Here is a 144,179-nt window from a genome sequence, read left to right as displayed (position 1 = left end):
GTGTTTTCCTGCGTTTTACTTATTATTTCATTTATTTCATGACCTGTGTATTAAACAGTATCTCTGTTCCTAATAGGGGTGGGCGATATGGCAAAAATATCATATCACAAGTTATTAAAAATAGAAACAAAGATAGGTTAAATGTTACAAATACACATAATATACAAATAAAACAAACAGTGTTTTTAGGTACAGTAGGTGTATTTAGTGGTAGCATTCAAGAAATTGAATTAACAAATATAAAAATAAAACACTATATACACTATATACATAAATTATACATTGACTCTTTTTAAAGCAACTGTATTAAAGTAGTCCTATTATGCTCTTTTACAAAGTCTTTATTTTGTTTAGGGGGTGCACTAGAACATGCTCTCATGCTTGGTGGTTCAAAAAACGCATTATTTTTCACATAATTTACATTATTACAATAGCTTTCTCCCCAGGCTGGCACAAATGGCTCGATTAGTTCCGGGTTTGATGAAGGTCTGCCTTTCTGGAAAACGAAATGTGTTGTGATTGGTTATCAGTCCCACTGCATTGCAATTGGTGAACAGTTTAGACGGCGTTTCAGTCCCGCCACGCCCCTTGACAAAGTTCCTTGTACAACTGCGCAAGCTAGATTAAAGTGATTCTTACGTTTTAAATATGGATATTTTTCTTACAAAACACATCGAATCGCTAAAGGAGGCTTTTACTAACCCCTCCGGAGCCATGTTAGGCACTTTTTTATTATGAATTCATCAGCCTGCGAGATTGCCGATACATAATGTTATCATTTTTGTGCTCATTTATTTAATTATTATATGCCCAAAACCAGCTCCAGCATAAGGCTAGTGAAGCTATCTACACTGTATGATGAATAAATGTCTTACCACACACTGCACACGTCTACGATGAGGCACCGACGCAGACACTGATGATCAAGGCTCATGTTTACTTCAACCACGGCTCCGCATGTGTTTCGACCCTCTATACCGCACACGTCAATGGCACGGCTCCAGCACAGCTACCAGAGCACTTTAGTCAAAGCTTGCATTTATGCTGCGTTCCATGCAGATTTTTGAGCTCGTAAATCACGACTTCAAATCACGACTCACAACTTTGTAGCGTTCCATCGCGTTAATAGCGTTCATAGCATTAATCGTCTATGATCAAAAATCATATCGCACAACTCTAGTTTCTAACCTTACTGAGATTCCTTGCTCTCTACATAAGCAGCATCCTAAATGAAATGTATCATCATAAATTATTGATTTGAAACACACTAAAAGAAGATAAAACACTTACCCAGATGTGCAGCATAAATATCATGAAGTGCATGTGACTAAAATAATTGAAATAGGAAACTGTTGTTTTAAATTGTAATTATATTTCACAATTCTACATTGTTTCTTGTATGTTTGCTGAAGTAAATGCAGCCTTAGTGAACATAAGAGACATTAAAATAATCTTACTGACCTTATACGTTTAAATGGTAGAAGAAAGTAAGCAAAACTACAAAACTGCAGGAGAATAGATAGCCAGAGACAGAGGTCAAATATGCAATTTAGTGGTCATTATTTTGTAAATGACTGCAGAATGCTGCAAGCAACCAATCAGAATGAGGTATTCCAGAGAGAAAAATAATAGGTAAATGCACTGTAAAAAATATTTTTCAAATTTGTAGATAAAGATTATAAGAGTGTTTGACCAGAAAATATGATTTTAGTGTTTCCACTTAAAAAAAGATCACATTTAAAAGGGTTTTGGATGTCAATTCTCTGCAAGTTGGTATGATTCTTTAAGGACTTCATGAAATGCCTGCAACATACTTTGGATAAAATTCCTCAATGGTCATGTAAAACAACACCCTTTTTATCTTGTCAATGCATGTACCTTCAAATGCTAATGAGCTCTGCGCATACCCACCCCTCTCTTCTGTAGAAGAGGAAAGGCGATTTTTAAATAATCAAAAAATATACAGTGTAAGACTTGCTTATCTGGAGGTGCAGCTGGATCACAGAGAGTGGGTACTGATCCAATCTTGAGTTTTAGCTTTTTAGCAAAACCTGCCTAGAATTGTCCCTTGTTCAGAAGGCAGTCTGGAGTAAAATAATTTGTGCAGACATAAACAAATTCAGGTGTATTTGTTGGCGTATTGCCATCAAAAACAAAACTAATACACTGTGTCCTCAGTGGCTCTGAGGTCGGGAGAAAATGAAAACTCTTAAGTTCCCTTTTACATCCAACTTCAAAACACCTGCATTGTTTACAAGACATTGTTGTTGCTACATGGTGGACAGCATACAACTGGCTGTGGGTGGAAATATGCATATGCTCAGAAAATCAGAACAGCTTGATAATTGAGACTGCTTAGGTTTTTAGGGCATTAAAAATAAAGGAGTGAATGGATTTTTAGTATTGTAGGGTGGTTGTGTCCACATACTACTAAGACACATTTATATGCAAACACCATGTAAAAGTGAATTTTGCATCTGATATTCCCTTTATTTAAAAAAAAAAAAAATCACATGTAGTTTTTGAGTATAATTTTCACCGGTCTAGCTCTTTATTCAGTGTAGTTCTTTTAGATTAAACTATTCTGCTATTTCAGATGACAAAAAACTGTAACTAGAAAGATCTTTTTTTAATTCAGTTTATTTTTTTATCTCACAAGGCAGCATTATTTTGCTGCTTATTTAACAGCCTTTGCATCAGGAGCTTGCCTGTAATGCTTAAAAATGCAGCCCAGGTAAACAGCTAGCTAGTGTTTGGAACAGAGCCAGAAAGTGAGCCTGTTTTTCTGTGAGTCTGTGCATAAGCATTAACTGTGTGATGTTGTGTTGTGTATTAGGTGAGATGGAGGAGCTGGAGGCCCAGTGGCTGACTGGTATCTGTCATAATGAGAAGAATGAAGTGATGAGCAGTCAGCTGGATGTGGATAATATGGCTGGTGTGTTCTATATGCTCGCGGCAGCCATGGCTCTGTCGCTAATTACTTTTGTCTGGGAGCACCTCTTCTACTGGAGGCTACGTTACTGTTTCACTGGTCTCTGTTCTGGTCGGCCAGGAATGCTCTTCACTATCAGCAGGGTATGTCGCAGAAACACTACGCTAAATTAACTAGAGAGGTTCCGTTGCTGAAGGCAACCATTATCTGCTCAATCTTGACATATTAACATGTCGCGGTGGCTGTTTACCACAGTCGTCTTAAAGCTTCATCAGTGTGGGGATTGCTGCTTATGTGCTGACAAACATTTTTTTTTTGCTGCGAAATAAGAAAGAGCTTATATAACAGAATATAATAGCACCAGCCACCATCTCTAGAATAAAGTTACATGGTGCGGTTGTTTGTCACAGCAGGATATATTACTTTATTTCATCGGTTTATAGAGTTTCAGACCCCGGGACAATATTGAGAAATATTGCGCTAATATATACTTTTCAGTGTTAGCCTCCACTTATGAACTTCATTCGTTAACCTTTCTGTCTCCATTCCACCTTTAGGGCATTTGGAGTTGTATTCACGGTGTCCATATTGAGATGAAAAAACCCCCAGAATTGGGCTTTAGCCCTCAGGCCAACATGTTACACCTTCTGAAATCGGCTAAAGAGATCACCACCCTTGGAGTTACCTCGCCCAAACGGCCCGTGAGTAGCATTCTCCATCCTACCCCGGGCATGCTGGAATTTATGGACGGAGCAAAAGGCAACAACCTCGCCCAGAAAAATCCTCCCTATAGCAATGCCAGCACCATGCTCAGCAACCGTCACAAAGAGCCACTTAACAACACTCTGTTGCCAGGGCAACGTGCCCTGAGCTTGACGGATGCTCAGCCAGGTGTTGCTGGAAACGGTGGCTCGGGAGGCGGAGGTGAGACTGCTCGACCTCCAGCCTCCAAGCCGCGTGCTCTGTGGAAGAAGTCTGTGGAGACTCTACGGCAGAACCAAGGACCTGGGGGTAATTCTCCACCATCTGCCCCGCAGCCCTCCGAGACCCTGCCTATGAAGAGCCAGCGCTATCTGCCAGAAGATGCGACCGTCCGCTCAGATATGTCAGATTGTTCCGGCCGGGTGGACTTGCAAAAGCAGCACAAGTTAAAAGAAACGCTTCGGAAACGGAACCGCCTACCGCGGGATCTGAGCGACGTGGAGCTTTCAACTCTGCGAAGCCAGCCCAGCCAACAGAGCAACCACAGTGCTCAGATCTACTCTCAGAGCAGCCAGGGGAGTCAGATTTATACCATTGACTCCATCGATCAGGAGCACGGGCTGCACTACCCGGATATCTTCAGCGATCACCGTGAAAACAAGCTCCGGCCATCCTCTTCCTCCGAGCAGCAGCCTATCCTGCAGCTCAACAGCAGTCTGCTCACCCAGGCCCATGAACCGGACGTGATGCAAACCGCCATCGCGAAGGATAAGAAATACAACACGTACGGAAAGTCTGGCGGCGCAGGGACCATCGCCGGCGGGCCTGGTTCTACTCAGGATCCACGACAGACACACTGCCGTAGCTGCCTGTCAAAAGTGTCCAGCTACTCTGGGCTTTACACTGTTCGGTCCCCTCAGTACCGCTGCGATGCCTGTCTGCACTCCGCAAACCTGTATGACATCAGCGAAGATCAGTTCCTCCATCCAGATGGACGGGGCACTGGCGGCGGAAGTGTTGACAGGGCCTTCTCTCCTTTTCTCCCTCAGCCTGATGCTTCCTTCACAGCGTATCTTCCCCAGAGTGACCAAGAGGGTGACGGTCTTATTAGTCACTACCAGAACGAGGGCGTAATCATCCGCCAGCACTCGTACGAGAACCTGCCCCAGAAGAGTTCATCACGGCGGGTCAGTCTGCAGGACAACACGCCATATGCCAACATTCCCTCGGCGACTCTCATCCTGGAGAAGCCCCCAAAAAATCCGTCGGCCCACCTAAACCACACGCTCGCCGGGGTGGGCGTCAGTGGACTTGGGATCGGTCGTCGCAGCAAGTCGATGTATCCGGCACGCCCGACGGAAAACCCATTTCTCCAGACGCTCCGCGACGACCAGCGTCTGGCTCACGGCCGCAGCTCCACAGACATTTATAAGCAGCTCGTGCCGCTCACATTAGGCCAGGCTGATGGCAATGTGCTCGGCGTGGGGATGCCGACCCCTGACCTCTATTACCCCGAGCATGTTATGCCTTATGTAGCCCCTCCCCCTGTCGGCACATACACCGCTCCGAGGGCGTTGAGCGCTGGGGGCGCTCGGCGTGTCTACAAGAGGATGCCGAGCATTGAGTCTGACGTCTGATAGAGAGAGTGCAACGTGCTCTGGAAGACTATAAAAAGACATGCATGGATATCTCTACCAGGATATGGCTTAACCATGGAACTCTTGGCGGGATTGTAAAGCTTTTTGACTATAAGGCAAGCAAGTCTGGAATATATTTTGTTTCCCTTCTTGGACTTTTCTGTCTGAACAGAAGTCAGAGTTCAACTTTACATCAGGTCCTCCCCTCTAGTCGAGCGGCAGCTCTGTGTCTTCCAGAAAACATCAAAAATGGTGGGCAGGACGCTCTCGCGCCTTTGAGCGAAGGAAGAGCAGCAAAAGCTGCTTGGAAGTACAGGGGCAGCTCCAAAGAGTTTCCTTTTTTCACGCAACACGAGCAACCAAAAAATTGAATAAATGAAAACATAAGTGAATACCCACATTCTGCACTTTTACACACACACACACACACACACACACACACACACGAAAATACACATGCACATGCAAGAGGCACAAATGATACATGATCTGAAACTACTGAAAGGACGAAGTTAGATATAACCTAGAATCTCTCTTGACCAAAAAAAAAAAGTACGATGTAATAGCATAAACGACAGGCGTACACTTGCACACAATCACATGCTCTGAAATAAATAATTGCTTAGCAGATCCAAACCTGATTGAGTTTTTGGAAAGGCAGCAGAACATCTGTTACACTGTTTGAACGGCTTATGAATGCATGTATGAATGCATTTGGATGTAAAAGCTGCACTGAGGCACGGTCCACAAAGACTGCTCAGAGTTCAAAGATTAGATTTCCATTCCAGCCTGAACTGTGACAAAATGCACTACCTGTATGATTAGTCTCGGGTGTAATCTCTGAAATCAAGTACGTTAGAGAATTTCAGAGAAGGAAAACGCGGTGCGCACCAAGGCCTGCGACTCGTTCGTGTCTCTGAGGACACCAAGTGGAAAAAGTCTTTGACCCACCCCACCCTCGAATCCGTCCGTACCTTACCTGCATGCAGAGCGCAAACGCAGGAAGACACTCCTCTGCTCACAGCACAACAGTGTAGTAAGTGTCAATGTTCATTCATGGAAATTTTATCATCTTGAGCATATTTCTATAGTTGTCTAGAATATTGAAAAAAGTGATAGTCAATTTTTACACAGTTTTATACACTGCCAAATATTTGAAAAAGGTGTGCAAAGTCTATTTATTGTGTTGTAGAAAAGAAGACAGCGGGAAAAGAAATGCAGGGAGTGAGAGAAAAAGAGGTATACCGTCTTTTTTTGTGGTCGTAGGGGACTCGGAGAAGGCGTAGGAAATGTAAAAGCCCACACCAACTAATGATGTCAATACAGAACCACCGAGATATAAAAAGTTCCTGTTTGCCTCGAACACACAAACACATCACTTCCTGTAGAATCCAACCGCACACTCATACTTCACAAATATTTTTGGTTGTTTTGAATTATAATGGTCGTTCCAGCGATATGCACAATATCAGGTTGCAATATTATATTTATGTATGAAATTTCCTAGTTTTAATATGTTTTATTATTAGTTCCTTTCATTTTATGAATTGTTATACATGTGGAATTCATTTATTAATGTGATTTAATTGCGTATATATATTTAAAAGAAAAAAGATAACAGCATGTTAATCTTCTCTATGGTCAAACTTTTAGAATTGTTCTTTTTGATTTTGATGTGAATGGGAGTATATGTTTACAGTGAATGTGAAAATATGGATTCATCTCAGATGTGATTTTGATTCTCATTTGAATACAAACATAAAACTGTCGTATGACCAAATGTTAACTGGATCACCTTTCTTTGCTGTGCTTTCAGTAAACGCTGTGTCGGAAGCCAAGCGAGGTTAACATTTCAGGGTATATACCGCCTTTCAGACTCGCCACACGAACATGGTTTGAAAGTAATAAAGAATATATTGTGTGTGGCTTTAGAAAAGAGAAGTTTTTTCATAAGGTCAGTCTGTCGTATGCTACACGTATGCCTCTAACCGTTTTCATTCTGTATCCGGACAGGCAGGCGTTCTTGTGTTTACACTCTCAAGAAATATTCAAATGAGCTGCTTGTTTTTAACCTCATTAATGGCTATGAAATACTAGCATATTCATATTTCGTATTTCATATCAGCCTCCATGGAAAAGGCCATGTCTGTGTGCGTCAACATCTCACTCGAATGTAGACAACAACAACTAGATCCAAGACACGGTAGGATATTTTAGATGGGTTGTGATTAGATTGTAGTGGTTTACACAACCAGTATGCGTTTGTATTTGCAGGTAGATTTTGAATAAATCTATTTGCACATTGATCTGTTTTACATCATTTACATTCCTGCCATTATGCAAATTTAGGCCAATTTATACTTGCTTGATCCCCTGCTAGAATTCATTACATTAAAATAGTGTAATAATGGTAAATTACGCTAATGTTGAGTCTCATTCCTCACAAACATTGTGATGTATTCCTACAATTAGGATTGTCATAAAATCGAACTTGTAAAAAAAGTTCACGTGGTAAAAATGTGAAATTAGTGTTTACTGATATCAACTGTAGACTTGTAAGTATAGTCAATTACAGGCTGGAAACATACACGATGGCCAAATGAGTCTTTTGTTATATGTATTGTTTTGTAATGCATTCATTTCACTGGATAAGTACAATTAAAAGCTATTTATTTTTTTCCATCAGGTTGTTTAACAGACAGCAAGTCATTTGTGTGCTGCAGAAGAAAATGTTTAAGAAATTCAAAGGGAAATGGTGAGATGTAACTGCTTCTGTTTTTCAAAGTTTACCTAAAAATACACTTTTACTGTCGCTTTAACTATTTAGGTTATTTTGATATGACCAGTAACAGTTTCATTCTTTTAGGTAAAATCTAACTATGCAACTAAATCAAACTGACAAGTTGGCAGACGACTAGTCCTCTGGTAGAGAAGCTTTAATCAGGTAGTTTTTCACATATTTTGGCCAAATTTTCACTTTATAAAATTAAGCTTCATATGAAATTGCTCCTGCTGTGTAATGCTGATTTGTTTTTCTCTGACAATTGTAGAAAACAGCTGCTTTTTGTTAAGTTAATCAGCTAACTTATCATTTTGGAAAATTGCTGATTACATTACCACTTCTCAAGTTACAACTGAAAAGTTAAGGAAAAATCTTCTAGCCAACAAAATCTTGTGTGGTGCATATTCATGCGAACAGCAGCGCCACAATGTTACACTTTTGTAAAATTGCCACTAGGGTGTTGAAAATGTACCATCTTGCCATCTGATCAATTTGAAAAATGATTTCTCCTTCAATTCTTTTTAAAAATATTCACATGATCTGAGGTATATAATTCAGGCCCATTGCACAAATGTAGAGAACCTCTGACAATCTATATGTGACCATGGATCACAAAACCAGTCTTAAATAGCATTGGGTATATTTGTAGCAGTAGTCAAAAATACATTTGTATGGGTCAAAATGATCAATTTTTCTTTTATGCCAAAATCATTAGGATATTAAGTAAAGATCATGTACATTTCCTACCATAAATATATCAAAACATAATATGCATTGCTAAGAACTTCATTTGGACAACTTTAAAGGCGATTTTCTCTATATTTGGACTTTTTTTGCACCCTAAGATTTTCAAGTCATATCTTGGTAAAATATTGTCATAAACCATACATCAATGGAAAGCTTATCTATTCAGCTTTCAGATGTTATATATATAACAGAGGTTAATGTATAGGCTGTATCAGTAAGGTATATAATTTATATTTAATGCTGACGACCTCTGTATCAACAGTGTTTGCCTCTGTTCATGTTGCTACAGAGAAACATATGAAATAGCCCATTCGTTTTAAATGAAACATAATGATGTTGATAACAGCTTTCTGATGGGCTTTTGGCAGATCTTTCAAAACAACTTTGCATTGGATTTTATTCTTTTTTCCTGTAATTTGTAGTTGCCAAAAGACCCTGACAAATCTGGCATCTCGTCGCACTGCAATTGGCTCAGAGAAGGAAGATATGCTCTGATTTCAGCACAACTAGTATTGATGTCCTTAAAGAGATTCACCCAAAAAAGGAAATTTTGTAATCATTTGCATCCCTTCATGTTGTTCCAAATCTGTATCTGCTTCTTTTTTCTGTTGAACACAAAAGAAGATATTTTGAAGAATGTTGGTAACCAAACAGTTGATGTTAGCCATTGACTTCCATATGTTTTCTTTTTTCCCTTCCTCTCTCTATACTATATGTGACCCTGGACCACAAAACCAGTCTTAAGTAGTACGGGTATATTTGTAGCAATAGCAAAAAATACATTGTATGGGTCAAAATGATACATTTTTCTTTTATGCCAAATATCATAAGGATATTAAAGGATTAGTTCACCACCAGAACAAATATTTACAGATAATTTACTCACTGCTTTGCCATCCAAGATGTTCATGTCTTTCTTTCTTCAGTTGTAAAGAAATTATGTTTCTTGAGGAAAACAGGAATTATCTCCATATAGTGGACTTCTATGGTGCCCCCAAGTTTGAACTTCCAAAATGCAGTTTAAATGCAGCTTCAAAGGGCTCTAAATGATCCCAGCCGAGGACGAAGGGTCTTATCTAGCAAAACGGTCAGTCGGTTTCAAAACAAATTGACAATTTAAATACTTTTTAACCTCAAATGCTGGTCTTGTCTCTTCTCTGCATTGCGCATGTGCAGTCTGTGTAAACCGGGTCAATACAGTTGGCGAAAAACTCCCATCTCGTTTTCTTCTTTAACTTAAAAATCATCCAACATCGCTTTTTTTTTTTTGTAAAGGGCGTTTAATCTTCTTGCATGTTCACTTTGTAAACACTGGGTCAGCACTTCTGCAACATCTTGAACCGGAAAAAAACTGAGTTCACGCAGACATAGACAAGACAAGCGTTTGAGGTTGGGAAGTACATAAATAGTGAGTCTGTTTCGGAAATGACCGCTAGACTCTTTTTCCTCGGCTGGGGTCATTTAGAGCCCTTTAAAGCTGCATCTAAACTGCATTTTGGAAGTTCAAACTTGGGGGCACCATTGAAGTCCATTATATGGAGAGAAATCCTGAAATGTTTTCCCCAAGAAACATAATTTCTTATCGACTGAAGAAAGAAAGACATGAACATCTTGGATGACAAGGGGTTGAGTAAATAATCTGTAAACTTTTGTTCTGAAAGAAACTACTCCTTTAAGTAAAGATCATGTTCCATGAAGATATTTTGTAAATTTCCTACCGTAAATATTTTAACACTTAATTTTTGATAAGTAATATCCTAAGAACTTAATATAGACAATTTTCTTAATATTTAGATTTTTTTGCACCCTCAGATTCCAGATTTTCAAATACACTCTTAAAATAAAAATAAAGGTGCTTCACGATGCTATAGAAGAACCGTTTTTGTCTAAATGGTTCCATAAAGAACCTTTAACATCTGAAGAACCTTTCTGTTTATAAAAAGGTTCTTTGTGGTGACAGAAGGTTCTTCAGAGTATAAAAAAGGGAAGGAAATAGATGTTTCTTTAAAGAACCTTTGACTGAATGGTTCTTTTTGGAACCAAGAATGGTTCTTCTATGGCATCGCTGTGAAGAACCTTTTAAAGCACCTTTATTTTTAGTCTAGTTGTATCTCGGCCAAATATTGTCCTATCCTAACAAACTCAATTCAGCTTTGATGTATAAATTGATAAAAAAAAATTATCCTTATGACTGGTTTTGTGGTCAGGGGGTACATATGGAAGTCAATTGCTATCAGCAACTATTTGGTTACCAAACTTTATTATAATGTGTGTGTGTGTGTGTGTGTGTGTGTGTGTGTGTGTGTGTGTGTGTGTGTGTGTGTGTGTGTGTGTGTGTGTGTGTGTGTGTGTGTGTGTGTGTGTGTGTGTGTGTGTGTGTGTGTGTGTGTGTGTGCGCGTGTGTGCGTGTGCGTGTGTGTGTGTACCTGGTATTCATCACGTTGTGGGGACCAAATGTCCCCACAAGGATAGGAATACCAGTAGATTTTGACCTTGTGGGGGACATTTCTCAGGTCCCCATGAGGAAACAGGCTTATAAATCATGCACAATGAGTTTTTTTGATGAAGTAAAAGTGTGCACAATCTCCTGTGAGGGCTAGGTTTAGGTGTAGGGTAGGTGTAGGGCGATAGAAAGTACGGTTTGTACAGTATGAAAACCATTACACCTATGGAATGTCCCCATAAAACATGTAAACCCAACATGTGTGTGTGTGTGTGTGTGTGTGTGTGTCTGTGTTTAACAGAAGGAAGAAACTCATACAGGTTTTGAACGATGACAAAATGCCATTTTTGGGTGAACTACCTCTGTAATATTCACTTTATCAGCACTTTTGGGAGTCGTATAAAGAAAAGCTGCATTATTCTACACCGATTTGTGCACCAAAAAATCCACAGATATCACTTATCTGTACACACACACACACACACACACACACACACACACACACACACACAAATTAGGTTTTGTAAGAAGTCTCTTGCTCACCAAAGCTGCATTTATTTAATTAAAAACAGTAATATTGTGAAATGTTGCAATGTAACACGTTTTCTCCTTTGAAATTTAATTTAGCCCTATGAGGGCAAAGCTGAATTTTTAGCAGTCATTTCTTCTTCAGTTTTCAGTGTCACCGGATCCGTATGAAATCATTCTAATGTATTCTAATAAATGCAGCCTTGGTGAGCATGAGAGACTTCATTCAAAATCATTACAAAAGTTTAATTAGTCCAAAACTTTTGACCGATAGCTAGTGTATATATAGATGTCAGTCGTTGCCAGACACGGTAACAGTCAGAGTATTTGTCCAAGGTAGACTATATAGTCCAAGTAGGCTGATGTACTATGAATAGACTAATGTGTGTGTGTCTGTAGACTGACAGTAGACAAATGCTGTTTACATTCACTGTGTATGTGCCTGAACTTCAGATGTCTGACTAGTATGTGTGACTGTTGGGTAAGTGTGTCTTAGTGATTAATCATTTGGATTAATGTCACTAAACAGTCCAAGTGTCCTGGTTGAAGGTGAAGTGTTTACCTTTATTAGATGTTAAAACTGCTGTCAAAACCTTGATTTGTTTGTTAAAGCATCACAACCAGCCCAAAACAACAACACTGGCCCAGCAGACTGTTTGTCCAACCAGTAGAAGATGGTAGGAGCGTTTGGACAACCTGTTTGACAACAATAATTTTTATAATAATCATTTAGGGGCACAGAAATTACACACTTTATAAATCTTTCATTTTGTTTTAAATCAATATTTAATATAGTGTATAATGTAACTTAAAATCCAATAAAATGTTTAGGCAATTAAACTTGTTTTTAACATGTTTTAACAAGCATTTGCTGATACATTTTTGGATATGTTTTTTAATATTTTTCTCCTTAATGGTATTTCATAATGTTCATGCATGTTTTATGATGGATTTCTGCATCCATTGAGACCCTGTGGTCTGAAATAAAGGATAGCGCTAATTTCTAGTTTTATTTCTCCATCACTGTTTTTTTTTTCATAAAGGCTTAAAAGACCGCTTTGCATGCTTTACAGATTTCAACCAGATGTGACCTACTATTTCTTGAGAGCACTTTAATGGCAGGGAATGCACTTCATGAGAGAACCTCAATGGGAGAATGTAAGTGCATTACAGAACTGTTTGATTTTCAATGCTGTAATTTAGATGATTTTATAATGACTTGGGTTGTCATTTAACACACTTTAGGCCATAGTGCAGCATTATATGGTTCCAGCCCATATAACTAATGAAACAAGGCAAGTTACTGTGTTAATGAAATGGGCAAGAAGTATTTGTTCATTAATATGCCTGAGCATGAGTTATATTCATATACTTCCATTTAAAACTACTTTTGGTTTATTTTATTTGATCACTCTCTCTCTTTATTTATTTGACTTTTGTTTGTTTTGTTTTTTACTTTTGTTATATTCATGCTTGCTAATATTTTTTAGTAGCCTATGTGATAGTGACATTGTTTTTTCTATTTCTGTTTGCTATATACTATACTACACTATACTATGTATATATATATTTGTGCCTTTCTCATTTTATTATTATTTTTTGTTTACCTTTAATTTGTTCATTTCAATTAATTCCTTTAATTAATTCTTTAATTATATATATGTGCGTGCGTGTGTGTGTACCTGGTATTCGTCACGTCATGGGGACTAAATGTCCCCACAAGACATTTCTCAGGTCCCCATGAGGAAACAGGCTTATAAATCATGCACAATGAGTTTTTTTTTTTGAGGAAGTAAAGGTGTGCACTATCTCCTGTGAGGGCTAGGTTTAGGTGTAGGGTAGGTGTAGGGCGATAGAAAATACGGTTTGTACAGTATGAAAACCATTACACCTATGGAATGTCCCCATAAAACATGTAAACCCAACGTGTGTGTGTGTGTGTGTGTGTGTGTGTGCATTTTAGCCTTTGCTTTTTATATATTTGTTAGCTTTTATTTATTTCAGTTCATTTTTTTTATATTTAGTTCATTTTAATTCTTGAACTTAAACTTATTGCAGGTAGATGCCAAGGCAACATTTATATATTTTTTTTTTTGTAGTTAAAGTTTTAACATTTATATTTTTATTTATATATTTATCTAATATTTTTTACACTACCAGAAAGCCCTACACTACACTACTAAAAGCTTTTTACACTACCAAAAGCTTTTGAACAGTAAAATTTGTAATGATTTTTAAAGAAGTCTCTTCTGCTCACCAAGTCTGCATTTATTTAATCCAAATTACAGCAAAAACAGTAACATTTTGAAATATTTTTACTATTTAAAATAACACTTTTTTACATTTTAAAATCTAATTTATTTCTGTGATTTCAAAGCTGAATTTTCAGCATTATTATTCCAGTCACATGATCCTTCAGAAATCCTTCTAATTCAAAAAATATTTTTTATTATTATTATTATGTGGAAAACATTTTTTTTTTCAGCCCCCCCCCCCCCCCCCCCAAAAAAAAAAAATATATATATACTGACTACTTTTGAATTGTATAGTGTAACAAAACGGTTTTATTTCAGATATGCTAATGCTAAATAAATCAGAATAATAGTATGATTTCAGAAGGATCATGTGAGACTGAAGACTGGAGTAATGATGCTGAAAATTCAGCTTTGAAACCACAGGAATAAATTACATTTTAAAATATATTCAAATAGAAAGCAGTTCTTTTAAATAGTAAAAATATTTTAAAATTGTACTGTTTTTGCTGTACTTTGGATCAAATAAATGCAGGCCTGGTGAGCAAAAGAGACTTCTTTAAAAACATTAAAAGTCTTACTGTTCAAAAATGAGTGTATTTGTGAGTTTTAATTCTATTTTTATTTTGTTTTACTCTTTCCCTTGTTCTCTTGTTTGTTCTCTAAGTGTCATGTTTTTATTCTTTCTCTCTCTTTCTCTTATTCTTTATTTATTAATTACTTTTGACAGTTATATTTATAATATCTGTTATGTTTTAATGCATATCAAGGACCAAACGCCTCCATACATTCCCACTCCGGAAATCTGGAGTCTGTGTCTCTCTGAGTGTGCATGCATGTGTCATAGTGTGTTTAGCGATGCACACGGGCGAAAGCATTACTTTTACTCATCACTGGGCACTAAAAGGTCCAGATGTATTGTGGTGAAGCTGAGAGGAGTCAATGCGAAGGGCAGATGAGAGTCTATCAGACAACTTTCCATCATTTATACGGCTTTAAACAAACAGCCTCAAATACACAGGCGTTAATCTGCAGTCAGATCATCCTAATCTAATTAATCGTGACATGATCCATATGCACAACTGTATAGCCCACAGTAAAATGGCACGCACACCCTGACATGTTTACACTGATGCATAACGGAGAGAGAGAGGAGCTGGAGATAATTACTCACACACATACAAGCACACGTCAAAAAAATAAAAGAATGCCATTAAATGAATCAAATTTGAAGAATTAGCATAATTAAGGCCCTAATGTGGACATATGCGTCGTCCCCTCGAGCAAAAGAAAGCCTATAATATGCTCGCGCATTAGCATTTACACTCACACATGACTTTCATACGCTGGATTGCTGTCAGTAAGTACTGCAGAAGTTCAGTCCGCGCGTAATCACACGTGTGCGTTTCGCCGCACGGCTGCGAGCGTGCAAGCGCACGTACGTGTGAGCTTAAATGGAGGGGTCAGCGACTCCAGATAATTCTCAGAAGCGCGCCTGCCGTAAAACCCGATTAACATTGTATTATCATGTCACTAACATGGAGCTCGCAAAGAAGTCGAGGGATTTTTTCCTCTGAAGGTCTGTGTGGGGGCTCGCGAGGAAAGCGAGAGACCCAGATCTATCCATTTTTAGATATAAGTCATTTCTCATTGGCTTAATCTACTGTGAGACATTGAATGTTCATGTAGTGTTAGGTGTGTACTGTATCTCACTCGTGTGGGTGTATACGTGTGTGTTCGTGCCAAACGGGAGGAACAGAGATGATGCTGATGAGTTTTCTTCTGGGTTGCAGTTTCGAAAGAATGAGTGTATGTTTGCGTTTGGTGAGCGAGTATTTCTGAGCTTTTGCCAGAAGAGCGCGCTCTGCCTACACATAGAAGAACCCATGAAAATTCATAAGGGCGCGACGCCTACTCTCCAGAACTAAAAATACAGAGGAAGATAGTTGGAGGCATAAGAGGGAGAGAGGAAGAGAGAGAGAGAGGAAGAGGATGACGTTCGGCAAGCAGGGGAGCGTTGCACACGTGGCACACCATGCAAGGGTTTCTCCTTTCAAATTACACTCTCAGAGTCACAACCTTTTATGATCGTCTGCGTGTGTGCGTGCGTGTTTCAGTTAGATGTGTGAGACTTTCCTTCCAGGCCTCCATATGTGGTGTGACCATAATGCCACATGCCACACATTATGTGGCGATTCAAAGTACAGGATATTGGAGCCGATGCTTGAACGTCGACATGAAATTAAAAGGGACCCAACTTAGTTTTGGGGCTTACTGTGAGTGGTTAGTCAGTGCATGTTATTCCAAATTGCTATTTTGTCTTTCTAATCTGTAATCAAATTTCCAGCACATTATTGTATTTGGACGCTGTTTTAGCAAACATTTGTTTTGCGTCATACTTATATGTATCATCCATTTTTACAAACCAACTGACTACTGATCAAATTAAGTCCTGGTCTACATTTTATAATTTAAAATGTAATTTTAAAAATTAACATAATATGTGACCCTGGACCACAAAACCAGTCATCAGAGTCAATTTTTTTGAATTTGAGATTTGAAAGCTGTTACCCGATACCCATTTTATCAGTACCATATTAGTTATCAGCTGATATTAGAGATATATTGGATATTTTATTGTGTATTTCCCCTATAGTTACCTTTAATCAAGCTGTTTAAAAGCCAACCTGATCTCATGATGAAAAATTACAAATGCAAAACCGGTATAAAAACGCACGTGTTGACGCCATTTGAACCTTCCTTATGTGTACATTTAAACTCTTTTGTCGAACCGTAGTTACACGGGATTCGAACCAGAGTTCTTCACCTCTCAAGTACATCTCCATACTGTGTGAGCTACTGAACAAACCTAACATTTATGAAAACCCATAGATATGAAGCTGGATATGTCATGCTAACATTCAAAAGCATCAGTTTTAAATCTCCCAGCATATTAGAATTGTTTATAAGTCATAATATAATCATATTATATAATATGTAATAATATAAGGTGTCCGAGGTTTACTGCCTTTGGTATTCATTTATTTTGGAAACTGCAGAGATATGTGCTTATAGGTACGTATTTCGTGTGTTGCGAAAAAGTGTCCCCGGGTACGTTTTTGTGATGAGACCAGGTAGCTAATGCTCCATGACGTTTTAAAATAACGTACCATCTGCACTACACCTAAACCTACCTGATAGTATGAACAAAAGCAAATGTGATGTAAAAACACAATCGCAAGCATGCCACTTTAGCTTGTTTTTCGATTGTTCAGCTCTTTAATTATGAGTTATGTTTTTCACGGGATTCGTACCCAAGTATTCCGCATCCTAAATCCAATTCCGTGCCGTCTGAGCTACCGAGCAAGATTGCTATGTCCGAAAAGCAAAACATATGGAGGTGTAATCATAACGGTGTATGAAAACGATTACAGGTGCTCACTGTTTTACCATATCTATTGTCAATTTCTATTGAAAACTGCAGTGATATGTACACTTATTTGTATGTATTTCGCGTCTTGTGAAAAAGTTCCCACAGGTACGTTTTCGTCACGAGATCAGGTAGTTGAAAGCACTAATAATTTAATGTTACATTTTGCTAAATAATATTTGAATAATACATTTCATGAAATAAAAATGTTATAAAATATATATTACTTTTTAGCAAATCTTGAAATAAGTAATCAATATCTATATTAAAATTCAGTATATATAATATATATATTTTGTTAAAATAAAAATATAACTCTAAAATAAGCAGTTTTATATACTACAATTTAGAAATTAGAATTAGAATATACACTAAAAAATGAATATCATACAAAACATTTTAATGTTGTTATTCATTGAATTTATTTGTAGCGTATGATTTTTATAATATATTTATTTAGATAAAGTAACAAAATTCTAGTGCAGAAATAACATGACAACTAGCATCAGTATCAGTCATAATTTTAAATATTAGTGTATTTTATAAAATGAACAACGCACTTTAAAACATAGATATGCTGGATGTAGATTGGTCGACATATCATTCCAGTCGTGCTAAGAAAACAAATAGATTTAATGATGCAAAACAGCTGTGCACTTAGCTACTCTGTTTATCAGTGCATAGCATATTGTGCCCATTAGTGCCCTTCAGTCATGCCTTTATTAAAAAGCATGTCAGTTATATAGGCTTTTTGTATTAATGTAAAAGATTTTCATTATGCCTTATAATACACATTGTGATACATTCCTGTATTAATTAAAATCATACAAATACAAATACATACACTGAATTGCAATAATAATATATATATATAAAACACATGAAGTTGGTTGTTGAACCTGTTTTAATACATTATACTCTTTAAGGTGCATAACCAAGTAGGCGTTGATCATAACCTATATGACTGTGATCTCAATAAATCAAATGTTGATTACAATGTATTTAACTTAATGATTTAACTTATAATGTAAGGTGTATTATACAGAATAATGAGTGAATTACAGTGCATTAAGAATCTCATAAAGGCTACATGTGCAGTCAAGTTATTTCACATTAAGTTTGGAAGCGTTTCAAAACTAATCAAGTAAACAATATTAAACCCAATATATTGCATGTGAACCCAATAATGTGTGCGAATGTGTGAGTGTGTATAGGTTCACGAATATTCTCATGCTCCCAGAGAGTGTCAGTCTATGAGAATATGTTCATTCATAAAGTCACTTGGGAAAGAGGCCGCACATATAAAGCAAAGTTATGACTCTAATTATGCGTTCAAAAACACACCAAATGGGAACTGTTTATGCAAATGCACATGCAAATCAGTGTTATTTTAGGTGAGTTCCCAGTTGGAGCCAGAAGTCAAAATGTTTGGATTAAATATAGCGCCATTAGACATGCCGTCAAGCAGAACGTGATGAAATTTCATTTCAATACAATAAAAGACTAATACTCTATTGAACAGAATTTACATAACTGGATGCATATTCAAATGGTAAGCCTGAAGTGTATCTAATAAACATGCTGCATGGCCAAAATTATGTGAAGACTGTGGTTTAATTAACAGGTTTGGAGATTTTAGCTGCATATTTTATTAACAGGTGCATAAAATCAAGCTTGCAGCCAAGGAATCTCCTTTTCAGCAGAATGGAGGTCTTTTTTTCAGCAGGATGATGCACAATAGGGTTGTGCGAAATCGGTGATAGTCAGAGATATCACGTAATACTTTGACGATAGCAATAGAGTTACAAAATTTTTGGGGTATTTTGGCTGAAAACCCTACTCTTGCAAACTAGTACTAAGACTTAAGTCCTGGTGCAGAAAGATTCTCTGGACAGTGAATATCAATAATTATATAAAAAAAAAGTTTCGCAAAGAGGTGTCAAAACTTTTGAAAGAGATGGGTAATTTTTACTAAAATGGCTATAAATCTTGAATGGATTGAGATATCTTTATCAAACTTGGGACACGTGTAAGATCTCAATCTTGTTCAGATTTTTTAAAAAAAGGCACAGCTTGGCCAGTTGGTGGTGCTGTAAGAGGGAAAAAAAACATAAAGACGAATATGCACAACCATTAGTGCAGTTGACTTGAAAATTAATATGCCGTGTCTTTGCCACAAGGGTCTATGAGGACATTTACGAATCTTAAAAAACATAGACGCCATCAGCAAATAAAATTTTAGCACCTATTAGACAAGGTAAACAGATGCTGATCGGAACAAAACTCGGTGGGCATGTTCAACTCATGACCCTAAAGGTCTGTTAAGAAAGAAATCGACCACTAGTTGGCACTAATGAGTTTTATGCCTCTGTAATCGCGTGGTGTTTCACACATCCACACAATATTCATATCATTTAATAGATCTCTTCATACTGAGCAACTTTGCCTCAAGAACCACTGCTGTCAAAATCGTTCACTAAATATTCTCAATTATATTAAAAACCTACTTTTTCAAACTATTCCTAGGTTTTTTTTTTTATCAGTCTCAATAAAACCACTGCAATGCAATTTTCTGGACTCTCAAGATCAATAATTATTAAAAAAACTTTTGAAAGAGGCGGGGCCACTTTTACTAAAATGGCTATAACTCTTGAACAGAATGAGGTATCTTCATCAAACTTGGTACGCATGTGTAAAAGCTCAATATTTGGTCAAAAAATTCCAGCTTGGCCAGTTGATGGCCCTGTAAGAGGGAAAAAAACATAAAAACGTCTATGACTGTGCAATCATTAGTATAGTTGACTTGAAAATTAATATGCAGTGTCTTTGTCTAATGCGGCACAAGGGTCTATAATAGAGGTCTCAAACTCAATTCCTGGAGGGCCACAGCTCTGCACAGTTTAGCTCCAACCCTAATCAAACACACCTGATCCAGCTGATCAAGGTCCTCAGGATTACTAAAAACTTCCAAGCAGATGAAAGTTGGAGCTGGTTGGAGCTAAACTCTGCAGAGCTGTGGCCCTCCAGGAATTGAGTTTGAGACCTCTGATCTATGAGGACATTTGCATATCTCAAAAAACATGACAGATGATCAGCCAATGAAGTTTGAGCTCCTATTAGACAAGGTTAATGGAGACCAATTGGAAAGATACTCGATGGCGGTGTTCCATTCATGGCCCTAAAGGTCTGTAAGAATTTTGAAAGAAATTGGCCACTAGTTGGCACTAATGAGTTTTATGCCTCTGTAATCACGTGGTGTTTCACACATTCACACAATATTCATATAATTTAATAGATCTCCTCATACTGAGCAACTTTGCCTCAAGAACCACTGCTGTCAAAATTAGTTTATTAAATAGTCACAATAATGGTAAAAACCTACTTTTGCAAACTATTGCAAGCACTGCAGCACAATACTCTGGACTCTCAAGATCAATCATTTTCAAAAAAATGTTGAAATTTTGACTCACCGTTGCAGAGGGGCCAAAACGTTTGAAAGAGGCGGGGCCACTTTTACTAAAATGGCTATAACTCTTGAACGGAATGAGGTATCTACATCAAACTTGGTATGCATGTGTAAGAGCTCAATATTCGGTCAAATTAAAAATAAATTATAAGAAGGGGGGGCTATGAAAATTTACATTATTAATCTCAATAAAACCACTGCAGCGTCATTCTCTGGACTCTCAAGATCAATAATTCTCAAAAAAAAAAAAAATTTAATTTGACTTTTTGGGAAGCTATAACGGGATTGTTTTAGATGAGGAGCAAAACCAAATATACCCAAACGCCTTTACTAAATATCTATATGCTACTTGACTAAAAGGATATAATGTGTAATAGATTACACTAAAATTATGCTGTTTTTAGCCCTACCCTGGAGGTGGTTCACTCCCCAGCTATGAATTTAAGTAAATAAATTAGCTTGCTAATATTGTGTATCACAGTCTCACAGGCTGACGATAGGATGATATGACTACGGAGCATATCGCCCAACTAATGCACAAAACCTTTTACTGAGTCTGGTGTGTAAGAACTTGAACAAAGCCCAGACCAGAATCCTACTGAGCTCTTTTGGGATGAATTTGGCTGTGTGCCAGACCCCATCACCCAACATCAGTATCTGACCTCACTGTTGCTCATGTCTGAATGGGAGCAAATCCCTGCAGCCATGTTCCAACATCTTGTGGAAAGTCTTCCCAGAAGAATAGAAGCTGTTAAATGTTCAGCAAACACATATGGGTGAGGAGTTCAGCTGTTCACAGATTTTTGGCTATGAAGTGCCTACTTGAAAAAATAATTCAGCGGCTTTGTGAATATCACAATAATAGCTAACTGCTTTAATAAAAACTCAAAATAAACATAAGATCCCCTTGATAACATAAAGAAATGACTGTGTTGGACACAAAAATCCAACAGTAAATTTTGTCCCAAAAATTTTTTTTAATTGTATTTCACTAAATTAGCAAAATTAAGATATAATTTTTAAGACATATTTTTGTTAAATTTCAATCACAATATTTGAGAATGGAGAAATACTGATAAGCTACAAGGACTATAATTATAATTCATATCCATATCAGTATTCTTTTACAACAACCTAAAGACATAGTTCACCCAAAAATGAAAATTCTGTCATTAATTACTCACCCTCATGTCGCACCAAACCTGTAAGACCTTAGTTCATCTTTGGAACACAAATAAAGATATTTTGGATGAAATCCAAGAGCTTTCTGACCTTGCATAGACAGCAATGCAACTGACACATTCAAGGCCTATAAAGGTAATAAGAACATCATTAAAATAGTCCATGTGACTTCAGTGGTTCAACCTTAATTTTATTAAGCTACAAGAATACTTTTTGTGTGCAAAAAAATAAAAATAAAATAAATAACGTCTTTATTCAACAATTTCTTCTATTGCACATTACCAGAAAACGGCATACCTCCGCACTGAAAAGTAAGGTAGATATGTTGAAATTAAGTGGTATTTTGTGTTGTTCAGTCTGTTGTAATGGTACTAAGGTGTTTAAACCATTGCTTCTGGCCGAAATACAGTAAGTCAATAGTAAATCATAATAACACTTCCATAAGTTTTAAGTCCAAGCCCTGTGGTCCTCCTACATAAAATCAATATCACATATTTGTTTAGGACTCTTTTGGTTTGCTTGTTCTGTGCATATTTCTCTCCTGATTCAGACAAGACAACTTTTTTTTACTGGAAAAAGCAATATTATGGATGCACTGCAAAAAAAGGCTTATCTTAAAGTTTTTGTCTTGTTTCTAGTCAAAATACCTAAAAATTCTCAAATTAATATGCATTTACTAGATAAGCAAAATGACATAAGATATTTAGTCTTGTTTCCAGGGGAAAAAAACTCAAGGGCATTTTGCTTAAAACAAATTAAATTATTTGCCTGTGGGGTAAGTAAAATATTCTTTAAAAAATAGTATTTTACTTACCCCACTGGCAGATAGTTTTAGTTATTTTAAGCAAAATGCACTTAATTTAGTTTTTTTCACCTGGAAACAGTATTAAATATCTTATGTCATTTTGCTTATCCAGTAAATGCATCTTAATTTAAGAATTTTTAGATATTTTGACTAGAAATCAGACAAAAATACTAAGTAAGATGAGCCTTTTTTTTTGAGGACTTAAATTAAAATTTAATTAAAAATGTCTTGATGGATTTGTTTCATATAAAATTAGTACTCACATGCCGTTTGACAACCCCTTTCTGTGTGCGTGCTTTGGATGTGTGTGTTTGGAAAACCGCATATCAGAAGTTTAAACTAATATGTTTTAAAACTAGGGGTGGGCATAGATTAATTTTTTTAATCTAGATTAATCTAGATTAAATTTTGGAATTAATCTAGATTAAAATGGCTAATTTGAATTCCGCTGAAGGCATTCAGAATATGTGTGCTACCCAAATAATGACTAAAAGTAAGTCTTTGAGAATGGGTTTCTCAAGCCAGGTGGTGCATTAGACCAGGGGCTCATCTCCTGTTTCCAAACTGCATCACAAACTGCTCATAAAGCTGTTCTATGATAATTTGTTGATGAAAATAAATTATGTTCAATAAGATGTACTTGTGTTTACTAACTAACTAACAATGAAATGAGTGAACATGTTACACCGTACTTTTATTTTGACAGGTTGCCGTGAAGTTTCTGTGTATACAGTATGATATGATGCGAGTTTTCTCAAATGAAACGGTAAAAGTGACACTCACAGAAGTTTTGGAGATTGAGTTTATCTGTTCATGTGAGATGTAAGTGCCAAAAATTAGCGGGAGCGTCACGTGTGTTTCAGTATGCATGTAGTAAAAGCGCGTCTCCATCATTCATAAATACAGCTAGGCAAACAGAACATACCAGATTTATATTAAAACGGTCTTTTTGCATTTCAGTTTTCACATACACTAGTCCATATGGCGATTTGAATTAAGTGACAGACCAACATTTGATTTATGAATCCAAAAAACGACGAATTTACGTGGCATTTCGCGCTATAGTAGATTCTGTTTTTATGAATGGAGGACGACGCGATCCCGTCTGTGTTTTGGCGGAGGAGACGTAAACGCTCGACCATATTCTATAGTCTTTGGTATACATCCGCGTTAAACTATCAAGGTGAAAGTCATAATAGCTTGCGTAGTTTAGACCCAGCTCCAAACCCAAATTTGAGAATAGATTAACGGCGATATTTTTTTTATCGCCCGATAAGAGTCTCACGTTAACGCAGCACGTTAACGCCGATAACGGCCCACCACTATTTAAAACGCATCATTTCAGTGTGATAGACATGATAATCAAAACCAAACAGATGTTTTTGAGTTACGAGCTGTAAAGGCACAGCCCTATTCTGGAAAAGGGGGCGGGGAGCAGCAGCTCATTTGTATTAAAAGAGACGTGCATTAAAACGAAAACAGCGTGTTTCTGCTTCCACTCAGATGTATTCGTATAATGTATAAGTATTTTACTTATCCCACTGGCAGATAGTTTTACTTATTTAAAGCAAAATGCACTTAATTTATTTATTTTTTTCACCTGGAAACAATATTAAATATCGATATTTTGCTTATCCAGTAAATGCATCTTAATTTTACAAATTTTAGATATTTTGACTAGAAACCAGACAGAAATACTAAGTAAGATAAGCCTTTTTTTCAAGGTCTCGGTCTGAAATTAAAAATGTCTTGATGGATTTGTTTCATATAAAATCACAGTTTTTTTACTTAATAAGACATTAATTGGTGGACTGGAGTTGTGTGGATTGCTTGTGGATTATTGTGATGTTTTTATCAGCTGTTTGGACTCCATTGGTGAGCAAGTGATATCATGCTACATTTCTCCAAATCTGTTCCAATGAAGAAACAAACTCATCTACATCTTGGATGGCCTGAGGGTGAGTACGTTCTTATTTTTTGCATCTACTATTCCTTTAAGTCTTAAAATGTTTTTGACAAATATGATAAGTGTATTGGATAAGGAAAGAAATTCATGAGCTGTTAGTATTTGTAGAGTTGATCAAATTGAAAGAATACATTTTTACACTTCATTACTCTTGCTTGTTCTATCCTCTCTCTTTTGCCTTTTGGGGATAAAAAAACAACATTTCCTGTTTTGCTGGGCATTTCATGTAGCTGTCAGTAGATGAAAAGACCTAGTTTCCCCTCATAAATGTGTTTGTGTGTGAGAGAGGGGGTTGTGGATGGGGATGACAAGACAGTGGAAAGTCTGGAACATTACGCAGGTGGCCCCCTACATGTTTAATTCATGACGAGTGTAATATATTTATTTTTTCATGTGATATCTTAACATTTAATATGTATCTCTCGAGTGTTGACTTGTCAGAGTGTGGGCTGCAGCGATGATGTCATCCTGACATCCTGACTACTCGTGGAGCAAACTTCAGAAACGGCACACACAAAGAACATCTCAATTAAAAAAATATTGGGTCATTGGGACAAACGCTGATGTTTGATGGCTGACAACTTTTGTTTGAATGTTTCCAAGCCTCCAGGTTCAAGATCGTACCTAACGATACATGACATCCTGACAGCTTCACGCATAGTATCAGTCACAAGACTGAAAAATGGGTCGTTCGCAGGAAACTGTACCATTTGTGTCTGAAGTTCAGTTTCATTTGAAAAGGTTACTGCTGAATTTGCAAGAAATCATATTTTTGCACCTCAAACCAGAAATAAGAGGTTATACTTAAACACCACCTGAGCTCACCCCCTTGTCATCCAAGATGTTCATGTCTTTCTTTCTTCAGTCATAAAGAAATTATGTTTTTTGAGGAAAACTTTTCAGGATTTTTCTCTATATAGTGGACTTCTATGGTAGCCTGGAAAAAATCCAGACCCTAATCTATTAATTTTAAGGGTCTGGCATCGAGCAATGAAAAGGGCCTAACTTGAGGGGCGGCACCAAGCATGCATTTGAAACTCTCACTGCACGCAATTGGATAACGCCACGACCAATCACAAATTCACTAAGCCCCATTCGCTTAGCTACCAGCGGAGCTAACTGATAGATTAAACTCTTGCCGTATCCAGTCGGCAAAACAGCAAAAACGTCCTTCTTGCAAAGGAACGATTCGAGCGCGGTTTTCTGTTCCTCTTTTATATGAAAAGCCAAGTCTAACTCGTTCATTGTAGCGGCCAAAGCCGTTTCAAACAACTGGTGTTTATCTGTAGCCGTCTTTGTTTACTAAATGATTCCGGACGTCGCAGCTCTGTCGTCATCAGCTTAGCTCGCCTCTGGCCCGCCTACATCAGATACACCGATTTGATTGGTTTCCAGAACTGCTTACGTAATGCAGTAAGTGCAACATTGCTCGATGCCAGAGTGTCTTGCAGAGACAATTCAAATTGTGCTCTCGCGAGACCTCTGGATTTCCAGGGTGCTTTTATGGTGCCCTGAGTTTGAACTTCCAAAATGCATTTTAAATGCGGCTTCAAACGATCCCAAATGTGGTTGTAAACGATCCCAGCCAAGGAAAAAGGGTCTTTTTTTAATTATTATTACGAATTGTTTCTGTAAGCCTTTTTTTGCAAGCACTTGAAAAAACAAGCATGTCAGATTTTGCTCCCCCTGTGACATGGTACGGGGATCTTTAGAAGTTTACACTAATATGATTTAAAATACATGATTTGAGTGAGATGACAATCAAAGCCAAACAGACGTTTTTTAGCAGAGTTTTTGAGTTACGAGCTGTAAAGGCACAGCCCTATTCTGGAAAAGGGGGCGGGGAGCAGCAGCTCATTTGTATTTAAAGAGACATGCATTAAAACGAAAACAGCGTGTTTCTGCTTCCACTCAAAATAGGCATTTTCAAAATTATATAATAAATGATCTGTGGGGTACTTTGAGCTGAAACTTCACAGACACTTTCTGGGGACACCTGAGACTTATATTACATATTGTAAAAAGGGCATAATAGGTTTCCTTTAAATCTTTTGATTACTTCTATTAAACCCAATAAAATGATGATAGGGTACAGATATATTACCATGAAATTGGCATGAAGGTGCATCCCTGCTAAAGCACTAAGACTCCTGTGTGGGAAGCGAATAAGTAACTTGCTAACTTTCTAACTCAAATGTCACTGTAAATTGGAAATATCCAGTCAAGTAATTCACATTTGATCCAGATTATATCCTTCTCAAATACCTACCCTGTGATTTCTTCTTAAAATACCCTATAAGTCTCACTAATTGCTCTCCAGGGGGTGGATATCTAACCCTCGAATAATTTTTACTTTTAGTTCACTTAGTAGACTTACCTACTGCGAGTGGATCCATTCCTCAGGCACAGGATGAAATAAAGGTCTATCAGTAATTTGAAGAGTGTGAAGCACTGGTCACAGTTAATTACCTCTGTTGGTGCGCGTGTGTGTTATAGCACACTTTAATAGGCTGGGGACGAGGTCGGCACTTAGAACTTCTCTACCAGGGAGTCTCCATTAGACCTAATTGTGGAGAGAACACATTTTAGTAACAGATGGACCAAAGTTTCCAGTCGGCCTGTAATATTAGCCCATTAACACACACACAAACACACTTAAGTAGGGCAACCTGACGACAGACCTAAATTAAGAACACACACACTATAGCAACTTAAGCTGCCAACCTCCGGTAGTTTTATAGCACAATTTTTGCTGGTTTGGCAGGTGTTGACCTTACAGCGAGCGTGTGTGTTTATGTGTATTTGAACAGGCACAGGTCTGAAATTTTAAGAATTTGCCTTTTAAAACAGTTTCATGAAGGCTTTGTCTTCTAAGAACTGAATTTGATACTTTGTGGCAAGCTGTTTTAACATTTAATCCTTTAAACATACTAGTATCTATTTTCATACTAGTACTTATTTTAGTTACTAGTATCTTTTCCATTAAGTAGTAGTGCTTATTCTCTATTTACTAGCTTATTCTTTAGGTACCAGTTCTGTTTTTAAAAGATACTAGTTTTTATTTAACGGATACTAGTTCTTATTATTAGATACTGGTACTTATTCATCAGATACTAGTACTTAGCAGTGTTGGGAAAAGTTACTTTTAAAAGTAATGCATTACAATGATGCATTACTCACTAAAAAAGTAACTAATTACGTTACTTAGTTTTTATGGAAAGTAATGCGTTACTTTTTAAATCTGGGCAGGGCAAATGTTAAAGTAAAATGAATAAGCCTCAGGCTGAAGGAAAAGTAAATTCACGTCTGTACAGTAGAACACTGAAGAAGAGAATTGAACACTCAGCAATTAAAAAAAAAAAAAAAAAATTTTTAGATTATCTTGACTTTTGTTTATTGGTATGGTTGAATTGGATCATAAAAGGTCAGCAGCAAAGACACAGGTTAATAAAATGGGATTAAATACATAAAGGATTTTTTTATACTTTTATATTTAATTATTGCAGGTTTGAGTCATATTCTGAGTTGCATTTCACAGTTTTTTTATTTTTATTTTGATGAATACTGAATCAGTTTTTTGTGAGTGAGTATTAATACATGTTTACATTTATTCTAGAACTAAAGTAACATCTTACTCCCGATTTCTCTCAAGAAAGAGGACAGGAGAGCTTTTAATCAATAAATGGAAAAAAGTAACTGGCCTTATTTAAAAAAAGTAACTCTTATTCTAACTAAGATATTAGTTACTACTGGAATACATACTAGTCAGAATGGCATAGTTAATATCAGAATGACAGATTCCTATAATCAATGGCAAAAAGAGAGAGAAATTTTACAAGTAATTAACAATAAAATTAATAGAAATAAGTATTAGTATCTAATCTGTAAGTGTCCATAACTGTGTCCAAGAAGTACTAGTATCTTTAAAGTTACTAGTACATACAAAATACTAGTTCCCTAATGGAAGAGACACTAGTAGCATGAAATAGATACTTCTACGTTTTAAGTAATAAATGTTAAAGTGGCTTGCCATAGTAAGTAACATGTAGTTGGCAAGGCTAAGCTTTGCAAACTCATAAAAGAAAAAAAAATTAAGCAGCACAACTGTTTTCAGCACAGTAAAACATTAAGGACACTTTTGCTGTAACATAGCCATAGACATATAGTGATATGCAACAGAAAAACATTTTTATTGCATATTTAAGCAGATCCAATCAGAGCAAGTGTTTTGCTGTAGGAGAGGATGAAATATATCGTACATCAACTCTCTTGACCCAAGAAATTATAAAGAATTGTTCTCATCTTGTACAGCAGTGATACAGACATAGAAACTGCAAACATGAGTAGAATATTAGTACAAGTTTCCCACTGACATTTTAGAATACTCTGGGGGTTTTAATACTTTATTAAACATCACAACCAACCAAATATTAAGTAAAATACTTTGAGTGGATGCTTATGTTTTGACATCACCACTGGGAAATATCCAGGTTTTTATTATTATTATTATTATTTAAGCATATTATGATGATTTCTGAGGGGTCACTGAAGACTGGAGTAATGGCAGATAAAAGCTTTTTTTAATGTATTAAAATAGAAAACTAAATTAAAATAGAAAAAAGATTCTAAATTGGCATAATATTTTACTATATATATATATATATATATATATATATATATATATATATATATATATATATATATATATATGGAAGCCTGTTTCCACCACTGAATAAAAAAAAAAAGGTTATAGCAACTTATCTCACAATTCTGACTTTTTTTTTCTCAAAATTGTGAGTTATAAAGTCAGGATTCCGAGATATAAACTCTCAATTCTGAGAAATGAAGTCAAAATTGTGTGATATAAACTTGCAATTGCAAGTTATTAAGTCAGAATTTTGAGATATAAACTCGCAACTAAACTTTTTTCTCAGAACTGGACTTTATAACTCGCAATCGCGAGTTTATATCTTACAATTCTGAGAAAAAAGTCAGAATTGCAAGATACAAACTTGCAACTGCAGGGGAAAAGTGTGAATATCTCACAATTCTGACTTTATTTCTCACAATTGTGCATTAATATCTCACAGTTTTGAGAAAAAAAAGTCAGAATTGCGAGATAAAAATTGTAATTACCTTTTTTATTTTTTATGCAGTTTTATATATATATAACAACTTTGATGAAAGGTTTTGATCCACTTCAAATGTTGACTACTGTGTGTATATATATATATATATATATATATATATATATATATATATATATATATATATATTTAATCAAATGACTATTTATTTGGCACAAAAACAGTATGGATATCAGTTCACATGACCAAGAAGAACAGCAAAAATAATAAATGTTACCCAAAAGTTTTCCTAAACACTCTCCCTCTCTGCCATTGGTCAGAAACCAGATGGCCCCGCCCCAAATTCACATCATTGGCTGAGCCACGATTGCTATGATAAATCAATGTCAATGCTCTGATCTCATTAAACCTTTTCCTCACTAAACAGAAAGTCATAAATCACAACCACCATGCATTAGTTATCCACAGAGTGTTTTTCTGGGATATTTTCTCCATTTAAATGACTAATAAAATAAGAAAGTCGATGCAGAGCAGTCTGTTTATTAAATGTAAATCATCTTCTCACTGAAGCAGCGCACGAACATTTTACAGCCCCGAAGGGACGAATACATAATCACACACATTCACAGCATAAAGTTACTTCATGAATTACTGTTGTTTATGCTCACGCCGTGCTCCTGCTCACATTTTGGCGACAGGGAAATGGACAGAAATGTCAGTGGCAGTCGTTTAGTTTCCCCCGACAGAACAGGGTGAGATTTCAGCGAAAACATTTTGGATGTCTGACATGCAGTAGTATAAATCAAGTTGTTTCAAGACAGCCGGTTGGACGCCGCCTTTAGTTAGTTATTCTCCAGCGCTGTTATGCTAGATGAGCAGCTTTCCATCTCCATCATAGATCTTTCACCTTCTCAGCCGGATGTCTAATCCTATACAACAGCTTACGCTGATGGTTTCCAACAATTCAACTGCATGCATTATTAAATTTCTTCCTACTGCGATGCATCTTCAAATGGATCTTGTCAGAGAGCAACTTCACAGAATGCTGGGTCTGAAACCCTCAGAGAATGCCGTAGGGTACCTTTAAGCGACCTGTGGGAGGAATGATTCCCATAGAGCGGCGCAACGAGCAGAAACCTAGTGAGGAATCAGACCCGAGGGGAGCCTGTCCTCCTTTAATTGGCAGTGGGCAATTACTGTACTATAGTTAGAGGTTGTTCAGTCTTGCTAACTCATTAAACATATATTAAGGGGTTTGGGATTACTTTGGGGTTTTGGAGACATTCGGACGGAAAAAACAAAGAGCCTGAGAATGCGTGGGAGTAGTATGCAACTTGACGGCAGTTGGAAGAGGGTGTAGAGACCAGCAGGCCTCTTCTGTCACTAACCAGAAGAACGAACGCTGCCAATCCGAAACAGCGCACCATTGCAGCAGTCTGCTTTCCATCATTCAGTCAGTTGAACTGATCTGTGATAAGCTTGTGGCCCCCAGATTTTTAAGCCAAGTGGATTTTTAATGTAATGGTTATTGTGTTCTGCAGCAGATATCAAGCATTTGCCTAATTGTGTTTTGTCCAAGTCATTGTTATTATCATTTTCGGTAATTGTAAAAGTAAAGCTGAAAATAAAAAAAAAAATAAAAAAATAGTTTTAGATTAAAAAGTACTGATATACAAGTTGAAGTACTAAAATTTCCAAAACTAATATAAAATAAATTAAAGATTAATAAAATTAAAATGACAAAAGCTTATAACAAAACCAAACCAGAAATATTATTGTTAAAGGAACACTCCACTTTTTTTGGAAATAGACCAATCTCCAACTCCCCCCGAGTTAATAAGTTGAGTTTTACTGTTATGAAATCCATTCAGCCGTTCTCCTGTTCTGGCGATATCACGTTCTGACCAACGAGTTTCGATATTTGTCATTTTTGAACACGATGCTATTGGTCTAATAGGATTCAATAATCTATGCTAAGCTATGCTAAAAGTGATATCGCCAGAACAGGAGAACGGCTGAATTAGGGTTACCACTTTTAAAAAAAAAAAAATATATATATATAATATATATATATATAGCCATTATCATTATCACATAAAAAAGTTTAAATCCATTGGCTGGTGCCATGCAAAATAATTAAAGGGTTTTTAGGCCTATGGTAAAAGTATAGTAGTATCCATGTTTTTTTTTTTTTTATGGCATTTTAATTACAATTTGTTTAACCAAAATTTTACTACAAATACCATAAAGTGTAGCAAACCCTTTGTTAATTTGTGGTTACCATAGTTTAACTATAGTAACCATGGTTTTTAGTTTTTAGTGAAAACATGGTTAATTTTTGTAAGGGCCATATTGTTGCTAGCCATAGCTCCCTCTAAACTTGTTATAAAACAATGTGAATATTTGTCTGCTAAGTTCCAACTCTTTACAACAGTTATGTAATTTTGTTAATTTTACAGCAAACTGACTGGTATTGATAATATTTGCAAGCAGTTGAATGCTTAACTAAGTAAACAAAGACAAAACTACAATAGTCTATTTACAAATGTATCTGACCAGTAAATGATGTCCTGAACAGGACAGTTTTGCCTCTCTGCTCCACCTGGGCGCTCTATTCTCGAGTCTTGCATTCTTTTGGCGGACGCGCGGATGGGCGGAGCGAGCGTGCGCGAGGCGAATTGCATTGTCAGTCAAGACGAACCGGATTACGATTTATTAAGAGTTTTATTATTGAATGGCGAATTTGGAAATAATCACTTTAGTACATTCGGCAGACAACAGAAACAACAATATATATGAAAATAAAATATAAATTTAAAAAAATGGCAGCGGGCCAAATTGGCTGCTAGGCCACCAGGAATTCTCCCGGTTCTCCCGATGGCCAGTCCGCCCCTGAAAGGAACCTTTTCTTGCGTTTAAGCTCTGAAACTTTAAGATGCGGGGGGTTACCTGGAGAAGCATCTTCTGCCATTTTTAGACTTGGCAGACTCTGCTTAAAAGACCCGCCCTCCTCACTGGACAGTTAAAAAGACTAATCAAACTAACGATGATATCAAGTATTACCCAATCAAAAGTAGGAAAGGAGGCATCTTCATAAAATGCGTGTGGGATGATTTGCATGAGACGCTGCTTTAAAAAATGATAAAAAATTTATCGATTCAATTTAATGATATTAAATTTATTGATTCAAAACGGGACGCGCAGTTTCATTCTCAAATACGGGACGATTCCGTATTTTAAGGGACGGGTGGCAACCCTAGGCTGAATGGATTTCAAAACGGTAAAACTCAGTTTATTAACTCGGGGGGAGTTGGAGATTGGCCTATTTCCAAAAAAAAAAGTGGAGAGTTCCTTTGACTAGACGAGTAAAGTTTGCAAACAAACTTTGAAGTTGGCTTGAAAAACCGTTGAATGAAAGTTTGAAGCAGTTGTTTGAAAGTTTGTAGCTTTAGAAAACATGTTTCTAGCAAGACTAGCATGTTGCTAACATGTTTAAAGCATGATTAGCATGATGCTAGCATGTTTTTTAAAAATGATTAATATGCTGTTAACATCTTGGTAACATGTTTCTAGCATGATTAACGTGTTTTTAACATGTTGTTAGCATGTTTTAGCATGATTAGCATGTCACGAATACATTGTCAGCCTGTTGTTAGCATGATTATGTTGCTAGCATGTTTCTAGCATAATTAACATGTTGCTAATATGTTTTTAGCCTGATTAGCATGTTGCTAGCATGTTTTAGCCTGATTAGCATGTTGTTAGAATGACTACCATGTGTTTAACATGATTAACGTGTTGCCAGCATGTTTTAACATGATTATCGTGTCGTTAGCATGTTGTTAGCTTTTTTCTAGCATGTTTTAGCCTGATTGGCCTGTTGCTAGCATGTTTATAACCCGATTAGCATGTTGATAGTATGTTGTTAAAATGATTAGCATGTTGTTAACATTTTGATAACATGTTTCTAGCATGATTAACGTGCTGCTAGCATGTTTTAGCCTGATTAATGCTGCTGACATGTTTCTAACATGATTAGCATGTTGTTAGCATGTTTTGAACATTATTAGCATGTTACCAGCATATTTTTTAGCCAGTCATCATATTAACATGTTAGCTTGTTTTATCACGATCAGTATGTTGCTAGCATGTTTCTAGCATAATTAACATGTTGCTAGTATGTTTTCAGCCTGATTAACATGTTGTTAGAATGACTACCATGTGCTTAACATGATCAACATGTTGCTAGCATATTTTAACATGATTATCATGTTGTTAGCATGGTGTTAGCATGTTTTAACATGATTAATATGTTGCTAGCACGTTTCTAGCATAATTAACATGTTGCTAGTATGTTTTTAGCCTGATTAGCATGTTGCTGGTATTTTTCTAACATGATTAATGTGTGGTTAGCATGCTGCTAGCATGTCTTAGCCTGATTGGAATGTTGTTAGAATGGCTACCATGTGCTTAACATGATTGACGTGTTGCTAGCATATTTTAACATGATTCCCATGTTGTTAGCATTTTTCTAGCATGTATTACCCTGATTAGCATGTTTATAGCACGATTAGCATGTTAGCATTTTGATAACATGTTTCTAGCATGATTAACATGCTGCTGGCATATTTCTAACATGATTAGCATATTGTTAGCATGTTTTTAACATTATTAGCATGTTGCTAGCATGAGTATTATGTTTTAACACACTACTAGCATGTTTTAGCCTAGTTAACATGTTTTTAACATGATTAACATGTTGCTAGCATATTTTAGCACGATCATATTAACATGTTAGCATGTTTTAGCATGATTAGCATGTTAACATGTTGTTAGCCTGTTAACATGATTGATGTTTATTACACGATTAGCACGTTGTTAGCATGTTTGAACATGGTTATTGTTTTGTAGCATGCTGCTAGCATGTTTCAAGATGTTTTAGCATGATTAGCATGTTGGTAGCATGGTTCTAGCATTATTAGCATGTTGTTCGCATACTGCCAACTTGTTTTTAGCACAATTAACATGTTGCATATTGTTAACATGTTTCTAACACGATTAGCATGTTGACAACTATTTAAAAAAAATCATAGAGTTACAACAATATATTAATTTTGGATTTCATAGCTCTGTACTGTTACACTCGGCAATTGTCTCATTAATGTCTATTTTTACTTTTTTGCATGAATTTTATAAGTAATATGGACAATAAAAAAAAAACTAATATGGAAGTTGATACCCAAAGCATTATTGATAACTTCATTAAAGGGATAGTTCACCCCAAAATAAAAATGGTCATAATTTTCTTACCCTCATGTCGTTCCAAACCGGTATGAATTTCTTTCTTTTGTTATACACAGCAATTATATTTTGAAGAGTGTTGGTAACCAGAGCCATTTACTTCTACAGTATGAAAATAAACACTATGAAAGTAAACCAGCAACTGTATGGTTACAAACACTCTTCAGAATATCATTTTTTGTGTGAGTGTTCGACAGAAGAAAGAAACACATACAGGTTTGGGACAACTTTAGGGTGAGTAAATGATGACAGAATTTTCATTTTTGGGTGAACTACACTGTAAAATCCAACAGTTTACCTTACTTAGATATAATTAGTTATTTTTACTTAGTTGTTATGCTTACTAGGTATTATTAAGTTACAGCTACTTTCAAGGCAAAATAAACAATTTACTTACTGTTTTGAGTGACACTTACTTCAAATAATTAAGTAACCACAAAGGAACCAATGACATTAACACAACAGTGAGAGGCAGCAGTGCGCTAATTTGTTGCTAATATGCGACATAACAACAGAAGAAGAAAAGAAAAAGGAGGCGGGGCAATTCTTAGCCTAACAGACTTTTTACTAATTTCCTCCACTTTGGAAGTCATCTTTTTCTAGTTGCATTGAGTCATTTCCCAAAGTCGTCTTGAATGTTAAATTGTCAACACAACTGAAAAATTAGAGAGAGCTGACTTCATAAATTGATGTTAATTTTCCTAAAATATTTTTGTTTGATCTCACCATTATAGTGGTTAGTGATCCCTTTAGTTGGGCACTTGGAACTTCATTAATATGTTTATAATTCTCTTTCTGTTCATGCATCATGAAGTCAAAGTTATTTGGTTTCAAAGAAGGAGAAATAATAAATAAGATTGCTTTAAAAAGGTGATCTTATTTAGAATTAAATCATTAGCAAGTGTGCTTTTGATGTTGATTAATAATAATCTAAAGTTTTATTATAAACACCATGTGAAGCTTTAATTGGGGTTGTTATAATCCTTTACTATTTGTGGCGATATCTTGCAATCAGCCGCATTTGAGTCAGACACAGATTTTAACATTCAGCACACTAAATGCAACAATGGTAACAATTTAATTTATTTTTATAAATTGTAACAATAACCATTTTATTTGCTCTTTTTGTTGTGCTACTGACACAAGACAAATAAAAATCAAATAAAATAAAAGCAAATAAAATCGGCAAATACAAAAACAACAGTAAAACAAAGCAATTGCATAGTTTATTCATGCCCCAATGCATTCTGTGAGTCAGTCATTCTGATTAGCATAGTTGCTCTCAATGTTGCTCAGATTACAGATTCAATTAAGTTAACAAAACTTAAATGACTTAAGCTAATTTAAATCAAAGTGAGTACGGAATACTTTAACTATATTAGTAGATAACACTTAAATTACACTAAATAAAGTTAAGTTAACATTACTTAATTGAATTAAGGCAACGAGTTTGCACAATTTAATTAAGATTAACAAATCACTTTTTACAGTGTAATCACTTTTTCAGGTAATCTACCTAATTATTTTTATTAAACATGAATGCACACAGAGCGAAAAGTACTTGCTTTAAATTATTTACACGTCACATGAGCATTCATGAAACAAAACAACACTCATGAAAACCTTAAAATGCCACATACAGACTTGAAACATGAAAAGGAAGACAATCAGCTGATCATTTTAATTGAGGAACACACTCAGCCTGACATCACCAGAGAGCAAGTTACTGAACAGAGCACTATGCAAATAAAACTGGCAAACGGTCAAACAATGCAACTGTATTATTTATTCATGCCCCAGTGCATGCTGGGATTGTGCCGCTAGTTAGTATATAAAAACAAAATGAGCATTTGCCACAGTTGTGACAGCAGACAGCAGACTAGACTCAGAGCAATGCCATTAAGATACGAGCCAGAACAATTGCTAAATGCACAGTTTTTTAATACTTTTTCGTGACCCAAGACGTGACCTAAGTAAGATTCAGCGACACATCACTCGCACATTAGAAGCCATTTACTACCCGCCGGGCCACGTCTCCAGCAAGCTAACAGAATTTAATGGGAATAATGGCTGGGTTAATTTGATCAATATTTTTTTGTCTGTTCTCTCTCTTTCTCTATAATGAGCGCCAACTCATGTCATTTTCGGTCTCACGCTAGCTGCCAAATGTTCACACACATTTACTTAACGGGCTACATTAAAACATCTTGTGAGATTCTCTTTTGACTTCTTGAAGTCTGATCTAACATCACATTAACAAACACACACACTCATACAAATAGAAACACAGGGGTCATGAACTGTTAACAGAGTGATAGTTATTCAGTTGGACACCCACTATGTACATAATTCATCATGCCATGCACACTCATTTTAGACGTATATTCATATATTTATGATGGGCTTTCTGCTCCCTGTGCACATACATGAACACACACACTTTGACATGTAATTATATATTTATGTACGACACACACAAGTTCCCACACCTACATGCTTCCATCTAAGGCTTCATGAATGTATTTATGAAAGGTACACACATAATTTTATACACATTTTTTATACACATATGCAGCGTCATGAACATATATTTGTGCCTTGTCCATTAGCCTACATACTAACTGTGGCTGATGCACTGGCCATTAGTTAGTTAGCAGACCTTCTTTACAGTAGTATAACCTCTTTTACAAGATATAATTTAAGTCTCAGGTGTCCCCAGAATGTGTCTGTGACATTTCAGCTCAAAATACCCCACAGATGATTTATTATATCAGTTTGAAAATGGCTATTTTGAGTGAAAGCATGCCTCTTTAAATGCAAATGCTCCCCGCCCCCTTTTCTAGAACAGGGCTGTGCAGTTACAGCTCAGATACACTGGTAAAACAAACAAACATCTGTTTGGTTTTAATTATCATGTCTATCACGCTGAAACCATGTGTTTTCAACCATATTAGTTTAAACTTCTGATCTGTGATCGAGTGTGGAATCATGGGAGTTGTCATCCCCACTAATATATGTTAAAGATTTATCAGTGTCACTGTAGTATGAAGCAGAGTGGCTCTAAAAGCTGTGAAATGGCTAATGAGAGATGCGTGTGACACACAACTCAAAAACAATGGAGCTTTTATTATGATACAGCCATGATTTTAGCTGCAGCTTCAGCATGTATTTATAGTGTAGGGGCAGGACTTTTCGGATTCTAGAGAGCATTTCATTGAACAGAAAGTTTGATGAGAAGCTGAAGTGCAGGGTGGTGTCATCAAAATCGTTGATTCATATTGGCTGAAGTTAGAGACTGTAAGTTTTGAATGCTTATATCTTCTAAATGTGAATTTTGTAATTGTTTTGGAGCACACTAGCTTATAGACAACCTTAAGGCTAACATATTTATACTTAAAGCAAAAAAAAAAAAATTCATTGGGACATTAAAAGTGCTTATTTCTCTGGATTTAAATATTCTTGGAAACATTTTGGATAATGTAAGTATACAAGTCAACAAAATATAAAACACTGTTCAAGTGGCTTTTTGATATTTTAATCATATTCTAATCACATACTGTTCCTTTAAGGAAAAACTATTTTGATATTTTGTGTGAAGCATAGATAGATAGATATAGATAGAAAGGCCAAAAAAAAATGAACTGTCATTAAACAAAAATTATAAGAGAATCCATTTTGTTGTCATTTGACAAGGAATAGACTCTCCTGACAGATCATTTGGCCTTTGGCAAAGTTAGTTTATGATGTGCAAATACTTTTACTCTTGTAAAATGCTTTTTGCTTGGCTATCAGTAGGTGCACCACTCGCAATTTCACAGTTATTAAAGCAAAACTTCTTGAAAATGGCTTTTAAACCAATATGAATACAGAACCAACAAAATAAAGATTGAGACCGCATTTCTAGATTGCATTTCTAAGCATCCATGTTTCAAATTAGATTTGGAAAGATTTGTGTGTTTCTTTCATTAAATCCTTACCTTCACCCTCCCTATAGGTTATTGATCCACTTTTTCCTTTAATATGCAGAAACCAAAAAGAGCAGACAGCGGCGTGAAGGGAGAGCCAGTGGGAATTCGATCAGGACACGGCGCGGTGCAAACTTAAACCCGTGTCCCGTCAAGCACGTGAAAAACCTGCCATGTCACGTCTATAATTTGAAAAGTTGTCTTCCTTCCTAGAAGGTTCATGCTGAGTATCACCAGCCTCTCCCCAGGACCAGCTGTTTGGCTGAATTTCACCATCCTATTTCAAAAACATTCCCATCTCTCCCATTCATACCGAATGAGAAGTAAAAAAGCCAAAAAAGATATGCAAATCAGCCACACAGTTCCCCGTCTTAAGGGGGGAAATCTTCCGAATGCAGCAGAGTGTTTCCTGTTTCCTCCAGATTGCAGGCTTTGGCAGGAGCCTGGCAATCATTTTAACTAGAGGAGACATGTCCCCCTCACTTTTGGAAATTGAGAATGTTCATTGTCAGTGCTTTTGGGAGATAATCATTACTTTTCAAAGATCCGCGCTTTGATGTGTCCCCCCTCTGCTGTTCGAATCCTTCCTCAGCCCCTGATGTCAGGCGTTTTTATTCTGTCCATCAGGTAGTTTTAATAGGCAAATCGGAATAGACAATGTTGGTGCCGCGCAATCACAAGCCTGTCCTCCTCTTTCAAAGTATGCTCTAATTATTGCTGAATCTGAATTCCTAATTCCAACCATTTGGATTTGAATTTGATTCAAACAGATCAAACATCATGAGGGTTGGCACGGCCTTATATGTGCGCCTTTGGTGATTACTTTTAATCTGGGAATTTCTGCTGTAATAAGGACACCTGAATTTGCACAAGGGCCTTTGTTTGATAATACATCACATGGGCAATTAAAGAGCCTGTTTAGGGGGGGCTTCAGCCCTCTTGTCTTTCATCTAATTTAGCTGTCAGCATCCTAAAAGTCAGTGATTATATGATCATTCGTGTTTACTGAAAACAGCGACATCTTATTTCACAGGTCATTTCACACTGGATCTTCCCCTTACTAGTCATTAAACGTAAACATCAAACCTCATTAGACTGAAGAAAGAGGTCACCCAGAAATTAAAATGGTGTCATTGTTTACTCACCCTTGTGTCATTCCAAGTCTGTGTGGGTTTTTTTTCCTTAAAAAAAAAAGCCAAAAAAGGCACAGACAGAATTTCCATTTTAGAAGAGCCATTTGGATTCCCAAGAGAGCCTTTCACTGAACAGTTCTTAAGAATCTTTTTTTTTTTTGCCCCTTAAAGGAATAGTTAATCCCAAAATAAAAAATCTCTTAAAATGTATTCCCCCTCATGCCGTTTAGATGTAGATGAGTTTGTTTTTTCACCGTAATAGATTTGGAGAAATTTAGCATTGCATCACTTGCTCACCAATGGATCCTCTGCAGTGAATGGGTGCCGTCAGAATGAGAGTCCAAACAGTTAGTAAGTAATCCACACGACTCCAGTCCATCAATTAACGCCCTGTAAAGTGACAAGATGCATGTTTGTAAGAAACAAATCCATTAAGATGTTTTTAACTTCAAACAAGTCTGTAATCCATAATACAGCTTTCTCCAATGAAAAGTAATCTTGTCTAAATCAGAAGTGAAATATGCACAAATCAAGCACATTTACAATCTAAAAAATTCCTAAACACATATGTCTGTGCATGATGTTTTTATCAGCAATTTGGCTCTCATTCTGACGGCACCCACTCACTGCTAAGGATCCATTGGTGAGCAAGTGATTTTTCCCTACCTGATCTCATGACGTACGTGTGGGAACTTTGTTCGCAAGACACGAAATACATACCAATGAGTACATATGCTCACCAATGAATCCTTTGCTGTGAATGGGTGCCGTCAGAACGAGTGTCCAAACTGCTAGTAAGTAATCCACATGAATCCAGTCCATCAATTAATATAGCTGCATGTTTGTAAGAAACAAATCGATGAAGATGTTTTAGTCCCTAATCCATAACATTGCTTACTCAGTCATCTTGTCTGAATCAGAAAAGAAATATGCACAAATCAAGCACATTTACAATCTAAAAAAGTCCTAAAAACATGTCTGTGCATTTCGATGTGACAAAAGGGGATGGACTTTTTTTCACTTATAGAAGTGTTATTGTGGATTATGTTTTGTTTAGAGTGTTATAACACAAACAGCCACCGGGTGCTTTTTTTTTGTATTTTTCTGTCACAAATGTCTAAATTTGTCTGTTAATATTACTTCTATGACAAAATAAGACTCAGACCTTTCCGAAAATATGTATGTTGTCAAAATTATAAAAAGTTTTGATTCTAAAAGACTATAATACATTTTGTAATATGACACTTGACACCATGAACTAAGGAGGAGGAGACTGCTAAAAGATTTTAAAGTGTCATTTTCATGGTAACAATGCTGATTTCAAAATGTTTTTCACCGGATGAATTTTGAGCTTTTAATTTTTTAAATGATATATAATTTACAAAAATATGTAATAGAGACAGAAAGACAACGAGAAAAAAAGGGGTTAATTGTGGATTTGTTTTTTACGAACACTGAGCTTTTCATTTCACAAGATGTTAATTGATGGACTGGAGTGGTGTGGATAACTGATTTATTATGATGTTTTTATCAAGTGTTTAGACTCTCATTCTGACGGCACCCATTCACTGCAGAGGATCCATTGAGCAAGTGATGCAATCCTAAATTTCTCCAAATGTGTTCCTGTGAAGAAACAAACTCATCTACTCATGGATAGCCTGAGGGTGAGTAAATTCTGAGTAAATCTTCATTTTTTGGTGAACTGTTCCTTTAAGGCAGAAATACACATACACAACTTTTAAAATTGAGGCTGATTTTATGTCCATCGTATACTGCGTGATTTTCTGCAAAATGTGTCACCTGCGACGGCCCAATCCCCATTTGCAGGCTGGCTTGTACTTTCGGGAACTAGCGTTGACTCATCCAGACTGGAAAGCGTGGCACAAATCTGTGCAAAGTCATGTAGTGTATTCTAGCCTTAAGTATCTAGAGCATTTTAAAAATCTAAAGACATCTTGGACATTTTCATGGATGTTAAATATGGATGTTGAATATTCTAATTAACTCCAACAACATTAGGGAGTAAATGAAAATGACAGATTTTTTTTATTTTTTGTGTGTGAAGTATTCCTGTAAACTAACAGAACTCAGAGTCGCAACATCTTAGAATCACCCCTCAAAAATATAAATCACCAGCAGCCTTCAGCCTGTGCCATATATACCGTTTTTATGACTCAAACATAACTTTTTCCTTGAGATATTTTGCTTCCACTCCACATACACCTACGGCCTTTCCCGAATCAGAAAGCTTTTCATCAAGACTATAAATGCTCTCTAGATTAATCTCTGTTTCAACCTCATTTCATAGTTGCAGCGAACGGGTGACACCATCCGAACGTCAGCATGAATCGTACAGTGACCCCAAAAGCGTATGAGATCAGACTTGCTAAATTTACTACCCTACTAAAGACAGGATGATTCTCTTGAGCTGCTCCTGTGGTCAACATATATTATTCAAAACATTGCATAGGTCTATGCTGAGTCCTGCGACTGTGTATGTGTGTGTGTGTGTGTGTGTGTGTGTGTGAGAGAGAGAAAGAGAGAGAGAAAATGTTCTTGCTGTGAAAGCTCTCATCCCAGACAGCACACCCTGCGGGAGATGAAGGGAGAGAGATAGAGGGTAAAAGAGAGAGAGAGAGAGAGAGAGAGGAAGAGGGAGGGATCGAGAGTAAAAGAGTGAGAGTGTCTAGGGAATGCAAAACTTGAACTAAAGTTAGCATTTTCTGTCCGTTCTGATAAGTGCACACCGTCTCATAGTGTGTGTGTGTGTGTGTGTGTGTGTGTGTGTGTGTGTGTGTGTTTGTCTCGGCCAGCTGGTCTAACCCAGATTGAGGAGAAAAACTTTGTGTCAGATGGAACATTGCTGAGTGGCCTGAATGTAACAAAGCCGCTTTAGCAAAAAGAAATGTAGATTTTACATTTGAAAAAATAAAAAGATGTTTGGATCGATAAAGGGACGCTCGTCACGACCACTTTATGGGACGTGGCGTAATTGAAGTCTGCATGAAAGAGCAAAGCTTGTCTTTGCTCTCCACAAGAGACAAATCTGAGTTTCTCATCATCTGCTTGTGTATAAGGAAAGCCATCTCTGTGGTCTTTGTGACTATAAAACCAGTCAAATCAGACACGGATGTAAGATAAGCATATGAAATTAGAATAAAACTGGAATGTGCCCGAATTATACTACAGAACAGATGGTGTTTGCAAAAATATGGTGATAGTAAAGCGGAGAAAATGTATTTGCAAAGTATTACGGATGCTAAAGTCACAATGACTATCAAAACCCATTCATACAGAGTAAAATGAGATACTTACAGAAAAAAAAATACACATGGGACTCATTTGGAGACTAAATTTTTAGAAAAGCTTCATTATCTACACAAAAACAGCCTAAAACAGTGGTTCTCAACTGGACTACCAGCACCCAATTTGTTCACAACATTTGACAGCTGCATGACCTTTCCGTTTTTTTTTTTTTGTTTTTTTTTTTGTGTTGTTGTTGTTTTGCGATTTACTGGATAAGGGTTAAGGATTAAAAATATTTGTACTCACAATCTCTACCCAATAAAATATTTTAAATAGGCTTAACTAGGGGAAAATATATATATATATATATTATTTAAATTATACATGTATATAATATTTTTTTCATTCTTTTTCCCCTAGTCAAGCCTATTTAAAATATTCTCATTTTGTATTACATATATATATATATATATATATATATATATATATAAAATAATAATATTTTAAATGTATTATATACATTTTTTCTTATTTTTAAATAATCAAATGAAGACATTTGATTAGAGACTTCTTTGTTACTTGAAATAAAATAAACATTAACTGAGATAAAAATGAATAAATAAATAAAACAAAACTTATTTTATTTCAGCTAGTTGCCAAGACAGTATTTCTAATTTTCATTATTTAACTCATTGTTTCATTGTTTATATAATAAAATATGTAAAATTAACTAAAATAGCTAATTAGTATCTAAAATAAAAGTTAAAAAAGTAAATAAAAGTAAAAAACTATATAGAAATGTATAAAAACAAACACAACAAAATAGCTTAAACTACCCAAATGAAAATGGAAAATGTATATATACTAATAATAATAATAATAAAAACACGAATACTATCTTTCAGTGATGCTAGAATAGCAATTCTGAGCATCACTGGTGTAAAACTGTGACTAAATAGCAACTGGTTATCTCTATCCAATAAAATATTTTAAATAGACTTGGCATAACTAGAACAATTTATATATATTTTAAAATGCAGACTTAATTACTTTACATGCCTTTTCCATGTATACAATTACACTTTTAAAATTAGGCCTGAAATAAGACGTAAGAATATCTTGATAGGAAAAATATCTTAATTTTTAGTTGTTTTGGCATATTTTAAGGCTTTATTTTTTTTGCATTTTTAAGTAAATTTTGCCACCCCCTTGAAAATTGTTTGATGCCCCTGGTTGAGAACCAGTGTTACTTAACTAAAACAATAAAAAAAAAAAAAATGCTTGAAATAAAATAAACATTAACTGAAATAAAATGTAAAAAATAATAATATAATAATAAGAAAAAATATTTCATATAGGCCTAGTTTCCAAAACAAAACTTCTCATTTTCAAATATGTAAAAGAAATAATAATATTACATAATAAATAAATAATAATAATAATAAAAATAAAACTATAATAGCTAAAATAACTAAACTATTTTTTACTGGTACTTTTTTACTTCACTGTATGAAGAATTTTTAGGTATAATTTCTCAGTTTACTTTGTTTTGCTATCCTCACTTACATAAATTAACTATAGTGTCCTGCATCCACTAGTAAAAAAAATATCAAAAATTTTATCTGGTGTCTAAATAAGTTTTGGTTTGGCTGTATGTGCAATTTATATATCAAATACGAAAACATGATGCTGTCAGACAAGCATCTTTTATACAGATATGGACATTCATGCACACAAAGATTTCTGGTGATAAAAATAGGCTTTTGTTCACTCTGAGGTGTTTCTGAGATGCAAGTAATTTCACAGAACCAGCCTCAGGGTCTGACTTTGTGTGTGCGGCAGAGATAGAGCCAGAGACAGAGTTGCCCTTAGACAGAGGTAATAATATTTCGAAAGCACTCCGGGGCTGGGTTTCACAGACCATTCAATACATGAGAGGAACCAAAGTGTTTGTGTGTTTGCAAGTGGAACACAGCCAAGGTGGACGAGAAAACTCTAGGTAAAAGAGAGAAAGAGGAAACATTTAAGGGGGGAGAGAGAGGCCAGTCTGTTTTTGGGTTACAGGAATAGTCATCTAAAAAATCTCTGATTTTACATTTTTAATGAAAGTAAATGGGTGGAGCAGTGGAGTTTCAAAAATTGTGCAAAAATGCACAATGAAAGTAATTCATATGGCCTGTTTTGATATATTCAAATTATATATTTGTGATTAGCAGTCGTTTTTGCTTGAAATCTCCCTGGCAGCTTTCAAATCTCATTTAAAGAAATACTTCACCCAAGAATGAAGGTTTGCAGCACATTTACCCACCCTGAGGCCATCCAAGATGTAGCTTTTTCTTCATTGGAACAGATCTGGAGACATTTAGCATTACATCACTTGTAAGTAATTCACAAGAAGTCCACAAGTAATCAACATGACTCCAGGCCGACAATGATCATCTTGTGAAGCAAAAAGCTGATTGTTTGTAATAAACGAATCCATTGTTAATATGTTTTTAACACTTAAATGACGGTTTAAAGTTCTTACAAACACTCAGCTTTTCATTTTACAAGATGTTAATTGATGGACTAGAGTCGTGTTGGATTACTATTGTTTTTATCAGCTGTTTGGACTCTCATTCTGACGGCACCCATTCACTGCAAAGGATCCATTGGTGAGCAAGTAATGTAATGCTAAATGTGTTGAGAAGACAAACTCATCTACATCTTGGATGCTAAGACAATCTTAAAGGGGTCATCGGATGCCCATTTTCCACAAGTTCATATGATTCTTTAGGGACTTAATGAAAAGTCTCTAATATACTTTTGGTTAAAAATTCCCAATGGTAGTGTAAAAAAACACCCTTTTACCTTGTCAAAATCAGCTCTGCAAAATTTCAGCTCATTTTAAGACATGGCCCCTTTAAATGCCACTGAGCCCTGCTCACCCCCGCCCCTCTCTGCTGAGGGATTATGAGCTGTAATGTTTACTTTAGCTGCATTTAGCCGCGTTTATCGGCCTTTACACTCACTTTTGCTGTGGGTGAAGCTGCATCACGAAATGATTCACACGAAAATAGATGCATATGTAGATCAGGATCGGCGCTTTGCATTTAAAAATGAAAGCAACGTTAAACCTCTGCGTCTTCAGCGGCTCAGATGTCAGGAGTAAATGACTACTTCTATGTTCATTATTACATCCAACAACAGAACACCTCAATCGCTCAATCAGAGTCTTCCTCTGCACCTGAGTCCACACAATGGCAATCGTATTCGGACTGTTTCAGCTCAGTGAGGGCGGGGCTAAAGTAAGACGCTCATATCAATCAACTGTGTTTCGTCACAACGACAAGAAGCTGAGAATGAGCTGATTTTAAAAAGGGGATATTACTTTTAAAGATTAAAAAATACCACTGGGTGTATTTTTATCATTGTAGGGTGGTTGTGTACACAAACTACCAACACACATTAATGTTCAAACAACATGTAAAAGTGAGTTTTGCACCCGATGACCCCTTTAAGCAAATGTTCATTTTAGGCTGAACTGTTGCTTTAAATACTGAGCTTGTTAGATTCATTCATTTGTAAAATATAAGAAGAAATGGTTATGGTACTTCTCATTATATTCTGCATAACATTTCCTTTTGTGTTCGACAAAAGCATTTAGGTTTTGAATGACACAAGACTTTCATTTTATAGTGTGCATTATTAAGTGTTTGATGTGTATTATAGACAGGCTTCTACAATACACATTTATTTTCTACTTTTCTCTCTTTCTTTCCTTCACCTCCTCTCTCTCTCTCTACCCACTCATGAAGCTTTGTTTGTGATTTTTCTCATTCAACACAGCACCAGTGAGCTCATCTTCTTTACAGAAATGTATCTCTCCAAGTCCCCCTCCCTTTCTTATTTCTCTTCAAAGAGACAGAAAACCACCTTGTATCGACCTTTTTCATGGCAAAACTACTTTCAAAAGACGCGTTTACCTCATTTACACACAATCTATGTCGAGAAGACGCGATCCGCAAGAGCAATTTGGTGTTTTTGACGGATTTGATTTTCCACGCTCTCGTCGTCACGCTTCCTTGTGTTGTTAACTGCTGCCCCCTAGTGGTGACTGGTAGCCATTACGGGACAAAAGATAAAAACAGCCTCACTTTCTCTTCGCTAGGAAGGATAAATATTACTTCTAGATATGTAACGTGTTGCTATGGTGATGGGCTCACGGTCCTCTTTACTGAGAAGCGAAGATGATTCGGAGGACAGGCAGCAGCGTAAAGGAATGCGGAGCCGATGACATTGTACGGTTAGCGGCGGACTGTTACCATAGAAATAGAGGATCGTTACACCCCTGAAGCGCGCGCACGCAAAGCGTGAACGCCTTTTTTTTATCAATGAAACAACAGGTTTCGCGTGAGAAAGAGGGGGAATGGTTGTCGCGAAACTGATGGCGAACGAGTGAGGGGTAAAACGGGTTCAACAAAACAACATAGAAGAAAGGTGTGTGGAATTTAAGAACATTTAAAGAGACAGCACACCCAAACATAAAAACTCTGTCATCTCTTCACCCTCACGACTTTCCAAATCCGTATGGTTTTTATTATTCTGTGGAACGCAAAAGGGATATTTTGTAGAATAAAAAAGACGTATTCATATCGAACTAATTTAAAATCGCAAAATAATCATTAAAAATGGGCCATTTTCCAAAGTCGTGCTGCGGCTTTGTGTTGTAGGTCGACATTCACTCGTTAACTGAACCCTTTTTGTGAACCGATTCACTGAAATGTTCCGGATATCATGATTTTCAGTCGGCAACATCTTTTCAGTCTGTTAATCCGATTTTATGGCTCATGAAAAAAGAAAAATATTAATTTAATACACAATATTTTATATTAAAAATATTAAATACTATTTCATTTAGAAAAAAAAAATATATATAGTGCACAAGTCATTTTAAGAATAGTTTTCAGTCAGTATGGATAAGAAATCTTAGATTTTAAATTCTGCCATTTTAGTTACTTTTTATGACACTGCTGGCACAAAACCAGTCATAAGTAGCCCATGTATATTTGTAGCAATAGCCAACAAGACGTACATTGTAATGGTCAAAATTATCGATTTTTTTTAATGCCAAAAATCATTAGTGTATTAAGTGAAGATTGTTCCATGAAGATATTCTGTACATTTCCTACTGTTAATATATAAAATCTTAATTTTTGATTATTAATATGCATTGCTAAGAACTTCATTTGGACAACTTTAAAGGTGATTTTATATATCACATTTTTATTGGACCTCCTTTTACGAAGTTTATGAAGTAATTCTGTGAAATAATTTTGTCATTGTAGATGTATAATTATATAGAGATATATAGATATAGTTTAAAATCAAAAAGTTACACAAGTTAGAGGGGTAGTTGAAAATTAATTGAAAATTCTCTTTTACAAACCATAATGTTGTTACAAAGCTATGATTGTCTTTTTTTGTGTAAAACACAAAAGATCTTTTGAGAAATAACTTTTTTTTAATTGTTCTGACATAGGTCTAACATACATACTAAATATATACTTTTTTGTGTGCTTCAGATTGAAGAAATGCAGAGTTTTAAAGTCAAAATGTAAGTTTTCCGGCTTTAAGTATGAATATGTTAACCTTAAGGTTATCTATAAGCTAATGTGTTTTAAGACAATGATAAATTCGCATTTAGAAGATATAAGCATTCATATAAAGCCCTTTAAAACAAAACTAAATGACAGAATTGTTGTATTTGAGTGAACTCTCTTTAAGCCTATATATCTTTGATTCCACATGGTTGTAGGTTGAATATATATGATCGTATCCACCTTATTTTTTGACGCAGAAATAAGCTGTTTTCTGTGAATGTGAGAGACTTTATTCACAGTTCACAATTAACGGTTCATTAGCCGCTGTTGGGAAACAGCAAGAAGAATAACAAAGTGCAGTAAACAGTAAAACTGTTTGCACTACAAAGTAGCGTGCTCATAATTAAGATACATTAAATTAAAAAATGAGTTGTTTTGTTCAGCTAAAACCAGAAGCCAGACACATTCAATTTACAAATGGCTGCACCCACTTTTACGAGAAAAATAAGCTAGATACAGAATATTTTATATTTTTACATTATATTTCATGTATATATGTATATTTAGAATCATTTTAAGGTTTGACATCTTCAGTCATTGTCACTGCATGGATACAAAATCTTAGTAATTTCAATGACTTATAATTTTTGCCACCAGTGGGATTAAATGGTAACCACAATATACGGATAATCATTTTTTTTATAGTCATATTACATTTATATGGACTCTCCTTTTATGAAGTTTATGAAGCAGCTCTGCTAATCTATCATTCTGTGAAATAATTTTGTGATTGTATAATTATAGAATTTCTTAAACAATGAAAGGTAGAAGATATTTTTTACAAATCAAAGTTACACAAGTTAAAGAGATAGTTTCCTAAAATAAAAAACCCTCTGCACCATAATGTTGTTCCAAATGTGTATGATTTTCTATCTTGTATAAGACATGAAAGATATTTTACGAAATATATATTTTTTCATTAGTCTAACATATGTAAAAATATATTCTTCTGTGTGCTGGAGAGAGAAGAAATGCAGTAAATACAATACGTAAATAACTATTGTCATTTTTGAGTGAACTGTCCCTTTAAGCCTATACATATCTTCATTTCAACTTGGTTTCAGGTTGAAATATATGTAAAATCGCATAAGGGAGTGTCTTTTTCCTAAGTATTAAGTTTTGTTACAGTTTTAATGGTGCTGTTGTCACATGATTTTTAAAAAGTATTCTCTTAGAATAAATGTTTAAAATGGTTTTGAATGGAGTATAACACATTAAACAGTTGAGACCGCTTGACACGTTGTCACCTGCCAAACACATTTCTACAGCTCTTTAAGAAAGAAACGCTGAGAATTGTCACCGGTTTGACATTTGATTCCTCCGGTTCTGTCCACACAATTTATTTCTTTGCACTTTTTAGTTTTGTAAAACCCTATCAACTGCCCTTTACATTTCCAGGATGTTGGATATGTTAAAAACTACAAATGCTGGATTGTAGCTAGCATTGTGGGGCTGTAGCATCTCCAGCCTATGGAAACACATTCACAGAGTGTTCAAACACAGCTGAACACATGGGAACGAACATTAATTCTGAAAGCATTATTATTGGCAGCTGTTGTTCACAGATTGTCAAAAGAACAGTAACAGATTGCACTTTTGATACAACAGAATGTGCATTCAATAAATTAGCATTCTAATCTAGTTTAAAGATAAAAATCGTATTTAGACAAACTTAGCAGAAGAAGAGGTAGTTAAAAGCTTGATTTCTTTAATGCAAGAATCATTATTGTACATTAACAATTCAATGGTCTCTGCACAGCTTTTTTTTTTTTTTTTTTTACAATATGTACCACAAGTCTATGTCAGCACCTACAGGTATTTACATGACATAATGTTACACTGGAGACAAAGGTGCTGGGGGGAATAGAGTGACGAAAGAGGATGAATGAAAAAAAAGATGGATGCTCAAGGAGGAAAACAAGAGTGATTGAGAGATGTGCATGACAGCGGACGTATGGCTATCACAGCACTTGTGCCTGCTGCTAGAGCAGAATTAAGAGAAGGCAAAAAAAAAAAAGGAGAAAATAATCATGAATAACATTGTCAATAATATTAAAATAAAACATTTGTTGCTTTTCAAAGCCGCAGCGTGGTAACTGAGAGCTGGGGCAGTGACAGGTGCTGGAGGAAGAGGCAGGTACCACACACACACACTCAAACACAACTCATCAGTCGTTCACTCACACACATCAAGTACTTGTATACACACGCAATCATACAGACATTGCTCATTATGTTGCAAACATGCACACAAAAATGTTTTCTTGTTCCTGCGTTCGATCACATCTCAATTCAGCCATAACAACCTTACACACACATACACACACACAATCAACTCACGCAGCAATATAGTGAATGAGGGTTGTGTGTTTGTCGACAGGATCCTATGGAAGGGCACTTAGGCCTCTGCACTGAACACCATCTCCCACCGATCACCTCAACTGGGCTCTGTAGACCAATCGGAGAATGTGCTGGGCTGTGGTGAGCTCTGTTATTGGCTGCTTTTAGTTCCTGGTCTGAATAAAGATGGGAGGATGACTGAGGAGTGGCATTTTTGTTTTCACGTATTTCGCTGTCGTTGTTTTCTTTTTCTTAAGAGCTCAGATCATCCTATTGCGTTTGTGAGTGGGCGAGTCTGTTATGACATCATTGCACTGGGCGGAGCTTCGTTTACGAGTTCCGTTGTCGAGGTGGAGCGCCATCTCCTCGGCAATGAAAGTGTTGAGGTCCACGTCGTGGAGACCGTTCCTGCGGCGACTGGGGGCGGAGCTGGCGCTCAGGTGTGTGGGCGAACCTGGGGCTCCGGAGCGCATACTGATACTCGCCATGGCTCCGCTTAGACCTTCAGATCACACAGGTGGGAAAACAATATAAATGACTAACATACAGTACAGACCAAAAGTTTGGACACACCTTCTCATTCAAACAGTTTTCTTTATTTTCATGACTATGAAAATTGTAGATTCACACTGAAGGCATCAAAACTATGAATTAACACATGTGGAATTATATTTAACTATAACTCTATAAAATATTATATTCTATATATACACTATATATACACTTCTGCACAACACAACTGATGGTCCCAACCCCATTTATAAGGCAAGAAATCCCACTTATTAAACCTGACAGGGCACACCTTTGAAGTGAAAACCATTTCAGGTGACTACCTCTTGAAGCTCATCAAGAGAATGGCAAAAGTGTGCAAAGCAGTAATCAAAGCAAAAGGTGGCTACTTTGAAGAACCTAGAATGAGACATATTTTCAGTTGTTTCACACTTTTTTGTTATGTATATAATTCCACATGTCTTAATTCATAGTTTTGATGCCTTCAGTGTGAATCTACGATTTTCATAGTCATGAAAATAAAGAAAACTTTGGTTCAAAGGTGTGTCCAAACTTTTGGTCTGTACTGTATATTCACAGTCCCTAATTCATCAAGACAACATGCTAGCACCATTTGCAACATATAATCGAAAACTGTTGTTGAAACTACTATAGAACCCTGCACATGGCATATATGGGTCATTCTACAGAATTAGTGCAAACTGCTGTCCCACAACCAAATTACACATTTAAAAAGCATTCAAGTCTTAGATTTTTACTAAGATCCTTCTATTATTTATTGGAGTGGTTCTCAATCCTGCTCAAAATGTGCAGAACAGGGGTCCCCCAGGACCAGGATTGAGAACCACTGATCTCTTGAAACCCACAATAATATTTAAAATATCAATAAGCTTAATATATATAAAATTCTCACTTAAATGGGTAATTTCAATTGGAAGGTGGCTGTCCCAAACCCCAACCTTTGAATTTTTTTTGATTATTTTGTAAAGTGTTTTTTGATTGTTAATTTTAAAAACATGTCCTCATTGTTTCAGTGGTGACAAAAGGGAACACACAATCCTCATATTTGAGGGAAATAAACAACATTTTAGTACAGTTATGCAATTTTTGTTTTGCATTTTAGCATGTTTTAGTATGCAAGTTACTATTCTGTAATGTGATCGCTACCAATACTTACGGTCTCTACCAAAACATGGGATGTTTTGTCAAAAATAATGTATACTGAATTATCAAGTAAGATTTTATGATAGTTTTTGGTTTAATGTATATTCAAACTAATGAATCCTTAACTTTGAAATGAATATGATCAACTTTTTAACCAATAAAATTGGATATATATATATATATATATATATATATTTTTTTTTTTTTTTTTTTTTTTACAATGTAGATGTAAGCAAAATCTTAATAGGTCAATATAACCCTTCTAATTATTTATTATTACTGTGTTTAGGTAGTGACAAATTTGGGGAGAGAACCAATATTCCAAACTTTCTAAAAATACAATATGAGAGTTAACTGCACCATCACTAGAAATGTGTGCCTTGGATATTATACAAGTTGTAAACATTCCATTTTTTGCAAAAGGCCATTTTTTCAAGACGTTTCCAACTTTTCTATAGAATGACCCATATATAAATTCATTCCAGCAAGATGAATTAAGTATAGGAACAAATTCTTAATTTGTAGCTCTGACTGAATGAAAACAAGGGAGATAATTAATAAAATGCATTCTAAAAATCCATTCTTAATTTGTGGCCACAAGTAATGTCATATGCAAAGCTCTGTCTAGTGCATGTGCTCAGAAAACCTTCACCAGTGACATTTTGCTGTATGTGTACCATTTCTATGAAAAAAACTCACATTTGAACAATACTACAGGCCATAGAACGAGCTGCAGTGGAAAATCATACAATGCATTTTGCCCAAAGGAAGCACTTTACATTATACACTTCAAAGAATGTCATAAAACAAGTTTCTTTGCTGTTTAATACAAATGAGAGAATTGAGATGTGTATCTTTTGCAAATCAATTAATGTGTATCTTTTGCAAAGCAATTAAATGCCACTGTCATCAAGCACACTCACCATGCAGAGCAATGGCCTCCCTGAAAGGCTGCAGGTCTGTTTCTACAGATGAACTTGTCTCCGAGGACGTGGGTCGGCTTGGCGACACCATTGCAAGTCTTGGCGGAGCCCTGGAGCTACGTGGCGGTGGGGCTTTACCACAGAGGAAGCTGATAAGATCCTCACGCCGAATAGTCCGCCTCCTTTTCTTCACCCATGCCAGGACATCTTTGTTTCGTCTCTGATGTCCGATCTGAATACCCAGCTCATAACTCCGCTGATGGGCATCAACACTCTCTGGAAGATGGGAGGGGGGGGACTTGGCATGAGTATTTCTGTATGTATGTCAGAAATCAGCCTAGCTGCATCAATGTCTCCTAATGTTTAATGCCCTTTTTAGAAAAACCTTTTGATTTCAGAAATTGTTATACGGCATCATGCAGAGAGCAAGTATTTTATGTGAAGAAACAGAACAGCTGATAATTAAAATAAGAAGCTTTTAAATAACGTAATTATGTAAATGTTATATCATCGATTTCCAAAGCAATTGCGTAACGCCATCAATTTTCATTCTGCCAGAACAGCAGCAGAATCATCATCTCCTCAGGAACAGCAGCCACTGTTCTTCAATATATTTTCAATCCATAATAGGCAACAAATAAACCGCCTCAACCATAACTGGCAGGCATGAAGATTTGTTTCAATTGACAGGGTTTCCATTGCCAGGCTGGAACCAGATTGAAATGAATTATACGCTCGCAAAATCTTGAGATAGGGTGCATGAAATGATTCAAGAGAAGATAAAATCTCACTGAGGTGTTTATAAGAAAAATGAGGAGGTTTAGTAAATACACTTGGACTGAAGAGTTTCTGGTTCACTCAAAGTTGAGTCAAAACTCTACACTTCCAAACTAAACTTGAACTGGCCACATCCTATATGCTTCTATAAAACTTTTCGCAAAAGTGAACTTGCTAAATCAGTCAATACGTAGGCAGTGATCTCCAGTAAACTGAACAAACAAACACTCCCTGTTCTTGACAGCTTCTAATAACGTGCCTCAAATCATCCACATGACACATCTGACATCCCTCATCACCACATCATCTTTCATTACCCCAAACCAAACAGACAAAACATCTGAATGATGACTCAAGTTTTGCTAGCAGACAACGCTGTACACATTACTGTGATGGGTTTAAGGTTTCATAACTGCAAACTAATAAATCACCACTACTCTAGGCTGTGAATAAGACTTCCACTGTTACAATCAGAGAGATTCTGCCTGGAGAGAGGAATAAATCAATAGGACTTTAAGATGTTGTTTCTAGTCTCCAACATATGAGCAACCTACTAAATGCTGCTCAACAGCTATTTTTAATGGGCAAACAGGTGTTCTCCATTATAATGTAGGCTCTGGTATTTTAATTCATCTCAATCACTGTGGTCCCTTTCTGGAGGTTACAAAGTGTCTTATTTGTGATCCTGGACCACAGAACCATATAGTATGGGTATATTTGTAGCAATAGCCAACAAGACATTGTATGGGTCAAAATGATAGATTTTTCTTTTATTCCAAAAATAATTTGAATATTAAATGTTCCATGAAGACATTTTGTAAACTTCCTACCCTAAATATAATTTGTAATATGCATTGCTAAGAAATTCATTTGGACAACTTTAAAGGCAGTTCTCTCATTATTTTGATTTTTTTTTTTTTTGCACCCTCAGTTTCCAGATTTTCAAATGGTATCTCGGCCAAATATTGTCCTTGAATTGCTCATTTAACCGATATATATGTTGTAACTGAAATTAATTTACATGCTGAACTGGACAAAATACAAATTGTTCAGTCTGTCATCAGCTATTCATTAACAAATAAGATGTTCAGGCTCAAAATGGCAAATATTATTACCTTAAAGGTACATTATAGTAACTTTTCAAATGACACCTCCCTAGTAACAGTTTTGTACCTTTTTTTTTTCCTCTCAGAGTGTAGCTCCAACCAGTGGCATTGCTGCTTACAGCCTGCAGTTTAATGCTATTGGTTTGTGCTACAGTTGAGGCTTGTTCGCACCCATGACGACAGCTGTAACGATAACTTTAAAGTTCTAATTTTAAGTTCTAAAATAAGTCTAATTTTATGAGAATAAGGAAGTCCACACTACAACTACAACAATAACACATTGGGGAACAATATTGTTGGAATCATTTTCAGAACTATTTTATTCCAGATATGTTTAAAAATATAGCCAAAAGTCTGCCTGACTTTTAAGAGCTCAAGCATTTAAAGCAACAGACGACATAACTGAAAAGTGTGCTTATAAGTACGCATTGATGTGGACAATAATAGAGGGTTTGCACGATTGTCGTCACGATTTGGTCAGTTACCCGGATGCACACCCATACTGGCGATACTCAGATGTAAACAACAGCATTAATTGCATGGTTAATGTACTACTGAATACGTTGTTCTGCTAATTTATGCTGTCTAAACCACAGCCAAAAAAAAAAAAAAGTGTGGAAGCTGCAAAATCATATAGAGAAGAACTTAAGCAGGAAAGGGCGAAATAGTTTGATAAACTAAAGTTAATAGGTGGTAAAGTTACGTACGAGCAGTGCTAATTAAGATATTAGCCTAATATTTCACCTACCTGACCGGAAGAACAAACATGAATTTTGTCAAGATTCTTGCCCTGGAAATCGTTTGGTTTGGCCAACCACAAACGCCTTTTGTTCCTTAGGCAGTTTTTTGCACTCTTCTCCTTCATTTGTTATAACTTTTAGCAGTCTGTAGTACTCCAAATGTTTTTCCCTATTCCAACCGATTACAGCCCAAAACATGGGAATAACTGACCATTTTCAGCAGCAATAATCAGCAAATTATGCAAGTTTCGTTCAGTTCTGCTGTATTGTTTACGTTCAGCGTTGCCAATATGGCCGATTGACGGGCGTCGTGAAAACACTCTATTTAGTTATTATTCTTATTGTGAATGACGCTGTTGTCTTTAAAAGCAGGTAAGACCTTAAGTGATTGAAAAATAAGTGATTCCTTGACTAAAAAAAAAGATGCATACGAAAACAGCAGTATGTTCACGAACAAAATTAATACAGACCAATTAATGACAATCCTAAAAATGCAACAGTTCATCTAAAAGCTCCCAACTTACCTTTGTATAGGTTAGTGACGGCAGTTGCAGCATTTTGAAAGGGAACCCATAAGGAAAGCCCCTGTTGTTGACATACTCTATCTGAGGGAGTGAAGAGACAGGAAATGGTTACGTTGCAAGTGAATATACATAATTTCCCGTCTGAATATGACACATACATTTACCCACCGTGTTTAAAGAAAGCCAAGAAAACACCCAAGACAACTAAACCAACACCAGCTTTATATTTAGTACCTTAACGGCCTCTCACACTGGCTGTGTGTTATGAGATAGCGAGCTGCCTACTTAAACAGCACTTTTGGCCAGCATAAGCGCGCTTGGAATGTTCTAAAAGCGTCTATGATGACCATAAGTGCGGTCTCTATGTTTTGAGACACAGCCATTAATTACACGACGTCTAAATTTGATATGTAGCAAGAGGACTCTACGCCATTTTGTTGGGTAGCTTTAGTTTATCTGATTGTGCCGGCTTGTCCAAACCACAGCTTTGTGTATGAAAACGTGCACTTGCAATTTAAACCAGCTTTATGGCGTCTTATCTGTTTATTAAGAAACATGAACAAACCTAGCTCTGACACAATAACTCACAACCTTTAAACTTAGCCTGCTAATCCTGCCTTCGCCATTTTGTTTCGCATACTATTATTGTTGTTAACAAAAAGTCACACGATTCCATCGGGTTATATCATAGTTTGCATCCCTAGATCGTTTTGTTTGCACATGTGGCGTTTGAGTTCATACCAGAGGAGTTCTCGATCACAAATCGAGTTATTTTCATCGGATGAACTCCTCCCTGCACTTCGCCATTTTGTTTTGCTTGATAAGACAACCAGCTGGGTGACGCTTTAAATATCTTTTACATTTCGTAAAAGACGTTTAAATGTACTTTAACTCGTTTTACTAATTAACAAAGACGAATAAACGGTGACACTTCTGGATAGTGCCCTGAGAGAAAAGGATTTGTGTCAGTTTACGTTCCTCGTCTCCCACTTAGCAACGATGCTAATCTGTAAACGCCACCGACCTTCAAAACAGCCAAATTAGAGGCGAAGTATTCTGAATTGAGTTCTAAACATATATTTTATTGTAAAACAAAACCTCGGCATCTTAATTAGCTCGCGTTAGATTTATCCATTGAGCTTATGAGTTAGTGTCCTTTGTTTGCCAGTGTCGGCTAGCCAGCTAACGTTGAAGCTAGCTCTCAGTGACTTTTTATTACATATTTCGCACCTTTATACAGTTGGGCGACGGCGGTGGCGGAGTTCTGGAAGAGATGCCAGAGTTTTTGCTGGCTCTGCTCGGTCTCCTCCTCACTCGGTTCTTCTTGCTCGGCCTCGGCTAGGCACTGCCGCTCCCATTTGGAGAACCAGTGCTCGGGTCCGTGTTCCTGGATCTCCGCTTCCCCCTCCTCCTTCTTCTCCTCCATGGCCGCAAAAACACTTAAACCGCTGCTGTAATGTTGTAACGTTCGCTTACAAAAGTTCTCCGTGGTGATTAAACCCGGCCGTCGTCGATTGTCGCCGGCGGCCTCATCGACAGCTGTTAGTTTACGTCTGCATAGCGAACGGTGCTTGCACTTCTCCGCCACACAGTCGATGAAAACAACTTAACGTTGCCGAGACTCAAACCCCGCCCTCTTGAGTTATGCTCGACGCGCATTGGCTGCAGACAAACGGGGCGTGGTTGGGCGTCAACGGCTCAACCGTTCATTAGATGCGTCAACTGTCTGTCATCTGTCACGGAGTGACAATGAATGAAGACACCGCCCCTGTTTATGTGAACTGCCACACCAAATACTTGAGCCTCAAGTACACTGAGTAGGAACGCAAGATTGCGCAAGCCCATAATGAGTCCCTATTCATGCAGCGAGTGTCCTTAACGAAGTCTTTTCCTGTTGCTCTTCTGTTCTTACAGTAGGCGTCTCTGGTAAACAAAGAGAAGGGATTTTGATTATACAGCCTGATGTGATGCCTTTCTTTGGCCTACAGAGGGCGTCATTATACAAGTACACGAATGCATCTTTCTTGCTCAAAACCAATTTAAAGTCACAGACGACTTTCATGGTGGCATATTTTAAAACACCTCCCTTTTTATGTATATGGGTCATGCTACAGAATTGGTCCAAAGTAGGATTTAAAAAAAAAAAAAACGTCTTGTATGTATGCACATTGTATAATATCTAAGGGACACATTTCTAGTAATTGTGTAGTTAATTCTCATATTGTATTTTCAGAAAGTTTTGGAATATTTGTCCTCTCCACCAATTTGGCACTACAAAAACAGTGATTTAAGTGTACTTTAAGAGATTTGTTGGCAAAAAGTTGATCATACTGATTTCAAAGTTATATCTTATAAGGATTCGTATATATTGAACCAAAAACATCATAAGATCTTAGTTGATAGTTCAGTATACTCCACTTTTTTAAAGAACCAAAAAGATTTTTTTAAAACAACAATGAAAAAAAAAAAATTTAATATCATTTTCAGAAGTTAAAATTTAGGAGTTAGGGTTTGGGACAACCACCTCCTAATTGAAAGTACCCACTAAATAATGACTGTAATCTCTGTAGTTGTTATTGTTGGGGTCAAAACATAATGCAATGCAATACAATTATGATTGAGAGGTATAAATGTTATAAAAGAGTATAAAAGAGGTATAAAAGGGTAATAAACATTCCTCAAAAGCCTGATGTATCATGTTACAACATGATTTTTTTATAAAAAGTACTGATAATCTGTCCAGTAAGTGTTTATTTATTTACTTTATAATCATAAGTCAATCTTTTACAACAAATAGACAATGTTTACTGCAAACTTTCAATCACATAACAAAAAACATGTAATAGATTGTGAATAATTTAGAAATTTGCATTTTAAATGTTATAATAGTCTTTATAGGGTTAAATGAAACTCATCATTAAGCTATACAGAATTTATCTTATTTAAAAAGGATATTTAAGTAGGTTTCGATAACATTTCACAAAAGATATAAGAATGTAGATCAAAATTTGATGTTGTTAAAAAACATTAACATTAAAATTAGTGACATTTTTCATATAAATATAAACATATAAACATTTAACATATTCTTAACTGTTATTCTTAACTGTTACATGTGCTTTAAAAGGTTCTTCACAACGATGCCTTAGAAGACCCATTCAAAGAACCATTAAGTCAAAGATTCTTTGAAGAACCATCTCTTTCTTACCTTTTTATTATCAGAAGAACCTTCTTTCACCACAAAGAACCTTTCGCTAAACAGGTTCTTCAGATGGTTTTTTATGGAACCATTTAGACAAAAATGGTTCTTCTATGGCATCGTGAAGCACCTTTATTTTTAAGAATGTATTTTGTTTCATAAGTGCAGGAGTTATATAGCAGCAGGTGTTACGTAGAACCGGGACGTGCAAGGACTTTGACAGGAGACGCACATGACCTCTGGTTGAATGGCAATTCATGTCTGGAGTATAAGGTACTGGAAGGGTGGAGCATCAATAGACTCTTAAATGTTCATTACACCTGGAAGCTTGTCACTTTTTCTCTTCTCTTCTCTGCCTCAGTCTCTCCAGCTCCATGGATGTATGTGATCTAAAAATGTTGCCTGCTGGGGAAAGCGATGACACAAAGGTGTTTGTAAAGGTGCCGGGCCCAACTCTGACATATCAGAACATTCACTACTGCGTCAGAGAAAGCCGTGGGCCGTGCCGCAAGAGAGGACCTGAGCGAGAAATCCTAAAAAATGTCAGGTTAGTGACTGTGTGTGATATAGAAACATGGGGGAACTTTTTGAGCAATGTTGCTTGGGCACTTTCCCATCGAGAATGAGCAACAAATTTCTATCTGGGTACTTTAGATCGGTCGTAGGCCCCACTGACGGCAACAATGCCCAGCAACCTTGCTCAAAAAGTTGCCTCGTGTATCATCACCTTTAGAGCAGGTGTTGACATCCACGCAGACCATATTTAGATTTCACATAATTTTGATACCGATAGGTTATCTTTAAGATAAGCATCCTAGAGCCATTTGATATGCATGTGTATACCAGTCAAACGTTTTTGTACAGTAAGATTTTTAATGTTTTTTTAAGAAGTCTCTTCTGCTAACCAAGCTTGAACTTATTTGATCCAAAGTACAGCAAAAACAGTAAAATCTAGAAATATTTACTGTTTTAAAATACCTTTTTATTTTGATACTCTGATCAAAGCTATATTTTTATCATGATTATTCCAGTCACATGATTCCGGTCACAGAAATCATTCTAATATTTTGATTTGCTGCTCAAAACATTTATTATTATTATTATTATTATTATTATGTTTGCAACAGCTAAGTAGTATGTGTTCAGGTTTCTTTGATGAATAGAAAGTTCAGAAGAACAGCATTTATCTGAAATCTTTTGTAGCGTTATAAGTAACTATATAAAAAAGTTATATAAGCTTTTGAATAGCATAGTATAATGTTAAAAAAGATTTTTATTTCAGATAAATGCAGATCTTTCTATTCGTCAAAGAATCCTGAAAAAAAATTACTCAATTGTTTTAAATAATTGATAATAAAAAAAGGTGTTTCTTGAACAGCAAATCAGCATATTAGAATGATTTCTGAAGGATCATGTGACACTGAAGGCTGGAGTAATGATAGGAATAGATTACATTTTAAAATATATTCAAATAGAATTTGAAATAGTAAAAAATATTTCACAGTTTTACTGTTTTTGCTGTACTTTGGATCAAATAAATGCAGGCTTGGTGAGCAGAAGAGACTTCTTTAAAAACATTAAAAATCTTACTGTTCTAAAACTTTTGACTGGGAGTGTACATAGACTGCTCTTTTATTGCATATGTCATAATGAAATCAGATAAACAAAAATGTGCCTTATATAATAAGCATTATGTAATAAAAAATGTAAAGTATCTCTATCTATTTTAATACATTTAAAAATGTAATTTATTCCTGTGAAGTAAAGCTGAATTACGCCAGTCTTCAGTGTCACATGATCCTTCAGAAATCATTATAATATGCTAATATGTACTCAAGAAACATTTTTTATTGTGAATGTTGAAAACCACTTTACTTCACTTTGCTTAATATTTGTATGAAACCTTTTTTCAGGATTCTTTGATGAACAGAAAGTTCAAAAGAAAGATGTATAAGTGTATAACAAATACACTGCAAAAAACTATTTGTTAAGTCAACATAAAATAATTTGTTACCTGACTGCCTTAAAATTTTAAGTTTAGTCAACTTGAAATGTTAAGATGTACTAAGTGACATTTTAGATATTTGAGTTGATTCAACTTAAAAATTTAAGGCAGCAGGGTAACTAATTATTTTAAGTTGACTCAACAAATTGTTTTGTTTTTACATTGTAGTTGCAGCTTAAGGAGCTATTTTTACTATTTCCATTTGATTTGACTCTTTCATTGACTTTTTCATTAATGAAACCTGTTGTAACGATTCAAGCATATTAAAATACTTTTGATTTAATTTAGACCTTGCCACAAAATTGACATTTTTAGGTTATTTGCTAAACATTTTACAATGCACTTAAACTGTTTTGATATTTTTTTTACTGTTTTAGTGGAATCATGAAAACAGGCCTGAATGCAATCATGGGAGCAACAGGAAGCGGCAAAACATCGTAAGACGCTCACAGAATCAACAGACTATAGAAAGGTTTACAACTGACAATAAACTGGCAGCTACACTTAGTTTCTAACCTTTATTTTTTGTGTGAAGGCTGTTAGATGTGATCGCTGGTAGGAAGGATCCTCGTGGTTTGCGCTCAGGTCAAGTTCTGGTTGACAACCAGGTCGTGACCTCTGACCTCCGGCTCATGTCTGCCTATGTTGTGCAGGTAAGAAAGCAGCATCTTAAAAAGGATTAAGGAATATTCTGCTTTCTGTGTGATGCATGTAAGTGTTAACGCAGGAAAGATTATTGTGTAATAGAACTATTTTTGTCTTCTGTTCCAGTTTTGCTTAGCTCAATATCAAACACATTCATTTAGTTGGTTTAATTCCTAACATTTTCTTTGATCTCTGTTTGTCTGTCTGTGTCCATCTGTAGGATGATGTCCTGATGGGAACTCTGACTGTGCGGGAGAATCTTTCATTCTCTGGAAATCTGCGGTTGCCGAGGAAACAGTATTCCACTGCTGATAAGGAAAAAAAGGTGGAGAGCATCATTCAGGAGCTAGGATTAGAGGACTGTGCAAACACCAAGGTTAGTCACAAATTCTACTGATGGTTTTTAACGTCCAATAATAATAAAAAAAAAAAAACAAGCAACTTATATAAACATTGTCTTGAATAAACTACTCATTCCTTTTTTAACTTTTTTGTTTAGCATATACTCAAAAATGTAACTGTCCTGAGATTGCAGGAGAAAAGGGAAAAAAAGTCTCACAAAAAATAATAAAATAAAATATAAAAAATAAATGTGTTGATTAATTTGGACTTATTTGTTTTTCGATGTAGTTTTATTTGTCTTAAATAAATAAGACAAAAATAAAAAATAAATAAAGTTTGTTTTAAAATATTTTAAAATGTCTGTTAAAAAATAAGTCACAAGGTTACAAATATCTTTTAGAAAGATTTTTTTTTTATTTATGGTATTAATCATATAGAAATCTTTTTACCTAAAATATTAAATATTAAAAATAGAAGAAAAAAATAGAAAAATTAAATGCTATCAAAAATGTTAATTTCCGTGATTAAAATTTTCTAACACATAAAAAAAATATTTAGGCAATTAATGATTTTTCATTTCCTCGAAATATTACCAAAAAGTTTTAACTAGTAATTTTCAAATTCTAAAAATATTATAAAATTATATAAAAACATGATATTGATAAATGCCAAAACATCTATAAGTCTAAATTTCTATATAGACAACACATTATATATAAAAGACACATCTAAATGTGACATTTATTATAATGGCTTTATGTGAAGATTGTTTTATGTTCACTTAAATTAAAAGTTTGAATATTTTTAATGTTCTTTAACAGTTTAGGCCTTTAATTTAAGTTTAAATGTTTAAATGTTACAAATAAATAATGCCACAAGTTTTACTGTAATGTTGAATTTGCTATATTTACTCATTGTATCCTCAGACATTGATACAAAAATATCCATTTAACAGTGCAGTATTGTTATTTGTGATATTTAATCCATAATACTAAAAATTATATTACAAAAATTTAAATATACTGTTTTTATTCCCCTTTTTCTGATTCATTAGCCTCTATAGGGACATAACAAAAGAAAAACAACATGCAGTAAATGGTAAAACTGTTTGCACTACAAACCAGTGTGCTCAAAATTTAGATAAAACATTAAAATAATATGGTAAGACGTCAATTTGCCAATATCAAGCAGCTGTTTTGTACAGCTAAAAATAACTGGACACAGATGAGACCTGAAGCCAGACCCATAAAATTTACAAATTGCCGTGCCCGCTTTTACGGGAAGAAAAAAGTGGATATTGTTTCTACAATAATTTGGAGATTCAGTGTGAAAATGTATTTATGATTACAAATTTTAATGTTAAATACAGGAAAAATGCAACTAATTCATTTTCATTGATTGAGAGCACTAAATTAAATGTATTAATTAAATATGTCTTTCTTCAAGATTGGTACAGAGTTCATAAGAGGTGTCTCAGGGGGAGAAAGAAAGCGCTGTAGCATTGGTATGGAGCTTATTACATCTCCTACTCTTCTGTTCCTGGATGAGCCGACCACAGGCCTCGACTCCAACACAGCTAACAGCATCATTAGTCTTTTGCACAGGTACAAACTTATTTTAATAAGCCTCCATCAACCTCAGATACAGTGCCTGCATGTCCTGCTTGTTTGGTAACCACTTGAAATCTTTATGTCATTTTATCTTATCACTACAACTGTCCTTTTTCTCTCTTTTGGTCTTTCAGGTTGTCACGGGGTGGTAGAACTATAATTTTCTCTATCCACCAGCCACGTTACTCAATCTTCAGGCTCTTTGATCACCTGACACTGCTCCATAAGGGAGAAACTGTTTTTGCTGGCCCTGCCGGCAAAGCCATGGACTACTTTCAGAGTCTGGGTAATAAAATGCATACATATATTTCATATGCTAGTCATATGAATATGAATGAAAGTGATCTCATCCAACTTTTTCTTAAAAGATCACAATTTCTGGAAACTACCCATCTTTTTCTTCCAATATTGCAAATTGGTGTGTCTTACCATATTATTTGAATGTATTATCTTAATTATGAACACACTGCTTTTTGTAGTGCAAACAGTTTTACCATTTAATGCATGTTGTTATTCTTTTTGTTATTTTCCTATAGCGGCTAATGAACCAGAAGTAAGCCTGTGGGCGTTGAAGAATAAGATGGATAGAAAAAGAATATTTATCTGTCATGTTTTAGACATTATTAAATTAATAATTATTATCTTCTCCTTTATTGATTAGGTTATACATGTGAGGCTTTCAACAACCCTGCAGATTTCTTTCTGGACATTACAAATGGGGAAACCTTGTCTTCAATGCCAACAGGTGATACACAGCCACAGACATGCAAATATGAGAACATATAAATGAAACTGAGGCATCGACTTACATAAAGTAATCTTTTTTGTTGTTGTTGTTGTTGATGTATTGTTCAGTGTATTAAAAGTTTATCTCTGTTCCTCAGAGAAGTCATTGGCTGAGCTTTACAGGGAGTCTCACTACTGTGCTGCTGTCAAAGAAGAGTTAAAATCTATTACTGGACCATCAGGTTCCTCATCTGAGGCTAAGAGCAAGGCAGCATCCTATGCCACATCATTTTTCTACCAGGTTTGTTTCATTAGAAAAAAAATCTTTTTGCATGTGCGTGTTCAGTAAATGATTAGCCAGTACATGAATTTGACCTGCTGTTCAACTTCAGATCATATCTGTTATCAGGTCAGTTATGGGTGAAATGAACAGTGAGCCATAAACCTTGTCTTTCAGATAGTTAGTATTTTTGTGTGTGTGTATATGTGTGCTTACATGAAATCATGTACAGTTGAGGTCAAAAATGTACACACACCTGGCAGAATCTGCAAAATGTTAATTATTTTGCCAAAATAAGAGGGATCATACAAAATTCATGTTATTTTTATTTAGTACTGACCTAAATAAGATATAAATCAGAGAAAATAATAGTTGAATTTATGAAAATGACCCTGTTCAAAAGTTTACATACACTTGATTCTTAATACCGTGTTGTTACCTGAAGGATTTTTCTGAAGAACAGCGGGCAGTTTAACTTTTCAGGACAAACAATCACTTAACACAAAAAACACAGCTGTGGATCATTCAGGTAACAACAGAGTATCAAGAATCAGGTGCATGTAAAGTTTTGAATAGAGTCATATTCATAAATTCAACTATTATTTTCTCTTGTCAACTATTTGTAAATATATTTTCTTGTTTTAGTAAAATAATTAGGCTACCATTTTGCAGATTCTGCAAGGTGTATGTAAACTTTTGACCCTATATGTGTTTGTATGTAGTTAAAGGTGGTATGTTGGAGGACAGTGCTGAACGTTGTCAGGAATCCTCAGACCTCATATGCTCAGATGGCAATGAACATACTGTGTGCTCTGCTGATTGGACTCATCTACTACCAGATGCCTTTAACTCTTCCTGAAGCCTTGCAGAACAGGTACTGATAGATTCATGCATCCATGCATCAGTCCATCCATTCATCTTTACTTATAATGTGTGTGTGTGTGTGTGTGTGTGTGTGTGTGTGTGTGTGTGTGTGTGTGTGTGTGTGTGTGTGTGTGTGTGTGTGTGTGTGTGTGTGCAGGATTGGAGCATTCTTCTTTCTCATCATCAACATGGTGTTTGGCAACCTATCAGCAGTTGAACTCTTCATTAATGAAAGAGCAATCTTTGTGTGAGTATGCTGTCACCCTTGTTTATATAATGCGTCATACAATACAGATTGTTTTCAAAGCAGCTTTACAGACAAACAAGAAAAAAAATTCAGTAAAGCAAATGCTGTACCACTGATTATTTTCCACAAGCATCTAAATGCCCCAATATATCGAGTGAAATCTGTGCTAAGAAACTCCTTCAATGGCTGCGGCGTCATGGCAAGCATCGGGACATTTATATCCTGCCAGGATGGCATCTAGCATTTCTTGTCTCTGCCATTTGTGAGCTGTGGTCTACTGAAAGCATACTCAAAGGCGTCAGAGCTAAAGTGGAGAAGACAAAGACGCAGGTCTTCAGAAAGTTTAATTCGCCCACAAGCATCTTTCCATTTTTTCTTTTTGCTAGGAAAAGCAGTGAAGACTTCATTGCTTCTCTTGTTGCCCTACGACATTATAGTCCAAATATGTATAAAACAATGTGGAATTTTATATAAAATAACTTAAATCTTTCATGGGTTTTCTACTACATATTTCATTAAGAGCCACCTTTTACATTTTATGGCATACAACTCTTAATACCTGGGGTTCCCTTTTTTCCAATTATGCTTTTAAGTGTGTTTATCTTTCAGTGTTATTTTAGCATTATTTATATAATATTCTATTATTTATTAATATAAGTTATATAAGTTATCTTTTATTTTTATACTAATATATACATATACAGTATATATATATTAATTGTAGTTTTTATTAAGCTTATTATGTGCTTATTTTTATAGTTTTTTTATGCTGAGCTTTAATTGATTTTTATTTCAGTATTACTAATTTTAGTACTTAAACTTAAATTTTACTTCAGTTAGTTGTCAAAACAATATTTCTTATTATTTCTTATTTCTTATTTTAGTACAGTTTTTATAAGTTTAGTTAAAAATTAAATATCAAACATATAATTTTTTTTATATTTAAATGTATATATTTATATATATTTATTTTATTTTATATTTATTTTAACTAACACAAAGGATTTTTATTAGTATTGTAATGGTATAGCATTTAATGTAGTTCTGGTTAACAGTAACAACTTTGCAATTTATGTGTCCATATTCTGTCTGTAAGAAATAAAAATTAAAGTTTGTTTTTTTATGTGTGTGTTTCAGCCACGAAAACTCTGGGGGATATTACCGTACATCTGCGTATTTCCTGTCCAAGGTGTTTGTGGATCTGATACCAAATCGCATTGTGCCAATATTCATCTTCTCCAGCATTTCTTACTATATGATGGGTGAGCAAACATAATACATTATTCATATGCTAAATGTAAATGTATTGTATACTAAATAAAATCTGAATATGCACAGTAAGTGTACATATCTTTATTTGTGAACAGGGTTGAATCCATCATTCACAACCTTCCTGTGCTTTGCATTGACCATGTCTATGGTCAGTCTGGCAGGAGTCAGCTTGGCCTTCCTGGTCAGTGCCAGCGTGAGCTCTTTCGCCATGGCCAACGTCCTCATTGCCTTGCCTTTTGTCTTCATGATGGTCAGAAACCAAACATACACAGTTATGATACCAGTATGTTCTTGTTCTGTCATTCTCTCTTTCTTATTTGCTCTTTCTTTCTGTCTCTGTGTCGCAGGTATTTGGAGGGTTTCTGGTGAATCTCAACTCCATGCTCAGCTGGCTGTCCTGGCTCAAGTGGGCCAGTATCTTTAAATATGGACTAGATGTAAGGAAATGAGAGAGAGAAATAAATTTTTAAATGCAAAAAGTGTTATTAAATTAAAAGTGCATCACATTATCAGATAAGATGTGCTGATTATACTGCGATTGTGTGTTCTTTTATAGGCTGTGACTATAAATGAAATGAAAGGGCAGGTCTTCTACAGTGCCAATGCTACGTAAGTTGCTCAAACTGTTTAAAGATAAAGAGCAATGACTGTTCAGTTGAATTTACAAAGTTTTATAACTCAACCTCCTGCGTCAAGACAAACACATGCACTACCGTTCAAAAGCTTGGGGTCAGATTTGATTTTTTTTTTTTCAAAGCAATTAACACTTTTATTCAGCCAGCATTTATTAAACTGATCAGTACAAACATGTTACAAAAGATTTCTACCCCTCGCACAAAAGATATTCTTGAGAATTGAAAACTTGACTTTTGATTTTTTTCTCATTGTCAGACTAACAGGAGAGATGTATCTGCAGTCTCAGGGGATCGACTACAGTGTGTGGGGCTTCTGGCAGAACCAGGTGGCTCTTCTAGGCATTATCCTGGTGTGTTTGGTGTTTGCATACATACAGTTACTCAGGATCAACCGCTGGAAGTAATGCGCATGTTCTTCATAACACATTCACTCGTACACACAGTGTAATTTCATGTATGTTTAATTCACAGTTGTCTGTAAATTATTATATTTAAATGTAATTATTCATCTAGGGTTTCTTGTTCCCAAAGCTGGGTAGTAACAGATTACATGTAATTTGGATTACGTTATCAGATTCCAAAAATTAAAGACTTAATTTAAAAATGAAGAAATTACATTTTAAAATATTCAAAATCAGACTACAGTTACTTTTTTATTGCTTACTTGATTACATCTTATTCACACAAAAGCAATACATTCTTCACAATTTATTGATTCTCCCTAAAGAAGTGTTTCAACATATTTACCGGTATTTGAATTATCACTTTTGTTTTGTTTTTAACCACGTATTGCTATGTCTTTGAAAGGCTTTTGTCTTTGAAACACAATAAAATGCACAAATCACAATATATATAATGCAGGGATTCCCAAACTTTTTTGTCACCTGAACCTCAGGGATTTTAAAATAAATATTAAAAAAATTAAATATCATATTTGCATGTTCACGGTTCTTGGTTAATGCACTCAGGGGCGCCGCTCGCAATTTTGGGCCCTATGACAAAATATGAGGTTGGGCCCCCCCTACCGCACCAAAGCAGATCTCTGGGGGCCCCTAAAGGGCATGGACCCTAGAATTGTCCTAACTTTCCCCCCCTTAGCGGGGCCCCTGAATGCACTGCTTTTCTTACTTGGATTTTTTTGTCTTGTTTCCAGCCAAAATATCTAAAAATTCTTAAATCAAGAAGGATTTTCTAGACGAGTAAAAATTATCTTGTTTTCAGAAAAAACAAGTCAAAATTAAGTGTGTTTTTGCTTGAAACAAGCGAAATAATCTGCCAATGTGGTAAGAAAAATAATCTTGTTTTCTGTATGCTTGTTCTAAACAAAAAACTTAATTCTGGCTTGTTTTTTTTCTGAAAATAAGAAAATAATTTTTACTCGTCTAGAAAATCCATCTTGATTTAAGAATTTTCAGATATTTTGTCTGGAAACAAGACAAAAAATCTAAGTAAAAAAAAATCATTTTTTGTAGTGTGGCCACATGAAATGCAGGTAAACAAAATATATACATATATTATTTTTAATTTACTTTTATTTTAATGTTAATTTTTTTTATAATTTAATTGATTATTAGTTTTCCGTTAAACTTATAAACCCCCTGCAGTTCCTTCACGAGCCACAGTTTAGGAAACCTTGACATAACATATGCTTTTCATGTTGTTAATAACAACAATTGTAATATATTTTTGTATTTTTATATCAATATGATACAAGATTATGATATTTAAATCCATGTAATAAATTAATTAGGTCAAAAGTAATCTAAAAGTAATCTAAATTGTATTACCTAAAATGTGTAATGTAATGGATTACGTTACTAACTACTTTTTTTTTTTCATGCAATTTGTAGTAACAAATTACAATTTGTAAGTAATCTACCCAGCTCTGGTACCTTGATACATTATTGAAAATATAAAATGCTCTGTAAAGTAAAAAAGCCATGTTGTACAACATATCTGTATTTAAGATGTATTATATCAGCTATTTAAATGCTTTTCTGCTCAATTTAGTAACATTTGTAGGTAAAATTATTCATGAAGTAAATTGTCTAAATGCTTATCTTGCAAAATCACTGTTTTTTTGCAGTTGGATGATTAACTCAACTTTATAGTTACTGACATATAGTCTTTGTGACATTAAAATGAAGTTCTCAATTCTTTGTGCATGTGAAAGGCACGTTCTACATAAATATATGGTCATAGATTCTGCTCTATTTAACCAAAGATTTAATTTAAGCCTACTTTAAGTTAATTTTTCATATTTTTATCTATGTTCCTTACTTTGAAAGTTAATTTTATCCTACTTTAAAATAATTTTTCATATATCTTGATCTATATTTTTTTAGCACAAAAAATAAAATTCAAATATGTAGCCTATAAGTGAGTGTGCTTAAGTGAATGCATGTGAAGATGTTTTCCTTACTTTGTAAAATTATTAGATAAAATGATTTGCGAAATGTAAACAGATGAAATGTTTCTCTTGGGCAATCACTGTTTTTGTGCAACTGGATGGTTAGCTCAACTTTATAGTTACTGACATATAGTGTTTGTGACATGTAAATATAATATAATTAAATAAATATTTAATGAAAATAAAGTTGTCAATTCTTTGTGTACATAGGCACATTCTACAAAAATACATAGTCGTATATTTTGCTCTGTATATTTTGATCTATATTTGATTAGATTTTTTTAATCACAACAATAAAGTTCAAATGTGTAGCCTATAAGTGAGTGTGCTTAAAGGAGAAGTTCACTTCCAGAACAAAAATTTACAGATAATGTACTCACCCCCTTGTCATCCAAGATGTTCATGTCTTTCTTTCTTCAGTCATAAAGAAATTATGTTTTTTGAGGAAAACATTTCAGGATTTTTCTCCATATAGTAGATTTCTATGGTGCTTTGAGTTTGCGGCTTCAAACGATCCCAAATGCAGTCGTAAACGATCCCAGCTGAGGAAGAAGGGTCTTAACTAGTGAAACAATCGTTTTGTTTTGTTTTATTATTAATTTATATACTTTTTAACCTCAAACACTCATCTTGCTCTGCCTGAACTCTGTTTTTTCTGGTTTAAAGGAACACTCCACTTTTTTTGGAAATAGGCTCATTCTCCAACTCCCCTCTGTCACATCCGTGTTCTGTGTTTTTGCCCTAGCCTCAGTTCCTGTCTTTCCTTTTATGGTCTGTTTCCTGTTCCCGTTGTCTTGATTGATTTCCAGGTGTGTCTTGTCTTCCCCTATGTACTTAAGGAGTGTTTGGTCGTCAGTTTCTTTGTTCGCTGTTATGTGTCATTCGTTCTGTTCCTGTGTCTCCTAGTTTTGGTTATTCCATTGGATCTTTATTAAAGACATTTCTGTTAAGTTTATTCTATGTCTCCTCACTACATACTGTGACACCCTCGAGTTAATAAATTGAGTTTTACTGTTTTGATATTCTGGCGATATCACTTTTAGCATAGCTTAGCATAAATCATTGAATCCTATTAGACCAATAGCATCACGTTCAAAAATGATGTTCAAGTTTTAAATAGGACAAATATCGAAACTCGTTGGTTATTTTTGAATGCGATGCTATTGGTCTAATAGGATTCAATAATCTATGCTAAGCTATGCTAAAAGTGATATCACCAGAACAGCAGAGCGGCTGAATGGATTTCAAAATGGTAAAACTCAACTTATTATCTTAGGGGAGTTGGAGAATGAGCCTATTTCCAAAAAAAAGTGGAGTATTCCTTTAAGGCAGTTAGGCTATGTCGAAAAACCCATCTTATTTTCTCCCTTAACTTCAAAATTAATTTAAAAAATATCTAACATCGCTGCAGAAGTACCAAGTGTTTGCAACGGGAACATGCAAAGATCATCAAACACCTTTAACAAAAAAAAAAAAAAAAAAGATTTTAAAGTTAAGGGAGAAAATACCCTAAATTTGACATACCCTACTGTCTTAAACCGGAAAAAAAACAGTTCAGCAGAGCAAGACAAGACGAGCGTTTGAGATTAAAAAGTATATAAATCGTTTCGCTAGATAAGACTCTTCTTCCTCTGCTGGGATTGTTTACAACCGCATTTGGGATCGTTTGAAGCCGCATTTAAATTGCGTTTTGAAAGTTCAAAGCCGGGGCACCATAGAAGTCCACTATATAGAGAAAATATATGGATACATTTCTTTACGACTGAAAACAGAAAGACATGAACATCTTGGATGACAAGGGGTGTATATTATCTGTATATTTTTGTTCACTCCTTTTAAGTGAATGCATGTGAAGATGTTTCCTTACTTTGAAAGTATTAAGTAATTTTACCACTAGGCGGCAGCAGCAGCATTCTGAGTCATGACCTGCTGTCACCTACTGTACATTTCGCATTTTCCTCCGTGTCTTCCGCTACTCTGGTATTAATCACACACACTACTGTATGCAAGTATTTTGAACATTTTCTATATACTGTACATAGTAGCTATTAACCGGAATTTGTCATTCTGTCTTAAGGCAACATATAAAAATCATAAACCATGGAAGGCATTTGTTTACAGTATATATATTTTCATGTCGGGTCAAATGAATTTTCAGCTCATCGTTCTTTGTTTATCTATAACACAATTTTAAAATGAAATCTCTCTCTCATATAATTCGTCCTCCAGTTGTTGCTGTAGTCTCTAAAACTCACAGACGGCAGCTGCAGACATTTTTGTTATTGCCACATAGAATATTCACATCTGTTAGATATTAGTAAATCCTTATGTGTTGTGTGTGTGTGTGTGTGTGTGTGTGTGTGTGTGTGTGTGTGTGTGTGTGTGTGTGTGTGTGTGTGTGTGTGAGGGAGAGTGTCTGTGTGTGTATTGCAGTCTTCTTGAGTTTCATTCAGAGCCCCAATGTCAGTGAGAAAAATCTTGGAATGCCTCCAAGGTCGAGGTGGAGAAAATTCAGAGAAAAACTGTTGAGGAACAGAGGCGCATAAGATGGAGAAAGACAAAGAAAGAGAAGGTAAAACCTAAAAACTAAATCCGCTCACATTTGCTTGGAAAATATAAAAGTGTAGTTACAAATGTCATCTCCAAGTCAACAAAAGTCAACAAAACAACTAAAAATGGACACATTAAAGGCAGTTTATTTAGCATAACTGAATCTAATTGGCTAAAAAAAACAAAGCACACTTTTTAAGTATTTACTTTCCAACATTTTCTGTTTATTTCATTGTCATGTCCAGTTGCAAATGGCACATCATGAGAATAAAATAAAAACGAGGTTCAAAAAACTGCATTTTCACACCTTAGGAGATCTTACCCCACTAAGGAAGGCACAAACACTTTGTCTTTTTCTTTCAGCACATTCACATGAAAAAGCTTTAGCAAAGTGCAAATCAACTTGTCATCAACAATAAGCTAGAGTTAAATAAAAAAACACTGTTGGTTCCAGTTGTCAGGGCAATTCTGAATACATGTAACCCAAAATGGCCACAAACACCACAAGTAACAATTTGAAAAACAAATGATTTGCTTCTGACTCACTTTGTGTGGCTGTGTATATATGTGTATGTAAGGAAATCTGAATCTCTGTTCTGATGTGAACAAGCATATTTCTACAGTTTTTTTTTCTGAGCCACGGTGCAGCTATTTAAAACCTGGCCTCATTACAAAAGCCAGCTCACTCTAAAAATGTTTTTGGGAGCAGGAAGAAACCCTATGGCCGAAGGCTCGGCTTATGAGACACGGCTGTATGCTCATTTTGCATAAGCAAATTTTTGACCATTATGTAATAGCACATTTAGATTGTGAATTTTCTAGAAGTAGCTATTATAAGGAGGCGAAATTAGGCCATGAAAGCATCTGAGAGACAGTTACATGATGTGCATTAAATAGCTTGCAAATGTATTTTTGCCTAATTTCATGACAGAATTTCACCCCACACTTTACAATAACGTTGCATTTGTTAACATTAGTTAATGTACTAACTAACTTTTTTTTACAACAGTCATTAATCTTAGTTAAATGTATTAGTAAATGTTGAAATCAACATTTAACTAAGGTTAATAAATACTGTAGAAGTGTCATTCATTCTTAGTTCATGTTAATGTACAATATCAGTTTTTAAGATTTTTAATGTTTTTTAAAGAAGTCTCTTCTGCTCACCAAGCCTGCATTTATTTGATCCAAAGTACAGCAAAATTTTTACTATTTAAACTAAATGTTTTCTATTTGAATATATATTTTAAAGTGTAATTTATTCCTGTGATCAAATCTAAATTTTCAGCATTATTACTCGTCTTCAGTGTCACATGATCCTTCAGAAATCCTTCTAATATGCTGATTTGCTGTTCAAGAAACATTCAACGAAACCTGAAAAAATTCTACTCAACAGTTTGAAGCATAACAACAACAACAATAATATTAATAATAATAAATGTTTTTTGAGCAGCGAAACAGAATGTTAAAATGATTTCTGAAGGATCATGTGAAAAATGATGCTAAAATTCAGCTTTTTAATCACAGGAATAAATTAGATTTTAAAATATATTCAAATAGAAAACAGTTATTTTAAATAGTAAAAATATTTCAAAATTGTACCGTTTATATTGTATTTTGAATCAAATAAATGCAGGCTTGGTGAGCAGAAGAGACTTTATTAAAAACAAAAAAAAAACATTAAACTTTTGACTGGTAGTGTAGTTAACAAATGTTATCAGATGCAATGTTAATTTATTGTAAAGTGTCACAATTAACTTAATCATTGAGATCAACAGGTTGTGCGACAATAATCCAGTTTTTAAAAAATATTTTGTCAGTATAGCATAAATTTGTGCTCTTAAAGGGACAGTTCATCCAAAAAATAACATCGTTTGAAACCTGTATCCATTTCTTTCTTCTGCTGAACACAAGAAGATATTTTGAAGAACTTTGATAACCAAACAGTTTTGGCACCCATTGACTTCCATTGTGTTTTTTGTCCATATGATGAAAATCAAAAGGGTCCAATGTTGTTTGCACCCCATTATTCTTCAAAATATGGTCTTTTATGCTCCACAGAAGAAATAAAAAAGCTGTCAGAATTTGTTTAATTTATTGAATTAGTTTTAAAGCTAATTTGTGCATTGTCATCATTTGTGCATTTGTTTACTTTTACATTCAAATGTGTTTCTGTGTTTTGAGCCATTCGATTATGATGAGATATTTAAGTATGTTGTGTGATATGGACTGTATCATCATCTTGTGCTTATGCTGTAGAGAATGTGTTATGTTTATGTCTAGGTTTACAGAACACACATGTTTGTTTGTATGTGTGTGGATTGATGAATGTTTCTCAGTATTCCCACAATGTTGCACCAGCAATGCCATGACCGCTGGCTTTGAGCACCCCAGCATGGTCTCCTTTTAGATACTTGCCCTCCTTTGTCTTAATGGCCACTTTATTATAATCACAGAACTCAAAGTGGAAATAGACAGGTGTGTCGTTACTGCTGATCACAGAGCCGTCCGCCTCCACTGTCCAATACTTGCCCACTGAGTCTGAGCAGAGAAATAAAAATTGTAAATAACAGACAACACAGAATTTCTAAATAATTAAGAAATCATTACATTGTTTAAGTTTTATAAATTGAAGTGATTACACATGCTTTTTGATTATTAGCATTTGATGTGGAAATTTATCCAGAAAAACAAAAAACTAAACATTTAATTGGGCCCTATAAAGTTTTTTTTTTTTTTTCATTTTAATTAATTAATTAATTAGTTTACTTTATTTTTTTTATTTTGTAGGCTTTCGAGAATTTTTTTATTTTATTTCCAGGACTAAAAATGTCCTTTTTTAAATGAAAATCTGAATATAAAACAGATTTTATAGGCTTTTGATTTTAAAAATATTAATTAAAGCATTAAAATAATATACAGACAAACAAAAACTGACAAAAAAAATCCTGAAAAAACAGAAAAACAAAATTTGGGAGAGAGAGAAAAAAAACGGAGTTTGGTAATAAATAAATAAAACTAAACATATTTCATAGGGCCCTAATATTTATTTCAATTATTTCATTTAAATATTTTGGTTTTTGGCAGACTTTAGAAAAGTTTTTATTTTTTATTTTTATTTTTTATTTCTTGGACTAAAATGTAAATTTTTCTTTTTATTTATTTATTTTATTTATTTGAAAATGAACACTTGAATGGCCCAGAATTTGGGATAACATAAAACAGATTTCATAGGCTTTCTGATTACAAAAAGATGTCAGTTTAAGCTTTAAAATAAAATACAGACAAATAAAAACAGAAAAAAAAATCTGAAAATACAGAAAAATGAACACAGAAAAACAGATTTTGGGTGGAAAAAACTGAATTTGGTTTAAAAAAAAACATAAGGCCGTAAAAAGTATTTTATTTCTTTTTTTCTTTTTTTGTAGACTTCAAATATATATATATATTTAAATTTCTTTTTTTATTTATTAATTTACTTATTTTTTTAATTTTTGAAAATAAAAATTTCAATGGCCCAAATTTTTTGTTTGAAAAAAAAAAAAAAAAAAAAAAAGATTTTATAGGCTTTTTAATTAAATTTAAATTTTTAAAAAAATGTTAATTTAAGTGATAGCATAACATATAGACAAATAAAAATATTTTTTTATATTTATATTATAATTTATTATTTTAATCTAGGATTACATTTGTTGTTGTTTTTTTTGAAAATGAAAACCAAACGTCCCAGAATTTGTGAAAAAAGAAAACAAATTTAATAGACTTTTACAAAAAAATAAAAAATTAAAATAAAACCCAGACAAAAAAAAAAAAAGGCAAACCTGGAAAATTAAAACAGAAACACACAATTTGGTAATAAAATTAAACAGATTTTATAGAGCCCTTAACATTTATATTTTTTTACATTTTAGAAATTAGATTTTAAAAATTCCAAGATTAAAAATGTCAATCCAAAAAATTAATTTTGAAAACACATAAAACATACTTCAAAGGCTTTTTGATTTCAAAAATATGATTTAGACATTAGAATTAAATCCAGAAAAAAATAAAACTGAATTTGTTGAAAAATAAAACAGAATAAAATAAATCAAAATTAAACGGATTCCATATAGGGCCCTAAGTAATGAGTTACATCCTATCAACTGTTAGTAAATCTTCATGAATTGCAGTAGCACTATCACTCACCTTTGAGGCTGTAAGCATTGTTGTTGTACTCTAACTGGAAGACATCGTAGGATGAGCGGTTGGAATCAAGCGTTCCGGTTCCTTGTTTGCGGCAACCAATAAAGCCGTGTTCCCCACGCAGCACTATCAAAGGCCTGTTGATGAGCTTCAACACAAACTCCTCCTGCTCGCCTGTTAAACAAAACAACACTAGCTAGAACATACTATACATAACCTGTTAGCCGTGAATAATAAGTATGGTACTATTGATTTACAAATGCATGACAAAAATTGTCAATCAGACACAAACCTGCAGAGTCCACAGCGGCCGCCAGCTGTCCGTTCTTCTTGGCTGCCAAGTATTTACCATTACTGGCCTTCAGTGCGACTTTTGATCCTTTCCACTCAAGGTCAAAAAAACAACTGGCTGATCTGGGATAAACAGATAGATATTTAATTGTCAAATAACTTGAGTAAACAGATGACCATGCAAACAAACATCTTCCCAAGGCAAGCTGTTTTATTTGCATTCCCTATTGCCTTTATTTAATTCCTCTTGCCATATGGTTCACTCTGCAAATATCTTTCAGACGCCAACTGGCTAATCTACTTTGTATAGTTAATTGTGCTTACTTAGTGGAGGCAGAGCATTGGATCGCTCCACTTGGGGTGAGACTCCAGTACTTCCCATTACATGATCGGAAGGCACAGCGCTTTGTCTCCCAGTCCATCTCCATTTGAAACACTTCCTGATCAGATTCCTCATCCTGATTGGCTGATAAATCAACCCCTAAAAAACAGTAATTCAATCAAAGTGTGATTTCAGCCAAGACACTAGGAGAGTGAAGTTGATGAGTAGATATTGTGAACACATGAACTGTGTACAGTCGTGGCCAAAAGTTTTGAGAATGACACAAATATTAGTTTTCACAAAGTTTGCTGCTCAACTGCTTTTAGATCTTTGTTTCAGTTGTTTCTGTGATGTACTGAAATATAATTACAAGCACTTCATACGTTTCAAAGGCTTTTATCGGCAATTACATGACATTTATGCAAAGAGTCAGTATTTGCAGTGTTGGCCCTTCTTGTTCAGGACCTCTGCAATTTGACTGGTCATGCTCTCAATCAACTTCTGGGCCAAATCCTGACTGATAGCAACCCATTCTTTCATAATCACTTCTTGGAGTTTGTCAGAATTAGTGGGTTTTTGTTTGTCCACCCACCTCTTGAGGATTGACCACAAGTTCTCAATGGGATTAAGATCTGGGGAGTTTCCAGGCCATGGACCCAAAATGTCAACGTTTTTGTCCCTGAGCCACTTAGTTATCACTTTTGCCTTATGGCACGGTGCTCCATCGTGCTGGAAAATGCATTGTTCTTCACCAAACTGTTGTTGGATTTTTGGAAGAGTTGCTGTTGGAGGGTGTTTTGGTACCATTCTTTATTCATGGCTGTGATTTTGGGCAAAATTGTGAGTGAGCCCACTCCCTTGGATGAGAAGCAACCCCACACCTGAATGGTCTCAGGATGCTTTACTGTTGGCATGACACAGGACTGATGGTAGCACTCACCTTTTCTTCTCCGGACAAGCCTTTTTCCAGATGCCCCAAACAATCGGAAAGAGGCTTCATCGGAGAATATGACTTTGCCCCAGTCCTCAGCAGTCCATTCGCCATACTTTTTGCAGAAGATCAATCTGTCACTGATGGTTTTTTTGGAGAGAAGTGGCTTCTTTGCTGCCCTTCTTGACACCAGGCCATCTTCCAAAAGTCTTGGCCTCACTGTGCGTGCAGATGCGCTCACACCTGCCTGCTGCCATTCCTGAGCAAGCTCTGCACTGGTGGCACTCCGATCCCGCAGCTGAATCCTCTTTAGGAGACGATCCTGGCGCTTGCTGGACTTTCTTGGACGCCCTGAAGCCTTCTTAACAAGAATTGAACCTCTTTCCTTGAAGTTCTTGATGATCCTATAAATTGTTGATTTAGGTGCAATCTTAGAGCCACAATATCCTTGCCTGTGAAGCCATTTTTATGCACCGCAATGATGGCTGCACGCGTTTCTTTGCAGGTCACCATGGTTAACAATGGAAGAACAATGATTTCAAGCATCACCCTCCTTTTAACATGTCAAGTCTGCCATTCTAACCCAATCAGCCTGACATAATGATCTCCAGCCTTGTGCTCGTCAACATTCTCACCTGAGTTAACAAGACGATTACTGAAATGATCTCTGCAGGTCCTTTAATGACAGCAATGAAATGCAGTGGAAAGTTTTTTTCGGGATTAAGTTCATTTTCATGGCAAAGAAGGACTATGCAATTCATCTGATCACTTTTTATAACATTCTGGAATATATGCAAATTGCTATTATAAAAACCTAAGCAGCAACTTTTCCATTTTCCAATATTTATGTAATTCTCAAAACTTTTGGCTATGACTGTACTTTCATAAATCTGTACTATAAAAAGTGAAATGTGTAAAAAACTGCATTTTCATCAGCCATCACTCTAGTCTTCAGGAATCATTCTAAAACGCTGATTTGTGACCACAAACCCAGTCTTAAGTAGCACAGGTATATTTATAGCAATAGCCACAAATACATTGTATGGGTCGAAATTATTGATTTTTCTTTTATGGCAAAAATTATTAGGATATTAGGTAAATTTCCTACTGTAAATATATCAAAACTTAATTTTAGATTAGTAATATGCATTGCTAAGAACTTTGTTTGGACAACTTTAAGGGCTATTTTCTCAATATTTTTTTCTTTTTTTGCACCCTCAGATTCCAGATTTTCAAATAGTTGTATCTCGGCCAGATATTGTCCTATCCTACAAACCATACATCAATGAAAAGCTTATTTATTCAGCTTTCAGATGATGTAGCCTATACAATTCAGTTTTGAAAGATTTTGTATCACAAGGTCACATTTCTGTGATTCAATTTATTTGATTCAAAATACAGCAAAAGCAGCAAAATTGTGAAATATTTTTACTATTTAAAATAACTTGTTTCTATTTTGAATACATTTTTAAAATGTAATTTATTAAAACATTTTGTAACTTTATACACATTACCATGGGCGCCATTAGGGGGGGGCAAGGGGGGGCAGTTGCCCCCCCTGTGGTTAGTCATGGAATCCTCGACAGCCCCGCTGCAACTGCTTTAGCCAAGCTTAGGCTCGGTTGTAGTTGGGAACTAGACGGTGCTATATAACCCTCAAACGAAAGCAAAGCAATTGAAGATCTGGCAAACTATCCAACGTGTTTTTGCAGCGTTGAGCAATGTAGCCAATCACAGACATATATGTTGTTTCCGAACAATTAGAAACACTTGTCAGAATTCACTCACTGCTGAAAGCGCCTGATCGGTTTTTATTAAGTGCCGTTTTGTGCGCTCGTGAATCATCTTATGAGTGTAGACGCGATGTAAATAAAATATTAATTGTGTAGTTTAGAGGGCTTTATTAATTATAATGGAATTTTGTGAGATCTCTATGAACTTTTAGTGATAATAAGGGGAGCGTGCTTTGCACTTTCCAGGCTATAATCCATTTAGAATTTGTATGAAACTTTCGTTTTTCGGCACATGCAAGCTGATATGTTTTGGGAGTGACATTTGCATATTTACGCTGGGTTTATTCTCGAAATAACGGTGAAGCAATAGACGGGATAAAAATATATTTTCACCTTCTCCCAAAACAACTTACTGTTTCAGCTATAAAATAGTTCAGTTTTGTATGTAATGGCAAAATGTTTATATTTAGTTTCGTTTTTTATTTAGCTTATTTAGAAAAACACTTGGAGCATTTTTTATTCGTTAAATAGCCTATATATATATATTTACCGAACAACGCCCAGCGGAAGACTGATCATAGTCTGTTTGATCAGTTTGCCTTCTCAAATCATCACGACTTGCCTTAAATCAAATCTATAGATATAAAACAGTTTAAGTATAAAACAATGGTAGTTTAAACGTTACAGATAAATGTGCGCTATATGCGCATAGTTTGTGCAGAAAGTGGAAGCTAAAGCTTGCAGGACATCGAGGCACCAGCGCATCTCACTTGCATTTTTTTCATTGGAAGCAATTTAAATTATCCGTCATTTTTGCTCACAAAGTACGAGTAATACATCGAAAAAAAACGTTAGAGCATTTTTATAAAATAAAGAAAACAAAAATTATGTGCTTTCTGCCGTCTGGTTCTTGAACAGGAGTGCTTAACAAAATGAAGCGAAATGCATGCCTCACAGACATAATAAATACATTTATAGAAAGCTTTAAATTATTACTTAACGAAATAAAACAAATCAAAAGCACAAACTCTTTCATGTAATCCGTAAAGATGAATTTCTCTCTAAAGGCGCGTCCAAAAAGGAGATTGCGACACTGACTCAGAATACACAAATTAATTAATAAATAATTCATTTATGTCCTTACTCTTTCCTCGACACATTCATTGTTATTTATTTTTGCCGGTGCTTGGGGCGAGTTTTAGCCTATTGTGTGCGCTTGAACGCGGATTCAGCTGCGCTAAAGCACACTAAACGGTGTCTGAGTCGGTCTCAAAAGTGAAAGCGAAAGTGAAGTTTCGTGTTGTTTCCACCAGCGCGGCATTTTTTTTTCTTCACCATAATTGATGGATGTCTAAATTATGAAAATAAGGAGAAGCCTAAAACAGGCCCGATGCCGGCCCGGGTCTGAACTATGACGTGAAAATTGGCCAGAAGCCGTAGGCCTGGGGTGTAAAAAAAAGTCAGGGCCCATCGACCCGAGCTGAAGCGCAGCGCTTTAATTAACTGCTTTGATGTGCATGCAATACCGTAGGGCACTGTTTTAATGCTTACATCTGATTTTTTTTCTTGCCCCCCCTGACTCAAGAGTCAAATGTCGCCCATGCACATTACTATTAAAAAAACTTTTTTTTAAAAGTCAGTAAGGGGAAGAAATTATAGAAATTAATACTTTTATTTAGCAAGGATGCTTTTAATTGATCAAAAGTGATGATTTGGACATTCATAATGTTACAAAATATTTCTATTTTAGATAAATGCTGTTCTTCTGAACTTTCCATTCATCTAAGAAATGTGAAAAAAAAATCTATTCACCTGTTTTCAACTCAAAAATAAATGTTTTTAGCAGCAAATCAGAATATTAGAATGATTTCTGAAGGATCATGTGACTGGAGTAATAATGCTAAAAATTCAGATTTAAAATCACAGGAATGAATTACATTTTTAAATATATTCAAATAGAAAACAGTTGTTTTAAATAGTAAAAATATTTAACAAAATTACAGTTTTTGCTGTACTTTGGATCAAATAAATACAGGCTTGGTGAGCAGAAGAGACTTATTAAAAATAAATCTTACTGGTCAAAAACGTTTGACTGGTAGTTTACAAATGTGGGCAGGACAATCATTTTACAAACACTGAAAAAATGTTAACCTAAAAACGGTTACATCTAAATTAACTACTTTTAAATAATATCTTAATATATAAATAAAACAAAATTCCATTTGTTAAATCAGGCAGTTTGCAGGTAACAATGACAGATTACCATTTTGTAGTGAAGGCTGAATCTGAAACTCTTAAACTGAGCTTTCATGCAGGCAGTGTTTCACAGTGAACACAAAGAGAACACCAAAATCGCCCAAATATGGTGCATAACCGTTTTTAACAGTATTATTTATTAATCAGCATGCTGCAGTCAAATCTCACCCTGGCGCATGGAGATGTTCCTCTCGTTGCTGGCGGTAAGCACCACTTGCCCGTGACTTTGCTCGAGGACAAACAGCTCATCTTTGCCGACGCGGGCGCTCTTGCCAGACTTCATGGTCCCGGTGGGGCCCGTGGGAGCGATGTATTTGCCCGTGGCGTCCCTGAAAGCCACCTTCCCCGCGCGAAATTCCAGCGTGAAGCCAGTGCCCGTGCCCGGCTTGGCTGTCAGGGCACCGCTGCACGTTAGGAAGCGGTTATCGGCGGTTTGCAGATGATACCGGTGGTCCAGGTAGACGAGCGTGAGCAGCGAATCCACGCCCCACGGCACGTCGCGGTCCACGGCGAGCTCGTTCCTGTCGGCGCACAGGTGCGCGTACCGCTTACGCGAGATGCTGTAGACGTTCACCTGAGGATGGACGGCCAGGTGCACGTTCCATTTCTCCGCAGGCGAGATGCTTTGCGCAAAGCAGGCGATCCGGTCCTCGGTCCCGCCCAGGTAGCGCGAGTGGGGCTCGGACTGCAGGGACCACCGGCCGTCGTCGTGGGCGATCACGAGGAACCGACAATCCGGGCCGGGCTGCTCGCTGTCTGCGGTCACGTTGCCGTCCTTGTCGGTGGCGAGGTAGCGACCCAGGTGGCTTTTGATGAACACGGCATTGGAGTCTCCGTGGTCCCCGGACTGCTCCAGGGTCCACACCTGCTTTTTCTTCATGGAGCTCGCCGAGGCGTTGATTTTAAAACCAAACGTCTCCGCTGTCAGATACTTGTTATTGGCGTTTATCAAACCAAACCGGATCACCAAAGTCTCGCCTAATCCTTCCGAAGACATGCTGGAGCTGTTTGGATGTTACGGTTCGGTGAGAATCGGTGAGCAGCGGTTCTGAGGAGTGGGTGTGACGAGTGATGTACGATGGCGCGCGAGAGAGAATGGAGAGAGAGTGAGAGACACAGAGAGGTTGGTGTGTGGGAGAGAGAGAGAGACTGTGTGTGTGATGCTGATATGTTGGCTGTATGTAAACTTTATAGGCGTCTTGCTATTTTATTTCACACTCAGAAGCATCACAGAGGATAGCTGTTTGCAACACTTGATTTACTCTAGTAAAATGCAAAGAGTTTGAGCCGCTACCTTCCCACGTCATCTTGCTGCTGTTGCTATGGGAAGAGTAGGGCAATATCCTAAATTAAAGTGTCTTCCCTTGTGAAAACAAGTACACTTTTATGTGTTATTAATGTGCCAACAGAATGTAATATCTTAGGACACTTATAATGCATGTTATGTAGGCTACATTAAAATGAAAATCTATTACAGTTTAAATTTATATTAAATGCAAGTTGAACTTTATGACCCACTTATAGAACTTGTTGCCTATATATTTATGTCATGTGTGACCCTGGACCACAAAACTAGTCTTAAGGGTCCATTTTTTTTCATCTGAAAGCTGAATAGGACAATAGTTGGCTGAGATACAACTATTTGAAAATCTGGAATCTGACGGTGCAAAAAAAAAAAAAGAAAAAGAAATATTGAGAAAATAGCCTTTAAAGTAGTCCAAACAAAGTTCTTAGTAATGCATATTACAAATCAAAAATTATACTTTGAAATATTTACGGTAGGAAATTTACAAGATATCTTTATGGATCATGATCTTTACCTAATATCCTAATGAGTTTTGGCATAAAAGAAAAAATTTTGACCCATACAATGTATTTTTGGCTATTGCTACAAATATACTCGTGCTATTATAGGACTGGTTTTGTGGTCCAGGGTCACATTTAATAATTCTATTGTATATTTTTTATAATTCTATTGAAATACAGTTCAAAGGTACTGCAGTGACAAGCATTTTTGTAAGCCAAATTTGTGATTACGCATTTGTAATTATGATTAAGTACATATGTCAAAAATAAATGTTATATCAAAAATGCACCACAGTTAAAATTATATTCAAATGCTTTGTTTTTATGTGCCAAATGTGACATTATAGTGCACTTTTTAAAAGTGTACTTTATTGTGTTAAGAACAGAGTTGGGAAGGTGACTTTTGAAATGTTATAGGTTATGGATTACCTAAAATGTAACTATTTCAATTCATTTATTAACGTAATTGATTACATTTGATTACACTTTACACCTCTTTTACTTTGAGATCATTGAGGTTAAATACAGACTTAAAATCTTAAGATATAGTTTAATAGTTTTGACACTGTTTTTGAAATCAAATACTTGCATAGCTACAACAGAAAACACTGGCATCTAACAATGCAAAGGGGAAAAACAGTTAATCTTAAAAAGCATAGCTAAGATCAGCAATATTTAAAACAGCAGTAATGATTACAAATCCGCATGTAAGGTGTGGCCTTTTAAAATTAATATCATTGACGTTTAAAACTGTAAAACTATAGATCAGGGGTGAATGGGATACTGAACATTCCTTCTGCAACAGCTATCAACCTGTAGCTTTGGCCCGAGGGCTTGAGCACGGTCAGTATCTGGATGAGAAACCTTCTGGGAAAGCCAAGGTTGCTGCAGGATGCTGACCAGAAGGGGGCGCTCATCATGTGCTCTATGCAGGTTGTAACCTAAGGCACCAGTAAAGTGATGATAGTATTAAACAGGCCTAAGTAAAAGGCATCGTTGTTCAAATGTGATTCTAACTCTCAAGGGTGAGTAAACCCTATAGGTCTTTTTGAGAGGATGGGTATGACTCTAGCATAAAAATACGAATATATAATAACATTCAGATTGAACAAATCTTTTATGTGACTAACTCATGAATAACAAGTTAATTTGTTGATTTTGGCCCATCAGCTCCCATGTAAAGCATGCTGAGAACTACAAACCCCAAGACTGCACATTTGACAGAATTACAAACAAAATGAAAGAAATTAAAGGAGTAGTTCACTTTCAGAACAAAAATTTACAGATAATGTACTCACCTCCTTGTCAACCATGTTTTTTTTTTTTCTTAACTCGTAAAGAAATGTTTTTTTGAGGAAAACATTTCAGGATTTCTCTCCATATAATGGACTTCTATGGTGCCCCCGAGTTTGAACTTCCAAAATGCAGTTTAAATGCAGCTTCAAAGGGCTCTAAATCTAAATCTTATCTAGCAAAACAATCGGTTATTTTCTAAAAATTTTTACAATTTATATACTTTTTAACCTAAAACACTTGTCTTACCCAGCTCTACGTGAACTCTGTTTATTCCAGTGGAAAAACCTCCATCTCATTTTCTCCTCCATCTTCAAAATTGTCCTATTTCACTGCAGAAGTACCGACCCAGTGTTTACAAAGTGAACGTGCAAAGAAGATCAAACACCCTTTACAAAAAATGCAGTGATGTAGGACAATTTTAAAGTTGGAGGAGAAACTCAGTTCAAACTCAGGGGCATAGAAGTCCACTATATGGAGAGAAATCCTGAAATGTTTTCCTCAAAAAAATATAATTTCTTTACAACTGAAGAAAGAAAGACATGAACATCTTGGATGATAAGGGGGTGAGCACATTATCTGTAAATTTTTGTTCTAAAAGTGAACTACTCCTTTAAGTAAAAATACCACAAATCTGCATTTTCCCATTTTTTTTTCAGTGCATTTAACATTTTTAAATTACTTAAAAATCTTGTTTGGCCTCACCAGTGTCATTCAAGTAATTATTTCATTACAATAAGAATATAAAATATAAGATTAAAATAAGTACATACACACAGGAAATCTATATACATCATGTTTAATGTGAGTATACTGTATATTATGGATCTAACTCTGTATTTTCTGCTTGAGAATGGACTGCTCATACTGTGGATTTATACCACAAAATGATACATATACATGTTCTGCAAACATATCCTCTGCTCAGCTGAAATAAGGACATGATGAAGGAAGCAGGAACTTGCTCAGGTTATTTTCAGGGCAAACAGCAGCTTTCCTCTTCCTCTTGTAAAGGACAGGATATTGATTGAGTCCTTTATGCTCTGCTGACTGTTTGATGGAAATTAAATCTCTCCACTCATATGCTCTCCTTTTAGTTTTTGCACATGCACACATGCAGAGATAAAATTATTGATTGCATTAAAGGAACAAAGTGTTATTCACATCAGTTAGGCTATTTCTTATACAGACAGATATATGTGTGCTGGATTCAAGTTAAAATTCTAGTTGCAAATAGAATCAACATGAAATGTAAAATTTAAAAATCTAAAAATTTGGAGGGAAAAAAGACAAAGCATCTCTGTGACAAGAAATAACACTACTAAAGCTAGGTTTAGGTTGCATTCATATACATAGAAGGAATTAAACAAGCTTAATTTACTGTCTTAATGAGCTGAACTCTTATGTGGCCCACAGCTATACATTGCTGACCTGCTTCCAGGCTTCCAGACTGCTCTGTCAGTTCAAAATCAGCATTAACTAAGATACACTTGTAATCACTGTGTGCTAATGAAGTAGCGTAAACGATGCACAATGTGCAAATCTCTGGATTTAATGAGGTTCATCTGTCAAACCCAACTAATGAAACCATTAAGTGAAAATAACATCCTAAAATATATAATGCTGCAAGCTAGATTTAGTTTTTTCTCTCCAATTAACTCAAAAATAAGTAGCAGTTAAAATATTGTTAATGTGCAATGTGGCATATTTCTAATTTTGAGATTAGGAAGAATCTTTTGCTATTACTTGTCAGCTTACATTTTTGTAAACATCAGTTCACACGATACATGTTGCATCTCCTTCTTTGTCCAAAGACCTGAAAGATTGAAAGTCAAAAACATGGTAACATCTGGATTGCTTCATCCTGGTGTCTGTTGGGGATTTGTGCCCATGATAAGGAAGGTATGCCAAAAAGTCAAAAAGGCATCTTGAACGCTTGAACCCGACCCCATCTGTGTGTCATGAAAGTATTACATAGCCTTGCATTAAATCTTGCATGATCTATGAGTGTTGCTCAGACTCAACAGCTCTCCCTGCTGATGATTTTGTAGTTGTTGAAACTCACTGTAGAAAATATGATTATAATTTGTACAGAAAAACTTTTTTATGATACAATAAATATTGGATTGGTGAAATTTTAGGTCTGCATTTATTTAATCAAAAATACTGTGAAATACTATTACAATTTAAAATAGCTATAAATCTCTTATTATTAAAAACAGTTTAATATTTGTAATGCTTAATTTTTTTTTTAGATTCTTTGATTAATAGAAAGTTCAGAAGAACAGTGTTGAAGGAGAAATCTTTTAACATTATAAATGTCCTTCTTGTCAAATTTGATCAATTTAATGTCGTTGCTTAATAAAAGTATTTATTTATTCTTTTTAAATGACTGACCTCAGACTTTTGAACAGTTTTGAATTTTAATTTTAAATACACAGTTGAAGTCAAAAGTTTACATACACTTTGCAGAATCTGCTAAATGTTCATTTTTTATTTAGTACTGACCTGAATAAGTAATTTTATATAAAATATATTCACATATACTCCACAAGAGAAAATAATAGTTGAATTTATAAAAATGACCCCGTTCAAAAGTTTACATACACTTGATTCTTAATCTTTTTTTAGTGATAGTTGTTCATGAGTCCCTTGTTTGTCCTAAACAGTTAAACTGCCCACTGTTCTTCCAAAAAATCCTTCAGGTCCCACAAATTCTTTGGTTTTTCGGCATTATTGTGTATTTGAATCCTTTCCAACAATGACTGTATGATTTTGAGATCCAACTTTTCACACTGAGGACAACTGAGGAACTCATATGCAAGTATGACAATAGGTTCAAACACTCACTGATGCTTCAGATGGACAAACGATGCATTAAGAGCCGGGGGAGAAAACTTTTGGACAGATTGAAGATGTGTACATTTTTGTTATTTTGCCTAAATATCATCTCTCTCTCTCTCCCCCCCCCCCCCCCCTCTCTCTCTCTCTCTCTCTCTCTCTCTCTCTCTATATATATATATATATATAAGTTAAATTACTTTGGTCTTCAAATGTGGTTTTCACTCATCAGGCTCTCAATGCATTGTGTTTCCTTCTGAAGCATCAGTGAGCATTTGAACCTTATGTAATAGTTGCATATGAGTCATTCAGCTGTCCTTAGTGTGACAAGATGGATTTAAAAATCCAACAGTCATTGTTGGAAAGGGCTCAAATACACAAAAGTCCTGAAAAGAAAACAAGAATTTGTGGGACCTGAAGGTTTTTGTTTCTGAAAAACAGCGGGCAGTTTAACAAGACAAACAAGGGGACTCATGAACAACTATCACTAATTAAACAAACAAACAAAAAAAAAAAAAAAAACACATTCAGGTAACAACACAGAATTAAGAATCAAATGTATGTAAACTTTTGAACAGGGAAATTTTATAAATTCAAATATTATTTTCTCTTGTGTTAACATCTGTTAACATCTTTTATGTGAAATATCTTATTCAGGTCAGTACTAAATAAAAAAATAACATGCATTTTGTATGATTCCTCTTATTTTGGTAAAATAATTAACATCAAACAAAGTTTATGTAAACTTTTGACTTAAACTGTACCTAATTAAACAATTTTTTGTGTGCCAAAAGTGCTAAAATGGAGAACCTAAGTGACATGATTGCATGTTTACAACCATGTGAAAAGTGAAATTGAATCTTTTTTCAAATGTGCCTGAGTTTGTGCATGTTCTGACACATATACATTCCTGAAATGACAGCCACTTGAGCCGCCACCCTTTTTTCCTTATTTAGCATGTACAATCAGAGAACTTATTTGGAATATAAATCGTGTTACATTTTATGAGAGTTCCGTATGAGAGCTCCTTGCCTTTTTGCTACACTCTCCCGTAGAAGCCTAATTAGGCAACATAAAGTTGGCTTGCACCAAATATCTCAACTAAATGCAAAGCACTGAGCTTTGAACTGCTCTGAGTAGGATTAAGCAGGACTGACCTATTGCCATACACGGAAAACACCTGGGAAAGGTTTGTACCTGTGGAAAACAAACATTGGGGTTACATCATGGCATACAGTATGTCATGTATCTTACTCACACAACCAATCATGCTTAGTTCCTTTCTGTCAACTTTGGTCATTTTGGATATATTTCCATATTAGGAGCCTACCTGTCCCCTTTGTTTAGAAAGAGCAGCATCCACCAGTCCATCCCATCAGATCTTTGCGTGAGTGTGTGTTACCTGTCAGTGCTTCCATATAGGGTACTTCAGGTCTGATGGGTGGAGACAGTCAGCAGGGCACTTATAGTGTATGTATATGTAATCTTATTGTGTATTTCCATCCTCCTATGTTAAATAAAGTACAGAGGACCAATAATGTTTTTTTTAAAACAAAGAATCCTTCTGAATAAATTCAGTGACAAGAGAACAGAGACAGAGTCTCAATCACTCTAATTTCCGCTTTAAGGAGTCATGTGACTTCGCCTTGGCGTTCCAAAGTACTATACCATGTGACTCATCCAGAGATTGCCTTATAAGGAGATTGGCTGAATATCTCTTAAAGGGCCCTGAACACAGTGCCTCTGTAAACAAGACACAACACAAAGGTTATTTAATTTACTTTATATTGGGCAGCATAACATGTTAACATGTTTGAACTCTGTATATGGCTACATGGAAGAAAACATTTAATTTCTGCTGTGAGTGTGTGTGTGTGTGTGTGTGTGTGTGTGTGTGTGTGTGTGTGTGTGTGTGTGTGTGTGTGTGTGTGTGTGTGTGTGTGTGTGTGTGTATGTTGGTAGCCTCCATCACTATAAACATGACCATATGTCAAAAAAGCTGCCTAAACTAATAAACGACTGAACAATCTCCCTTTACAAGCTTACCACAGTTTATACGCTAGACTTGTCTCTAAGAGTGGCCTAAATTAAGCTTGGCTTACTTTTTATTTCCTTTCTGATATACGCTCCAGCGACTTCCTCTCAGAATTGTCACAATGTGCTGTGGGTGTAAGACTTTAAGTCGTCTATCTCTCTTCCTCTTCCTCTTTCTGTTTGAAACATCCTTATAAGGGCTTCAGTATTCTGCTGATGAGAGAAACAATATTGATTTCAAAACAGATAGAACACCACCATAAACACGCACATATGCTATAACCGGTGGAGTTTTAGCCCCCCACACCCTAAACATCAAGCTGATACTCACACACCCCAGAGAGATTGAATGCTCTACATATTCCATACACTAGGAATGTGAAGCACTTTGTGAAAAATGATGTGGCAATAGGCTGTAACAATGACTCATTCACCTCTGTGACTAAGCTTATCTTTTCTTTATGGCTCACTGAGCTATAGGTATAATGTTAAGATTAAACAGTTGAGTTCACTGTGGGAACCGGTACATACGTACTCAAAAGTGAATATTAATACAGTTGCACGCCTAGGCATGTTTGGATGGGGTGGGCGGGTGTATTGGGTGTCAATGCTGTTAGAAGGATCATTCCAGGCATCTCTTGATGACAAGTCACTTTCGTCACTAGATAAATCACACACTACTACACTGTGGTGACACACTCATGCTTCAATATAACTAGCTCCTGGATAGTTAACATAACATAAAACAAAATATTGTTGTCTTTTCAGTTTCACATTGGTAAAACAAAAAATGCAGAGCACCCCAGTCAAGACGTGTTGCCACGCGTCCCAGATTGCCCATGCCAAAGGCAGCACACATAACATGGATTATCACTTACTTATAAAACAAAATACATTAACTCATAAAGAATAAATAAATATGGGGTCTCGTTTAAGTAGAATAAAAAGCTTTCAGAAACTTTTCATTTCTTTTTGATGACATGCCTGCTGAAAAAAACAGCATATGCTGGGTTAGGTATGTTTTGGTGCTGGGATGCTGGCCCTTTGCTGGTTTATGCTGACCCTTTGCTGGTCCTTTGCTGGTTTATGCTGGTCCTTGACCAGCATAAACCAGCAACATGACCAGCATAAACCAGCAACATGACCAGCATTAACCAGCTAAGGACCAGCATAAACCAGCTAAAACCAGCATCCCAGCACCAAAACATACCTAACCAGCATATGCTGTTTTTTTCAGCAGGGATTTGGGGCTAAAACCACTTTATCAAAGGTTTACTTTGTCAAATGCTAACACTGAGGGAAATTTAGCCTTCAAAATGGCCGCATTTAACATTTAGGAAACACTTATGACGCATACTACTATTTGACATATGAGTATTATTTAAAAAAATCCAAAGTAACAAAGCGTGTAGTTTGTGAGCACTCCCAAGGTTTGTCTAATGCAGCAGCGTGAAACGTAATCGGTTATGACGTATTACGCAAAAGCCGGGCTGACAGGAAGTGTCCGGTTCAGGCGAGCAGCATGCCATTGTTTTGTAGGCTCTGTTTTGCAGACAACCCGATAAGATGAAATGTTTAAAAATTAGTTGATCTTGTGTACTTAAGAGCCACTGTGTATACAGGAGACATCGGTCCGAACATGAAATCGTCAACATTTCATTCATATCTGAATGACTCCTGAAGCATCCGCAGCCTGCAGCTGCATTCACAGCATTACAAACGACAAACTGATCCAAAGCATTGTGCACAAATTAAGTGACCTGTGATTACCTAAAACAGTGCAACGGTGACAAGTTAATACTAATTTACAGTCGATCTTACAGTGGTCATGAGAAATATCTGTAGTTTAAATGGGAGCCACGCCCACGTAGTTCATCTAACACAAACTGACCTATGTGATATTCGCATTAAGCGAGCAATAAATGTCTTTTTATGAGCTAATCCTGAATGAATCGCCTTGAGCTAACGTACGATTATGTCATATAAATTGGAAATATCAAATCAAAAAGATATGATCAAATAATTCTCCTGTTTTACCAATAATGAAGACTCCCATATAGGCTACTACACTATGGTCATTTCTAATGCAGTTACATACAATAAAATTGAAATAATGACAAATAATGTATGATTAAGAAGTTGTAGGAAAACAAGAACAGTATGTCGCAGTGGGCTGCAGTGCTGTCTGTCATTCCTGCATCCTGATTAAAGGCTTATTTAAATGTATTTGATCCATTGCTAGAGTTTCAACGAGATAGTAAGCGAACTATTTAGTCGCTATGAAAAATGTATTACATACAAAGTAAAAAGCCACAACTGAATCTACACTGAATCGTGAGATAATGTCACTGCGTCCTATGTCAAATCAATTTAATTTCTTTTCACTCATCAATAGTATATATAAGGCTACGTGGAATTAAATGACTTTTCCTGTTTTCATTTTTAAAATAAATTTGCCTGCTCGACTTGCCCTGCCATACATTATTTCAATTCAGAACTTGAATTTCAAGCAACTAGCTTGAAACTCGCCAAGTGGACGGCGGCTGGCCAATCAGAGCGCTCGATGCCGAAAGTTTACCTTATATGGAAGGAGCCGGCCGCAGCGCCGGGTATAAAACTGTGACCCACCTCACGCATAGTATTGTAGAGTTTTCAGTGCACGCTGAGAAGATCTTCACACTCCTTGTTCACAATAACCTACTAATACACAGGTGAGACTGGCTTTATATCAATATTAAATGGCGTTTAGTATTATGTTACTATAACTAGTAACGCTGGTTGATTTATTGAAGTTGATTTATTATTGTTGAAGTTACGCAGAGCACGTATTGGTATGTGACTTGAGTTTTAATTCTGAATGCGGTTTTAGTAAACCGTAATTTACTGAGTTTTACAGCTCTGCTTTTAAACCTACAAATATTCTATGCCTTTTTAAATCTCAATGGTATCAACCGCTAGTAATTTTAGTCTTCTCAGCTGGACGGATTTAATCTTAAAGCTGCTTTCTGTAACCAGATGAGCTTCATTTATGCTTTTGGATGTAAAGTGCTTTTAACTGATTTATGTAATGCAATTAATTGTGGATTTATTAGACTAAATGGTTTTCTCAGTGGCTATGTTCGCAGTTTGAATGGTGGGTGTGGCCACTAACACAGTAACCGGCATCTCTTCCGTCAGAGACGTCTAAACCTTTAAAAGATCGTTTGACGTTTCTTTTTGATTATTTAACGTTAGCTTTAATGGGATTTCAAAAGGCTGGTTTTTCATTCACTAAATAGGATTGCAGCACTCGTATATGCTAAAATGCCTGCATTTCATATCCTCTTGACGAAGGTTAATTTTTGCAAGCATAATGGTGGCCGTCTGGTAAAGCGCTTCAAAAGCGCTTATCTCGGCCTTTGAAACTGGGAGTGGTCGTGTCCGTTGGTCTGATTCCACACGCTGAATCGGCGGCATTGAGCTGCTCGAACTTATTGCCATATAAGGCAATAGTGAGACTGCCTGACCACTTCCTTTGTCTCAAATCGCTTGGTTTCATCCCTGCGCCTTTGCGCCTCCTACCGGCCAGTCGTCAAAACTTCAGACATAACCGCCTAAAAGAGAGACTGACGATTTCCTTTTTAACAATTTTCCTCCTTTTTACAGCCATGGATGAGGAAATCGCTGCCCTGGTCGTCGACAACGGCTCCGGTATGTGCAAAGCCGGTTTTGCTGGAGATGATGCCCCCCGCGCTGTTTTCCCCTCCATTGTTGGCCGACCCAGGCATCAGGTATATACGTTTAATTTTTTATCTGACGACAGTTTATTAATGGTTGAAGTTTTAAAGTGTCTCATTATTGCCAATAATACTACTCATTGTTTTAAATGTAAAGCCACCGTTGTATAGCGTTTAATGCAATACAGATTTTCAACGAAGCAAAGTGTTAATTTTGAACTTTAACTACAATTTTAGCTGTACAGCAGCTTTTACAGACGACATTCAACTAAATTGAGATTAAATGACGTTAATGTTGACATTTGTTCAATAAGTGTCAGTTTCACATTAATCGATTATGAAGATGCTTTTAAAGACCACTGTACAACATACTATAGTGTTATCCATCTATTTGGTTCAGGTTTTAGTTTTCATTGAATACTATTAGTGTTTCTGAATCTTAAAGGTTTTTCAAGCCAATTTTATGTATGGATTCCATCCGCATCCCTTTGAAATAAACGTTACTCATTTCCCTTTGCTGAATTGGTTGGTACCTAATCTTCAAACTTCTCTTTTTCTCCAGGGAGTGATGGTTGGCATGGGACAGAAGGACTCCTATGTGGGAGATGAGGCTCAGAGCAAGAGAGGTATCCTGACCCTCAAGTATCCTATTGAGCACGGTATTGTGACCAACTGGGATGACATGGAGAAGATCTGGCATCACACTTTCTACAACGAGCTGCGTGTTGCCCCTGAGGAGCACCCTGTCCTCCTGACAGAGGCTCCCCTCAATCCCAAAGCCAACAGGGAGAAGATGACACAGGTGTGTTTGTGTCAAATCTTCCTATGAATCCTACTGCTCTTGTCTCTTTCCTCTTGGTTCACTTCCTTTCTATCCATTTCCTCTCAGGCTCTCTGTCCTCTGCCATGACCTCCTGATAGAAGGTTTATCCGTCTTTGAAATGTGTTTTCTGCATGGTTGACTTTTCTGATGCTTCACTTTTCTAACACTGTCTTGAGTGTGAGAAGTTGTTGCATGGTGACCATGCAGTGCCTTTTTGGTTTTTGAACTTCAAGAGTAAAGGAAGATGTCTAACATCTACATTTGCTTGTTTCTACAGATCATGTTCGAGACCTTCAACACCCCTGCCATGTATGTGGCCATCCAGGCTGTGCTCTCCCTGTACGCTTCTGGTCGTACCACTGGTATCGTGATGGACTCTGGTGATGGTGTGACCCACACCGTGCCCATCTACGAGGGTTACGCTCTTCCCCACGCCATCCTGCGTCTGGATCTGGCTGGTCGTGACCTGACAGACTACCTGATGAAGATCCTGACCGAGCGTGGCTACAGCTTCACCACCACGGCCGAGAGAGAAATTGTCCGTGACATCAAGGAGAAGCTGTGCTACGTGGCCCTGGACTTCGAGCAGGAGATGGGAACCGCTGCCTCATCTTCCTCCCTGGAGAAGAGCTACGAGCTGCCTGACGGGCAGGTCATCACCATTGGCAATGAGCGTTTCCGTTGCCCTGAGGCTCTCTTCCAGCCTTCCTTCCTGGGTGAGTTTCATGCTGTGTGTGAAATGCAGAGGGTTATGTTCACCGATTAGATCAGAAAGATTAACTTTGGTTTCTTTCATACAGGTATGGAATCTTGCGGTATCCATGAGACCACCTTCAACTCCATCATGAAGTGTGATGTGGACATCCGTAAGGACCTGTATGCCAACACAGTGCTGTCTGGAGGTACCACCATGTACCCTGGCATTGCTGACCGTATGCAGAAGGAGATCACCTCCCTTGCTCCTTCCACCATGAAGATCAAGGTGATGCACCTTAGCTGTCTAATGTCTCTTAGTTGCAATTTAATCTTGTTGTTAAAGTGAGCTAACATGTCTCTTCTCCCATAGATCATTGCTCCACCGGAGCGTAAATACTCTGTCTGGATCGGTGGCTCCATCCTGGCCTCCCTGTCCACCTTCCAGCAGATGTGGATCAGCAAGCAGGAGTACGATGAGTCCGGCCCTTCCATCGTCCACAGGAAGTGCTTCTAAACAGAACTGTTGCCACCCTAAATGGCCATGCAGTGGGATTGAAACGAACGACCAACCTAAACCTCTCGAACAAGATGACATCAGCATGGCTTCTGCTCTGTATGGCGCATTGACTCAGGATGCGGAAACTGGAAAGGGAGGTAGTTGTCTAACAGGGGGAGGAGCTTTCCCCGAGAGGACTTCAATGTACATTTCTTCTTTTAGTCATTCCAGAAGCATCTACCACTTCGCCCTCGTCGCTGTGGGCATACATGACCTTTGTTATAGTGTTTATGTAAATTATGTACTCAAATGCATTGTTTTTTCTTTTTGTACTTCAGCCTTAAACTTGGCCCAGTTTGTTATTGTTGCAATGATGGGGAAAGCTTTACCTTTTAAACGTGAAGATCTTGCAGGACTCCCCTAGGGTATGTGAATGAGGGACGTCCCTTACGTATGTAAGCCAGGGTGTCTCTGTACACTGACAAGTAAACCCAAATAAAACGTGCACATATAAAACCACACGCTGTCTCTGTCTTCACTTCTCTTAAGCAGTTTCTCAGGTTTAAACCTTGTTGAATTCAAACAGTATGCTATAATCTTAACTGCAGTTTCTAGCTGGTGTCTGTTGGACCAAATGTGCATTAAGTTGGCTGTTTGTTCAAACCTGGCTCCAGCAGTGTCAAAGCATTAATGGCACATTTTAAGTCCTTTTAAAACAATATTATTTGAGGCATGATCTGGGTTGCCATAATTTAGCACGTGAGAAGTTCTTTAGTTTTCATACCACTTGTAAAGTCAAATGTCTTTAATGTTGCTTGTACAATCTTGAATTAAGTCCTTACAATTGAGGTGAAGTTTACATACACCTTGCAGAATTAGTAAAATTTTACTAAAATAAGCCAGATTAACAAAATGATATTTAGTACTGACCTGAGTGAAATATTTTACTTGGTCCACGAGAAATAACTTATGCCCACTACAGACAAATCTTTCAGGTCCACAAAGTCTTTAGTTTTTCAGCATTAAGTATTTTGAACCCTTTTTAACAATGCGGTTTTTTTTTTTAACTCATGCAGCTATTACAGAAGCTTCAATGGAAAAATTCTGCATTAACAGCCAAGGGTGTGAACTTTTGAACAGAATGAAGATGTGTAAATTTTTCTTATTTTGCCTGAATATATTTTCTTTTAGTATTACCTTTCAAAAGACAATTGTTAAATTTACCCTGATCTTCAAATTCAAAAAGTCCCCCCAACTCTTAATGCATTGTTTATCCTTCTGGAGTATCAGTGAGCAATTTGCACCTGAAAAGATGCATCTCAAAATCATTTCCTTGTTGGAAAGGGTTCAAATACACAGACAATTTGTTAAACCTGAAGGATTTTTCTGAAGAACAGCAGGCAGTTTAACTGCCTTGGACAAACAAGAGACACATGAACAACTATCACTAAACAAAAAAAAAAAAACACACCTGTGGATCATTCAGGTAACAAAACAGTAAGAATCAAGTGTATGTAAACTCTTAAACAGGGTCATTTTTATAAATTCAACTAGTATTTTCTCTTGTGGACTATATGTAAATGTCTTTAATGTGAAATATCTTATTCAGATCAGTACTAAATAAAAAATAACATGCATTTTGTATGATCCCTCTTACTTTGGTAAAATTAACATTTTGCAGATTCTTCAAGGTGTATATAAACTTTTGACCTCAACTGTACAAATGAACTGCACTTTAAGTGGTATTTTAGGTGACTTTGTTCATTCAATCAAGTTACACCACATTGTTACAAATCATATATTAAAAATAAGAGATAATACTCTATGCTGTTCATGAGAGTTTTTTTTTTTATTAAGGTAAAGGACAAATAGCATACTATTAAGCCTGATATACTTTACCATGAGCATGTACAGCAGTGTACATTAAACCTGAATTGAAAGCAATTTGTTTTAATAATTTTAGTCTCATGTGTGGCTATTACGGTATTATTTAGTTCACTAACTCCAAGCCAAGTGAGTTTGTAAATGTGTACTATCTGCACGAAACCGATTTGATATACTCTGCCATATATATTCACGTATCACTATTTAACCCCATGAGTTTATTTACTTCCTCTTCATAAATATCGTTACAAGATTGAAAACGAAAATAAATAAATGTAAATGTTTGTCTATTAGGTGTTTCAAGCTTAGACCACACCCGGGGATCTCCCAAATAATTCTGTTTGACTTCCTTGCTGGTAAATGGCATTGTATGTTTTATGAAAGTTATATAAACCAAAAAAAAAAGAAGAAGAAAGAAAAAGGGCCACACCCGGGGACCTTTTTACTAGCTGCATCCTACCGGAAAAAGGTACGCCTTTCAAACGTTCCGATGGTGCTACATCTGGTTGCCGCTATATGTGTGCCTACAGTGGCAACCACATTTTCAATGGATACATTATTATACGTTTACTGAGATGGCAAGAATTTATTTTTGTATATTAGTGAAATACATATCCAAATACATTTCTCCAAAGCGCCATGGATAATCAAATTGAAACGGTAAGTTATAATTGATGGCTGATTAGTAATGCTAGTTAGCGTCTACATTTTGTTGCCTACAAAAATTAACGTTAATTTAATTTAGCAAAACAACGTTTTGAAACGATTAGGTTACATTTATTTTTAATTATTTGGGCACGAAGATATTCAGTCTTCGTAAGGAACAGATTTGCAGAACTTGATAATATCGTAATACTATATTACTGGCTTTTTTTACTTATGTAATATAGTATTAAATACTGTATATACACAAACAGGGGTATAAATCGTAGAATAACGTGACTAGCTTTTAAAAAGCTTTCTGTCATTTTTGACATTTGTTTTGACAGTAGTGGTTACCACAGCTGTATTGTAAAACATTATTTAGAAGCTGAGCATGCAGGGCTTCACCTTCACATTTAGTAAACAATTAACAAAATCTAGTCAATTTAGTGCTATGTATTAATGACTCTTTCTTCTTTGTGTTTTTCAGGCTTTGTGCTGCTCAGACAGCATTTCCCAGACCTATGTCACCATCTCCGACTTCTCGGATGAGATTTTACTCAATATCCTGCGATTCATTCCAAGCCATGACCTGATGCTCAATGTGAGTCAAGTGTGCCAGAAACTTCGAACTCTCTGTTTGGACAAGAGCTTGAGAGCCCATGCACACCTGCATAAAGAATACACAGTAAGTTAATAGTATTTCTGGCAAACAACGGTTTGATTAGGGCAGAAGAATTTTATTATACTCCATTTGAGATTCCAGAATTACTGAACAGTTATCCATCTTGTCTAATGTGCATTATAATGTTTTGATGCCTGATCAGGGTTCAACAGTTCTTGCACGTTCGGGCCAGTAAAAAAAGAATAAATTAAATCATAAATGTAACTTTTGTTGTGAATTTAAATCTACGTATTTATATTTACATTTATAGTATTTCTTTGCTAATTTTTAAATGTATAATTTGTTTTTTATTTAATATTTATTTTCAAAATTAATTCATATATTATAGTAAATAAAAACAAGTATTAGGTATTATACAATTAATATAAGTTATTATGTAATTAATAAACATGTTAATTGTTTTTGTACATTTCATCAAATGTACATGGAAACATGCAACGATTCCTGGGAAATTTATGTGACCCTGGATGACAAAACAAGTCAGAAAGGTAAATTTTTTGAAATTGAGATTTATACATAAACTGAAAGCTTTCTATTGATATATGGGATAGGGATAGGATTTGTTAGGATAGGACAATATTTGGTCAAGATAAAACTACTTCTGAGGGTGCAAAAAAATCGAAATTTCGAGAAAAAGACTGCTTTCTATTTGAATATATTTTAAAATATGATTTATTCCTGTGATGTAAATTTTCAGCATCATTACTTGAGTCTTTAGTATCACAAGATTCTTCAAAAATCATTCTAATATGCTGATTTGCTGTTTCAGAAACATTTAAGTATTAGATAGTAGTAGTAGTAGTAGTAGTAGTAGTAGTATTAATATTTAAAACAGTTGAGTACTTTTTTTAGGATTCTTCGATGAATAGAATGATCCAAAGATCAGAATTTATTTTTTAACATTATACACTATACTAATCAAAAGGCTGGATATAGTCAGTATAATTATTATTTTGGGGGGAAATTAAATTATAGAAATGATTTTTTTTTTAGAAATAAATACTTTTTTCCAGCAAGGATGCATTTAAATTGATCAAAAGTGATGATAAAGGCTTTATAATCTTACAAAAGATTTCTATTTCAGGTAAATGTTGTCCTTCTGAACTTTATATTCATCAAATTGATAAATTCATCAAATTTTGAGAAGCAAATCAGAATATTAGAATGATTTTTGAAGGATCACGTGACTGGAGTATTGATGCAATAAAATCAGCTTTGAAATCACATGAATAAATGACATTTCAAAAAATATTCAAATAGAAATCCGTTATTTTAAAAACAGTAAAAATGTGAAATATTTTTACTGTTTTTGCTGGGCTTTGGATCAAATAAATTCAGGCTTGGTGAGCAGAAGTGACTTCTTTAATAAACATTACCATCAAACATCATCAAATTTCAAAAACCTCTTTTAAAAAGTTGACCGGTTTTAGAAAACTTTACAAGCAGAATTAGCAACCAAGACCTGAAAATCTTACCTTTGCATTGCTTCCTATTCACAGGCAAATGACAATGCTGTGAAGCAGCTCTTGAAGAACATTTCCGGTGACATCCAGTCTTTAAATCTGAGTGGCTGCTACTGGTTGGCCGGCTCCACGGTGGATCAAGTCACCCGCTGTAAAGCTCTGGTCAGCCTGGACCTTTCAGGCTGTCGATTGACTTCAGTTCGCCTCTCGCATCTGCTAACCTCTCTTCGTTGTCTACGCTCACTAGCATTGGATGTGGGGCCAGGATTTGATCTCCATCAATTGAGCGCCGAGGGCAAGTCTGCTTTGGCACGTCTGCAGGACCTCAAGCAGACGTTGCTAACTCCCTCGTACGGCGTGGTGCCCTGCTGCAGCGCCCTACGCCGCCTGCACCTCTACCTAGAGGCCAGTGAGGGCTGGAGGGAAGCGGGTGGTTGCGCACAGCTGATGGTTGGCCAGAGCAGCGTGCCGCACTATCAGAACCTGCGTTGGTTCTCCGCACGCCTGGCACCTGGTGAAGTCAATCGCACTCTGTTGGCGCTCTACTTGGCTGTTTTCAGTATGAGAGTCCCGGAGGGTCTTACAGGACTGGTACTATCTGTGCCAGGCCCCGCGCCTCCAAGACCAGTTGCAATGATGGCGCTAATGGAGAGCATGGCGTCAACAGAGGGAAACACCGTTAGTGCTCTCCAGCTTCCACGTACATGGTTAGACGGTGCTATACTTGGGCGGGTCTTGGCGCATGGCTGCCCCGAGTACCTAAATATCTCACGTTGCTCATCTCCAGGGTTCAACCCTCTACATGTGCTCCTTAGTGCGGGTCGTGACCTCACACCCTTACAGAGTCTCAACCTGCGTGGCTGTGGCCGAGGGCCTCTCTCAGAGAGCTGTGGGAAGGGTGAAGAGGAGATGGACACGGAGAGTGTCAAAGCGCTTACTGAATGTTGCCCACATCTTATTCATCTTAATTTATCTGCCACACACTACCACCATGCTCTTCCCGCTGGGCAGGATGGACACTTGTGTGGCGCTTTGGGGCATCTCAATGCCTTGCGCTCCTTGGCACTTCCGGTGTGTGCCTTGGCACAATCCCCACCAGCATCTGTGAACAATCAAGACTCCAACACAGATCTCACCTCGAGATCACTACTTCTCGGGCTTAAAAAGAGCAGCCGCATCGGTGTGCCCATATATCGGCCCACAACAGAGATCACCGTGGGTCAGGGAGAAGAGCAGCAGGATAGAGGCTTGTGCATTCAGCCACTGCTTCAAGGTTGCCCGCATCTAGTGGAGCTGGAGCTGATTGGCGCAGGATTTTCCTCTGCCATGCCACGGAATGAGCCGGCCATCCGCAAGGACCCCGCCGCCTGCCTCTGGTCCTACAATGTTGGAGATGGTGAGTTAGCTGCTTTGGGAGGGATGAAATTTTTGCGCAAGCTCACCCTCGCTCACTTACCGGGAGTTCTGAAGGGGACGGGCCTGATCGAGCTGGTTCAGGGGTGCAAGGACCTTCGTTCGTTATCGCTGGCAAATCTTGGGTCTTTAAAGACAATGAATTACATGCAGGCACTGCTCGAGGCTCTTTCCTACTGTACACAACTCAGGGACTTAAGGTAAACATTTGTGACTACACTCTCCATGCACAAAATGTAGTCAATCTAATCATAGACTCTAATCGTGTATATATATATATATATATATAACTAACACTAACAATGCCACAAATAATTTCATGTTAAAACTGTAGCTCACCAATAGGGGGCGGCATCATAATGGCAGAATTGCTGTAAATCCTGAATGTTTGGTTACATTTGATCCCACTACCAGTGAAAAAGTATTTGAACAGTAAGATTTTAAATGTTTTCACCAAGGCCACATTTTTTTAATCCACAATACACCAAAAACAGTAACATTTTTAAATATTCAGCAGAAAAACAGCATTTATCTAAAAATTACTGTATTAGTTATTAATTTCTACACCCCCCCCCCCAAGCTTTTAAATGGTATAGTGTATAATGTTATAAAAGCTTTTTATTTCAGATCAATGCTGATATTTGGATCTTTCTATTCATCAAAGAATCCTGAAAAATGTACTCAGCTGTTTTAAATATTGATAATAATAAATGTTTCTTGAACAGCAAATCAGCATATTGGAATGATTTCTGAAGGATCGTGTGACATTGAAGACTGAAGTAATATTGCTGAAAATGTAGTATTGATCACAGGATTAAATTACATTTTAAAATATATTCAAATAGAAATAAATTTTAAATGATAGACATTTCACAGTATTACTGCTTATGCTGTATTTTGGATCAAATAAATACAGGCTTGGTGAGCAGAAGAGAATATTAAAAATTTTACTGTTCAAAAACCTTTGACTAGTAGTGTAAGTAATAATTTAATATTAATCATTTTAGATGACCATTTTAGCTTAACTCCTTCTTTTATTCTCTTTGTATATGTGTGAAACTGCAGACTGGAGCAGCCCTACTTTAACGCGAACACCGCTTTTTTTGAAGCACTCAGTCAGTGTCACCAGATGCAGCGTCTGTGTTTAGTTTCTCGACATGGCACCTTCCAGCCCACCGCTGTGGCAGCCTTCATGCAGAGCTGCGCTGATGTCATTATGTGCCACATGTTCATGGGTGGTACCCTGGTGGCCTGTAAAACACTGCAGAAAAGTCTCCTGGACAGGTTAGTTGCTTTAAAGAATTACCAATAATAAAGACTTCCTTAATGAGTGCATAATTTCAGTTACCAGTTCTTTCTCTTCTTCCTGCAGTTTTTCAATATCTCGTCCAGCGCTTAGTGTGGTGATTTACCCTTTACTACATGAGGATCTGGCCCATGTGATCAGAGGTATGCCACTTTGCCATCTGGACGAGATCACGCTTTTCAAAAGCCGTGTCACTGAGGAGCCCATGAAACAGTGACATGAGGTGAAATCAGAAAATAGAAATCATGTGTTGGATTAACCTGGGTAATGCTTGACCTGTGCTATTTTGTGAAAGAGAGATCAGAATTATGTGTTGTAGAGATTTAATAATAGCAATCTGGTGAAAGGATTTCAGGAAAACCATTAGTTTGGACTTAAAAGATTATTGAGCCAAATGGCAATCACAGTGTTTAATAAGGTCATCGTTTCCCAGTAAAGATGCAGTGTACACAAAGTCTTTACCAGGTTGAAACATTACTGTATATGTGCCAAAATAAAACCTTGTTCATATCTTTATGCTTTGTGTGCACTGAGATATTCTCTGTCTCTTAGTTTGAGATGCTATAGCCACAGTTTAGACATGTCTTCTGAACATAATGACAGATTCCCACCAGTCATGGAATTTCTGGAATATCATGGAATTTTAAAAGGTCTATTCCTGACATTGAAAGTCAGGGATTTTTTTTTTTTTTTGTCTAAGTCATGGAATATCAGGAATTTTGTTTGTTTTTTAAAATTTTAGTTTCCATTGATCAGAATGTAATTTTTCTATACCATATTTTACCATATTATCACATTTTGCCTATTGTTATGGTTAGGCTATTTTTCAGCACCATTTTATTCCCTTGTCGCTCATCAACTGGCAATCGCTTAGGTCAATTTACATTTCAAGAGATTGGGCTACAAAATGACCACTTGTGTTAAAAATAAACTATAGAAAAGCAAAAATTAAATGTGATGAAATAGAAAGACTGAATGATGAACTTGATGACAAACAGAAAATTCTTTAGTGCATTTAACTCCTGAAGGCATAAAACTAATAAATTACTTCTGTAGAGAAAAATATCAAAGTGCATTTAACGGCTAAAGGCAAAAAAACAAACAAAAAAACAAGTGTGTTTTGTGCTAAAATTGTCTGTGAACAAGTAAATAAAGCTTGCAAATGGATGGATCCGTTCATTCATCCGTCCAACATTGTTGGACCTTTAGGTTATCAGACATTTGTTGTTTCTCACAGGTAATAGAATAGTGAGAGTTCATTAGATAATTTCTGATGTCTGATTTGGGTGCATGATGTTCTTTTGAGTCATCTTTACAATGAATAGGTTAATAGGATTCACAAAGCTGGTCTCTATGAGGTTCTTCTTCTCTTATGAACACATCAAGGAAAGACATAAACGAAAGTTGTAATTTGCTGACAGTCTTCTGATTGTTAAGAGTTTCAAACTTTTATAGAAAGCCTTTAACTCTTACAAATAAAGCATTCAGAGTGAAATATTGTGAAAATTAAAAAGAAAGGTAGTAAGGACATGGATAATATAGCCCATGTGTTTAACCGTAATTTTATGAAGTTATGACAGTACTTTTTGAGTGCAAAGAAAACAAAAATTAATGTAAAGTACATACTTATACTAACTGAAAATTGTGGGAAAAGGTTTTCTTGTAATTGCAAGACCGTAACTGATAAATATTGGATGTCGACTAATGCTTGTGCTTTCATGCAATAGGAGGTTGCTTTATTACAGTAAAGTGAGACTGTGAGTAGTGTAACATAGACCTGCTCATTGGTTGAAGACTAGACGCAGTGCTACGTTGTTGCTCATCTGCAAAAGCCTAGTCATGCTGTATGAACACTGGCCAAAAGAGCAGTACAGCTAACTGTCCAGCCTTCAAAGATAGGAAAGAGCGGATTTTCCTGTATGACCAGGTATTTTATACTTTATTGTTTAGTGGTTTAATATTAGATTCCAATATTATATTAGTTCCATTGTTTAATTACTAAACTAAACTGTCTCTTCATTGAATAGGTTAATAGCTACTTGTTCTTTGATTGCACTGCTATACATTTTGAGGTAAGTACAATTATGCTATTTATATGTGACCATGGCCACAAAATCTGTCATAAGTGTCTTTTTTTAAATTGGTTTCTTAGGACAATATATGACTGAGATACGACTATTTGAATATCTGGAATCTGAGGGTGCAAAAAAATCTAAATATTGTGAAAATCGCCTTTAAAGTTGTGCAAATGAAGTTCTTAGCAATGCATATTACTAATCAAAAATTAGGTTTTGATATATTTACGGTAGAAAATTACAAAATATCTTCAAGGGACACAATCTTTTATTCAGATCTTTAATTTTGACCCATACAATGTATTGTTGGCTATTGCTACAAATATACCCATTCTACTTCTGACTGGTTATATGGTCCAGGGTCACATATGAGATTTAAATATTGCAAAATATATGCTTTATGTAAAATATGTATTGTGGCTCTTGATCTTGCAGAGAACTTGATCTGAAACCTCTCATTCTCTTCATCATGATGTTGCCTCTTCAAGTGCTGATGCTGTCGTTTCTCTCTGGTGGTTCGGCCAGAGTTGTGCAGGACTTTACCAGTGAATGTGGTCATTTTTTTGCAATTGGAAAATCACCAACAAGATTTCTTGATTCACGATACAGGCAGATCTGCCAAACTCTAAATAATGTTGATTATTATGCCACATTCTATGACACAGTTAAAAAGATCCCTGTGTACTCAGCCTACAAGTTTGAAGGGCTACGGAACTGCACAAGACAAAACAAGTGGTACATTGAACCTCAAGTAAGTGAAATATTACTCTAAATGGGTTCAAGTAATTGTTGTACCTTGTTATAGTTGTATATATATATATATATATATATATATATATATATATATTTTATTTATTTATCCTTTTAGTTTTACATTTAATCTTTCCTTTTAAGTAAACTAAATATAAAAATATACAGTTTTTAAATAATAATTTTCTAAATTCTAAATCTAAATTTGTATGCAATTGGCACCCTATGATGCAATACTTTGTGTGAAACCTCCTTTGATAACAGGTCTTAATCTTTGTTTATACTGTGTCATAAGTTTAAAGAAAACATAAATTTGAATCTGAGATCTTTTGAACAAAATCCATCAGATTCTGAGGTCCACGGGTCTCTACATTACATTCCTCAAAGTAATTTAAGATCAATCTGTATGAGCACCAAAGAATGTGTCAAACAGCTTTAAAATCTGAAGAAACATGAGGATGCTAAATCAGATAAATGCTTATAAAATAAAAGAGATTGCTAATATATTACAGTTGAGGTCTTAAGTTTACATATGCCTTGCAGAATCTGCAATAAATGTTATTTTACCAAATCATACAAAATGCATATTATTTTTTATTTAGTACTGACCTGAATAAGATATTTCACATAATAGATGTTTACATATGGTCCACCAGAGAATATGACCCTTTTCAAATGTTTACATACGGTTGATTCTTAATACTGTGTTGTTACCTGAATGAGCCACAGATATGTTTTGTTTAGTGATAGTTGTTCTTGAGCCCCTTGTTTGTCCTGAAAAGTTAAACTGCCTGCTGTTCTTCAGAAAAATCTTCCAGGTCCCACAAATTCTGTTCGTTTATTTTTTCAGCATTTTTGTGCGTATTAACCCTTTCCAACAATAGCTGTATGATTTTGAGGTCCATCTTTTTACACTGACGACAACTGGAGACTCATATGCAACTATTACAGAAGGTTCAAACTATTACAGAAGGTTCAAACACTCACTGATGCTTCAGAAGGAAAAGACAATGCATTAAGTGGTGTACATTTTTCAATTTAAAGATCAGGGTATTTTGATCAGACTTATTTTGTCTTCTAAGTATCTTCTGTAGCTGATGATGGGCAGTACTAAATGGAAAAAAAAAAGGATATTTAGGCAAAATAAGAAAAATGTGCACATCTTCATTCTGTTCAAAAGTTTTCACCCCTGGCTCTTAATACATTGTGTTTCCTTCTGGAGCATCTGAATCTTCTGAAATAGTTGCATATGAGTCCCTCAGTTGTCTTCAGTGTGAAAGGATGCATGTCAAAATCATGCAAATACAAAATAAATGCTGAAAAAACAAAGAATTTGTGGAATCTGAAGGATTTTTCTGAAGAACTGTTCAGGATGAACAAGGGACTCATGAACAAATATCACTAAATAAAAAAAAAACAGCTGTGGATTTTTCAGGTAACAACACCGTGTTAAGAATCAAGCATAGACAACAATAGATTTGGTCTAAAAGTGTTTGCTATACTTATTAAAAACTTTTCAGTTTCATGTATTAGTATGATTTTTTTTTTTGGTCTTCTCCTCTTTAAGCTAATGTTTTAAATTGATTCACTGTTGCAGCTTGATGATAATAATGCATTACCAAACATGAAATGTGAGAAAGATGTGAAAAAAGAAGGACTTGGAGACCATCAAGCTCTCAATGGAGACTACGAGAATTCTGGTTTCGACAGAGGTCATCTGGCACCAGTCTACCAGGCAAAGTCACAGAGCTGTGCTGATGCCACCTTCACTCTCACCAATGCTGCTCCACAAAACTTCTCTTTTAACCGAGGTCAGTGGTGGGTACTAGAAAAAGAAATTGCAAAAAACCTGTCCAATAAATGTCTACCGAAAAAGTATTCTGTTTACATTGTGACAGGGGTGGTACCAGGTGCTAAAGTCATAGGCAACAACGTGACAGTGCCTAGTCATTTCTGGACTGCGTACTGCTGCTTAGACAACAATAACAAATGTCAGTTCTCAAGTGGGTTTATTGGAGAGAATAAGAACGTTCGTCCTGATGAAAAAAAAACGGTGGATGCTTTAAAGACCGAGTTGGCACAACTTTATAATGTTGATTCATTTGAGTTGTTTGATAGATCTACAGATCTCCCAGCGAAGAAACAAAGCGACTCAGAAAATGAAAATAATCTCTTTCAGAATAAAGCACCAGTGAGCTATTGTTTGAAAGAGAAACTTTATCAAATGTTTTCTTTGTTGTTATTGTTACTTCCGACTAAATTATTGTAACTGTTATCAAAATCATAAAGAAAATCCTGCTCATGCTTTGAAAAGGTGTACTAACTCCAGTTTTATGTGTAATTCTGTAATTCTTTCAATTCTTAGAAAAGTTTGCTTGTATTTAATGATTGAAAAAGTTATAATGTGAAACTGGAGTGCATCATATGTAACACTGATATGAAATAAAGTTTCATTTAAACTGTAACTAAGCCATAACCCTGACACAGATTCTGTCTCGATTTACTCTCAAACTCTGAGATCATTGTGCGTTCATAAAGTTACATTATTACAAAATTTGCATAATTTGCAACTGCGAAGGAAAAAAAATTCTGTCTTTAAAATTGTGCCTTTTTATCTCACAGTTCTGAGAAAAACTTAAGAATTTTGAGTTTATATGACGCAATTCTGAGAAATAAATTTATAATTGCGAGATAAAAAGTTTTAATGACCTTTTTTACACAATAGAGAGAAATATGAAACACTTTTGTGAATGTATTCGCATTCATTTCTCTAAGAAAATTACAATAAATGGAATGTAAAACAAAATTAGGCATAATTTCAACAAAAACCACAAAAGAGAAAATATGATACTATCAGAAAGTGTTTACATATTCAGCCAGTGCTCTTGTTTACCTCATGAGATCCATCAAAATGAATAGAGAAAAAAAAAACACAATGCTCTATAAGGGGAGCTGGAAAGTTGTCAAGAGCATCATCTGATCATTTTGCTCAAGAATGTTGTTAATGCACATTATCTGGAACAACTAGTAAACTTTTATCCTCATGTGTCATTGAAACCTATAAGCTTGGAAAACACCTTTGAAGAATTTTTCTTTCCTCATTCAAGCAGACAGGACCTATACTTGCATGACTAGAAAATAAACCAGCGGTGAAAACAAAATAGGGTTAGGGTTATTTCGACTGTGGTATTCAGCCATTTTGCCACCTGGCAAAATGAGCATGTCAGATGGATTCCATATTTAAGGCCGCTACATTCCATATCCAGCAACATCCATCTAATATCAATAAAGATTTATCTTTTAGTTTTAAAAAACAAACACATACTTGTTAGGTGGACATTTGTTTAAATATGTATTTTAGCCGTAGGGAGATATGTGGTGGATCAAGTTTGTGTGCTTCTGCTCATTTCCAGGTTAGAAATGTTTGCATCAGTGTTTTCTTGGCTAAGGTGTGGGTATGTACTGTAATATCTGTAGAGCTGACTTTGGCCTTTTATATTTTTTTCTTTATCATTTGTTCAATATGTAATTATAGACATTTACTACACAGAAGGTGTTATCATGTTTCTTACATTCTTGTATTCACTAAATTGCTTGATCTATGACTTGTACAGCTGTAAATATGAGTTTATTTGTTATTCAAATGTTATAAGCTGTTCAAAAAAGGATTACGTGGTTGTCGTTTTTGCAGAGAATTTAATAATCTGTCTGCTCATCATGATGTTGCTTCTTCATGTGCTGATGCTGTTGCTTCTCTCTGGTAGATCAGCCAAAAATGTGCAGAATTTTGAGAGAGAATGTGCTCAATTTGTTTGTAAATGAAACATCACCAACAAGATTTTCTGGTCCACAATATAGGCAATTGGCCAAATTAAAAAATGTTTATTATGCCACTGATGCCACCTTTACTCTCACCAATGCTGCTCTAGAAAAAAAAAAAGAAAGATCCACAATAATAATTTTTGACTGAAAAAATAAAAGGCCTTTGATGGGAAGATGACACAAACCAAAACTCAGCCAAGTAATGAAGACAAGAAAAAAGAAACTAAATTACAAATACAATTGACACTTGCACTCTCTGTCACTTGCCATCCACACAAATCTTGCGTGTTGCCAACGGAGACAAGACGCTGTGGTGGTTAAATGATTAAAACTAATTTCTGTAGGATTTATAAACTTTGTAACCTTAAATGCTCGTCTTGTCTTGTCTCTGCGATGTGCATGCATAGTCTGTGTGATCCAGGTCAATACAGTTAGGATATGTCGAAAAACTCCCATCTTGTGGTCCTTCCCTAACTTCAAAATCGTCCTACATCGCTGCAGAAATACCGAGCCAGTGTTTACAAAGTCAACATACAAAGAAGATCAAATGCCCTTTACAAAAAAAAGGTAAAACAGCATTGTAGGGCGATTTTGACGTTAAAGACGAAAACGAGATGGGAATTTTTCAACATACCCTAACTTTATTGACCCGGCTTACACTGACTACGCATGTGCATTGCAGAGACGAGACAAGATGAGCATTTGAGGTTAAAAAGTATTTAAATTGTCAATTTGTTTCTAAAATATTTGATCGTTTCACTGGATAACAACCTTTTTCCTCGGCTTGGATCGTTTAAAGCCCTTTGAAGCTGTGTTTAAACTGCTTTTTGTGAGTTCAATCTTGGGGGCACCATACATATCCATTATATGGAGAGAAATCCTGAAATGTTTTTCTCAAATTTCTCCTATTTCTTTACGACTGAAGAAAGAAAGACATTAACATCTTGGATGACAAGAGAGGTACATTATCTGTAAATATTTGTTCTGGAAGTGAGCCAATCCTTTAAGGAAGTCATTTCTACAGACATAAGGCACTTGAATTAGACTTTACAGATCACATTGCAGATGATAATCCAGTTTCTCAGAAAGACATTCTCTTCTTGTCTGAGCTGAGGGAAGGTATAAGGCAAAAGGAAGATGACCTTCATCTTACACTTCCTTTCAAGACAGGCACACCTAGTCTCCCGGATAACAAACAATGTGCAGTTTAGCTGAAAGAGTCAAACTGGCTGAAAGGGCCTGACTTTCTGTGGCAGAGAGATCTTCCACATGAAGAGGAAATGGTGGGAGAAATAGAAATGACCCTGAGCTTCACAAGGCCCACGTTCACACAATCAAGATGAAAGAAGTGAAACCGTTCACTAAATTTTCTGACTGGTCTCGAGGAGTGAGGGCTGTTGCCAGGCTGAAAAGGTTTGTAAGAAATTTCAGTTTAACCAAGAACTGAAGCAACCAGTCTTGAAGAAAGAATAAAAGCAGATATTATTGTCATCAAACTAGTACAAGAAAAGGCCTTTGCTGAAGATATTAGAAAAATCTCTAAACTCCATAACAAGCACAACCAGTTGCGTCAGTTAAATGCTTTCTTGGAAAGCAATAGTGTCCGCAGGGTGAGTGGACGGTTATCGCAATCAAGCTTGCTTCATGACATAAAGCACTTTGCAATGCTTTCAAAGAAATCACATTTGTCAGCCTTACCCGTCAAACATCCTCACAAGCTTGTGTATCACCAAGAAAGAGGCATGACCATGCAAACGGAACGGAATTCGGAACGGTAAAGGTCTACTTTTATTTGTGTGCACTCACAATATCAACAAAACATTACAAACAATGCTTTTATAAAATAAAGAAAACAAACATCATCTCATTCTTGAATAGGAGCGCTTCACAGAATGAACCGAAGACATGATAAATGTATATATTTAAATTAGGGGTGGGCATAGATTAATTTTTTTAATCTAGATTAATCTAGATTAAATCTTGGAATTAATCTAGATTAATCTAGATTAAAATGGCTAATTTGAATTCTGCTGAAGGCATTCAGAATATGTGTGCTACCCAAATAATGACTTAAAGTCTTTGAGAATGGATCATAAAGCTCATAAAGCTGTTCTATGATAATTTGTTGATGAAAATAAATTATGTTCAATTAGATGTACTTGTGTTTACTAACTAACTAACAATGCAATTATTTTTTCTCCCTATTAGATTGTGTTTTTTTTTAACGTCAACACCTACCCAGCCCATTACATGTTTATGGAAGCAGATTAGTCTCATTAATAATTCACGCACAATACACGATGCACACATGCGTGTCCCAATTCACGTGCACGAAAAAAATATATATATTCACAAAAAAAATTCACGTGCAAAAAATAAGAATATAAATTCATAAAATACGTTTCACAAGTTGCAAAACACAATTCACAGATTTACAACTGTGTACAACAATTTTGAATGTTTAAAAATCACGAGTGTATCACGGACTGTGAGTGTCTGAATAGCTTTTTTACGTGTGTATTTTTGACTTGCGTGTGTGTTTTTGAGACTCTCCTGGCAGCGAACTCCTCCCATGCGGGTCACTCGTACACTTTAGCCAATCAGATTTGAGCCTGTCGATCGACCAATCATAACCCGCTGTGGGCGTGCCTATCTTACGTTACGTCATCAGCGCGAGTCCAGTTCCAGAATTCAGATACGATTCAACTGTTGATCGTCTCATTTTGTTTTATACTGCATGCTTATTTAAAAATCGGTCGTTTAGACACACTCGTTAACGTGACCAGTGTAAGCCAGCTGCTGCTCAGAGTGTATTATGTTTTAAAATTTATCGATTGTTATGTTTATTTAATAAAGAATCATTTGCGTGGATACTGTACCATACCGCATAAAGATATTAAAATTATAAACTTAATGTAAAGCATAAAATACGTTTTTTACAGATGGGACATGTAAATAAATAGAAAATGAAAATGATCTATTTGGATATTTTTCAAGCAGTCTCTTGTGGTTTTGTTTTTTTGATTGAAAACAGGAAAGAGCTGTCAGAGCCAAACTTGTCTTGTGTCTCAAATCCTACGATGGCACGCATTCAGCTGATGACGATTTAATAACACACATTGTAAACCATGTACATTTCATTTAAGTTTGTTTACGCTGCAGCCTGCAGATATTATTTATTTCAGAATTGTGATGCTTATGATGTACAAGTAGCTGCTCCTATTTCAACCTCTGCCACAAATTATGAGGTGATGTGAATCTAGAAGTTTCATTTGGAACTGTAACTCTTTCAAAACAGTCATGCTGCAACCCATCCATTTTAACAGTTTCAACTGATTTAACTCATGCATTATTACTACATTTCTTTTAGAATGGTACCCTATGACTTTGTATTTGTTAAGGCATAAAGCTTTGTTATGCATTGTTAAATGTTCTGGTTGTATGTCAGAATTAAAACATTCAAAACAAGTCGGAACTTGAATGAAGTTTACTGAATAATCTTTGATGCATTCCTTTATGTGATCAGTCTGTATGACTGACCAGCAAATTCCAGAACTGTTAATACTAAAGCAAATACAATTGCTGCTAACCAACATCATCTTGTGTATTGTAATCTCAAAGATTTTTACATCACTGCTCAACATAAAATTATGTATCACAATAATATAATATTTTAAAAAGTACATGAATGTTGATTACATTAAAAAAATAATGCATAAAGGTGAAGTACATAAAAAGACATAAAGATTAATGTGAATGAAGAGGTCTGTAACTGTCATCCAGATGTTGTTCCAAAGTGTTAAATCCTGAAAAATGCAAGGAAAATGATTAGTGTGTTTTAATTAAACACTGCATCCAGTTGCACAAATGGTTAGTACAAACACACCGTTATTCATACACTGAGTTCTCGTGAGGTATATTCATCATTACATAAAGCTATAATAATAAAGGCAGGGTCAGTGCTAAGTGGGAGCTAGACTGGGCAGAGGACACCCAGCGTTGTTAAACAAAAACATGGCAATGAACAGAATTCTTTCTTCATTTTGGCCAATAAACAGGACATTGTGGCTAACACAAGACAGCATCTTTGGCAACACTATCTGTTTTCATAGCAGCCGCTGGCTTAAACTGGTCACGTTAACGAGTGTGTCTAAACGACCGATTTTACCTTTAGTTTTTAAGCACTCAAAATAAAACAATACACCTTTACTAGGCTAGTTACAAATGAGACGATCAACAGCTGAATCGTATCTGAATTCTGGAACTGGGCTGTATCCGAAATCGCCCCCTATACCCTCAAATAGTGCACTATATAGTGCACTATTTGAGGGGACAGCCATTTTAAGTGGTGTTCGAAACCATAGTGGACGTTCTCGAGTGCACTCATTCAATCCCACAATGCACCGCAAAAACGAGTGTACAACCGATGTACGCTCAACAGCTAGAGATAACCCATAATGCACTGTGAGAGTCGCGCGCTGACTGAATTCCCGCGTCTCTCCAGACGATGGCGCCCGCAGCTGAATCATCCATCTGTTCGTTTTACAACGCGCTCGTCCACTGCGTAATACAGCGTACAACACAGGTACAAATTTGTTGTAAAATGATTATTAAATTGTTTAACCAAGGTTTATACATAAACTCCTTGACATAGTTCAAGATAAATCCTTTAATCTTACTACTCGAACTGTCCGTTTTAAATGATTGTTAAACAGTAAGCAATACTATGCAAAAGCGGCAGTCCTTCCGGTGCACTTAGTGTCCGAATTCACTCACTCGTTTTCATTCACTCCTTCAAGTGAACTGTACGAGTGGACTAATGTAGGGAATAGTGAATAGGGTATAGGGGGCGATTTCGGATACAGCCCTGGACTCGCGCTGATGACGTAACGTAAGATAGGCACGCCCACAGCGGGTTATGATTGGTCGATCGACAGGCTCAAATCTGATTGGCTAAAGTGTACGAGTGACCCGCATGGGAGGAGTTCGCTGCCAGGAGAGTCTCAAAAACACACACACAAGTCTAAAAAATACACACGTAAAAAAGCTATTCACACACTCACAGTCCGTGATACACGGTTTTTTAAACATTCAAAATTGTTGTACACAGTTGTAAATCTGTGAATTGTGTTTTGCAACTTGTGAAACGTATTTTATGAATTTATATTCTTATTTTTTGCACGTGAATTTTTTTTGTGAATATATATATATATTTTTCGTGCACGTGAATTGGGACACGCATGTGTGCATCGTGTATTGTGCGTGAATTATTAATGAGACTAATCTGCTTCCATACATGTTACACCGTACTTTTATTTTGACAGGTTGCCGTGAAGTTTCTGTGTCATACAGTATGATATGATGCTAGTTTTCTCAAATGAAACGGTAAAAGTGACACTCACAGCAGTTTGAGAGATTGAGTTTATCTGTTCATGTGAGATGAAAATGCCAAAAATTACCGGGAGCGTCACGTGTGTTTCAGCATGCGTGTAGTAAAAGCTCGTCTCCGCAATGTATACATACAGCTAGGCAAACGGAACATATCGGATTCATATTAAAACGGTCTTTTTGCATTTCAGTTTTCACATACACTAGTCCATATCGCGATTTGAATTAAGTGACTGACCAACATTTGATTTATGAATCCAAAAAACGACGAATTTACGTGGCATTTCGCGCTATAGTAGATTCGGTTTTTATGAATGGAGGACGACGCGATCCCGTCTGTGTTTTGGCGGAGGAGACTTAAACGCGCGACCATATTCTATAGTCTTCGGTATACATCCGCGTTAAACTATAAAGGTGAAAGTCATCATAGCTTGCGTAGTTTAGACCCAGCTCCCAACCCAAATTTGAGAATATATTAACGGCGATATTTTTTTTATCGCGCGATAAGAGTTTCACGTTAACGCAGCACGTTAACGCCGATAACGGCCCACCACTAATTTAAATTATTACTTAATGAAATAAAACAAATCAAAATAAAAAACTTTTTCATTATGTAATCTGTTTTTGCGACACTGACTCAGAATACACTCGTTTATTAAAAAATCATTAAAATATCTCCTTACTATTTCCCCCCCAGACATTCATTGTAATTACTTTTGCTGGTGCTTTGTGACAAGATGGTGTTGTGTTGCATCTTTCAGATGTGCGTGTGTGTGTGTGGTGTGGCCAAAGACTATAGAAATACAAAGTTGGTTCACTCCTATATTTATGAATGGGAGAAACTGCATGTCATGATCTGGGCTGTGGGGTTCCCCTCAGCCACCTGAGAGCGCTGTTCCCTTCCCTTGCACTGCACCTCCCTGATCGTTCACTCCTGTCGTGTCATTAGCAACTCATCATCTCACACCTGTTCACAATTACTCAGACTATAAGAAACTCTCATTTCCCACTCATCATCTTGTCTGCATTGTCTCCGTATATCTGTCTCTGTGTTCCTGACCCGTGCTCTAGATCGTGTTTCTTGTTTTGTTCAGTTTTTGTGTTTAAAGTCGTGTTGTGCCGTGTTGGCCTTTTGGTTTTGGTTTTGTTTATTTGTATTTAATTAAAATATTCTTCCCTGCATTTTGGACCCAGATCTCCTCCTTCTCTAACGTGACACTGCAATGCACAATATGGCGGAATAGTCCCACCTTCTGAATGAAAGAGCCAATCACTGATGGGTCATTACGTCACTGCAATGGCCGTTAAAAGCACCATTTCCTATAGAAACCTGAGGCTGGACTGGCCAATGGGCATGCACAGTCATAAGCACATTGTGGCTGTGCATGAGCACTGGCTGGTCTAGCTTGAAAAATAAGCTTTTAAACACTTTTTGAGCATAAGAAACAACGTTCATGGGCAGTCCATTTCAGATTTTGTTGCTGTTTTGAAATATGTAATTTAATTGCAAGTTCAGTGAGCTGATTTCAGGATTCCCCCATTCATTTACATAGGACTTGGTTTTGGAGCTGCCCCGAGGTTTTGCAAATATGGCCGCTGAGTGAACAAGTGACTTTTCTTGAAATGGACTTTGGTGTGGCTTATTGACTTTGATCTTTATTTATTGTTAGACCTGTGATATGTGATCGTCCTTTTTGCTATCACTTTACACACAACTACACATAATCCAGTAACTGATAGTTGCGTAATTTGTAAAATGTACTAACAAATGTAACTAGCAAATGTAACTAGCTCATTCTGTCCTTCAGTCCAATCAAATTGTGTAATAGCACTTGGGTAATGCATTAAAACCAAGCGAGTATATGAGAGTGTCAACTACAATGTTGGATTATAATCAAACATTTCCCCGCAGTCGGGCTGAAACTAAAAGTTAAATGTGCATTTTTTCCCCCTCCTCTGGGCAATAACTAGGTTTTTTGTTTGTTTATTTATTTATTCATTCATTCATCAGAAATAAAATAAAAATCTAGATTTTTTAAATCAAATTAATTAGCATACATGATGTGCAAATTAAGTAATCTAATTAATTTACAAATTAATTACACAAGAATTTAGGCAGAGAATACCCCCCAAACGTTCATTTAAAGCCATTAATGTATGATGTATATATTATTATATAAGTTAATAGCTTGATCTTTACAGCTAGAACATGTAATTACCTATTACACAATATAAGATGTTATAGTAGTTATAAAAACAATCACATTTGTTTTTTGTTTTTGCAGAGAACTCGATAATCCATCATCTCTTCATGATGCTGGTTCTTCATGTTCTCTGGAAGTTCAGCTGAAGTTGTGCAGAATTTTGAGAGTGCATGTGGTCAATATTTTGCAAATGGAAAATCACCAACAAAACTTTCTGGTCCACAATATTCGCAGATCTGCCAAACTCTAAATAATGTTGATTATTATGCCACATTCTATGACACTGACAACAAGATCCCTGTGTACTCATCCTACAAGTTTGAAGGGCTTAAGGACTGCACAAGACAAAACAAGTGGTACATTGAACCTCAAGTAAGTGAAATATTACTCTAAATGTGTTGTTGTTCCATATTGCATATTACGGATTAGTGATTTTTTTTTTCAAATGTATTAATAACCGTAACATCTTTGCTGTTTATCCTCTTCATCCTATTCACAACTATTTTTTAAGTGAAATAATTTTAAAAATATATATTTTTTCAAATAATATTTTTATGTAATTTTTAATAGTTTGATTTTTTTCTTCTCTAACGTGAACTGTCCTTAAGCTCATGTTTTCAATTGATTAATGCAGCTTGATGACAATAATGCATCACCAAACATGAAATTCGAGAAAGATGTGAAAATACAAGGACTTGGAAACCATCAAGCTCTCAATGGAGACTACGAGAATTCTGGTTTCGACAGAGGTCATCTGGCACCAGTCTACCAGGCAAACTCACAGAGCTGTGCTGATGCCACCTTCACTCTCACCAATGCGGCTCCACAGGACCCCTCTTTTAACCAAGGTCAGTGGAAGAAACTAGAAGGAGACATTGCAAAAGACCTGTCTAATAAATGTATACCAAATAAATATACTCCTTACATTGTGACAGGGGTGGTACCAGGTACTCAAAACATAAAGAATAGAGTGAACGTGCCTAGTTATTTCTGGACTGCATACTGCTGCTTAGACAACAATAACAAATGTAAGATCTCAAGTGGGTTTATTGAAGACAATAAGAAAGTTACTCCTGATGAAAAAAGTGTGAATGATTTAGAGAAAGAGTTGGCAACTGTCACGTATCTGGTCTATCTTGTCATGAACTCTAGCACACACATTCTGGACTGCAAACCCCATAAGCCACTGCACCAATCACTGCACACAGCTGCTCCTCGTTTCCCACTGAACTGATTGCTGCATACACCTGTTTATCATTTACCCACATGCTTTTAAGCCACTCACACACACAGCCACCTTGCGAAGTCTTATCTTTCCATATGGTCGTAATTCTAAGTGTTTCTCTCTGTGTTGGATTATCTGTGTATGACTCTGGACTGTGTACCCCGTAATTGATTCCTGCTGCCTGCCATTGCGACCATTGCTTGAGTATTGAACTGTTTCCCGGATTACCTACGTTGTTCCTGTTTTCTGGTGTTTACTCTTGCCGTTTGACCATTCTCAATAAATGCTGCAATTGGATCCGCACGTCTCTGACCCTCCATGTGACAGCAACGCTTTATAAAGTCACACCCTTTAAATTGTTTTAAACTCATCAGAACCCCAAGCAAAGAAAAAACTGAACAAGTAGATTAAGAATAAAATCAATTAAACCAAAAAGGAAATTAATTTTCAAAATTGTAAAACAAAAATAAAGCATTAAAAAAAACTGTTGTCTGAGATGAAGTTTATTAAATGTTGTTTTGTTTGTTTTATTTTTAACTAAATGTTCATAATTATCAGCTGAATCATAAAATATCCTTAACTCCAGTTTAATATGTAATTCTCTAATTCCTCTGTTTCTTAGATGTTTGTCTGTAATGAATAATCAAAGCAATTCTAATGTGCATAAATCAAGTGCATCATGTTACACTAATATGGAATAAAGATTGATCTTAAAACTATTTTTAGCCTTTAACCTCTTTATTGAACAGACACCCATTATATTTTAAGTAATATTGTGTACATTTCCACTATGGTTTACTGCTAAGCCACAACTCTGACACAGATTGAATTAAATTTACCCAAAGTTTGAGATTATTGTAATATTGAAAAGAAACTAAACCCTGAGTTTAATGCACCATTAATGTATTTACACATTTTTGTTCCTTTTAAATGTCATAAATGCAGTAGGATATAACAAGGCGCAACACAGAAAAGTATTAAACACTTCTGTGCATTTATTTGAATTTGTTACATTTAGAAAATTATCAGTAGATGTTATTAGATTGTAACCTTTGCATTAGATCCATTCAAGGGAAACAAGTTTAAACTGTGAGACAAAAACTCTGAGGATGAAGGGTGTTATCTAGTGGAATGATCGTTTTGTTGTTTTTTAACAGAAGTTATATACTTTTTAACCTCAAACGCTTGTTTTGTCTTGCTCTGTCTGAAGTTTTTTTCCGGCTCAAGACAGTTAGGGTATGTTGAAAAACTTATATTTTCTCCCTCAAATTTAGTTAGATACGACCCTTCTTCCTAGGCTGGGATCGTTTGAAGCCGCATTTAAACTGCATTTTCAGAGTTTAATTATTTTCCTCAAAAAACATAATTTCTTTACGACTGAAGAAAGAAAGACATGAACATCTTGGATGACAAGGGGGTGAGTACATTATCTGTAAATGTTTGTCCTGGAAGTGAACTTCACCTTTAATTTCTATTAGAAAATACCATCCTGTAAATACATCTTTAATTCATTTCTGTAGTGACAATAATTACACTGTCGACCCTAACTCTACCCCTAACCATAACCACACCCACCTGATTGACAGCAAAAGTGTTTCAACAATTCAACATGAACAAAATATCATTATTTATTTAGAGCATTAACTGATTATGTATGTATATTTACACTGAAGAGGCTGAATGCTGATTTTCCCAGTAAGTTGACAGAAAACACACAATAGAGAAAAATGGTAAACACTTTGCATTTGTTTGTATTCACTCCTTCAAGAAAATTACCAGTAGTTGTGAGATCTTACTGGACTGTAAAACAAATTTTGGCACAATTTCAACCAAGAAAAAGTGATACAGGAAGAACAGGAAGTGTTTACTTAGACACCTATGCTATCAAAACATAAGCTGGGAAAGCACCTTAAGAGAACTATTTTCCTCATCCAAGTGAACACGAAAATATGTTTATGACTTGGGTGCCAGTCAGTCGTTCTGTCCAAAAAAAGACCATGATCATTCACCTAGCAAAAACATATAAAGTGGATTATTTGTATAAAGGGGTGAAATTACTTTGTGATATTCTGTATGCTGTACCAAACGTCATATATTGTTTACTTTAAACGGTTATTTTCATAATCAAACACACTTGTTAAGTTTAAATATGTGCAGTAGCCATGATGGATCAAGTTTGTGTGCCTTGTGATTTTATAAGTGTTCACATGTTGAATGACAGCAGGAGGTTATAAATACTTGCCCATCTCAGTGCAACACCAGTGTTTCCTTGCCTTTGGTGTCGGTATGTACTGTAATATTTGTAGAGCTGCCTTTGGTCTTTTGCATTTTATTCTTTATTATTTGTTGAGTATCTAATAGTAGATATTTACTAACTACACGGAAGATATCATAACAGTTTCTTACATTCTCACATCATTGTTTCTTGAATAGGTTAATAGAGTGATCTCGGACTTTGAAATTTAGGTAAGTGTTTATATGTTATGTATTTATTATAAAAATAAATATTTTAATAATATTAATATTAAAATATAACTTTAAAACATATCAATATAAGCTGTTATAGCAATTGCAAAGAATAAAAAAGTCACATGTGGTTGTTGTTCCTGCAGAGAATTTGATAAATCATCCTCTTCATCATGATGCTGCTTCTTCATGTGCTGATGCTGTCACTTCTCTCTGGTGGTTCAGCCAGAGTTGTGCAGAATTTTGAGAATCAATGTGATCAATTTTTCGCAAATAGAATATCACCAACAACATTTCCTGAGCCACAATACAGGAAGATCTGCCAACATCTAAATAGTAAAGATCATTATGCCACCTTCTATGACACTAAAAACAGGATCCCAGTGTACTCAGCCTACACGTTTGATGGGCTAAAGAACTGCAACCGACTAAACAAGTGGTACATTGAACCTCAAGTAAGTGAAATATTACTCTGAATTAATTCTGGTATCACATTATTGTTTTGCTTTTGTATTTTATATTATCTTTTAGTGTGAATGGAGTCATCTCAAATTTACTATTACTATTAATGTCACATAATAAATCAACAGATAAACTGTTGAAGACAAAATGTATTAAGACACTTCTGCATATCAACAAAGACTGATTATGTTGATGCCTCCAAACTAAATATAAGCAAAACAGGCCATAGCAAAATGTATTATGGACTTTTATTCAAAATCTTTTTTTTTTGTTCTCATAAACGTGCAACACTTATTGTCACCCTATCATGTAATATACGTGCATCCTCCTTTTGCTATGATAACTGCTGTGTAATAATTTTGAAAAAAAAAACATAAGGGACATTGACATGATGAATATATTACATGTGTGGTACATTACAAATTTATTATTGCAGCTTGACGATAATAATGGACCACCAAGCATGAAATTCGAGAAAGATGTGAAAAAACAAGGACTTGGAGACCATCAAGCTCTCAATAGATATTATAAGAAGTCTGACCATGACAAAGGTCATCTGGATCCAGTCTTCCAGGCAAACTCACAGGATTGTGCTGATGCCACCTTCACTCTCACTAATGCTGCTCCACAAGACCCCTCTTTTAATCGTGGTCAGTGGAGGGTACTAGAAGAAAGAATGGCAAAAAGTCTGTCCAAGCAATGTCTACCAAAAAAGTATTCTGTTTACATTGTGACAGGGGTGGTACCAGGTAATGATAACATAAGGAATACAGTGAATGTTCCTAGTCATTTCTGGACTGCTTACTGCTGCTTAGACCAGAATAACAAATGTCAGATCTCGAACGGGTTTATTGGAGAGAATGAGAAAGATACTCCTGAAGAAAAAAGTGTGAATGATTTAGAGATAGAGTTGGCAACACTTTATAATGTCCCATCCTTTGAGTTGTTTTTAAGAACCCAAAACAAAGCTGAAAAATAAGTAGATTAAGAATAAAATCAATTAAACTGAAAAGGAAATCAATTTTCAAAATTGTAAAAAAACAAACATTCTGTTGTTTGAGAGAAAGTTTATTAAGTGTTGTGTTTTGTTGTTGTTGTTGTTGTTGTTTCAATAAATGTTCATAATTATCAGCTGAATCATAAAAAGATCCTTAAAAACTCCAGTTTATTATGAAATTCTCTAACTCCTCTGATTCTTAGATGTTTGTCTGTAATGAATAATCAAACCAATTCTAATGTGCATAAATCAAGTGCATCACGTTACACTAATATTGAATAAAGATTGATTTTTCTTAAAAATATTTTTGGCCTTTAACCTCTTTATTGAACAGACACCCATTAGATTTTAAGTAATGTGGTGTACGTTTTCACTATGGTTTACTGCTAAACCACAACTCTGACACAGATTGAATGTCAATTTACCCAAAGTTTAAGATTATTGTAATATTGAAAAGTGTATTGAATCTTGTTCCTCTCATTCACTGTGAGTTTAATGCAACATTAATGTATTTTCACTGAAGTCACGATTACTGGAAATATTGTATCACAAACTCAATGATAATTGATGTTAATTTTTGTGATCAGATCACAGATAACAACACACACATGGATTGGCCGCTGTGAATTTTGTTAACTGCCAAATTTAAACTTTTAAATGTCATAAATGCAGTAGGATATAACAAGGCACGACACAGAGAAGCATTAAACAGTTCCGTGCATGTATTTGCATTTGTTTCATTTAGAAAATTATAGTAGATGTTATTAGAGTGTAAACTTTGCATTAGATCGGTTCAAGGGAAACAATTTTAAATTGTGAGACAAAAAAGTCTGTTATTTTGTTAAAAATGTTTTTGACTTGAGAGATCATTGAGCAAGGTCATTGCAGAGCCAATATGAACAAACTCTTCACCAGGTTGAAATGTCCTCTTTGTATGTGGTGCCAAAATAAAACCTTCATTTCCTTATGCGTTGTGTTCGCTGAGATATTAAATTTAAGAAGTTTACTTCAACAAAAATGTACAGATGATGTACTCACCCCCTTGTCATCCAAGATGTTTATGTCTTTCTTTCTTCAGTCATAAAATATATATATATATATTAGTGCTGTCAAACGATTAATCACGATTAATCGCATCCAAAATAAAAGTTGTTGTTTACATAATATATGTGTGTGTACTGTGTATATTTATTATGTATATATAAATACACACACATACAGTATATATTTTGAGAATATTTTCTATATTTATTTTGATATACATTTTTAGTCAAATAATTAATATTATATATTTATTATTATTATTATTATTGTTATTATTTTTTTTTTTTTTTGAGTAAATCATTTCAGGATTTTTCTCCATAAAGTACATTTCTGTTGTGTCCAAAGTTTAAATTTTCAAAATGCAGTTTAAATGCAGCTTCAAATAATGCCAAATGTAGTTGTAAACGATCCCAGCCAAGGGAATTATCTAGCCAACTGATCGGTTATATTTTTTTAAAAGTTACAATTTATAAATTTTTTAACCTCAAATGCTCATCTTGTCTTGCTCTGCCTGAACTCTGTTTTTTTCCGGTTCAAGACAATTAGAGTATGTTGAAAAACTCCCATTTTATTTTCTTTCTCAACTTTCGCTATATTACACCCTTTTTCCTTTAATGGGATCGAACTGCATTTGGGATCATTTGAAGCTGCATTTAAACTGCATTTTGGACGTTCAAACTCGGGGCACCATAGAAGTCCACTATATGGAGAAAAATCCTGAATTATTTTCCTCAAATAACATAATTTATTTACGTACATACACATTTTTACATTGTATTTCTATTAGAAAATACCATCCTGTAATTACATCTGTAATTCATTTCTGTAGTACATTAATAAATACACTGTCGACCCTAACTCTACCCCTAACCATACCCACACCCACCTCATTAACAGCAAAAGTGTTTTGCAATTCAACATGAACAAAATATCATTATTTATTAAGAGTATTAAGTTGATGAAGTATGTGTATTTACCAGTGTTATTTTCCGTCGACGTGCATGAAGTACAAAGCTTACCCAAAGCATAATAATTTTGCTTCAAATACATTGCAGATATGGAAACATTTGTATTTGTGGCGAAAGAGGTAGTCTACGTAAGCCCAACTTTACTTTCTGTTTCGCTTTAAATTTGTTTTGGATTGTTTAGGCGAATTTATTTATTATTTATTTCATCCTTGTTCTGTTCTTAATATGGTTAAAGTCAAAGGATTTGTTGTGTAGCGAGGTAAATAATGTCGGAACATTATTACGCTGTAGGCCTGTTTATTTCAGAATATAATAAAATGTGACTCATTGTTACAATTCTGTCAGTTTATGTCTTAGTCATGTCATGTATTTGGTTTCTCCCATTGTCTTCCCCCGTTTATCTGTCTGCTTTGGTTTAGTCCTTGTCATCTGTATCACCTGTGTCCCCGTAATTAGTCTGTCTTTATAAGCATGTGTTTGAGTTCTGTTCTTTGTCGGTCCTTCTGTTTGAATAGATGTGTGTGATGTTCCTGACTTGTTCCTGCCTTGTTCCAGTCGAAGATTTATATTAAAATATATTGTATTTTGTAATTCCTGTCGTCCGTCTCGTCAACTCCTGCACGCACCCGTAACATAAGGACCGACCAACAAAAGTGTACCTGGCGTCTTTCCCTGCGTTTATTTTTCGTTTTTGTATCAGTGTTTGTTTCATATTTTTTCCTCATGGATGACCCCAACGTTGCCATCATTCTCCTGAAGCAGGGGAGACGCTCTCTCGAGGACCACACCAGAGACTTTCTGTTCCTCGTTCCATCAACTCACTACCCGGACAGCTGCTTGTGCACGTTCTTCCACCACGGACTTAATGACCACATCAAGCTGCAGCTGTCCGGGGAGGGTCCTCGAGAGAGCTTTGCCGGATTCGTCGAGTGGGTGCTGGCGTCCAATGGATCTTCCTGGACTGTCGATTTCATCGAGGAGGACGTCAGCCCCGCTCACAACCCAGAGAGCAGCCAACCATCGCCCCGACATGCAGAGCGGGAACCCGAGCGCACCGCGGATGCAGGACTAGAGCCGCGAGCGACAGAGCCAGAGTCCTCTCCGGCTGATCAGGTGCGTGAGTCTGATTCTACATCTCTGACGGTGGATTGCGACGTGGAGCTAGGGAGGGAAATGGAGAGCCCTGCCCACTGCAACTCCGCTGGGGGTGAGCTGGATATCTCTGGGGACTTAATTGACTTCGTTGCTGAAGTTATGGAATATAAACTAATTGACTTTGTTTCTGAGACTGTGGATATTGACACGCCGGATTTAATAGACTTTTCCTCTGAGCCACTGACCCGCATTGACTTCCCTCCCACCCGCCCTCATCTGTCCGAATCTGCCTGGTTCCCGCTGGTTCCGCCCAGCCGCCCTGAGTCCCCGCTGGTTCCGCCCAGCCGCCCTGAGTCCCCGCTGGTTCCGCCCAGCCGTCCTAAGTTCCCCAAGTCAGCAGTCAGTCCCCTTGCTCACCCTCAGCCCACCATCTCTGCAGTGGGCTCGCCGCAGGGATGCCTGCTCACTTCGGTGGCAAGGCTGGAGGTTCCCTCAACTCCGCCTCCAGCCTCCGAATCCAGACCTCCACCTCGATCCTCCGACCCTGCGGCTCCACCACGGCTCTCAGCGCCCTCCTCTCCACCGTCGCCCGTCGGTCCACCAGCTCCACCGGGCTCCATCGTCTTTCCGGCTCCGCCCTGGTCAGTCGTCACCCCATCGGATCCTCAGGACTCTGCTCCTCCGGCTGCGCCTCGTCACGCCGTCCCACCGGCTCCTTGGGACTCCTCCTTCCTGCGGGCACAGCCTCCATCCTCTGTCGCTCCGGCTCCGCCGCGGATCTCCGGGACTCCGTCTCCGCCTCGGCCGCCAGAGCCCGTTCCGCCTTGGCCCTCCGGATCCGCGGTGTCGCCCTGGATCTTCGGCTCTCCATCTCCGCCTCGGGTTCCTCTGCCAGCTGCTCTGCCTCTGTCGGTCGGCCCCACGGAGTCGGCGGTCCGTCCTCCACCATGGCTCCTCCCTCCGTCGGCTCCTCCGTGGGCCGTCATCCTGGCTGCGATCTGGGTCCTGCTCTCCTGCTCCAGGTCCCTCCTGTGTGTTCCCTGGCTCCTCCCACCGTCGTCGCCCCCTTGGACTATCCTTTTTGTTTCCTGGACTTGTGTTCTGGTCCTCCTCCGGGGGTTGCGTCCTCCGCCGGAGCCCCCTCCCTTATTGACTCTGTTTTCCTGGTTTTCCGCCCCTCTCGTTTTTTCGTTTTTTCTACGGCGCGAGGACGCGCCTTTCCGGAGGGGGGCGTAATGTTACAATTCTGTCAGTTTATGTCTTAGTCATGTCATGTATTTGGTTTCTCCCATTGTCTTCCCCCGTTTATCTGTCTGCTTTGGTTTAGTCCTTGTCATCTGTATCACCTGTGTCCCCGTAATTAGTCTGTCTTTATAAGCATGTGTTTGAGTTCTGTTCTTTGTCGGTCCTTCTGTTTGAATAGATGTGTGTGATGTTCCTGCCTTGTTCCAGTCGAAGATTTATATTAAAATATATTGTATTTTGTAATTCCTGTCGTCCGTCTCGTCAACTCCTGCACGCACCCGTAACACTCATAGGCCTAGCCACCGTGACCTGTTGGTTTAATTTTTCCTCTCAAAGACTTACACTTTATGTTAGCGTGTTTTTTTTAAACCTTCTGCAAACAAAAATAGCTGCTTGATTCGGTTAAATATCCTGTCAGTTAACAAATTAACAAAAATAGAATTTAGCTTGGCTTCCCAGATTGTAACAGGGTCTGGGCCAAATCTGGCTTACATTCGGCACTTGTTTTTTATTCACAGTCTTCATTGCAAATGTTTGTGATTTGTTTTTATTATTGTATTTGTTATGGACTATAGATTCTGACAGTTTAAAAAACAGTCTCCTGTATTCATGAAATCAATTACTATCTTTGTTCAAAAACTGTAGTAAATTTCAGTAGCTATACGCAGCAAAACTACAGCGCTTCCATTAGGCAATTTTTTACGAAGCTGTCAACACTGTAAACTCTGACAACATGCAATCAGTATGTTATTCAATTATATGTATAAAATTATTTTATTTACAAATTTCGTGTTTTCCCTGTTTTATTCGTTCAATATTCTGAAACAGGTGCCATTGTTTTTTTAAAAAAAAAAATGAAAAACAATTCAAGAAAGAATTCAACCCCCCAAAATATGAGATAAATCCAGCCCTGTACATGATACTGATTTTTGTTGCCAAATTGGTTTGTAAGAGTGGTTGAATAAACAATTAAACTGAACTTTTATGCCTGTATGACTGACAATTGTCAGTGGTATGATGTTGGTTCAATAGAAAGTCAATTTAGATGTAGTAAACTACTTTTGCCATGTTGGTGTAGCTTAGCTTGCTACATTACCCAAGGTTGTAGCTTTAGTGTAGTTAAGCTTCATTTAATGAAGAGTAACTGTTAGCTTAGCCCACTACAAGTAGCTTGCACAACACTGGTATTTACACTGAAGAGGCTGAATGCTGATTTGCCCAGTAAGTTGACAGAAAACACACAATAGAGAAAAATGGTAAACACTTTGCATTTGTTTGTATTCACTCCTTCAAGAAAATGACCAGTAGTTGTGAGATCTTACTGGACTGTAAAACAAATTTTGGCACAATTTCAACCAGGAAAAAGTGATACAGGAAGAACAGGAAGTGTTTACTTAGACACCTATGCTATCAAAACATAAGCTGGGAAAGCACCTTAAGAGAACTATTTTCCTCATCCAAGTGAACACGAAAATATGTTTATGACTTGGGTGCCAGTCAGTCGTTCTGTCCAAAAACAGACCATGATCATTCACCTAGCAAAAACATATAAAGTGGATTATTTGTATAAAGGGGCGAAATTACTTTGTGATATTCTGTATGCTGTACCAAACGTCATATATTGTTTACTTTAAACAGTTATTTTCATAATCAAACACACTTGTTAAGTTTAAATATGTGCAGTAGCCATGGTGGATCAAGTTTGTGTACCTCATGATTTGGTAACACTTTACAATAAGGTTCATTAGTTAACATTAGTTAACCACATTAGTTAACATGAACTAATAATGAACTGCACTTATACAGCATTTATTAATCTTTGTTAATGTTAATTTCAATATTTACTAATACATTACTAAAATCTTGTTAACATTAGTTAATGCAGCGTGAACTAACATGAACAAACAATGAACAACTGTATTTCCGTTAACTAACGTTAATGAAGATTAGTAAATACAGTAACTAATGTATTGCTCATGGTTAGTTCATGTTAGTTAATACATTAACTAATGTTTAACTAATGAACCTTATTGTAAAGTGTTACCCATGATTTTATAAGTGTTCATATGTTGAATGACAGCAGGAGGTTATAAATACTCTCCCATCTCAGTGCAACACCAGTGTTTCCTTGCCTTTGGTGTCGGTATGTACTGTAATATTTGTAGAGCTGCCTTTGGTCTTTTGCATTTTATTCTTTATTATTTGTTGAGTATCTAATAGTAGATATTTATTAACTACACGGAAGATATCATAACAGTTTCTTACATTCTCACATCATTGTTTCTTGAATAGGTTAATAGAGTGATCTCGGACTTAGAAATTTAGGTAAGTGTTTATATGTTATGTACTGTATTTATTATAAAAATAAATATTTTAATAATATTAATATTAAAATATAACTTTAAAACATATCAATATAAGCTGTTATAGCAATTGCAAAGAATAAAAAAGTCACATGTGGTTGTTGTTCCTGCAGAGAATTTGATAAATCATCCTCTTCATCATGATGCTGCTTCTTCATGTGCTGATGCTGTCACTTCTCTCTGGTGGTTCAGCCAGAGTTGTGAAGAATTTTGAGAATCAATGTGATCAATTTTTCGCAAATAAAATATTACCAACAACATTTCCTGAGCCACAATACAGGAAGATCTGCCAACATCTAAATAGTAAAGATCATTATGCCACCTTCTATGACACTAAAAACAGGATCCCAGTGTACTCAGCCTACACGTTTGATGGGCTAAAGAACTGCAACCGACTAAGCAAGTGGTACATTGAACCTCAAGTAAGTGAAATATTACTCTGAATTAATTCTGGTATCACATTATTGTTTCGCTTTTGTATTTTATATTATCTTTTAGTGTGAATGGAGTCATCTCAAATTTACTATTACTATTAATGTCACATAATAAATCAACAGATAAACTGTTGAAGACAAAATGTATTAAGACACTTCTGCATATCAACTATCAGTAAAATATGTTCATGCTGATGAACTACACCTGTGCATGAACTACATATATTAAAAGCAATTGCAAACATGGCTCAGAAAAGTGTAGTTAATTTAAAAAAAATACTGATTATGTTGATGCCTCCAAACTAAATATAAGCAAAACAGGCCATAGCAAAATGTATTATGGACTTTTATTCAAAATCTTTTTTTTTTTTTTTTGTTCTCATAAACATGTGCAACACTTATTGTCACCCTATCATGTAATATGTGTGCATCCTCCACCTGTGTAATAATTTTGAAAAAAAAAACATAAGGGACATTGACATGATAAATATATTACATGTGTGGTACATTACAAATTTATTATTGCAGCTTGACGATAATAATGGACTACCAAGCATGAAATTCGAGAAAGATGTGAAAAAGCAAGGACTTGGAGACCATCAAGCTCTCAATGGAGACTACGAGAATTCTGGTTTCGACAGAGGTCATCTGGCACCAGTCTACCAAGCACAGTCACAGAGCTGTGCTGATGCCACCTTCACTCTCACCAATGCTGCTCCACAAAACCCCTCTTTTAACCGAGGTCAGTGGAGGACACTAGAACAAAGAATGGCAAAAGACCTGTCCGAACAATGTCTGTTGAAAAAGTATTCTGCTTACATTGTGACAGGGGTGGTACCAGGTAAGCTTTACATAAATAAAAGAGTGAAAGTGCCTAGTCATTTCTGGACTGCATACTGCTGCTTAGACAACAATAACAAATGTCAGATCTCAAGTGGGTTTATTGGAGAGAATAAGAACAATCCTCCTGAAGAAAAAACTGTGAAGGATTTACAGAAAGAGTTGGCAAAGCTTTATGAAGTTAAATCATTTCAGTTGTTTATAAAACAGTGTGCTGAGTGCTCTACAGTTCCCCCAGCGAAGAAGAAACCCAAAACTGAAAAATAAAAAGGCTCTTTCAAAACACAGCTTTATTGAACCATTGTTTTACAATAGCTAAATAAAGATTTATTTCAAGAATCTTTATATTTTTTATTGTCTGATTACATTTTTATAATTATTACCAGAATCAATGAACATCCTTAAATCCTTACTTGTCCTTCTGCAATTATCCTATATGTTTGACTGTAAAGAACAATTAAAACAATCTGAGTGTGTATAAATAAAGGGCATCATATTACACTAAAATGGAATAAAGAAATTTAAACCTAAGCTTGGCAAACACATTTGATGAACTTAAAAATAAATCAACAATGACGACAAAATGGTCACCAGGTCATTCGACTGTGTTCAGCATGTCAGCAGACATAAAGGGCCATTATGTTTTATATCCAGTGACATGTGTCAGAAATAATTTGCTTCAAAGCATTATCTTTCAGTTTTTATAAGCAAGTAAAAGCTTGTTATTGGTGTTAGGGTTGTACCGTGCTGGACGGACGAGATACGAGAGCAATGATGTTTAATATAAATTTTCAAGTACAGGCAGGAACACAGAGCTAAATCCACACACGAAGAACACATAAAGTAAAGCAAAGACCAACAGAGAACTCAACAAACAACCAGACTTATAAAGGGTAACAAATGATTAAACACAGGTGACGTGATTACACTAACAAGGACTAAACCAAATGATCACAAAATGACAGGGGGAGACAATGGGAGAAACCAAAGACCAAAAACAGACGTGAAATGTGACAATAGGTGGATTTAAGGAAGTTTTTAATATGTATTGTAACCATAGGGAATTATGTAGTGGATCAAGTTTGTGTACCTCATTGTACATTTCCTTAAAAGTGCTTATATTTGTCCTGGAGTGAATTGACCCAAGCTTCAAAAGAATTACTTTAAATTGAAGATCTGTTCAATTATCGGAAAACTTGCTTCCATGGTATGTTCATTTGTATTTACTGTATTCATACTGTATTCACTGTGTTTATTTGTGTGCATGCATGCATATGTATCCAAATATCCAAGTTACTTTTTCAAATAAGTTTTTTTCTTTAGTTCTAGAATAAATGTGAACATGTTTTAATTCATCTCACTCACTAAAAAAACAGATACAGTATTCCTCAAAATGAAATTCAATGCAAACCTGCAATAATTAAATATGTTAAATAATACAAATAACCTTTACTTTATGTATTTAATCCCATTTTATTAACAGAGGTCTTTGCTGCTGACCTTCGATGATCCAATTCATCCATATAATAAGCAAAAATTACTCAAGATAATCTAACATTTGTTTTCCTTTTTTTATTCCTGGAGAGTTGACATTTTTTCTTCTGCTGTCTACTGTACAGATGTGAATTTACTTTTCTCTAAGCCTGAGGCTTTTGGTGTAAAAAGGCTTTTACATTTGCAAAAAATAGAACTTTTTATATTAAAAACAAACAAGCAAGCTCTGCCCAGATTTAAAAAGTAACGCAAAAGTAATGTAACACATTACTTTCCATAAAAAGTAACTAAGAGTAGCACAATATTGTAATGCATTACTTTTAAAAGTAACTTTCCTCAACACTGCTCCAGAATGTTGTTAATGCGCATTATCTGGACTAACTTGAAATCTTTAGCCTGATGTATCATTAAAACCTAATCTTGGAGAACACCTTTAAAGAATTTCTTTCCTCAAAAACGTTCCTTATTCACAAGCAGGACCTATGAAAAATATAACTAGAAAAGTCTTTTAACTTTGATGCCGTTCAGCCATTCTGCCTGAATGTCTGAACGGACATGTCAGGTGGATTTGGATATATATATATATATAGGGCCACAACATTCTATATCCATTATATGACATCAGATATCACTATTACTTTAAATAGTTACCTTTAAATTTTTATAAACAAACACATTCTTGTTAAGTGGACCTTTGTTTAAATATGTAATGTAGCCATAGGGAGATATGTGGTGGATCAAGTTTGTGTGCCTCTGCACATTTCCTTAAAAGTGTTCCTCATCATTCCTTAAAAATGTTAAATGACAAAGCAGGAGGTTAGAAATACTCGCCCATCTCAATGCAACTCCAGTGTTTCCTTGGCTTTGGTGTCGGTACTGTAATATTTATAGAGGTGACTTTGGCCTTTTACCTTTTGTTTTCTTTATTATTTGTTGAGTATCTAAGAGATTCGTGCATTCTTGTCTCTAAATTGATAATAGCTTGATCTTTGACTTGTACAGCTATAAATATGAGCTTTTTTTTTTTTTTTTTTTTTTTTTAATGTTTTATTGAACCTCAAGTAAGTGAAATATGAGTTTACCAAAAATTCTGTTAAACATTTTAAACTCTACATCATTATTTCAGCTAAAAGACTTGGAATAGTATGCATCCTGTGAACAATACTCTTAGATGTTTTTATATTAGATGTAGTTATATCCAGTGATGGGGGTAATGCATTATAAGTAACGCAAGTTACATAATAATATTACTTTTTCCAAGTAACTAGTAAAGTAACGCATTACTTTTTAATTGACAAGAAAATATCTGAGTTACTTTTCCTCCCATTTATTGATTAAAAGCCCCCATGTTGAGAGAAATTGTGAGTAAGATGTTACTTTGGTTGTAAAGTAAATATGAACATGCAAAAAAATAATCTCACTAAAAAAACACATACCGTATTCCTCAAAACAGTGAAATTTAACGCAAACCTGCAATAATTAAATATGGTAAATAATACAAATATCCTTTATGTATTTAATGCCATTTTATTAACTGATGTCTTTGCTGTCGACCTTCGATGATCCAATTCATCCAATAAGCAAAAATTACTCAAGATAATCTAATATTTGTTTTCCTTTTTTTTTATTGCTGAAGAGTTGACATTTTTTCTTCTGCAGTTATGCAAGATGTGAATTTACTTTTCTCTAAGCCTGAGGCGTTTGGTGTAAAAAGGCTTTTACATTTGCCAAAAATAAACCTTTTTATATTAAAAACTTCTAATGAACAGGTTTGACTACTTTAGTAATTTCCATGAGTACTAATCTTAAAGTTTAAGCATATAATAATATTCTAGGGAATTGTGTGCTTCTAATTTTATAGCAAAATTTTGGACAGGACCCTTTTTTTATTCTAACATGACAATGCCTCTATGTATAAGGCAAGGTTCAAATAGAAATGATTAATTCAGTCAGTGTGGAAGAACTTGACTGAATCATTATATGCTTAAACAGTTACTAAAGTAGCCAAACCTGTTCATTAGAAGGGGGTGTCCCAAAACTTTTGGCAATATAGTGTATTTAGACCAACGAATACACAATATCATTTGTGAATATGTCAAGAATTCATTAAAATCATCAAGAGCACTGAATATGAACCCAACAGACAACTCAGATCACTAGGATCGAGTCAGTTAGAAATATCAAGGGTTCACACAAAACAAGGGGAATCCGCTTTTAGCTATTATGCCGCCCGCAGTTGGAATCAGCTTCCAGAAGAGATTAGATGTGCTAATACATTAGCCACATTTAAATGCAGACTCAATACTCATCTGTTCATTTGTGCATTTATTGAATAAGCACTGTGCTACGTCCGAACAGATTGCATTATTATATGTATAATCATTTTTACTGTGTTAATTAATTTTAAATCAATTTTTTAATAATTTTAAATGTTCTTAAATTCCCTGTGTTTATTGTTGTGATTATTATTATTAATTTTTATGATTTTTTATGATACTATGATTTTAATTCCTCTTATGTACAGCACTTTGAATTACCATTGTGTATTAAATGTGCTATATAAATAAACTTGCCTTGAAAAAAGTCTGTGGTTTTCCAAAGAAAAAAAAAATTCTATAAAATATGGAAGTATCCTCTCCATTGTTGTTTCTTCTTCTTTAATTCTTCCTTTTTTAATTTCTTGGAAGCGGGGCTCTTAACCAGTTTAAGGAACAAAAACAAAAAGCAGAAACAGACAAACATTTTTGAAAATAAAAGAAAATAATTTTGAACAGAAACATTTATTTAAAATTACCTTTAACTGGTTAATATTATTTTATTGGTCTGTTTAATATTTTAATTTGGCAGTCAGAATATCAATAGTCAAAATTTAATGTACAAAAATGTACAAAACCAGTGAAATGCTGTAAAACAAAAATATTATACGAATTTGAAAATAAAGCACAAGTTGTGTACGTGAAATGCAACGGCTTATGCAGAGATGGAGTTTACAGTATTTACTGTGACCCAGGTTGCCAGAGTCTGGATAATTAATGGGAAATAGTTCAATTCAAAATAAATGGTATGTAATGTTCAACATGGTATGAGCTTTAAAACCAGCAATCATAAATCATACATTTTCATGCGATCATTAATGAATGCACAGGTCTTGAAGGACGTTCATTTTGTCCATTTAAACAAACTATATTGAATCATAGAGTGATTCAATAGCCTGTTATTTTCTTTAAGTTTACATACCCCTTGTCGAATATGCAAGATATGCAAAAAAAAAAAAAATTATTAAATGAAATGTTTATATTTAGTGCGCAAGAAAAAACATGCCCTTGATTCTTAATACTGTTTTGGATGATCAACAACTGTTTTTCTGTTTTGTGACAGTTTTTCATAAGTCTCTTGTTTGTCCTGACCAGGTAACCTTTCCATTGTTTTTTAGTGGAAAAAAATCCTCCAGGATCCTGCACATTTCTTTTGGTTCCATTTACGAAACTTTAAAACAGTTGAAAGTTTCAACTTGAAACGCTCACACACAACTATTACAAAGGGTGCATCCCATCTTTCACTGATGCACTGAAGGCAAAAAATGGTTATTCTATGGCATCGCTGTGAAGAACCTTTTAAAGCACCTTTATTTATTTATTATTTATTTATGTACTAAATTAAACATTGTTAAAATTATTGACATCTTGCATATTCTGCAAGGGGTGTAAGTAGAAGTATATGCCTTCAGAGCATCTATTTTTAATTAAGCTAACAGTCCATGAATTTTTCTGAACTTTTATGAAAAGGGAAGCATGAAGAGGGCAGCTGAACAGTTTTACTTCCCCACACACTTTAAATGAACTTCAACAAGAAAGTAGTTGAGAATGCACATTTCACCAAATGAAGAGGGAATATAAATGACAGAAAAGGAGGAACTTGAGAAGGACGGGTGAAGACAAGCTTTTGAAGAACAACACATATGCATATTAAAGTGGTAAGTAACAGACAATTAGTTCCTGACCAGATGAATCAATTTAACTTGTTATGGCTAGTACATGTAAAGCTTTTTAAATTTATTATTATTATTTTTTTTTTTGGACTGATAGTTGCGTAATTTGTAAAATATTCTACTGTGAGATAATGTGGGGATATTGTCTAAGGGACTATATCTCTGACTATACAGTCTATTTTTTTCTAATCGCAATTGGGCAAGATAACATAAAAAATGAAGAAAACAACAAGAAAATACTTAAGTGCGTGAATTAAAGTTTTTTTCTGGGCAATAACAGTGTAAATAATTTTAAATAAATAAATACTCATCCCTGGGAAATATTTAGTGAAAAGATACATCTAGCCCATTACCTTGCTTATGAATAATCCAGAAATGTAACAATTAGTCCAACCAACAAACATGACATCAAAGGTACACAAAAATCATCAAAGGTATATCATTATAAACAGGAGACAAATAACTCACACAAAAACAAATAATAAAAACGCAGTGCTCAAAATGGGAGCTGTAGAAAAGTCGTTAGGGACATTGACTGATCATTTTTGCATTATCTGGATCAACCAGAAAACTCTTAGCCTGACTTGGTTAACTTACAAACACATTTGGAGGATTTGGTATTACCTGATTTATGCAAATAGGATCTATACATGCATGACTATAAAATGTTAAAGAAAAGCATCACATGTGGTTGTTTTTCATGCAGAGAACTTGATAATTCATCATCTCTCATCCTCTTCAACATGATGCTGCTTCTTCATGTGCTGATACTGTCGCTCCTTTCCGGTGGTTCGGCCAGAGTTGTGACAGATTTTGAGAGTGAATGTGATCAATTTTTTGCAAATGGACGATCACCTACAAGATTTGCTGGACAACAATATAAGCAGATCTGCCAAATGAAAAATGATGCTGATTATTATGCCACATTTTATGACACTGTCAACAAGATTCCCGTGTACTCAGCCTACAGGTTTGAAGGGATAGGACACTGCGACAGACGAGGTAGTTGGTACATTGAACCTCAAGTAAGTGAACTATAATTTATCTAAATTATGTTACACGTTATACATTCTACATTATGAATATAATTTTTCAGCTAAAAAACTTGAAATAGTACATTATGTGACATAGTAAACTAAAGAAAATGAGAATGCCCCCTGATAATACAGTACTATAACAATAGTGCGGAGTAGTGCTTAATAATGCCAAAAAATGTCTGTAGTGCAGTTAATTACATCTGCGGAGTGATGTAAGTTGCACTGGCATTTGATGTAATTTGATGACTTGAGAAGAGAAAGACTGCTTAATTCAGAAAACCACACACATAAGCAGTTCTTTTGATAAATCGAGTATTACACACAGATGAATAGATAAATGTTTACTAATTAAAAGAGCGATTTTTAGCATGTGTTCTCACACAAGTATGTTGTGTAAAACACAGGAAAAACTGAAAGATAAATGGATGTACATTTGTTTTTTTGTTTTTGTTTTTCTTATATCCCAAATATATCATGTGTATATTTTCTTTTATATTTAATAAAATGTTGCAGATTGATGATGATAGGAAAGGAAAAAACATGGATTTTTCAAGGACTGTGGATAAGAGTAAACGTGGACTCAATCAAGCTCTCAATAGAGATTATGGGAATTCTGGCTATGACAGAGGTCATCTGGCACCAGTCTACCTGGCAAACTCACAGAGTTGTGCTGATGCCACCTTCACTCTCACCAATGCTGCTCCACAAAACAGTAACTTTAACAGTGTTGTTTGGTGGGGTATAGAAAGAAAACTGGCAAAAAATCTGGAAAGAAAATGTAATTTGCAACCTGTTTACATTGTGACAGGGGTGGTACCAGGCACTCAAAACATAAACAATAGAGTGAATGTGCCTAGTCATTTCTGGACTGCATACTGCTGCTTAGACCAGAATAACATATGTTCAGACTCATGGGGATTCATTGGAACCAATGACAATAACTCCAATATTAGGGAGATGAGTGTGGCTGCTTTAGAGGCAGAGTTGGGAAACCGTTATGAAACAACATTTACGTTGTTTCAATAATAACAACAAAAGCAGACAGGGGTTACATAAAAATTAAGCCTCACTGAGCAATTAAACTTTGCAAACATTTTTGAGGGAACCTGTTTCAAATGATGTTTTATGCAGATTGTAATTTCATTACAGTTATAATCACTATAATATTTCCTGTCAGAATTCTAAAACAATAATCATTTCTAATACTTGTAAGACTGCAAAACTTGTATAGCTGATTTGTTGCTGAGTTGTTACAACAAATTTTAAGTTTGCATACATTTTTAAGGGAATCTATATTGAATGATATGCTGTGTTTCTTAATCAATTAGAATGACTGTAAAATTATAATGAAATTGATTGTAAGTTTTATCATTATAATTTGTCTGAATTTGTTTGTAAAACTATTAACCTCTAATTAAAATCATTAATGCTGCAAACCTTGTACTGGATGCTTGTAGAAAAAAAATATGTGTGCTTTTGCACTTGATTACATAACTAGATTTTGTTAACTTATCGGTATCAGACAACAAAAATAAAACTGAAAATGTACTGTAATTTTCTGCCAGGACATCATCCTTTAAGGCATTTCCGTTAACCTTACAACACAATGCAACAAAGTGCAACTAAATAAATAAATAAGGGAAATTCCTTGTACCAAGCTGTCTGTGACGATTGCAGAGGCTCTGTATTTTAACCAACATCAATGGAGGAAAACAAGCATCTGAGAAAAAAGTGAGAATTTTACATTTAGTTTATTAGAGTAAATCAGTACAGATTTCATTATGACTGATTTTGGATTTTATTTACTGGATTGAACTGGTCTTGACTTGGAACTGGTAATGCCTAACCCAATTGCTAAACAACCTGCAAACTTCAACTAAACGTGCAAGTACAGGCGTTCTCAAAATGACAACCTCCAATCTTTTTCTAGCCTTTTCGCTCTTTTATTAACAGAAACAGTGTAAAAATGACAGTAAATGATGGGATTATGAGACACTGCAACACAAGCACTGCAGCTTCACAGGCTGCTACAATAGTTGCTGTATTTGGCAAAGTCTGTAAGATCCGTGGCATCAAGTCTTAGGGGCCATTCACACAGAACTTGTTTTTCCATTACACTGAGCAACTTTTCCATTGTTTTACTATATTAATGCTTTCACGCAGTTCCAAAAATGCAGCACTAAAGTTAAAATAAGTTAACATTTCTAAAAATGGTTTTCCTCATTCCACTGCCCATGTTTTGTCAAAGAAAAAACACATTCTGTGTTGACTGTGCACCATGTCCACTTTTAGATGAACCTGGTCATCAAATCAAACAGTATGTGTAATTGAAGTCAAAAGTTTACATACACCTTGCAGAATCTGCAAAATGTTAATTATTTTACCAAAATAAGAAGGATTATACAAAATGCATGTTATTTTTGATGCCCTTCTGGAGCATCGGTCAGCATTTGAACCTTCTGTAATAGTTGCATATGAGTCCCTTAGTTGTCCTCAGTGTGAAAAGATGAATCTCAAAATCATACAGTCATTGTTGGAAAGGGTACAAATACACAAAAATGCTGAAAAAACACAGAATCTATGGGACCTGAAGGATCTGAAGAACAGTGGGCAGTTTAACTGTTTAGGAAAAACAAGGCACTCATGAACAACTATCACTAAACAAAAACACAGCTGTGGATCATTCAGATAAAAAACACAGTACTAAAAATCAACGTATGTAAATTTTGAACAGGGTCATTTTTATAAATTCATCTATTATTTTCTCTTGTGGACTATATCTAAACGTCTTTTATGTGAAATATCTTATTCAGGTCAGTACTAAATAAAAAATAACATGCATTTTGTATGATCCCTTTTATTTTGGTCAAATAATTAACATGTTGCCGATTCTGCAAGGTGTATGTAAACGTTTGACCTCAACTGTAGTTAATTTGACATCTCAGTCAAACGACACCTTCCTGTCAAAACAGCTGCTTTTCGGCCAGAATAAGACATTTTGTGAATAATGTTTGTTAGCTAACCTTGTTTTAAATAGGTCAAAGTGGAAGGCCATGAACTAAAACAAGACATCTAGATGACTATATCAACCAGTCATAATGTAGAGCTACACAGAATATCTACAAATTACACATGGTGGCTGTACATTGAAACATGACAGGAACAGTCATACATCAATTTATTTAACAATTTAACGGTTATTCAGACAGTCATATATAATAATTAAATGAATATCCAACAATCCCTGATGAACAATTCAGCATATGTAGCTGCTCACCAGTATATGTTGTGTTTTGAATGCTGGTCCCTGGAATTAAATGCTTATATGCTGGTGTCCCAAACTGGGATTCTTCGCTTAAAGGGATAGTTCACCCAAAAATTGAAGATTTTTAACGAAAACCGGTGCAGTCTGCCAGCCAAATAATGGATGTGGATGGGCACCAGACCTTTAAAAGTAAAAAAAAAAACATGCACAGACAAATACAAATTAATGTGCTCAGGACAGATGGACGTGGCTGTGTATCAAAGGTAAAAAATGATATAAATACTGTTCAGTTTCTCGCAAAAACCGATCGTTTCGTGTCTTAGGACATCTATGTATCGTCACGAGCCGTAGGGTGTAATTTGGATTTGTCTGTGCAGGTTTTTGTTTACTTTTAAAGGTCTGGTGCCCATCCATGTTCATTATTTGGCTGGCAGAGTGCACCGGTTTTCGTTAAAAATCTTCGTTTGTGTTCTGCTGAGGAAACAAAGTCACCTACATCTTGGATGCCCTGGGGGTAAGCAAATAAACATCAAATTTTCATTTTTGGGTGAACTATCCCTTTAACCAGCAAACCAGCCTGGACCAGTATGCAAACTCTGGTCTAAGCTGGTTTCAGCAGGGATAGTCTCTGGAAATGCTCTTTATTCTTACATTAACAACTATACAAAACAGTGTACGTGTGAGACAGAGACAATCAGTGACCAGGCATATAGCTCTGTAATGTAAGTGTGTTGTTGAGTTTCAGCGTGTGAGTTGAATGTGCCTGTGAGGTCAGGCTGTATGTTGAGTAAGACACAGCAGAGCCGAGCATCAGTCCAGCCATATATGATACAGTCATGGTGTTCCCTGTAAAAAAATTGAAACAAAATGGATAAAAATCACAAAATGTATTCTTTAAATATATTAATTGCTGCTCCTACCTAGACAGTAACAGCAACAATGAGAAGCCTTCAGCAATTTGCCAGATATTCTATATCAACTCAAACAGCCTTCTGCTCATCAAATGTTTCAAAATACATTATTAGCTATGCTATCCACATGAATTTTATCTCACTGATTTTTTTCAGTACTGAAACTCAGGGAACTGCAAATAAATAAATAAAAAGGTTATGTGTGAGGAACTGTATTTTAAAGGTGCCATAGAATGCATTGATACAATATTTTAAATTGTTCTCTGATATCTACATAGAAGGTATATGGCATAGGAAAGGGCCAAAATTCTCCAGAAACGGTTTTACAGGTCCATTTATAACCTTAGGATTTGTCCCTAGAATGAATGGTCTGTTATTACCTTATTTGGAAGGTTCATGAATAATAATGATGAGTTCTGCTCTAATTGGCTGTTTCACAGAGCGGCTCATTTCAGTAGCTAGCACATGGAGGAAAATATATATTTAATCATGGAGCTGAGCCGCTATTATAACAGAACAGAGTTGTTATTATTAACAGAACTGTTATTATTTAACTATGCCAAGGTAAATAGAGTAACTGCCCTCTAGTGGTTGAAACGTAAAATTGTCAGCGGCATGCGAAAATGGGCTTAGGCTCTGCTCTTCAGTCAGTGCGGATTAAAGACTTCATAAAGGGACTTTGGTGCAGATGGATCAGGTGGTTTGATCACGTAATAACGCGTACATCCCTAAATCTTGTGAGTAACAAATGTTTTAGATAATTACTTGTGTGTCAGCCATACTCACCAGCCACTTCTCGCTGCTGAAGTGGCACCTTGCCGGCCGCCTGTATCATTGGTACAGAGCCAAGGTATCCGTTACTGATTCCCAGCATCACAGACAGGCCGCAGGGCCAGGCTGGGTGTGCCAGCAAGGGGCGCTGCGCGGGCGACACGCACATCACAAACAGGGGCAGGAAGAGAATGCGCAAACACGAACACACCAGCAGCTGCACACCACCGCACTCATATGGACACGCTGCCAAAATCTAAAGAGAGAAATAAAGTCAGCTTTGAACATTTGCCATTTTTCAAGGGGTCGTATGATGCAATTTTATATTTTCCTTTGTCTTTGGAGCGTTACAAGCTGTTTGTGCATATATAAGATCTGTAAAGTTGCAAAGAAGTCTCAAACCCAAA

The 144,179-nt window shown here is 35.8% G+C and overlaps 10 protein-coding genes across 10 annotated transcripts in view; 7 read left to right on the top strand and 3 right to left on the bottom strand.

Moving 5' to 3' along the window:
* Window positions 1-7,850, top strand: part of grin2ab (glutamate receptor, ionotropic, N-methyl D-aspartate 2A, b) — a 103,203-nt gene extending 95,353 nt beyond the window's left edge. The window contains exons 8-9 of the mRNA XM_073842678.1: window positions 2,837-3,075; window positions 3,490-7,850. Of these exons, the coding sequence (XP_073698779.1) occupies window positions 2,837-3,075; window positions 3,490-5,271 (2,021 nt within the window). The 3' untranslated portion in view covers window positions 5,272-7,850. The remainder of the gene's footprint in view (window positions 1-2,836; window positions 3,076-3,489) is intronic.
* Window positions 7,851-50,934: 43,084 nt separating this feature from the next.
* hapstr1b (HUWE1 associated protein modifying stress responses b) lies at window positions 50,935-58,931 on the bottom strand. Its single transcript, XM_073842144.1, has 4 exons — window positions 58,561-58,931; window positions 57,331-57,411; window positions 54,184-54,459; window positions 50,935-52,088 (listed from the first exon to the last, which is right to left on the bottom strand). The coding sequence occupies exons 1-4, from the start codon at window positions 58,754-58,756 to the stop codon at window positions 51,847-51,849; spliced, it is 795 nt and encodes a 264-aa protein (XP_073698245.1). The 5' UTR covers window positions 58,757-58,931; the 3' UTR covers window positions 50,935-51,846.
* Window positions 58,932-60,894: 1,963 nt separating this feature from the next.
* Window positions 60,895-71,725, top strand: abcg2b (ATP-binding cassette, sub-family G (WHITE), member 2b). Its single transcript, XM_073842145.1, has 15 exons — window positions 60,895-61,076; window positions 62,912-62,971; window positions 63,070-63,187; window positions 63,400-63,555; window positions 64,968-65,125; window positions 65,266-65,417; window positions 65,793-65,876; window positions 66,016-66,158; window positions 66,860-67,011; window positions 67,159-67,248; window positions 68,386-68,510; window positions 68,616-68,770; window positions 68,868-68,957; window positions 69,077-69,129; window positions 69,412-71,725. Exons 1-15 carry the CDS (start codon window positions 60,904-60,906, stop codon window positions 69,557-69,559), a joined length of 1,857 nt encoding a protein of 618 aa, XP_073698246.1. The 5' UTR covers window positions 60,895-60,903; the 3' UTR covers window positions 69,560-71,725.
* A 2,592-nt stretch (window positions 71,726-74,317) lies between these two features.
* On the bottom strand, window positions 74,318-85,360 carry fscn1b (fascin actin-bundling protein 1b). Its single transcript, XM_073842278.1, has 5 exons — window positions 83,999-85,360; window positions 78,913-79,069; window positions 78,590-78,711; window positions 78,301-78,471; window positions 74,318-76,656 (listed from the first exon to the last, which is right to left on the bottom strand). The coding sequence occupies exons 1-5, from the start codon at window positions 84,825-84,827 to the stop codon at window positions 76,451-76,453; spliced, it is 1,485 nt and encodes a 494-aa protein (XP_073698379.1). The 5' UTR covers window positions 84,828-85,360; the 3' UTR covers window positions 74,318-76,450.
* Window positions 85,361-94,397: 9,037 nt separating this feature from the next.
* actb1 (actin, beta 1) lies at window positions 94,398-98,054 on the top strand. The gene is made up of 6 exons (XM_073841754.1): window positions 94,398-94,515; window positions 95,450-95,574; window positions 96,083-96,322; window positions 96,621-97,059; window positions 97,144-97,325; window positions 97,410-98,054. The coding sequence occupies exons 2-6, from the start codon at window positions 95,452-95,454 to the stop codon at window positions 97,551-97,553; spliced, it is 1,128 nt and encodes a 375-aa protein (XP_073697855.1). The 5' UTR covers window positions 94,398-94,515; window positions 95,450-95,451; the 3' UTR covers window positions 97,554-98,054.
* A 1,866-nt stretch (window positions 98,055-99,920) lies between these two features.
* LOC141336203 (F-box/LRR-repeat protein 18-like) lies at window positions 99,921-105,522 on the top strand. The gene is made up of 5 exons (XM_073841753.1): window positions 99,921-100,079; window positions 100,552-100,749; window positions 102,246-103,822; window positions 104,688-104,906; window positions 104,995-105,522. Exons 1-5 carry the CDS (start codon window positions 100,059-100,061, stop codon window positions 105,143-105,145), a joined length of 2,166 nt encoding a protein of 721 aa, XP_073697854.1. The 5' UTR covers window positions 99,921-100,058; the 3' UTR covers window positions 105,146-105,522.
* A 177-nt stretch (window positions 105,523-105,699) lies between these two features.
* Window positions 105,700-110,235, top strand: LOC141337435 (endonuclease domain-containing 1 protein-like). Its single transcript, XM_073843248.1, has 4 exons — window positions 105,700-106,855; window positions 106,956-107,000; window positions 107,439-107,754; window positions 109,351-110,235. Exons 1-4 carry the CDS (start codon window positions 106,848-106,850, stop codon window positions 110,020-110,022), a joined length of 1,041 nt encoding a protein of 346 aa, XP_073699349.1. The 5' UTR covers window positions 105,700-106,847; the 3' UTR covers window positions 110,023-110,235.
* A 9,055-nt stretch (window positions 110,236-119,290) lies between these two features.
* LOC141336954 (endonuclease domain-containing 1 protein-like) lies at window positions 119,291-121,035 on the top strand. The gene is made up of 3 exons (XM_073842677.1): window positions 119,291-119,539; window positions 119,802-120,296; window positions 121,015-121,035. Exons 1-3 carry the CDS (start codon window positions 119,291-119,293, stop codon window positions 121,033-121,035), a joined length of 765 nt encoding a protein of 254 aa, XP_073698778.1.
* Window positions 121,036-123,031: 1,996 nt separating this feature from the next.
* On the top strand, window positions 123,032-124,299 carry LOC141336953 (endonuclease domain-containing 1 protein-like). Its single transcript, XM_073842676.1, has 2 exons — window positions 123,032-123,313; window positions 123,757-124,299. Exons 1-2 carry the CDS (start codon window positions 123,032-123,034, stop codon window positions 124,297-124,299), a joined length of 825 nt encoding a protein of 274 aa, XP_073698777.1.
* A 16,340-nt stretch (window positions 124,300-140,639) lies between these two features.
* Window positions 140,640-144,179, bottom strand: part of LOC141337118 (equilibrative nucleoside transporter 4-like) — a 13,632-nt gene continuing 10,092 nt past the window's right edge. The window contains exons 10-11 of the mRNA XM_073842878.1: window positions 143,788-144,028; window positions 140,640-142,936 (exon numbers count right to left, since the gene is read on the bottom strand). Coding sequence (XP_073698979.1) covers window positions 142,785-142,936; window positions 143,788-144,028 — 393 coding nt within the window. The 3' untranslated portion in view covers window positions 140,640-142,784. The remainder of the gene's footprint in view (window positions 142,937-143,787; window positions 144,029-144,179) is intronic.

This window comes from Garra rufa, chromosome 6, assembly GCF_049309525.1.
Source record: "Garra rufa chromosome 6, GarRuf1.0, whole genome shotgun sequence".
Classification (NCBI taxonomy): Eukaryota; Metazoa; Chordata; class Actinopteri; order Cypriniformes; family Cyprinidae; genus Garra; species Garra rufa.
The sequence above is the reverse complement of the archived record's forward strand: the minus strand, read 5'-3'. Positions and strand labels throughout refer to the sequence as shown.

Excerpts from the sequence above, each read along its gene's own strand:
- actb1 (XM_073841754.1), top strand. The coding sequence starts at position 95,452 with ATGGATGAGGAAATCGCTGCCCTGGTCGTCGACAACGGCTCCGGTATG. Across the intron at positions 96,323-96,620 it reads ACAGGGAGAAGATGACACAG|ATCATGTTCGAGACCTTCAA; the intron begins GTGTGTTTGTGT and ends TTGTTTCTACAG. Across the intron at positions 97,060-97,143 it reads CTTCCAGCCTTCCTTCCTGG|GTATGGAATCTTGCGGTATC; the intron begins GTGAGTTTCATG and ends TCTTTCATACAG.
- LOC141336954 (XM_073842677.1), top strand. The coding sequence starts at position 119,291 with ATGTTCTCTGGAAGTTCAGCTGAAGTTGTGCAGAATTTTGAGAGTGCA. Across the intron at positions 119,540-119,801 it reads AGTGGTACATTGAACCTCAA|CTTGATGACAATAATGCATC; the intron begins GTAAGTGAAATA and ends TGATTAATGCAG. Across the intron at positions 120,297-121,014 it reads TGGCAACTGTCACGTATCTG|ATGTTTGTCTGTAATGAATA; the intron begins GTCTATCTTGTC and ends TCTGTTTCTTAG.
- LOC141336203 (XM_073841753.1), top strand. The coding sequence starts at position 100,059 with ATGGATAATCAAATTGAAACG. Across the intron at positions 100,080-100,551 it reads TGGATAATCAAATTGAAACG|GCTTTGTGCTGCTCAGACAG; the intron begins GTAAGTTATAAT and ends TGTGTTTTTCAG. Across the intron at positions 104,907-104,994 it reads CAGAAAAGTCTCCTGGACAG|TTTTTCAATATCTCGTCCAG; the intron begins GTTAGTTGCTTT and ends TTCTTCCTGCAG.
- LOC141336953 (XM_073842676.1), top strand. The coding sequence starts at position 123,032 with ATGATGCTGCTTCTTCATGTGCTGATGCTGTCACTTCTCTCTGGTGGT. Across the intron at positions 123,314-123,756 it reads AGTGGTACATTGAACCTCAA|CTTGACGATAATAATGGACC; the intron begins GTAAGTGAAATA and ends TTATTATTGCAG.
- fscn1b (XM_073842278.1), bottom strand. The coding sequence starts at position 84,827 with ATGTCTTCGGAAGGATTAGGCGAGACTTTGGTGATCCGGTTTGGTTTG. Across the intron at positions 78,712-78,912 it reads CAATGCTCTGCCTCCACTAA|ATCAGCCAGTTGTTTTTTTG; the intron begins GTAAGCACAATT and ends TGTTTATCCCAG. Across the intron at positions 76,657-78,300 it reads CAATGCTTACAGCCTCAAAG|ACTCAGTGGGCAAGTATTGG; the intron begins GTGAGTGATAGT and ends TTCTCTGCTCAG.
- abcg2b (XM_073842145.1), top strand. The coding sequence starts at position 60,904 with ATGGATGTATGTGATCTAAAAATGTTGCCTGCTGGGGAAAGCGATGAC. Across the intron at positions 63,188-63,399 it reads TGTCTGCCTATGTTGTGCAG|GATGATGTCCTGATGGGAAC; the intron begins GTAAGAAAGCAG and ends GTCCATCTGTAG. Across the intron at positions 65,126-65,265 it reads ATCATTAGTCTTTTGCACAG|GTTGTCACGGGGTGGTAGAA; the intron begins GTACAAACTTAT and ends TTGGTCTTTCAG.
- LOC141337435 (XM_073843248.1), top strand. Across the intron at positions 107,001-107,438 it reads GCACTGCTATACATTTTGAG|AGAACTTGATCTGAAACCTC; the intron begins GTAAGTACAATT and ends TTGATCTTGCAG. Across the intron at positions 107,755-109,350 it reads AGTGGTACATTGAACCTCAA|CTTGATGATAATAATGCATT; the intron begins GTAAGTGAAATA and ends TCACTGTTGCAG.
- hapstr1b (XM_073842144.1), bottom strand. The coding sequence starts at position 58,756 with ATGGAGGAGAAGAAGGAGGAGGGGGAAGCGGAGATCCAGGAACACGGA. Across the intron at positions 57,412-58,560 it reads CGTCGCCCAACTGTATAAAG|ATAGAGTATGTCAACAACAG; the intron begins GTGCGAAATATG and ends TCACTCCCTCAG. Across the intron at positions 52,089-54,183 it reads GGAGGCCATTGCTCTGCATG|GTCTAAGCGGAGCCATGGCG; the intron begins GTGAGTGTGCTT and ends TGTGATCTGAAG.